The 109,365-nt window shown below is 39.1% G+C and overlaps 2 protein-coding genes across 10 annotated transcripts; one reads left to right on the top strand and one right to left on the bottom strand.

The window, feature by feature from the left end:
• Window positions 1–5,110: 5,110 nt before the first annotated feature.
• ATP1B3 (ATPase Na+/K+ transporting subunit beta 3) lies at window positions 5,111–32,646 on the top strand. Of its 2 annotated transcripts, XM_061452925.1 has the most exons (8): window positions 5,111–5,400; window positions 14,138–14,266; window positions 18,760–18,867; window positions 20,404–20,591; window positions 21,301–21,351; window positions 21,898–21,924; window positions 27,110–27,196; window positions 30,349–32,646. In XM_061452925.1, the coding sequence occupies exons 1-8, from the start codon at window positions 5,292–5,294 to the stop codon at window positions 30,517–30,519; spliced, it is 870 nt and encodes a 289-aa protein (XP_061308909.1). In that variant the 5' UTR covers window positions 5,111–5,291; the 3' UTR covers window positions 30,520–32,646. The 2 variants fall into 2 exon arrangements, with proteins under 2 accessions (XP_061308909.1, XP_061308910.1); XM_061452926.1 differs by lacking the exon at window positions 21,898–21,924 and having other exon boundaries at window positions 5,112–5,400.
• A 19,927-nt stretch (window positions 32,647–52,573) lies between these two features.
• Window positions 52,574–109,111, bottom strand: TFDP2 (transcription factor Dp-2). Of its 8 annotated transcripts, none has more exons than XM_061452918.1 (13): window positions 109,094–109,111; window positions 98,509–98,602; window positions 91,266–91,332; window positions 77,873–77,976; window positions 74,564–74,685; window positions 71,943–71,990; window positions 71,229–71,391; window positions 70,562–70,708; window positions 68,323–68,391; window positions 66,521–66,672; window positions 60,196–60,362; window positions 54,271–54,376; window positions 52,574–53,402 (listed from the first exon to the last, which is right to left on the bottom strand). In XM_061452918.1, the coding sequence occupies exons 2-13, from the start codon at window positions 98,521–98,523 to the stop codon at window positions 53,219–53,221; spliced, it is 1,344 nt and encodes a 447-aa protein (XP_061308902.1). In that variant the 5' UTR covers window positions 98,524–98,602; window positions 109,094–109,111; the 3' UTR covers window positions 52,574–53,218. The 8 variants fall into 8 exon arrangements, with proteins under 8 accessions (XP_061308902.1, XP_061308901.1, XP_061308903.1 ...); XM_061452917.1 differs by lacking the exon at window positions 109,094–109,111 and adding an exon at window positions 100,888–101,121; XM_061452919.1 differs by lacking the exon at window positions 109,094–109,111 and having other exon boundaries at window positions 70,562–70,705; window positions 98,509–98,995.
• Window positions 109,112–109,365: the final 254 nt, after the last annotated feature.

Here is a 109,365-nt window from a genome sequence, read left to right as displayed (position 1 = left end):
AGCTGTCTTGCCCAGCTCCTTTTTTAGTTTAAGTCCTTGCACTTCACTTGTCTTTTGTAGACAGACCTAGTCAGTAGCAGTGCCTGTGGTCCCTTGCTCAGTTGCTGTTTACTAAGTATTAGCTTGAAATGGGAGAAAAATACTTCAGCAGTTAAGACAGATACCTTAGTTTTACAAACTCTTCTCAAAACAGCTTTATTTAAGAATCTCTTGTCATTGAAAAACATCTGAAACTTTACTCTGACTGCATGTTGTTAGAAAAATGGATACAACCCCTAAGAGTTATGAAGTGAAATTCCTACAAACTGAGCTTTCCTCACTTCAAGTCCTTTGTATTAAAAGTAAGCAGTGAAACAGTTTTCAACAATAGGTAGAGGCTCTTTTTCCTACTGTAAACAAATGCTGAATATCTGGACAAAAGTCTCCTCTGCGTAATGCAAGTCAGATCCCATTGACTTAACAGGAGTTGTCGTGCTATATATGAGAGCAGAATCTTGTCTCTGTGAATAAAGGAGTTTTTTCAAGAGTGAGGGGGCTCTGCACAATGAATGCATTTTTAGCAGCCCTTTCTGATTCACTGGCAAACTACCAAACACGAGAACTGTTTCTGTAGTCTTTCTCCTCTCACAATGACAGACATTTTCTTTTTCATTTTTAATGGGAAGTCTTTTGTATTTTTTTTTCTTATGCAAATGTGTCTTATGTTTCTTGGTATTTTGTACAATGAAGCAGAAAGTATTTCTCAGTCATAATATTTGTGAAGTTGGTCCTTCCTGAGTTTATTGTGTATCTTCTAATACCAGTTTAAAACTTAGCTGAGGATAAAGAAGCAGATTTGAGTCTAACTTACACATACATCTCTCGCAATTCAAAAGCTCCTTTTAAACTAGACTGGGCAAACCCCTGTGGAAGTTACAGCAGCCCCAGGAAGCTACCCAGCTGGTGCCAAAATTGTATCTTGCTGTGATCCACCCTAGACCCAAACTAGAAAAGAAGGGAGTGGCTTTCTAGTCTTCAGGAATCCTCCAATGGGCCAAAGTGAGATTCCCTTTAGCCACACAGAAGAAATACAGCTTGGGCTAAAGAACTGCCCTCTTTAGAGCTTCTGTACTGGAAACTACAGCAATCTTGCCTCCTATCTTACTTTATTTTTCTCCCCAAGAGTCCTGCATGACAATTTTTAAAAGGAATTTAGCAGGTATGCAGTTACCATATTAAAAGTTTGGGGGGGGGGGGGGGTTGTGTTGTGTGGTTTACATTTTTATCAACGTCATACAGTATTTTCTTTATAGTAAGTCAAGGTTATTTTCTTCCTGTTGCGTTTTGGAAAACATATTACCACTAACACCACTACAAAGATCAGCTGTGCAGATAGAAATGCATTTCCAGAGAAACAGGAAATTGTAAACTGAGGACCATTCCCGGTGCTCAAAGTCTGTAAGGTGATGAGCCCAACCTGACAACCATCAGACATCCATATTCAGAACCACCAGTGTCACTCGTTCATTTCTCTGAGTGGAACCAACTGAAGTATTTCAGCAACCATCTGACCAAACATGGGCAAAGTCCCTGTGGATGGCAGAAACAATTGTTCTTGCTTTTTGGATGGTGTCAGCAAGTGGAGAATATTGCTTCTGACCCAGAATGTCACACTGCAATGTTATTTGAGGGTAAGCAAAGTCTTGCTGTCTACCTGCATGTAATTGGATTTCATCCAAAGAGGAATCAAACCCCATCTTAAAAGGTGTTTCTAATCTCATGTTTAAAACCCTAGCAGAGGTGTATTCACTATCTCTCCTGATATAAACTATTTAAATATTTAATTGCCCTCATAGTCAGGAAATGTCAACATTAGGTTTGTCTAGCTACAGTTTCCAGCAAATGGATACCACTGCCTTTGTCAATGAGGTAGAAAAGGTCATGCTATCAAGATCTCTCTTCTATACTTCAGTACATATTCAAAGTAATACCGTCTCTTGTAAGTTTTTTTTTTTTTTTCTTTCAGAAGCTGAAATGTAGAAGCTTCATATTGGAAGATAGCTTGTTTTCTGCTCCCTGGATCATTTTTCAGTACTCTTATGAACTATCACTAATATTTATATATTCCCACTAGTGTAAATATCAAAAGTGGATGCAGAGTTTTTTGTAGCGTTTCTTCACCAGTGTGCACACAGAGACCTTCTTTGTAGAAGAGCAGTTCTTATGAACACTGGATTGAATTAGTTCTTTTTGCCATAGCATTGTGTATGCTTTGCTGAACAAATGAACACATCAATCATTCTATCGTTTCTAAATATCACCACCAAAGACTTTATACAACCCCCTAGACTGCCAACACAAAATACCTTCAGCTTACGAATCAGCATCTTGAAGGATGCCACTGGAAACACATTAACTCACTGACATCTTGCCACTGACAATTACATTTTGAAATGTCATGGGGCCAGTTTTTAGGCAAGTTATTTCTGTGTTCATCAGGTGTTTTGAATCAAAACGTCTTGTGGCACTAAATCAATAGCTTAGAGAAATCCAAGTTTCTAATGGAATTGTGATTAGTTTTATCAGCCAAGCATTTAATTATTTAAAAATGTGAAGATGTTTGTTTCTGCTCATGAGGGCCCTGAGTGCACTAAATCGGCATTAATTGCCCTGACCAGTCTGACTGCGCTCTTGCGCTGCATGGTCCTGGAGCCCCATTTTACTTGACTGGGCATCACCAGATACGTGTCTCCAGCCCTGGCTATGCCTACGCCTGGACATGGTTCCTGCCGATTTGGACCCTGGCTCCAGGGCTCAGGTCCAGGCATGGGCTCTTGTCTGCCCCCCAGGCCTGCCCCATTCCCTAGCTGGGGGCAGTGGGATGGGCTCTGCTGGCCATGTCCTGCTGCACTCACCCTGAGGGCTCCCTGTGGATCCCAGTCCCAAGGGAGCTGCTGGCCTGCACTGTGTACTGACAACGTCCTGCATTAAAAGGAATGCAGGTTGGGAAGGGATGTTGGCTGTCAAATACTGCACTGTAATTGCAGCTAATCCTATAGCAGATCATGCTGTTGGCATTCATTGCTCTTTATTAACTGAATATGGATGGACCTTTCCATTTTTTTACCTGTGAGCAGTGTCTAGCCAATGGTTTTCTATGTTCATGAGTTAAAATATTTACTCTTTTGCAACCTGGAAATGTTTGATTTTCAGTGGGGATGATGATCCACACTCTATCAAAGTCAGGCTCAGCTGTCTGAAATCACTGATTTTGGAAACTAGTGTAACAGTTACGGTAGTCAAACTGAGCCTCTGGACTCACTAAAGCCGAGCACAAAAAGATTCCTGTGTTTTATGATGAGCAGACTGAAGAGTTACAGTGGTTGCTGAATAATACTAGTTCGTCTAATACTTTGGTTGACATCTCCTTTGATGTTTTAAAAATATGAATATGTTTAAATGTTGACATTTCATTGTATAACATAGGGAATGGTTGTTCCTTGGAGGCAATCTGATTTCTTTATCAACTTTAATGTTGAATCAGTATGGCGCCCCATCCAAAAAGATGGCTATAGGCACATTTTGCTGACCTATTACTCCTTAACTGTGGAGGGAACCTATTTGGATAAACTGGGAAAAATAATTCAGCAAAGCAGTTGCTAGAAATGAGTGACATGCAGTGTTTTTCTTGGTGACATTTAGAAGAATAAAGAAACATGGAGATAGCTTATTTTAGGCCTGAAATGGAATATATTAGCTGACTGATGTGACACAGTAATGAGCGAGTGACATTTTCTGATGTAATTTTAGAGAAAATAGAATGATTTAAAAGATGTACTGTAACAGAAGAGGCTATTGGAATCAGACATTCAGGAGGAAAATAGGTTTATTCTATTTTATGCTTCACATTTACTGCTGTCTGGCATGAATAATGCTGCAACCATCATAAAGATTTAAACTAACCATGCTGATAAATAGTTAATTCCTCTTGTTTGAAATATCCCTTGTATTGTTGCTTTTATGTTTTTAAGATGTAGATTGTTTTAGCTTTTTCACTCAGGTTTGGTCTCTGGCTTATTTAGTGACTATTTTAAGAACTGCTTTGATGTAGTAGCTCTCCTGTTACACTTGAGTTTTGCAAAGTCCCTAATTAATGGTTCATTTTTTACATTGGCTGAGCAATATATGAGGGTGAATACGTCAGAGCTGACCCACAAGGGCTGCTGATGTGCAGAGGCTGGTGCTGCTCTGTTTAGTGTTGGAGAGAGGGGCTTTAAGGGAACAAGCTCTTGATCCACACCAGAGAATAAATGGAGACTGTTCCTCTCTGTCAGCCCGACAGATGGAGAATGATGTGGTCTTTTTGGTCTTACTTTGACCTCTGCAAGTGTGATAGAAAATGAGTTTTTCAGGTCTTATGCTCAAACAAGTCATGTTTCTCAATACCCTTACAGAACTGTTACACATACGTGTTACCAGGGGCTTCAGCATGGTGGCACAATTACAGGGAGTTCCGAGATGGGAATTAACACTTGCTAACCGTTCTGTCTTCTGGTGCGTTTTTAATACGGTTGTGCTTCAGTCACAGCTGCTGCGGGGCATCACCTCCCCGACTGCGCCGGCACCCCCCGGTCAGCGCGGCAAGCGCGCAACGGTGTCGCAGACTAACCATTGCAGTGCTGGGGGCACTCAGCCGGTAGGCTCCCGCCGCACTGAGGCGAGACCCCCGGGCCGAGCTGTGCTCAGGCCGGACCGGCGGATCGGGGGCGTAGAGGGGGGAGCGCAGGTGCCATTTAGGGGGCGATCTGCGCAGCGGCACCTCTCCTCTCCCTCTCTCTCTCCAGAGATGGCGATGTCTCGTCTCCGCCGGCCGCAGGCGCACGCTGCCGGCTCCAAGCATTTCAGAAACGCCGTCAAGGCGCCGGAGCCGTTCCCCTGTGCCCTGCTCCCACCCCCAACCGCCGTTTCCCCGCGTGGGGGGCAGTGAGACCGGCGGGTGCCCGCAGCCCCTGCGCTCCCCCGGCCACAACCACCGCCGCGCGCAGGGCCGCGTGCCAGCAGGGCCCCGCTTCGCAGTGGCGCGACCGCTGTCCGCCAGGGGGCAGGCGCGCGGCGGGCCGGGATTGGCTGGCGAGGGCGGAATGATGTCGCGGAGGGTCCCGCCTCGCGCGGAGGTGGGGAGGCTAGGTCCCTGCGCGAGCGCTACCCCGCCGGCGGCTACTTAGCAGTTGGGAGCGGGCGGTCGCCGCGGCTCTGTGTGCCTGGGAGGCTCTGCCGCCGCCGAGTGCGACGCAGCCGCTTCTCGCCTCGTCATGTCTAAGGAAACGAAGAAGCCCTTCCGCCAGAGCATGACCGAGTGGCGGCAGTTCATCTACAACCCCAACAGCGGCGAGTTTCTGGGGCGCACGGCGAAGAGCTGGGGTAAGGGCTCTCGCGGGCAGGAAAGGGCGCGTGGCGAGCCGCCCCGGGGCCGCCGGCGAAGGCGAGGGGAAGCAGCGGACGGAGGCGAGGCCCGGGTCGGGGGACGGGCAGCTGCAGCAGCAGGGCCCACGGGGGATGCGGGGGCCGCGGAGGCCAGGTGAGGCAGCTCGCGAGGCCGCGGCGCACGCGCCCCGGCAACGGTTACAACCGCCGCCGCCCGCCAGTCTAAAAATAGCTCGGTGCTGTGGCAGCGGGAGGGCGGCAGCGCCGCGCGGAGCAGGTGGGGACCGGGGGAGGAAAAGCAGTTTGCGGGAGCGCGTCCCGAGCTGACTCACCCTCCCGCCTCAGTACGCAAATGCAGCGCGCTGGGCCGCAGGCTCCTCCTCCGCGATCCGCCGAGGGATGGGGGGGAGGGGGGCTCTCCGGGGGGGACTCCGGGGCCGCCGCGGTGACGGGCTTCCGCCGTGGAGGTGTAGGGCAGGCGCCCGCGCCGCTCTTATCTCTGCCGGTCGATGGCAGCCTGCGTGCGTATCAGTGCAGCTCCTCTTCTCCATCCATTTCGTACCCCCACCCCCCGCGCTTCCCAGCATCGCAGGAAATCGAGAATGAATGAGCGCGAATTGCCTTTGTACTTCTAGACGGTAGCGGCGGATCAGAGAAGGAAAGCAAAAAACCCCCACCCAAAACAACCAAAAAACCCCGAAAGTTTGAGCCCCAGTTCCAGATAATCTACAAGACTGATCATTGTGTGTCGTCGTGCGTCATCGTGCTAAATTTATTCCAGTGAAAGGCTTCTGGGCCTTCTGTTTTTCTGAAGTGAAGCTTGTAAGTGAAGGTTCTCCAGTAAAGCTTGTGAAGGCAGTGTTTGTTTTCCTATTTTCAGGTAGTCTTCCCATTGCTTTCCTCTGAGCTGTAAAGCATGTTATCATAATCTTGTTGCTTCCAATAAAAATATTTGGATTTTTCTGAGTATGTTTTCTTATATTAAACAGTTGTGTAAATGCTTAATATTAGGATGTTTCTTCAGTCCTCATGAGACATATTTACTGACTTCAGAAAATGTAGCGTCTCCTCCCAAAACTTGGATGTAGTTGGGATACTTAACAGTTGTGCTTACAAAACCAACAAGAATCTCAGCGTGGCATAAAGGAACAAGCCGATACATCCTTGGCCCTGACACAATCTCAATGAATACTAATGTTGAAATAGGAGGAGCCTTAAGCAGACTATGCTATGGGGTGTGCTTTCTTCACTGTGCCAATGTCTCCCGGCCTGTCAAGAGAGGGCCCTAGCTCTGACATGAGTTCTTCTCCATTCAGATGGAAATAGGAGCTTGTGAGCTACTCTGCCAGTTGAATAGCAAAGGAGAGGAAATTTCCACTGTGCTGTTCTCCAGTGATTTTCTGTAGAGACAGGTTTCCTCAAGTGCGTGGGCTGGGTGAATGGGTGTATGGATTGCAGAAGTCTGTTTGTCATGAATCTGATGAGTGCAGAGACTGTGGGCATGTTAGAAATAGCTTGTCACTTCTTTTAAAATGTGGAGATGAAACAACCTTCTCTGTTTTAAACCTATCTAGTAGGATATGTCACCTTACAATGTTACCAGTCTGTGCTAGTCCAGAGCCAATACTTGGAACTGATAGGACTTAGTTGGTAACTGAGTTTCAACAGCCAGCTCCCTTGATGATGTTTTTCCATATTGGGAAAGTTTGTACTCTCCAACCCTAATGATTCTGTGATTCTGTGTACAGGCTTAGATAGCAGTTTGAGTAGTTTTACTTCATTAATAAGTTTTCTTAAGTGGTTTAGCTAGTTGTAATGTAGTTGGTGCTATATACCTTTTCCTTAGGCTGGACATAAAAAGGTAACTGTTCAGCAGCACTGTAAGTTGTCAGTGTGTTTTTTGACAGTATTTATCGTGGCATTTTGTGATTAACATATTTGGCTTATTTAGTTTAACTAAAGTAAATTATGGTCTCCGACTGTTCTGGGAGGTGGTGTGTTGCTTTCTGTTTGATTTTTATTTTTTTGATTGCAGAACACTTATTGAGTGTCTCTGTTGGCATAGAAGAATATGCAGGGTTTGGTCTCACTTCTGCAGTACTGCTGTGGGATTAGAGCAGTCTCACTGACTATTCCTCTTCTGTTGCCAGTCTCCCCACTGAAAGGTGGGGAGGTAGAGAGGAGAGCTCTGGTTGCGAGTCTGCTGGGCTATGGTGTCTCCAGGGGCAGCATGATAAGAATTCGATTGGCTCTGATTCTTCCATACATATTTCTCTTGTCTCAAGACAGCTTTTTCACAGAAATAGGACAGAAGCAGTAGAGGAACTGTTAAATAATTAGTCACAGTATATGCATGTTTTGCTTTAGACTGAGACGGTCCTGGGGGCTTATGTAAATTATAACTGCAAGGCAGTGATTCTCTGTGAATGTGAGTGCTGTCACACTGGAGTACTCATCTGCCATTCCTACATTAGGATTAGGTATGTTACCTTTTAGAATTTGGTAAAACCCCTTGTACCAAGACTCCTCTTGCTGTAAAAAAAAATGAGGGACTTTTACTTTATTTTTCACAGACTTGAGGGATAATTCAGTTTGCATCTCTCATAAATCAGAGCACCTTCCCCATCCAAAATGAACACCCTTCCCCAACCACTGTATATTTTTAATTAACTGCCATAATCATTAGTTGTATTAAAGAGGAGATACTGGAAAAAACTGTTGATGACTTTTGTTGGTGGTGGTCTCAGCAACAAGGCATAAAGGGTGCTAATAGTCTTCCCAGAGGTGGTGGGAAGGAGGATCAGTCCTGGGGTACTGATAAACACAGGGTTTATCAGGTAGGGAAAAGAAAAGAGTACTTGGAAGGCTGCCATGTGGTGCCTTCCTATAATTAAAAGGATTAGTGTTTGGCTCTACCTGTAATGGCAAGGTGCTGTGCCTGCCTAGAATTATAGCAAGAACAGAGCGAGATCATCATGAAAGTATTTTAATGGGATGCTCACTGTGCACTCAAAAGCATGCAAAATCTTACAAGATAGACAGTAAGATTATAGAAAAATAATATGTGCCAAAAAACCCCAATAGGCAATACAGAATCTAGCAATACTACATTTGTGATCACACCAGGTGTCATGTCAAGCCTGTTTAAGCCCTTCTGTAAAGCTAGTTGTGTTAACGTGCTCAAGGTAGATAGAGGTGGAATTGTCTTGCAGTACGCAGGATTTCAGACCTACTGAATATTCTTTTGAATGCTCAGATGTATCCAATGCACAAATATGTGCTGGAATTTAAACAAATGAGCAAACAAACAAAGGCAAAAAACCCTAAAACAAACAACAGACCAAAAAAAACCCCAAAAAACAAACCCACAAAAAAAACCAACAAAACAAAGCCAAGCAACATCAACAAAGCCTGACACCTTATTTTTAGGAGAGTTTTTCATAAGTCAGTACATATATGGTCTTGTCAGTCATTGTAACAAAAGATCCAGTTTTGCTTCTGTTTCTTCTCCACTGAGTTGTTGCTGGGACCATAAAGTGCTGTCAAAGTTTTAACTGCTTTTCTGACTTGGTTCTTCTGTGTTTGTTATCAGTGTTTTAAGCAGGGTTTTGTTGTCATTTAGCTTTCTTCACAAGCAGTGTAATATTAAACATTCTGGCATCGCTGTCTGTGACTGCAGTAGAAGTACTTACACATCCAGGTTGTGAATTGGAGAGAGACAGTGCTTTTTTCTTTTTTTTTTTTTTTATTGTGGCAGATGGACATTCCTGCACAGCCAGGAATTTGACTGCAGTCAAAATCTTACTAAACTTTTCCATTATACTGCCTATCAGCAGAAATGAATATTTGAGAAATCGGTAGAATATTTTATGTTCCATGGCACAGATCTGTGAAGAAAGCAAGCTTGCCTTCTCTTGTTGCTCTGGTGGTACAGTAAGGATATATAGGGGATTTGTTGGGTTGGGATTTTTTGTATGTTGTAAATGCTTCATCATGACATTAAGCACTGGCTTTTGTGATTCTTTGGAAGTGTTGCACTAGACAGTTTTCATTGTCTCCTGAAGTGTTCAGCATGTTACATGTGGATCCCTGGCTTTCTGTGAAATAAACTGTAACATAGGACCAAAGTTTTATTTATTTTTTCCTGATGTCTTCCTTCCCTCTTTCTTCCTCTCCCTTCCCCTAACATCCCCCAAATTTGGAAAACAATAATTCTTAAGTGGCTAGGGAATAAAGTTGAAATGTTAGCGATTCTCTAACATTCATAGTTATATTAACTTAAGGCAAGGAAATCCATCTGCAGGTGAACCAAAAGTCCTTGGTGTTGCTGGCATTAGTGGTAGCCTCTAGTAACATTACTTAAGTGTTTAAATCCCCCTAGTTACAGGTACTGAAGAATGATCATGCAGATGATAGGATCCATGCAGGAACCATAGTTTTCATTGTTGCAGATAGTGTTGAACAGTTACTTCCATGTCTGCTGTGAGAATGTTTATGTTCATACTTGTGTATATCTACCTATGTATTACATATAGGTATATACGCCAATCTGGTTTATGCCAGATTGACATGCTTTTTTGGCACTTTGATCATGTAAAGTCTGGAAAGCTTGTATTCATCGTGGAAGTGATGGCTAGGTATGTGATATCTTGCATTCACCGGAGTCAGAAATTCTAATTTTCATAGTGGAGAAGTGTTTAATCCCTGTAAATTAATGGCAGACTAATGATGGCACCAACATGTTGGTTCAGAAATAGCAGTTTTCCAGATTTGACTGTTGGTTTTCTGTGTGGTTAGGATATGAAGGGGCTTTGGTACTGTGATGCCTTGGGGAAAAAAAAACAACAATAAAAACAACCAAAGAAAACCCCCAAAAAAACCAATGAAAAAGAAACCTGCAAACCAAAGCAAAACAAAAAAATCAACTTGGTAAATTGTAATGCAGAATTTTGGTTTTGGCAGTTTTCTTTTTTAGTGTCAAAGGCTGAGAGACTTGAAGGGTTTGGTGTAGCAAGGTCATCTGCAACAACTGAATTGAATTGTATACTGGATGTGGTAGCTGTACTTTCCTTGGAGAAACTGTGAAGGATAGTTTTCCACTGTTACTTGAGTACATCTTGTTTCCTCACAAGAAATACAGTGTTATGTGAAATTATTTTGGCAGACCTTCTTGACAGGTTATGGCTTGTCCACTGTGATTAGCTTAGGATAATTGATACTAATAGGCTCACAAAGAGCAGCTTACTCAGCTTGGAGCTGTTGGAAGTTGCAGAGGAGGTTTTTTTTGTTGTTGGGTTTTTTGTTTTTTTTTTTGTTTTTTTCCTTTTTAGTGTGGCAAAGGAGTATAAATCGGGTAGGTTAATAGTCAGTGTTCTTCAGTGCATTTACAAACATAGTTAAAATGAAAAGTAAAAATAACCTCTGTGTGTATGTATGCACATGCGCACTTTGCTGGACTGGGAGATGTTAATGGAGTTTCAGGACTGTGAATAGAAAAAGTCTTCCTTGTTTCTGCTGCAGCCCTGGTGGATAGGATGTTGCTGGGAGGGAAAGGGGGTTGGACTAGATGATTGCCAGAAGTCCATTTTAACCCTAGCAGTTCTGTGATTCTGTGACTCCATAAGGGGCTGTTCACAGGGCAGTCTCCACCAGACATTGGGGTCCCTTTTGTTTTCCCCAGTGACATTGGAGTCCCTCTTGTTTTCCCCTCTACTGGCATTTCCTCTGGTCATGAGGCCTCCCCAGGAACTGCCTACATGTAGCAGTTCTGCCACCCTGCAGCTCTTGGCAGGAGAGGAGGAGCCCCGGAGCCCACTTCTCTGCTGGGGTAGAGAGGCTGTGTAGGTAGGTAGCCACATCTCCTTGATTTGGGGAGTAAAGGAACAGAGGTGCAGCAGGCTCAGATTAGCTCTTCAAAATGAGGTCCAAGGCCAATATTGCAGATGTTACAGTAATATTAGCCCAAAGCAGTACTATATCTAGGGCCATGTCTGCTTAGAAGTGCACCACTGTGGGGCTGTGATGCCCATCAGCAGGCAGGGATTTTTTTTATTTTTTTATTTTTACCTGGGAAGTCAACATCATATTTTTGTACTTAAAATACAGATGCATTCTCAAATTGCTAAATGAAAAAGTTTTCTCTTTGTTTTTATGCTAATTGCCACAGAAGGTGCTTGTCCTGTTTTACATGTCAAACTCTTTTGTTCCATTGCAACTGATCAATGCACGTCTTGGTCACTTGATAGAAAGTGTACTTTTAAAATAGCTTCATGAAAGTGTAGATAATAATTGATTAACTTGTAGGGATCAAGGTGAGAGCCGACCATAAGTTTTGTAAGGGAGTTCATTTGTTTCTGTGATACCTTCTGATTAACACCCATTGTATTTTGGATCATTGTTCCTTTTTGCGTCTGATTTGCAATTTGCAAATGGCTGGTATGCCAAATACAAATGCAACTTCTGCAGTGGCTTTTTTGATGGTGATTTCTACTGTTTGTTTTTATTTGCTTTTTCAGCTTCTAAATAGCTTCTAAATAACCTTAGAAATAGTTTATAATAGAGGTCTAGCTGTCTTGTTTATTATATACTAAGCTTGTTCTTGTGTTCAGGTACTTTGCTACTTCTAATCACCATTTTGTATCTTACATCTCAGTGGTTCCCAAATGTATTTTAAATAGCTGAGTGCTTTCAAATTATTGCATATTCATAAGTAACTTTCTCAACATGTGAAACAAAGCTAAAATGCAACCAAATCCAGTAACATTCAGCTGGTTGCTGGAGAGAGCTTACGGTAAAGATAATTTGGGTACCATCTCATTATTTTAATACTTATACACTCAATTCTTCTGGGAGAAGTAATATAGGTACTTGACTCTAGCAGTTGTGGATTACTGGGGGTTGTAGTACACTAGAAAATATTTCAGAGCAAAATATGAGCATAGTTTCTGGGACAGGAGCCAGAGGTCAGGCTTCCTCCTGTCATCTTGCAGTGAACTGTCCACATCACTGGGGTACAATCATTTTTGCTTTTGATTTTTCCTTTCCTATGTAAGGATGAAAAACACTGTACTTGTCTCTCTTATATAATCAAGTGTCAGTGGTAGAATGTTGCATAATGGTTTTGATGTGCTTTTCTTGACCTGAGTTACATCTCTTTGGCTTCCTGGTAGCAGCCTTATAGTTAGAATGTTTCATAAAACTTGAATTTGCATCATTGTTCAATGCTTTTGAATTAGAAAGGTTTTGAATATGCCTTTCTCACATTCTTTTTGACAATGTCTGAGCATGTGTACTTAAGTCTCAAGTGTTCAGCTTTAAAAGAGAATCACATGCTTTTTTTTATATTAGTATTGTATACTTGATCATTAAAACAATTGCCATTGTATCTTATATGTCTTTTAGGCTTCCATCCATATAGTACATATGTTTCATCTTTAGTTGTGAGCTGGCTTCAGGTAAACATAATTTTTAAAATGTACTCTAATAGTAATCATCAATACATAACCTCAGAAGTTCTGAAAACAGCAAAAAGTATGCTGTTAATTTTTTATTTTAATGAAATACACTAACATGGGTCCATGAGGGTCAAAAAAAACCCCAAATAATACAAGAATGCAAAACCTTGTTTGAAAACTTAGTTACTAAATTAGTTGAGCTGTCCCAAATTCTAAAAAGCTTTAAAATTAGGGTTATGCATCATACCTCTGCAGCTGAGTTCTAGTACTGTCATCTCCAAAGTAAGATTTTAACTTTGGCCTGTCTGTTACCTTGTCTTTTCAGTAAAACAACTGATCTGTATCTCCAGAGTGCAAGTCTATGCATGCATCATGAAAAGAGGGGTGAGGAGTAGGGAGAGAACAGGGAAAAAATAGACAATCACAGGAAGTTTCCAAGCTGTTTTCTGAAGTAGCCTTCCTCCGTAGCAATTTGTTGCAGATGAGTGAGAGGTACAGTGTCGCAATAGGCTGTTCCTTTGAGGCAATTTCCTCAGATTTTGAAGGTCTCTTCCTTAGGTAACTTTCAAGTTGAAGCTAGTACCATCTGTGTAGTTGGTAAATTCCAGAAATGTATCCAGGTCCTTGAGGTAGATTGATAAAACAGGTGGTTGTGTTAGGCAAAGTCTTCCTGTAAGTCTGAACAGAAGGATTAGTCTACTTTAAAAACTATGCAGCAGAAAACATTTTCAGGGTGAGAAGTCTCTTGTAGGAGGACGTATGTGTGAATGAATGCTCTGTGTGGAGCTCTGTCAAATATCAGCTATGTTATTAAAGCACCAATCACTTCTGACCTGTTACGGATCCAGCGTAATAATTTCATCTTTTCACTCCATTTTTTTGTCTTCCCTATGACCCCTTCTTTTCCAGATACAAAACTATAATTCCATTAAACAAGGGAAACTCTTCTTTCTCTAATGGACTGGGGAGTCATCTTTGTCAACTTTCCTGTATAGCTCAAAGACAGTTTTTAATGCTTTTCACTTAAAGATTTCAAAATGCCTTCTAAATTTTAAGAGCCAAAATGTATGAATAAAATAGTTTTGAACGCATTATTTGTCACTGTGCAATACATATGTGTGCTAGAGGCATATTGATTTACAACTACCATTAGGAGTGGGAAGGGGCTGGGAGGGCAGGGAGGCAAAACCAAACGTATTGCTTATTTCCCATTTTGATTTTCAAAATAGGTAATGGAATTAGCTGAAACTAAAATAGTAATTTTAGCTTTTTGTTTACAGGTTTGATCTTGCTGTTCTATCTGGTATTTTATGGCTTCCTAGCAGCACTCTTCACATTCACGATGTGGGTTATGCTTCAGACACTGAGCAATGATATACCAAAATACCGTGACCGGATTTCCAGTCCAGGTAAGAGTGTATTTATTTTTTCAAAAAATCCTGTCTTGTTTAACAGCTAAGTTTCAGCTGAGAGTTTGCTTAAATTATGAACTGCCTGTAATTATTATTAACTACTTACAGGCTTCAGAGAGTAAAACTTGTCATTCAGTCAGCAGCTTTTTATGCATATGTGCTAATGTTTGCTGTTTTTTCTCTTAAGTTCTTTTCAGTTGAACGTGTCATGTATGTAGACTGTAATTTTACCTGTGCATCCACACAACATGCTGTTGTATAAGTGGGATTATCATTTAATCATACTGCTTTAAAGAAAATATAAACCAGTTGTCTTGGATGAGGTGGAAGGCCACTTATGATTAGTTTTACATACTTTGAAGGAAGTGCAGGAAGGCTGTACTATGAGGGTGATAGGCTCAAGAGTGTGTAAGGGCTATGATGTGAAGTCATTTCCAGAGTTTTCATTATAGTATTGGATAGCTTTCAACCAATGTGAAATGGCTGTGGATTCTGCGGGTTGATGGCGTATTATGTAGGAATCCACTGAAGGGAGAGAGTCCTGTGATGGGGCTTCTGATGAAGCTAAGTCCACGTAACACGTAGCTGCCACTAAAAGTTGTGTCTTGTTTCCTGGAACTGGTGCTCCTTTGTGTGCATGCCCATCTAGCCCCACTGTTGGCTGCTGGTTCAAGGAGCTATATGTGACAGGAAAAAAAACACTTCATAAATAAAAATGAATAATAAGGTACTGGGTTTGGTTCCCCCCTCCTCTCCTTAATTTTTCCCCCTTTTTTTTCCTTTTTTATTTTTTTTTAGATATGAGTTTAAATATATCAAAAAAGTCTGCCATTATAGGCGCTATTTTGCTGTATCTTCATACTGGAAAAAAATAAAGATTTTGACTCCGAAAGATTTGAAAGATGCTTCTCATAGTTCAACTACACCAAAGAGATAACTGTTTTCTAGTTACTGTTTCTGGAAAATGTGTTAGTATTTGACCTGTATGTGCAACTTCAATGATTGGGCCACCTGAAAATCTGCTATCTCAAATTTTAGAACAACTTGGCTTAGGGGCCAAATTTATGTTTAAAACACAACTAAACTAGATGGCTATGCAACATTAATGTTTTGGTAGAAGTTAGAGGACAGTATTTTTTAAAATGCTTTTCCTTTTTTTTCAACTTCAGACTCTTGAAATTGACTAGCATCTTGCTGCTGCATCAACACATGATACATGATCTTAACATGAGCAAGATGCAGTTGGGCCAATATGATAAATGTCTCTAGATTCGGAACAGAATTTATTCTGATGTAGTGTTCAGACCTTCTTAAGCAAATGTCCTCTTATAAGGGATTTTTGAGGATTTATGCTGTTGGTTTTTTTTTTTATGGCTAAGAATGGGCTAAAAGTTGGAAATGATGATAATTATTGTTAATAATATCATCATCATAATTGACAATCTGCTTTATGTAAAAAAAAAAAGGGGTGAAAATGAAGGTGGCTTAGTTGGCCATTTCTCCCCATTTTCTTTGTGGTAGTCAGAACTTTGGTAGTGGAGGGTGCCATGGGTAACTGCCTTAATACTGGGCTTGAGTGACATGTTTTTCTCTTGTGCCTCTTGTAGTTCAGGGGATAACTGCTTTTAAATAAGTCAAAAAGGATGTTTGCTTAAAAAAGTACGTATGCCACAATTAGTTTTTAATGTAAGAATTCCTATAACATTGCTGAATGATTTTTTTAGTTGTCTTTAATACTCATACATGAAAGTTAATAAAATTGCCTATTTGTGTTTTAATGTTTCTCTTTAACTCTGTCATTTTTCGCTTGCAGTGAAACATGTCATGTTCCTGGCTGTAAAACTTTAAATTATAAAAAAAAATTATCCACACACAACCTGGATGACGTAGGTCAAAGGCTTTACTCTGGTGTTAAACATACTTGGAAATCTCACACTTGATTTCATAATTGATATTTGACTTGCATTTTTCACTGGGATATAATATTATCAATCAAATCCAGTTGATTTTAAAATGTGGGGTTTTTTTAAATCCTTCTTGGAATTGTAGGAATATGTAATCTGTTAAAATCCTAGGTGTGATCCTGTGTTGAGGCTGCTAATTTTCTTACTCTAGAAGAGCTCAAATCCTTTGTCTCACAGTCTATGCATCAGTCCTTCAAGTAGCTTTTTCTGTAGAATTTACACCATAGTCTCTAGGCATACTGTGATCTACTGGAATTGGAGTAGTTCCTTCCTCTTAGGATGTTTGTGAAGTTTCCCTGAAGCAATAAATCCCTTAAAAATAATGTTTTGTTCATTGATGGCTAGTTTAGGTACTAGTTTAGGTTGTCATATTTACTTTGAAAAATGGCATTTAAATCTTTCATTTACAGTATAATTCTATAGATAATAACAATCTCTTCTCCCTCAAGCTACCTTAGTGTGTAAAACCCCTTCAGCATTTTTTCAGCCCTGTTACTAATTATCTTGCATTTTGTTGAATGCCAGTTCAGCATGGAGGTCAGATGATGACTGTAATGGTGCAAAGTAATTTGCAATCAGAAATGTTATTTGTAGTTTTATATGGACTCTCAGTCATAAAGGCATTTAGTTATGGCTTGCCTGGAAATAATTTAACTGCTGCTAACGCAGAAAGGAGGCTATATGATATATTTGCAATCCTATAAAAAAGGTAGAGTAAAAAAGGCATTAAATGATACCAGTTTTCTTTAGAATTTAAAAAGATATTTGTCTGTGATAAATTTCTGGTATTATTATTTCCAAATTTCAAGTCTTTGTAATAGTTTCTGCCTTTGGATGAGAAGCTTGGCCATTTCTGTAGGTGAATTCTTAATAGATCTGGGCTGCTTAATTGTACTTTTTATAAGCTTTCCAAAAGCTTACTGAGATTGACTAACTACAGTAATGACTTAAGAATCTGACATCAAGAGAACTCTTCCCACTGTGGTCTTATCTTCTCAAATATTTCTTTTGTATAAACAAGGCCTAATTTTATTTATTTATTTATAATTCTGGGAGATGAGTTTTGTTTTGTTCCTTAAATTTTATTAATTTGGGAGTCTAGGTTTTAATCGGTTTTGCCAGAGGATGGGAAGCTACATGGCAGCCTAAGCTGCTGCTGTAATTGCAGCTTCTTCCCTTATGCCAAATTTGACATAGTTCAAACCATTTTAATATTCTAACTTAGAAGAAAACTAATCTGGTAAAAAATAAGTTGTTGGTTATCAGTTCTCAACTATACTTGAAGAGACAGATGCATGGCTATTCATCTGTTAATCACAACTGCAGGAGTTTTATCTATTCTAATTATTTGTACTAAGAGTTACTCTAAGGTACTGTGAATGAAGCAATCATAATGCCCTTTTTTGAAGATTCAGTCTCTTCTGCAGTATCTGGTGGTGTAGTGCTGTTTCATCTGTTACTGAAGCTGTGGTGAATAACAGAAGCATTGGGTATCCCTGTTAGTGACAACTCCTGATGGTACAGGGCTGAATTTCTTAGCAGAGTATGCCTTTTGCTTTCACCTACTACTACTACAAAAAAAAAAGCCTAAGATTTAACTTCGTACTTTTCTTTACCGATATCCTGGGAAGAACAGTTCAGCTCTATCAAGGACCCATACTCCATGTCAGTGTCTGCATTTTTCATCCTTCAACACAAGGCTGGACTTGAGCATTTAATTATCTATGTCTTTGTTTCTCCTCTTTGTCCTGGCTCCCTGGCTGTAGATAGTTCCTGTTGCCATACCTGCAGCCAGCAGCTGGATAAAGCCAGCCAGAGGCCAGCACTGAGCACATGGGGGAACCCTGACTGTTGCAGTGTCAGGTCATAGCAGTCTGGGAGGCAGCTGAAGTGTTCATAGTTACCACAGCCTGACTAAGGCATACCCTTAATAAAGTTTCTTGTATTTTCCATTAACAGATGGCATCTAAACTTTCTGTTCGAGGAGAAGGAGGAAAGGACTAGCAGCTAACCTGGCTTGTCCGTTTTGATTGAGCAATCGTTCAAGCCATCTTTATGTATTATGAATTTTTAAAAAATAGTTTGTTTCTTGTGGGTTTCTGAGATAAATACAATCACAGCCTCACTGTATATTACCTAAATCTTTGAAGGATAGCTTTAACTGGAGGTTTTCTGGGTGTGGTGTGGGGTATTTTTTCAATTATTAAGTTCATTTGCTAAATATGGAAATTGGGACATGAATCAGTGTAATTCTTTGATTGAAAGTGATTAAGTTGCTGATTTTGCTATTTCTAATCAGTTGGGTTTGGTTTGTGAATTACAGTTATATGGATTGAATTTAAGTATTCATGTAATGATGATTTTGATAACTGGCTTCAAACACAGTACTGTGGAATATAGAGGTAGCCTTGATGGTTTTTTACAGATAGGTATTTTCCAATTTATGGATATGATTTTTTTAGTTGATTAGAGTGGTGGAGGGAAGAGAGGTTGTTCAGTTCTTTACTTTCACTTTTTCTTTTTAAGGACTTATGATTTCACCAAAGCCAGACACTGCACTGGAATTTTACTTTAACAAGAGTGACGCCCAGTCATACGCAGAATACGTTGCTACACTTAGAAAATTCCTTGAATGTAAGTAAATTACTGCAACTGCCCAAGTAATTCAGGAGTCTTAATGTTGAGTGCATTAGTTTCCTTTTTTGCTTGTAGTTACCAGTTGCTAATGGAGGCTGGTTCAAGTTCAAACTTACTCTAGACATGTGAGTTATTAAAATATATACATTATAGAAAAAGGTAGGTATAAATACCAGTATTAGACAGGAAGCCTGAGCATGAGGAATAGCGGAGAATTTTGGGTCCTTATACAGTGTTTCGGCAACATGGTTATTTAAATGCTACAAGATACAGAAATTACATATGCTAAAAGAATTCAGTGTAAAATTACACAGGTCATTTATTTGGAGGCAATGTTTATCAAGACTTAACTGATCATAGTCTTCATCTAATTGGTTTAGTAACTAAGTGAGAATCGTTTATTCTTAAGAACTTGTTTGCCTGTTTAAAAAATGAGGCACACAAAGATTAAATTAATTGCAATTTATTAACTTTCACCCTGGCACACAGTATTTACAAGCAGAAATATTAAAACATTGAATTTAGAACACGGAGAGAAGGTGACACAGGCCAAGACTGAAGGATGGCAAAATCACTAGTTTAAGTCATAGGTTATTTTATATATGTGCCTATATGTACACTTAATCTAGTAATACACAAATCAGTCTAAAGTGAGGAGGTGCTGTAAATTGAGGAGGTGCTGTAAAATCTCACCTGTGCTCATGAGTTGTTCTGTTAGCTATACAAGCTACATACTTAAATCTGTCTGTATTCGGAGTTCTGGTGCCTACTAAAAGCTTCCATGAGAAGGCTTTACTTTCAGAGCTCTGCCAAGGGTTCCTGGGAGGAATGCTGCATTTCATGATTACTTGCCTCTCCTGCAGTTCATTGGGTTTTGGACTCTCCCTTTAAGGATGAATTTTCCCATTTTACTGTGTTTATGCTTAACTGGGGGCAGAGTGTAAGAGAGGGGAACAAAATCACAGAACATGTTAAATGTGAATAGCTGGGCGTTTGTGATGATGTGATCTGTGTACTTGTACTGTGTACACAAGGAAGTGAGAAACAATTTGGGGTCTTAGTATAATGTAAGTTGTAATACCTGATGTATATGTAGAAACGATGTATTATTAGTCCTTGAAATACTTGAAGTTTTCCTTTATAAAGGAAACATGCAAAGGGAAAACTGGTTTTGTTTCCAGGTAAAAAATTGAATGTTTATATTTTAATACATTATTAGCTTAGAATACGTAATTAGAGTTAGTTTATGTACAGAAATCAATAAAGTTTTGATTAATGATATGATTTGAAAAGCAGGACAGCATTATTTCTTCTGTAGTGCTCTATTTATTCTTCCATTGAGTGCCACTTCTTGATGGGCTTTGAAAAAGTGTTTGTTAAGATGGATATGAGACATAGTGATCTGAAAATAGTCCTTTGAGAAAATTCCTAGATAAGTAACAACTATAAATTACAAGCTTAAATAGTCTTTTGCAGGTTTTGGTTACTTGTATGCTTTATACCACTGATTCACAAGCTGTTTCTGTTTCATAGCATATGATGACTCAAAGCAATCCCAAAACATAAACTGTACACCAGGAAGGATTTTTGATCAGAATGATGTTGCTGTTAAAAAGGCATGTCGATTTAACCTCTCTGAGCTTGGCCAATGCTCTGGAAAGGAAGATAAGACCTTTGGCTATTCTAAAGGAACTCCCTGCGTGCTTGTGAAAGTAAATAGAGTAAGTGACTACTTACTTATTATATATTCTTATACAAGTGCTCTCAACTACCACTGTATGAAAAATGACTGTAGAAAAGGACTGAAATATGTGCTTAGTTTGCTTCTCAAGATATTTATATTTCTGGAAGAGTGTAATTTATGGAAATATCTAGCAATTCATGTGTTTCAGAGAGTAAAATGGAATGAACTTTTTAAGCATTCTAATACTTACAAGTATTCATTTTTATTTGCATCAAAATATCCAAACCCCCCGTTTTAAGGAGTACAACTCAAGTTTTTGCTTACTGTTCTATGTAACAGATTCTAAACCACTGTGCAGGTACATTGTGTTTTACTTTGTTCTTGAAATGTAATTAGAATGTAATACATTCTGTAACTCCTAAACTACATAAGATGATGAAAACTTTACTGAGTAAGTATTTTACTTTTCAGTGATACTACACATTACTTGAACTGCTAACTGGTTTTAGCTGTTAATATTACATGCAGAATATAAAATAAGAAAATAATCCTTTCTGTAGCCACTGTAACTATTTGAGCTTATAACTTAACAATGTTTTAGATCATAGTCCTAGTCTGAAATTGTGCTTCATTAGACGGATTTGCGCCCTGTATGAACTCTCTCATATTAAGTGGGGGGAAAATTCAAATTCGGTATGTAAAACTGGAAAGGGAAAGAGACTGTAACTATTTTAACTCTCTTTTAGATAATTGGGTTAAAGCCTGAAGGAGAACCACGTATACAGTGTGCATCTAAGGTCAGTTCTGAATGTAAGAAGTAAGCGTGTAGTTAATTTTCCTTGTAATTAGGATGAAAAGTAATTTATTTCACTCTTTTCCTTTCTTGTTAGACTTTGTATTTGATTTTCCTTGTTTTCAACTTGATGTATGTCTAGTTTAGTGTCTTTAATTTCTTCAGTGTGTTACAAAAATACTTTGTTGTTGTTCTTTCATCTTTAGATGGATTTGAACTACCTGGCTTGCTTTAGAGTTGAGAAAAAAGCATACATGTTATTTGTGATCATATTTATTTATTTGTTTGTTTATTGTGAGTTGCATTTTGTTTTCCCATTTCATAACCTGTATTTTTATTTTTTCTCCATGCTGCAAGTGCACCTTAGACAATTTTATAAATGATGGGTAAGACACGGTGTGGAAACTGTTACTGTTCAAGTAAAAGCTGCCTTCAAATCAAGTGTAAACTACTTATAATGACTAACCTATTTGTTGTGTACCAATGGATTTACACAGACTGTTTTATGGCAACTATAATGATTACTTTGACTTCTGCATATTTTTCCTAGACTGCTTGGGGAGCAGTGAAAGCCTTGGTAAGTTAGTAGCTTGAGCAAGGGATGGAGTCATGGCTCTTAGCTTGAGATGGCTGATAAAAATGTAGGCTGGGAAATTTCAGCAATTAATGAGACAAATACTGTAAGTGTTCCTGCCTTCATCCTAGGTACCTGTAGTAGGCATAAGTTTTAATACTTGATTTTGGTGGAGTCTTTTGAAAATTTTGATCTCCCTATGACAGTCTGTTGCCAGTAAAGGTGATTCTTTCTCTTATTTGGTACTGATTTCTTTATGTCCACTCTTAAAATTGTTGTTCCACTGGAGGAATTATTTGTTTCTTTAGAATAAAGCAAGTTCCTTCTACTTTTATTAGTACTCTTTCTTCTTTGACTTCACTAGTTTATAATTTTTCATAATGTGGCATCCCAGGCTGGTCAGAAGTTTGCCTCTAGCTGACTTGTTAATGACAAGGTTTTTCTATCTGTCATCATATTGAAAGTAGTAATGTTTCTTGAGGTGAATTTCCCATCTGTAATACAATGTGTCTTTATTTTATTAATTTTACTATTTAGGTCTGTCTTTTGGTTGTTTCCCAGTCTGTATCTGTAGATGTGATTTCTTGAAGTTCAGGGCTTTCAATTTCATGTTGCTACTTTTGCTGTCCACCCCGTAGTTTTTTGTGATCATTTCAATGGGATCCAGGTCTCTGAAGCGTTCTGATCTACACTTACAGCTTGGTGCCATCAGTGTAAGAACATTTATTTTACATCTCACAAGTCCTTGTTGAGAACAGTGAATAGAGCCCAGGACAGTCTTCTTCATTCCTAACTAAGCTTCCTTGGGATGTGTTGAAAACTAACGTTCAAGTCATTTAGAAAATATTGGTAATAATCCTGTTTTATGATGATTCTATTTCTTCAGCTTTCTTATATGGATGAGACAGTCTCTATGTGACAGTGGTAAAAGCTATACTAAGCAAATCAGAGATGATGCTTTTTCTTATCCTCTTAGTTGATTTCACTAGGAAACAAATAAGTTTGATAACAATTTAGTTGATCTTGGTGGGGTCTTTTGCTACTTTTTTATCCTTAAGATACTTGCCAATAGACTGTATTGCATGTTATGGTACATATTTTCTTGCATCCTCTTTCTTTAAATACAAGGTACTGCTTTTTTCCATATACAATTAAAATTCTCTGATCTACATAGATGTGGTGGTTTTAAATTTTGAGATTATTAATCTTAGTAGTTCTTCAGTGACTTCCAGGGAAGATATTTGTTGATCTTTGCTACTTTGAATGCATCTATTTTATCTTTAATTAGCCGGTTCTTGTCCTCGCTCATCATGATTTAACTGCTTTGGAAAGCTTAAGTCTTGGTTACAATTCCTCCATCTCTGTAGACCACAAAGCAGCAGCATCAACAACTTTCATTTTCTCCTTTTGTCTGTGATTCATCTTTACACTTCTTTCTGTTATGCCCCTTGCTTATTGAAACCCTTTACTTAAAGGATTACACTATTCTTTACATCAGCTTGGGAGGCCCTGTTTCCAATTCCATTTTTAATTCTTTGACTCCACAGGATATGAGTGCTGAGTAATGGTCTCTTCTTCTCTAGTGGATAAGGTGGATGCTTACCTGGAAATTATATGTTGTGACTGTTCTGGATCTTGATGCCAGGATGTCCACTGTGACCCTCTTTGTGTGTGCACTGGAAAGGTGGAGAAGGATAGCCCACAGGCTTTTGTGCATTTTGCAGACAAATTTATAACTGCATTGTGTCTGCCACTGTATTTGAATGTTCCCTACATACTGGCTTATAACAGAAGTTGAAGTTTACTGGTCATTTGTACTGTATTGATTCTCTTATTCAGGGTGTTTACCATATCTTTAAGTAACTGATGTGTTCTGTTGTGGTGTTTTGGCTTTCTGTGGTTTTTTTTTTGTGGTTGTAGGTTGTTTTGTTGGGATTTCTTGTTTGGTTGTTTTGGTTTGGTTTTTTTTTTGTATGTGTTTTTTCCTTTTTCCTTCTGTGTTGCTGTCAGCAATTGTGGATTGAAAGAATTCAGGATGGACTGCACTGGATGTTTCCTTCATGGAATATATGATCATAATTGTGCAGTTCATAGTACAAATACAACTTACTAGTAATTTTAAATATTACATCAGAAATCTTTAATGTCTGAGTGACAAAGGTGGATTTTGCTTAAAAGGTAATTTAATTGAGCAGAGCAAAAATCCTACTATCAAGTTCGCTTCATCTTAGAGCAGATTTTTTTAACCTGCAGATTTGCTCTTCAGCAATTTTTCTTCCCCCTTATTTGTGTTTTTAAATATTTTTTGTTGTTTATAGTTAGCTTGACATATACTGAGAGCAGTTTGGAGAAGTGTCTGCCTGGACTTAATGCACTCTGACTGTTAAATGGGAAAAAAAATATAAAAATGAAGAGGCCAAGCCTCATACAAAATGAGGCCAAGGGCTTTTGTCCACGCATCCTGCCAGTCTTTGTCATCTGAAACATCATTCAAGTTTTTCACTTGGAAATTCCTGTTCTTTAGGCATTCTTCTCTGAGGCAATTCTTCTTTCCTCTCCTTGCACTTTTCCTATGGGATTTTTTTTTAATGTAAAAAATTTAAGTAGATCTAGTATTTCTAAGTCAACGGGCTTGATACTTGGGGATGCTTTTCTCTCTGCTCCCACACAGTGCTAGTTGTCATCACTGTAATTTCTGTAGATTAGAAAAGTGAATGTTTGCACTGTCAGACACTAATTACAGCTGGATTTTCCTCCTGCACCCTGGAGGAACTGAGCTGCTGTAGTCTTGAGATCTCCACAAAGAGAAACAAGCCAAAAAAAGGATTGTGTTTCCAAGAAGTTTGGAGATCAGTGGTTGTTTAGGTCTTTAGTTTGGAGCCGGAAGTGTGCAGTTTCATGTATGCCAGAACATCTTGCAGCAGTATTCTTTCAAGTTAAAATTACCTTTACTGAAAACCAGCAGAGATATATATATTTTTAAATTGTGTAGAGATATTAATTAGGATTAATTAATTATGAAAGAAAACATCAAACCCCACAGCAGTTGCATGAATCAGGCAATTGCATGTCCCAGATCCTTTCTGCTATTGCACTGATAGCCTAATGCGTATATATTTATGACTGCGTGCATGCCTTGTGTTTAGCTGCTCCAGAAACTCCTATTTATCTTCCTTATGTTATCCTGTATTCCAATTTCAGAAATTAGTATTTTCCAGCTGCATGAGCTTTAAATAAAATAATAATGGCGAAAAGCAACACATTTCTACTTAGTACTTACTTTTACTAGCTCAAGGTCTAAAATACTTAATAAACAAATGGTAGTAGAATGGTAGTAATTTAGACTGCAAAGGAACAAGAACATCTTATACAACATACTGTATGTTCTTTTGAGGAGATGAGAAGGTATTCTTGACCTGTGGTTTACTATTTTTTTATCTTTTTGCTCCTTTTTTGCTTAGTTATATTAGTGCAGCCATCTTTTAAACTTTGAACTGTTGTCTTTTTAAAACTGTAGTGGGTGTATATTGTAATACAGAAAAAACAATGAAAGTTAATAAAGTACTTTGAATTTGTGAATTACACTGAACAAGCAGTGTTCTGAAGATACATTTAGCATTTTGGGGGCTGCTCTAGTGGCATTTCCATTTATTGTGGTTATATGTTTACCTTGTTATACAAAGGAGCCCAGAAAGCCAGCCTGGGTTGCATCAAAAAGATCATGGCCAGCAGGTCAAGGGAGGTGACTCTCCCCCTCTATTCTGCCCTTGTGAGACCCCTGCCACCTGGAATACTTTGTTCAGCTCTGAGGCCTCCAACATAAGAGGGATGTGGACCTTCCTGGGCGAGTCCAGAGGAGGGCCACAAAGATGATCAGAGGGCTGGAGCATCTCTCCTATGGAGACAGGCTGAGAGAGTTTGGGTTGTTCAGCCTGGAGAAGAGAAGGCTCCAGGGAGACCTGTATTGTCTTCCAAATACATGTGATTAAAAGGGGAAAGCTGGAGAGGGACTTTTTACAAGGGCATGTAGTGACAGGACAAGGGGTAATGGTTTTAAACTGAAAGAGAGTAGATTTATATTAGATGTTAAGAAAAGAAATTCATTATGAGAGTGGTGAGGCACTGGAATAGGTTTCCAAGAGAACTTGTGGATGCTCCATCCCTGGAAGTGTTCAGTGCCAGACTGGATGGGGCCTTGAGCAACCTGGTCTAGAGGAAGGTGGTAAGGGGTGGAACTAGATGTCCTTTAAGGTCCCTTCCAACCCAAACCATTCTATGATTCTGTGATACATGTGGGCACTTCCCAGTGGTCTGAACTTGCAGTAGTTTGATGTCCTGCCAGGATACACAGTCCTGAGGAATACTGTGTATAGGTAGATGTGTCTGTGCATTGCTGTACTGATAGCCTGTGTCTGGGACAGCTTAATCATATATAGGTATTTTGTGTATCTTATATGTTGGGTGTCTCTTTAGTCGGAAATCATGCACTAACTTTATAGGTAGCTTAATCCCAATCTTTTTACAAGATTTTGGATTATAGGTGAAATTCTACCAATAAAGCATCATGTGCATATTGTTATTCTAAGGTGGTGATGACACATAGAAACTCTAGTAACATCATCATTTTAAACTTGGGTTTCATTTTAGATAGCCTGTATGCCAAGGCTATCTGAACATGTTAGGAACAGTACACCATTACAGGGAGGTAATAGGTTTTTGTGAATTATTTTATTTTTCAAATTTCAGAGGCTTAAAAACGTGGCTTTAAACAGAAATTAATATTTAACTTTAATACAGATGTGCTCTTGCTTCACCAAAATTTACAAGCTGGCTTGTGGACTTTGGGGATTTTAAGTTATGTATGGGGTTTTTTTTTGGTTGCTATTAAATTATCCATTGCAATGAATATCCTCTTCTTCCCTCCCCTTATCTTTGACTCATAAGGGAAACATGAAGGCAAGCTGTCTTGTCTTGATTACTAAATGCTACTGTGAATAATCCAGACGTGTGCAGCATGTAACTATTTGCCAAAAATAGATCTATTTTGGAAGTTATTCTAAGAGTTTGTAGCTCAGTTGCCTGTCTTTAGGAATCTTGCATTTTATCAGTGTGTTATAATTCTAATTTTGTATTAATTTTTATGCAAGCAGATGTTAACTTTTAATTTTGTTGCTGTCTCTAATCACAGGAAGCGGGCATGGTTGAGATAAATTATTTTCCCCCTGAAGGCTTGATTGACTTAATGTACTTTCCATACTATGGGAAAAGCTTGCATGTAAGTATGCCTGAATGATGGTCTTAATTTGTAAATGTTTTGTTTCTGTTTACATTTGCAGTTCCTAATTCCCAATATCAGATTGATACTGTGTAATGAAGTACTCATAAGGAATATTACATATGCAGAGATGTCACAGATTAGAGGTGTACTTTAGCAGATAAAAGCAAATACGCTGGGCATTGTCCTAATGAAAAAGAGGCTGTATACTAGCAGTATTAAGAGCATCTGCTGCTTTTTGGTCACTGATATCTTTTCTAATCTTTTTGCATGCAGGGAAAAGCAGGAAAAGTAAACTGTTTTTTCAGATTACAGTACAGTTTCTAATGGTTATAATTCTTGGCTTTATGTGTAGGATAGTAAGTTTATAAATCATTATGGTATTGTTGATTATATTTCTTTGTGGCTCTATGGTTGTTTTTTCTATTTGCTGTTTTATGCAGAAGCACTTCAAGGTAGCAGATAATAATTTATTTTTTTTTAGTATTTTATTTTTTATCTTTGTTTTTCTTTGTTTGCCCCATCTACCCGTATTGTATTCTGAGATAAATTTTGTTTATCTAATTGAATAACACTTTTAGATTGCCTCTTATTGACCAAATTATTTAGTCTAATAAACATCTTCACTGTTCAATGTTGAAGATAAAAGTACTTTTTAAACATAAGTCTATTAGATCTGTAGTATACCACAGTGGCTGGTTGTAATTTCCCCAAAATGATTTTTGCACTAAATTGTTCCTTTGTCAGTTATTTTTCCAGTGTATCCTATACTTACTTGCAGCAGTTTACGTAACTATTTTTTTTTATCCTCACATGGCTTTTACTAATCAGGAAGGAGTTCATTTTTCTTCAACATTTGCTTTCATGTTATTTACAGTAGTTCTGTGTTTTCCATTTTCTTGCTAGACTTTTTGAATTGGTAAACCATTTTCTTAGACATGCACGTTAGGAAAAGACTGTCAACTTGTGCTTCCAATAGGCAGTCAGTACATACTTGGAATGAAAGAATAGGGAAAGAGAGAACTGCTTCCCTAAGAAATGCAAAATACAGCATCAGTAGACCTTGAGATGTCAGATGCTAGTTTGTACCAAAGACAGGATGAACTTTTCTGACATAACTCCTGTCTTGCTGCTATGCTGATGGAAGAGGAAAGATTAAGAGACTTATGAGGTCAGGCAAAACTCAGTGCTATTCTTTGCATGATACAGGGATTACGAAAAACTTGACTTTACTTTTTTTTTTTGTTACTGTTTCAGCATCCTTTGAAGTTCACTTTGTCATGTAGACCAGAGGCTGTGGTTTGAGCCATTCTTGCTTATGTAGGGCTCAATTTTCATAACATTAGTGTATTGTAAAAGAAGAGGCAGTAAGAAGAGTTGTGAGAGGTTGAGATATTTAACGTGGTCTCAAGAGACTGGATTGATTTCTTGGCTGTAGAATAGAATTTTTATATTAGTGTGGAATTGTTGAATTGCTTTATTCTGTAAAGGGGTTAAGAGGTTTCAACTAATCCTGCTGCTCCTGTGCTAAGGTAGAAGCCATAAAAGTACTAATAGCTACAGTTTCATGGTCCAGAAAATGCTTGCCTTGTGCTGCCTCAGCACAAGGAGCCTAACTCCCTGACCTTGGGGAATGTTACCTGTTTTTGATGATCTGTTGTGCTCAATGAGGATGTAGATTCACCCAAATTGTGTATGGAGTAAAAGTCCATTCGGGTACCATCTGTCTTCAAAACATCACAGAAATGTCTGTACCTCTTTGAAAAATCTTGGTGATGAGAAGACTCCTCTGAGGAAATGAGGGAACTGTATTTGTGGTTTTTAGGAAACTTAAGTCCAATGTGGTATCGCCCTTACAACCAGAGAATTATGAGGATGCCTTGCTTAGCTGCATTTCACCTCCCAGTTTGATATATATAGGAGCACAAAAAAAATTGTGATTCTGTAAAATCACCATCCAAGGAAAGCAGTTACGTCAGTCTACCTCATGCTACTGCTTAACATGGAAGATTTTAGCGCATCAACTTCTGTGACATCATTCCTTGTAAATGAGACTTTGAGTACTCTGTAGTGCTTTCTCTGATAGTGAAGTAGGGATGATAGACTCCTTAATACATTTGTGTTATTTTTAGGTTAAGTTAATGAGCAGGGAAACAAAAAAATCTAATGCAAATTTTTGTGCAGTTAAAATTTAAGGCTTATATTTGTATAATACTGTATATTATAAATAGTGTCATTTAGTCCACTGGCTTACATGAATTTTTACAAGGAAAATAACTAATTTTGCTTATCAGCAGTCAGCAGTATAGACCTAAAAATACAAATAAATTATGGAAATACTTTATGAATATTGGATGAAATGCTGCTTTAACTGTAAAGTAAATAAGCTCTTATTTAATTTGTAGGCACTCTACAAGAGAATTTAAGTTGTCCTAATTGAACTAGACTTGAGAAATAATATTGGGTTGACAAAAACTGAAATTCTGCATTCATTCTTAAATTTGAATTTTCATTATAAGGAATGAAGTCAAGAATTGTAATTGTTCCACTAAATATGACTGAATATAAGATATTGTCAGCATGTTCACGGAAAGATTTCTGTGTAAAGCTATTAAATAAATAACACAGTTTAGAAGGGATTGTTGCTGAAAAAATAAATGGGTTAGGGTGGAGAGGAAGCTGGTTTACTAGTATTTGTTGAATCATGGTTTTGGCATGCCAAAAACCACTGAAAACTTCAGGAAAAGTTATGTTCTATAGCAGATTAAAAAAAAATAACAAACCCAACCCCAAAAGATGAGACAATGGAATGGATAAGGAAGGAAGACTGTCATTTCAGAGGCTGTTTCAAGTAGAGGTTTCTAGAAAAAAAATGGACTTAATATAATAGAAAGGGGTAAAATCATATGCCTCTTGAAGATACTGTCTGTGACTTAAATGATGTGGAATGTATTAGTTAAGAAATAGTGTAATAATGTACACCTGATTGTTGAACTAGGGGAATAAAGAAGTCTTCCACGAGTCAGACTGGGCTTTGAAAAGCTGGGTTCTTAATTAGCTTTTATCTTAACTGTTCTGATGGATTAAATATTAATTTAAATGCTAACTTACTGTGGTATCTCAAATATTTTCCCCATCTTTCTGTTTACTAGGCTCACTATTTACAGCCTCTAGTGGCTGTTCAACTAGCAATTAACTCCAACAGTACCAAAGAAGAAATAGCAATTGAGTGTAAGATCCTGGGCTCACCTAATTTAAAAAATGAAGATGACCGTGACAAGTTTCTGGGACGAATTGCCTTCAAAATTCAGATGACTGAATAGCTGGAGTAAAAAATTCCCACAGAGTAAACATTGTGTTGTCTGTTTTGTATCATCTGGACATGCCATTTTAGGATATGAGACCGCCTTGGAGAATGTTAAGGTGGTTTATGGCATTCAGGGTAGCATTATAATCTGCTTCCAAATTGTATGTTTAAAATCCTTCAAAATAAATGCCTATCCTGCTTCTGCCTGCCCCCTTGGAACAGTGTACAGACTATAGTTATGTCATAGGGACCTGTAAATAGCTGTTTTCAAACACATAATAATGGTGACCTTTGTCCTGTTCTAAAATGTGGTTTTATCCCCCAAGTGAGTGTCTCAAGCTTAATGTGCTGTGCTATGTAAATATTGTATTGATTTAACACTGGTTTAACTGTCATATCTCAATGCTGACACAGTTATAGGGATAAATAATAAATGGTACCTGATTGACATAGTGATTTTTTTGTAAGAGTAAACACCTCCAGTGTAAATTGTATGGAAGTGGGTGGGTGGCTGGCTGTGTGGAGTTGCCTTAAATTGTAGACTGGGTGGCATGAGAGAATTGAAATTGATTTTATGAATTGGTATGGATTTCTGAAAGTAAGTGCTAAACTAGTACTTTCTTGTGCTTGTCACTGTGCAAGTATTGTGTACATGTAATACTTGGTATAGAGTTTGGTATTCTAGCTGAGGAATTGAGTCTTCGTGTTGTTAATTGCTTGCGATGCGTGGAGCACAAATAAAATCTATACAATATTTTAAAACTTTTTAGTTCAGAAATATCAATAGAGAACAACGTAAATTGTTTAGGGTCCTGATAACAGTTGTACAATACAGCTGCTTGAAAGAAACAGCCTCACTGTTGTGGAATAGGCTTTCATTTTCCAATTAAAAAATTTCCTGAAGTATCTCTGCTTTAAAAAAAAAAAAAGGAAAAGAAAAAAAATCGTCTTGATTAAACATTCCTGTTTAATTTATATACCCTGTTTTGTTGCATCATTTTAACATGCTTCACATCTTCATCTGCTCTTTCATCTTGGATTTTCTGTGTATTTCCTCATCATCCATTTAGAAAATTGGTGTCATCAGCTGCTTGATAGAAGTACCCTATATTAACTTTGAGTAGATTACTTGCAGTTTAACTTAAAACAGAGTTGCTAAAATTACTACAGACTGGTTCATTTGTGACTGCTCCTCACATTAAACCAAGTTGACCCATTATATTGGGTTATAACTAATGCAGTTGTGCTGACACGGGATTTATGTTGCTCTTCCCCAAGGTTTTTGTTTGTTTTGGTCTTGGGTTTTTTTGAGCATGTGGTCCACATTCTAATGTCTTCTCAATACTGAAGACCATAGCAGATCAGCATTTGTGTAAATACCTGTATGTTCTGCTAGTTAGGCCTAAATTTGTTACTTAACATGTTTTTATGCCTAATTCTTACAGTGGTTTTTAATATTTTATTTAAACAAATTATATGAATGATTACTAAAGTTTAAGATCTAGTCTTAATGTCCTGCTTTGAAAATGTTTGAGGCCAGTCTAAGCCATGTTAGTGCAAAACCTTTTTAGCACGTGGGCAAGGCTACCCTGGTACACAGTTGGAAAAAGCTATTCTTAATGGGACTTGAACAATATCTTGAGCCTCATTAAAAATAGATTTATACTGATCTGATACCATTCTGCATGCTTTTTTGTTGTCTATAAAAGAAAAATTGTTGTTCCTACAATATGCAATGGATACTTTTGTAATAATAGCATGCTTTAATACTGAATAAGAATGTTCTTTCAAAAGATTCCATTACTAATGTTTTAAATCATGCACTTTTAGAGCTGGATACCTGGGTTCTTGAAGATATGACTAATTGCTTCTCTGTATATTAATACTGCCTGAAAGTATTTTAATAGTCTTGAGGGAACTTAAAGTATAGATGTTGCATTTGAAAATGACCAGCTTGATGTAAAACAATTTCACATTTGTCACTTAGGAATGATAAGAAGTTCTGGGCACAGAGTTTTCAAATGAACTGACTTTTGCAACAGTTTCTCTTTTGACTTCTCTATATAGACAACGCATGAACTGGCAACTCTTCACCAGCACTTTTCAGACAGGTAGAACTCAATAAACTCCTGTTCTCCCTAGATTTTGTAGAAGTGTTTTGTTTTTGCCTTTTTTTTTTTTTTTTTTAATTTAATCACATAAGGATTATCGGGGGGGAGGGAGTGAAGAAAAAAAAACTTGTGAAAGGATTCAGCTATCAATGTTAGCATGTAAAATGTATGTAGGCCGTAAGTCTAGTGTTAAACTATTAAAATCTGCACTACTTTCTCATTTTTACTTCAGTGGTTTAAGAATTTGAGTAAGTAAATGATCTAGCAGTTATTTATAAACAGGTGTATTGACTGTTGGCACATGATAAAGTTACTAAGTTTCATGAAAAATTTACAGTAAAGGTTCCTTGGATTCAATTTTAAATTATGATTAACGTTTTAGATTTACTATCTTGTTACCAGAAACCTGAAATGTTTGACTATTATACTGCTGTTTGTCTACTGGGTAACTTTCAGTGCCTTTGAGCCTGGAACAAGTGCCTTTAAACATTATGAAATTGCCAGTTGTTACAGGTGCTGTTTCATACCACTGTGAAAACCTACTTATGTCCAATTCAGATGAGGTACCTTCTTCTCTTTGCCATGCCCCACTTCCCCTGCCACTGTACACATGAGCACATACATGCAGGATTAGAGGGGAGGCTGATGAGAAGATTAAGACAAAATTAGCTGAAGGTTTTATTTACATTGATAATGCAGTAGATGAGATAATTCCTTGAGGACAGATGACATTTAGCACTGACCTGCAATTACTTCCTGCTGGGGATGCTGCTGCTTCTAGGACACTAGTAATGAAAACAAGGACACCCTTTTGTACTGAAATGTCATCTTTAGTAGTTCCCAGGCATTAGAGAGAAAAGGAAGAAATCCTTCATAGAAGAAAGAGGAAAGAGTTGTAGACTGAAGGAGTTGTGAATCAGTATAGAGACAAAGGCAAGAGTCAGGACAGTGTCGGTTCTTGTTTCCGTGCACTCTGCATCTCTCAGTATCTCTCAGTATTAGATTTGGAAAGGAAAAATATATTTCTCTGCACCAAACCCTGCTGACTGATTTCCTATAGTGTTTTAAATGCAGTGCTGTTGCGAGCCTGGCACTGAACATGGATTTTGACTATTTAAGGATTTTTTCTACCTCAGTGTGAAGGTTATTCATTGTAACTTTTGGACAGTATGAGTCAAACAGAGCTTAAAACTGAACATGAACTTTTGCACAATTAAACAGAGTACAATTTGGTCTTCTTCCAAAATGAGATGAGTCTTCTGTGACGGAGAAAAATGTCCTACCTGTGTAATTTAAGGCTTAACTGAATAATACTAGATTTAGACACTGAGAGTATGTTGGCAGCTCTGAGTATGGATTTCCAAACCTCAGAATGCTTGAAGTTTCAATCTTTTTGCAGTTATTCAGAGTTTTGACTTCCCTGGTAATGGAATTTTCATCTTCTTGCTACTTAGGCACTTAGTTAAAACTCGTCAGCATTCATGCTAATTCATTTTACTGTCAAATTACTGAAGCCTTTTAATGGATTTATGTTAATATGTTTATAGTCAATATACCTGAAAAGTGGCACTTTTTCTCATATGGAAGAACTTACTCTATTAATACCAGCTACCGTGAAAAATCTTTCATTTTGACTTTTTTTTTTTTGCATTGTATTAATAGAGTAGAGTATTCAAGTCATAAATGTGTTCAGAAACAGCTGCTCAGTTTTGCCCTTAGGTCAGATCTGTGCTTGTTGACAGTAGAGGAAACTTGACCTACAACAGACAGAATGCTGGTCTTCATTTGCTACAAGCTGTTGCAAAGTTGGATATGGTATGAGGTCATTGTGCTTTCTTACTGTGCTGTACACTGGAAGAATAGATTTAGTTCAGTCCACCCTCTACATCAGTGATGAGTTGTTTTTCTGGTTTGTTATTAATTTTTTGTATTAGGTAAGAATAAAGAATACATGTGGGGTTTCCTTCCAGTCTGCTGCTAAAAAATATCCCTTCTGTATCAGAAATTTTACATGTATATTAGCTATGCTGGGTGGATAAATAGTTGAACTTTAAACCTCAGCTGTTTCACATCATGAATCTTTGACCTGATGCTTGCTTGGTTACAGGTGTTGGGCCATACACTAAAAATGTGACTCCTCTTTTACCTTAGAAGTTACCTGACTCTGAATTCAGTGTTGCTGTAGCCAGATTCCATCGTAGAGACTAGATGTTTCAATAGTGTTCATTGTCCCTCAGTTAAATTAAATACAGTACTGTCACTGTCTTGTTAGAATATAAATATATAAAAATATAAACGTAAAATTTTTATACAAAAGATCAGAGTAAGTTCCTCTATAGGACACTTTCTACAGTTTTTCTCCTGTATAATGGAAGGAAGGAAAATCAGGGAAAAGCTGAAAATGCAGGTCTTTGCAGTCTGAAGTCTGTTAATTGGGTGACTGTGATTGTTAACATAAAGTAAGTGCAACATGAGCGTTATCAGAAACTTGCATGTCAATGTGTAGTTTGGATCAAACAGCTCTAATAATTCATGACTAAAAGTAAGACTTTTTTTGTCTCTCTAAATCTCACGCAAGCACCTAAAGGAGCCAATAAAGGAAATTTCAGTTATGCTCACTAGCATGTACTTAAGTCTTTTTATGGGGTGCAGCTCTCAACAGTGAGTATTGCATGTAGTTGTGAAAGCACTGCCTCATTTTGATTTTGCAATAACTGAGGGGAATTGCCAAGAGTTTAATCTGGATTTGGCAACAATTCCTTAAAAGGTTTGATAGGTATCAATGTATTTGAAACAAAATATGTAATTCCATATTTTATTTTAGAAAGTATACTTTTAGATATGTCTCTCAAGTGTTACAGAGGATTAGAATATTTTGAATTTGCTTTACAGTTGTATGGAATAAAAATGTGTCCTTCCAGTACCCAAATATTATGTCACTTGTGAGCATATAATGCTATTTCTATTTTTCTGACGTGAGAGCCCCTACAGTGATAACTCCTCCAGGGTTTATTGTCCCTAGCAAAGTATCTCTTAAACTTGCTGTGGTTGCAGATTCTAACTTCAGAAACTGCTGCTTCACTCCTTATTTCAAATGGGACAGATGCACTTAATGCTTTAAGCATCTTAATGGCTTTTACTTTATCCCAACTTGTGTGAACATTTTAAGTGTACTTGTGAATAAGAAAAAGCATAATGCATCAGAGCTCGGGTAAGTTTTAGTGTAAGGAATGGATTTGGTTGACTACTGACTTATTTTTACTTCTTTTGCCTTTTAAGTTTAGGTACAGTTAGCATAGAATTAGCACAGCATCTGTAATTCTGTAAGTTCCTCTATAAATTTGGGTTTAGAAATTGCTTAATTTAAACACTATTTAATAGTACATTACTAGCAGCCCAACTGGTTTAAATGTTAGTTTAAAATAAATTGACACACACATAAGTTTATAAATCTTCATCTACTCTTAAGAAAAGCTACATGTGTGGCAGGCATAGTAGCAGCTCATTTTGTTCTCTTGCTCACTAAATCACTCCGCAAACTTCTCAATAATTCACTGAACTATTCACTTAAGACCAACTACAGCCACAGGTATAATGTTAGGAGCTTACTGAGGCTTTTCTCCTGCTTCCTTGCCCTCAGCATTTCAAGTTGCTGAAGGCCAGCAGAGTGAGCCTATAAGGAGTTTAGCTGCTAAAGAAGGTTAAATGCAATTCTTGATCTGAATCTGGTTGTTGATTTTCTAAGAGAACAAGGGAAAATAAATCCCCTCTGAAAAAGTAAGGATGAATTAAGATAAATTCCTCCAGATGGTAGGGAGTGTCTCAGTTACTTCACTTGATGTTTTATACGTATGTCTTTTCAGTGGATGGTACCCGGATACACATTGCATGCAAGAGCAAGTGCTATCTCTAGAGGCCTGCTGTACAGCTTGCACTGGAGGAGCTTGTGCTCATGTTGATAAGACTTGCAGGTTCACTGTAGTGCAGTCTCATCTTGGGGGTTACAACCCTTGTGCTTTGGAAGAGAAAGGAAATTGCATGGCAGGAGGACGTAAGGTTTTAGAGAGCGGAAATGTTCCTATAGGTAGTTCCCTCAGTCTAAATTAATAGCTCTGTATGCTTGTGACTGAGGAGACTTTTCCCAAAGGTAACACAACAGCTGTGAAGCAGGATGTAAAATGGACTGTTTGGGTACTTGCTGGGTGTCGGGCACAGGTCAGCAAAGGTTTGTGATGCTTCTGTGGATTGTATAGTAATTTCCTTGTTGGGTATAAGGAAGCTTCTTGAAAGCATTAAGAGATTGTCTGGAAGATCTGAATTATATGCAAACCAACAGCATTTTGGATAGGAGAAAAAGTAAAATATAATTTGTTGGGTTTAGGGATTTTTAGATAGCTATATGGTCAAATATTAGCCTTTTCCTGTAATATACCACTTAGTTTAGAAATTATATAGAAGAAAAAGAGAATAAATTTAGGAAAACTGGAGAAAACTTACGGAACAAAAGGAATATATTTTCCCAGTGTAAATTCCAGCCAGAACAGAACTGATCTAGGTTTCTATCACTGAAACAATTTCCAAATGAAAGATGAGAGTGAAGCTTATAGACATACAAAGGTTTGCACTGAGGTTCAAGGTGATGCATTAACCTACAGGAGAAGTCTGAAACGCCTCTTAATTTTATTAATTACCTTAAAGGGTACAAAACCAGAACACAGCGAAGACCAACCATCAGTACATAAAATTCCCGTAATGTGACAGAGAAGTAGCTGCCCCCAATTTAAACATATCAATATGCTTGTAGTTTTAAGGGTTTACCTGTTACAGTAATATCCACACCTAAAGCTGAGGCATTTCAGAAACATGGTAAAAACAAGATCATTACGGGCACAGTAGTAGTAAGGTACAAATTACACTGCAATGACAGGATAAGATGACTGTATTAAAGAAACAAGGTAAAATAGCTGTTGGTGAAAAATACCGCATGTTGTTTGGATTTAATTATTTTGTCTGCAGGGGAAAAGTGCTATAGGGTTAAGTTAGTAATCAGTTACCACGATCATACAGTGATCTTGAAATCTACATGAAATTCTAATGTCAGAATCCTATCTAAGCCTTTATAGATTTTTAAAGTGAGAGAGCATTATTCCATTAAAGCAGGATGTGGAATGACCAAAGAAGATACAAGAACTGATAAAAGCAGTAGGTCAGAATAGAGATTTGTTCTGAGCACTGACACAGATTACACATGTATAGCACAGTGTGTGGTGTTTGCTTCAGTCATGTTTAAAACTTTCCTGGTGTCTTAATAACAGAACTAAGAGAAGAAGAAAAACAAAAAACAAAACCAACACCCAAACACCTTTGTAGGATTGTTCTGGGGAGAAAAAAAAAACAAACCCAAACCAAACCCTGTTCTGTAGATATTGAACTTCAACATTGTTTGCACTGACAAGTTTCTGTGGGTACAGTCAAACTGTGGTCAGACATTTAATCTGTACATGCTGTGGAACATGTAATAACTTTTAAAATCACTATATCCGAGTCCTGTTCCTCATGTGAGAGAACAAAGATGGAGGGATAGTTGTCCCAATTTTTTCATGCTAATTAATAGTGGGATTAATATTCCCACTATTATTTTTTATTAATTTATTTATTAATTCCCAATATTACTATTCTCGTTCAAAGATTAGTGCTGATTAATAGTGGGAATACTTCTGTCTCCTTTAGTAGTTGTGTTTAGCTCCCCAGCTATTCACATTTGGTAGTGGAATAAATAATAGAAGAATATCAAATATCCTCTTTGATAAGACCATTAGTGTTCCTCAGAGACCTTCTGTTCATTGCTAGAGTTCAGGAGGATGTCTAGAAGAGGACATCTTTCTTCTCTGACATAGCTATCTAGTGGGGCAAAAGGAAAGGTCTATGTATCGCTGACCCCGTAGTGTTTCATCACACACAAGCCCTGATTTAAGGTGTTCTTCGAGAAATTGTAGCCTAGAAAGGTCAGTGTATATGTAACAGCTTACTGAATTTGACCATTCGCACTTTCTGAAATGTGTATGTTTTCTAGCTGAAAACAGGTACAAGGACTGACCTGGGTGCTCCTAATGGTGTGACAAGTATCTTGAAAATGAATGCCTGTTTTTCTTTGTCACCTGTATTTTAGTGGATCAGTCTGTTTGTCTGAAGACATGCTTCCTGCTGCAATGTAACACACAAGCAGAAAGCTGCTGCAGTGGATCTTGTGTTTCTAAGTGCCCCAATGTGTTAAAGTAGGTCAGAAATTGCATAAGATGCCCTTACTGGGAACTGCTGTAGGCTGACTTGCATGTAAAAACTCAGCAACTAGCAAATGCATTCTGACAAACAGAAATGCAGCCATGACTTAAAACATGACAACAGAGTTCTCTGAAATCTCCCGAGGACATGAATGGCTGCTGGAATTGTGAGATGTCTTTGCCCTTTGAGTTCATGTTCCCGCTATCTGCTGAGCCAGTTGCCTGCTTGGCTTGTCAGAGGTTTCACATTGTCCTTGTCCGCAGGGAGCTCAGGCACAAGGCTCCTTAACTCTTTCTGGATTGCAAAAGATGTATTCTGTGTCTCCTGCGTGCCAAGCTCCTCTTGAGAACAAACATACATAGCACACTGAAAGTAATACAAAGTCAAGAATCTATAATAGCTCTTCCATGAAGTTGCTGGTCATTAGTAATGACCAATGGGATTTTGTGGAGATGAGTGCAAAAGTCTTGGCATTTTCTGCATGCAGGAGCAGCCATGCTGTTCAGTTTAACACTCATATGCCCTGTGGAGCACTAAGCAGAGCACAGTGCTTGCATTTTCCCCTTCAAAGCGCTATTTCACAGCTTCAGCACAAAGAGGGCAATATCCTAGGTATCCAATTTATGTAGTATTTACCTTTGTAGAGATGCAAAAATGTGTAAATGGAAAAGGCAAAAAATAGTTCTGGAAATCCATAGTATCACTTTCAAAAGCTCATCATTGTGCTTTTTTTTTTTTTTCTGGTGTGTGGGCATCCTGTACCCACAAAACCAGCCTCACTTGGTTAGCAATGTCTGTTGGCTCTTGTACTTCCTCACTACATTGGGCAGCATCAAAAACAGTGCATAGGCCACTTACCTTCAGGCTTTTTATCTTTTTAAGAGTGTGACCACTGTAAGGGCAGTCTTCTGTACTTTTTTTCCCTCTTTCCCTCTTCTTACTACTGATATTTTCATATTGTCTTTTTCTAACACAAGTTTAACTAGTTGAATAGAAACAAAAAAACTCCCAGTGTGAGGGATTATCTCCATTAGCAATCAGAGCAGGGTATGTTTGGCTGCAATTATCTTTTAGTGCAGTATATTAGTTTTAACTGTGAATAGTTTATTAGTCACAAAATATACCACTTGATGGAAGCATTTTTCCAAAGGTTTGAAATAGGGCTACTCCTCTACGAGAAGAATTAATGAGACCTGTGTCGGAGTCTGGCAAGAATTCTTTGGACTCTGCAGTTCTTAATGAAGAATCTTCAGTAAATAGTACTGCTTTAATTCCTGGAATTGCTGTGTCTATGGTGTTATCATGCCAATCACACATTCCTATATTTAAATAGGTAAATACATGTTTCAATACCAGTCAGCTCAGAACACACACAACTGTAGTTACATGGGTTGGAACCCGATCAGGTCTCTGCCAGTGCAAAAGTTTCTGCCCTTTCTTTGCTGCTCAGGGGCCAACAAATACTGATGGATGTTCTGATACAGCTGACTAAGTCATTTGGTGGTGGACCCAAGACAGAATAGACCTGTCACATTCGGTCTTAATTTAATGGGCTTAATATATTGCCTGATGTCACAAAACTCTAGGTAGGAGCTTGGCAGAACATGAATAAAGTTTCCAACTTGGCTTTAGTCATGCTAACTATTTGATGAGAAAATATCGAAGGTTCAAAAGTAATAACAACCAATAAAAGTCCTGGGCTTACATCAGGACAGCTAACCTGACTGCAACCAGCCAACAGCTGTATTGATTTACATCTCATACAAGTTATCTTACTAGCAATAGGCATAGCAGCTTCTTCTACAGTTTTGTTAATTTACAGTTAATAATGCTTAATTACTTTGTTATGGTAATGTGAAATGTTATCTTAGTGTAAGAGGATAATTAAAAAGTCTCCCTCAAGGGGTGTTTTGCAAGCACTGAACCCTTTGCTGCCTTGAAGTTTTTGTCTGCAGATTCTCCAGAGCTGTTTGTATTTAAATTGGAGAGTTTAGGTTTTCCACCTTCAGAGATTTGCTACCCATTAGTGTTGAATCACTTATTTTTTCCCCAATTAACACTATATAGATTCACACACTTCATATGAATGTATTCTCCCAGCCATGATTCCCCATTGTATGTTCAGAATTTTGAAGTAACAATCTTTCCTCCTTATGGTGAGAGGCCACTTTTTGTGGGAGTGCCTCCCTGAATTTCATAAATCCAGTCAGGAAATCCATACAAGGACTAACAGTTGGAGAAGTCCCAGGCACTGCTGTGGAAGGCTTTAAAAGGAGAATAGTTCAAAGCTTTATGAGAAACTGTCAGGTTTCGGCTGCCTTTTCTTAATTATTTTTTAATAAAAATAGACTTTCCAATTCTAGCAGCTGAACAGTGCTGACCTGCAGCACGCTTCAATCTCTGCAATTTCCTATGGAATTTCTAAAACAGTTCTCATGGAGGCTTGTGGTGGGGTTTGTTTCAAGGGTGGATCATGTCAGCCAGCGCTGTGGTGTGGCTGATGAGCCCCACTGCGGGCAGCAAGGAGAGCGGGCTCTGAGGGGAAGGGTTCTCCTCATCCTCCTGCTCCCCATCAGCGCCAGCCGGAATCACCCAGTGAAGGACATGTGTGTTAATCCATTGTCAGACTCGTAGTGCATTGCCACGTAACCGGAGTCTCTTGTTTCAGGCAGCCATGAACCGGGGGGACAGTAGGAGGTTCTGTTAGGTGAGGAGGTGTTTCCAGGCAGCCTTTGCCAATTCCAAACTCTTTAAGGATCAAGTCAATAAAAAGGTTGATTTAGCTTTCGTTCACCTTCTGGTTCCGATTCTGTTTAAATCCTGTGTAGGGACGGTTCCATGCAAGTTAAGGCCTTTTTTGTTCTTTCACTGCACAACTGGGCACGGCGGTGGCAGCACTGGTGATACCCATGCAGCGTCAGCACACCTGGGCAGACCGGAGGCCGCACCGTAGCCTGCCCCACTGCCTCCTTGGTGTTCATTTTTAATAGAGATTAAACCGGACTTCAAAATCCTGTAAAACAACGGCCGTGAAACGCCCTGCTCCGTGCGGGTGCCGCGGCCTGACGGGCCACGCGCACCTGGCAGGGCCGGAGGGCGGGGCTGGTGCGCGCGGCGACCGTTAACCGTTGCGGGGGGAGAGGGTGCGAGGGGTTTTCCACAGCGGACGGGCAGGTCGCCACCTCCAGACGCACGTACCGCAGGTAACAGTGGCGGGTGGTGCGGGGAGCTGGGCCCGGCGTCAGGCGGGGAAAGGGAGACCTGCCTTCGGCGGGTCGGTGCCTCGGAAAGGATGGGAGGGCACCCCCGCGGTCAGCGCGTTGCTACCGGCAGTTACGGGCTTCAACGCTGCCGCCGGTGAAGCTGGGCCTGGAGAACGAGCGGCCTCGGTCACAGGGAGGGGCTGAGCAGGTCACAGCCTGCCAGTGTGTGGTGGGGCGGCCCAGAGGGCAAGGTGGGGAGGAGGGAGTGGATTGCTGTGCGCAGGTCTGGGGAAGGTCTGCAAAATGAGTACCGCTGGGGGGTACCGCAGGTGTGACACCCACCGTGGCTCTGCTCCCTGCGTAACGGGTGCAAAACCAGTTCTGGAGTTGTGGGTGGCATTGCACTGTGTCGTGTTTGGCACAGAGGATATAGGATGAATTTGTTACATGTGTATGTTTGCTGTACAGGGTAGTTCTGAAGAGAGTGATAGAGTTTTTTGGAAAGGAGAATAATACCCCTTTCCTGATCATAAATTGGCGTTGTGCCACAGTACTGTGTACAAGAACTGCTTCTTAACAAAGCACATGAGCATACAAGCACCTCTTTTTTTTTTTTTTTTTTTTTTGGATGCTTAACTAAGGTGTGGCCTTAGAACATGCTGGCAACTGAGGAAGCTCCACTTCCCACCCCTCCTCTTCAAAAAAATCTTTACCACAGAGAAGCTTTCTGTGGGGTACAGCGTGGGCCATTGCAGTGTGTGAGCTACCGGTGGTGAGTTCCCACCCTTCCTTACCGTGTGGTGACTTGTTCTTGTCCATGCCTGCAACCTCCTCCTGTTACAGAGAGCTCTGAATACAGTTTAATTTCATTCTGGAAGGCTGGAGGCCTAAATTATACACAGCTAAATGCTAGGGCATTTTCCCATCGTCAATGTGGTTGATTCATTTGAAATTTTCTGTAACTCCCAAATTTGCCAAGAAATTTGTGTCATCGTGGTGCTTATTTATTAAAAATAACTATCTTGGTTATGCCAGCAGCTGCTGTGAAAATGCAGTCTGCTGCTTTTCACATCATACGGTGTTAAATGTATTTTTTATTCTTTAGTATTTGAAAAATAATGTTAAATTAATGGCAATTGTTTAATTAAGTGTAGTATTTGTACATTATCACTGATGCATAACCTGGACTTTAATGTGATGAAAAGATGATGAAAACTTGGGTTAGCACAGGTCATTTGAACCAAAGGAGATGATTGGTTTCGTGTGTTGGAGAACAATGGTGATTAGATGATTTTGCCACATTTTAACTCTGTTTGCTGCCTTTGCTGGCAGAACATGAGCCCTGGTTTGTCAGTGCTCATGTTTGATGGCATCTCGTTGCAGGTTTCTCTGTTACTTCCGGTTCGGCTGTGCCTGGAACAGTGGGTTTCAGTTATGGTTGGTGGATTTGTGAGTTCTGCGGATGGCTGGTGGGGGATTCTCAAAATGCAACAATCGAGCCTGCAGTCAGTTGTCTAGGCAGCAGCTGTGAGAACCAGGAGGCAGGAACGCAAATCCTTCCACAGCTTGTGGTTTTTTTCAGTATGAGAGACTTGTTTTAACCATTGTGGCAGATGAGAAGTACTGTTTATTCTGTCAAATACATAGGATCAGTTTCTTGTGTTTTGTTACCCCTGATCAGCGGTTTCAGCAAGGAGGCAATCCTGGTGCTGTTATTTTTGTCAGCCTTTTGAATGATCTACAGTAGGAGTAACAGAATAGGAATTTGGTATTATGTAGGACATCAAGAGCCAAGATATGTTAGTTTTCAGGCAGAGGAGGGGCAGGCGTGCTGCAGTAAAGCTATGCCGTGTTCAGGAGCAACCTACACGCAGTCAGGGACATTACTCGTGACAGAGGACTTTCCACAATGGAGTACTGTTAAAATTTATCTCCTATCCTACACTTTTGAGACAAAGTTTAATGAATAATAAACCTACACAGATTTGGTGGTTTTCTTTTTCTGTTTTCCCAGAATATTTTGAGATCTTTTTGCTGTCTGACAGAATGTAAATGTGTGTAATTCAGCAAAACACATTCTTGGAGGCGCTTTTTTTTTTTTTTTTACCAAGGAAAAGATTTGTTGTCTTAATATTTCTGTTGTACTGCTAGCATAGAGCACCTTAATGCTGCAGCAGTTACCATTGCTTGATTCCCTTTTTGGAAAACATACAGATTTATGTGCAGAAAATACAAACCAGTTTTTTTGATGATATCTTATTGGGCAGTCCAGTTGTAACCAAAAGCATCTGTAATTTCAGAGAGAGCTGTTTGCAGGCTTCTCCATTTATAAAGAACTGTGTTGAGTACTTCTTTCTTAGAAGATAAAGAATAAAAGGGTTTTTGTACTTTAACATATTCTCAATCTCTGTTTTGGGTTTTTGGGAGGCAGATCCCCAGATTAAAACGTGGCATAAAGAGACAAACTAGTTTACAACAAACACCTGTCCTTTTAGATTGTTTACAGGAGAGTATTTATTCTAGCCAGCTTCACCATTAGCTTAATGTTCCAGAATCCTTCTGGTAGCAACTTCCTTAGCACTGACCTGAAAGGCAGTCAGATTCACAGATTTTGTTTTTTAATAAGCAGTGTATTTGTTACTGAGGTAAAGGCTGTACCCTCACATTTCTTCAGCTGTTTCTTACCCATAAAAACCACATGATGAGTTTTTAGATAGTTATTTGGGGCTAACTGGAGTCTGCCGAATCTGTTCATGAAAATGCCTTCCTAAATATGCCAGCACCTTTTAAATGAAAGGGGTCTGTGCTTGACTTTCCATTTACCACACAAGAATGAATTTACAGTTTTGCAAGTCTTTTCCTATTGTCTTTTAACCTTTGCTTTCAGCTGGTTTGAGATGAAAAATATTAAGTCATAGGACTTCTGTCCATATGGGGAGGAAAAAGCACTGTGTAATTACTTGGTGAGTTTATATTTGGCTGGAAAATCAACATAGATGAAGAGGGACTGCTCCCCAAGTTCCTAAATTCTTATTGTTTGGATTCTTGCTACCAAAATATGGGTAAAGAGTTGGAAGGATGTATGTTGAGAGCCTATAGTTGTTTGAAGGGTGTCCACAGGATTTAGCATGAGAGACAGGGGTAGCACACACAGTACTGGAATACGGCATGCTGAGGAGAATGCTGTGAACTCCTCCTCAGCGACTTGACTGTTGAATCGGAAGACCTGACACTTTCAGGAAAACAATAAAAAAGCTGTTTCTGAGGCCTTCTCTTAGGTGTCGCTGGGGTGCATGTCTTGTTGAGATGGGGACAGTAGTAAGCTACTTTGTTAAAATGGAACAATTTCAGAAGTCTAGCGTCTTTCACTGGATAATGGTATGTTCAGTTTCCCTGGATGGTAACTGGATCAATTGCTAAGTTTTTGTATGAATTTTTAAAACACCAAAGGATGCAGTCTTTCCTGGACTTTAAACTGTAAAGTAGAGCATGGGGTACACATGCTGCCAACATGAATGTTGAGCAATCTTTTCCCACAGTGTGGTTTTTTGTTTGTTTGGTTTTTTTTTCAAAAACAAGCCTAATCACATTGCCTTGAAATTCTTTTATTCAGTTCCTCTACAGTTACGCTTTATGTTCCTGTTCACAGACAACTGGATGTGTTTCTTCAAAGCATACGTAGCTTTCACTTCAGTCAGGCATATCTGCTCCCCACCCCCAGTTTGCAATGTTCCCACTTGCAGCATTTTTAGTAAACATGGGATAAATTGAGTATACAGAAATAGCTTCTTCTATAAAATTTCCATTAAAAAAATAACAAGTTTTTATTTACAAAGTGTTTGCTACTACAAAGTAACATTTCCTACAGGTTCAAATATACTATTTGCTAATGCCAGTGTTCCTATTAGGAAAGTAAAACTTTGTGTATGCATTTTTCTTTATAGCTTTGTCAGTGTTTAAAGCACATATAATACTACCGTGTTCTTTTTTTATACTACTCCTAGCCATGTACAATGTGGTAGTAGAAATTGATACTATTTGATCAGGACAAAAAAAGAAAAAAAGGCAGTCTTTCTGCAAGAAACAAAACTTCAGTTTATAATTTAAAGGTAAAGAAAGAAATCTATGGAGAGTTCAAAAATACCCAGCAAATTATTTAAAAGATGAATGGGCAACTTGGACTTTCTGAAAGAGAAGTTTAGCACAAGAAAAGGGGTAGAAGTTCCTGCCAAAGTGTTTGTGTGACACTTGATGCGAATACATGTTTTGGGGGAGGAAGGGAGTAAAATGAATGGATTAAAAAAAATCCTCAGGAATTGGATTTGTCAGTGCTGCTCTTCTTTCCCACCCATTATGTTTACAAACACTCCTTTGAACTCAGCAGTGAAGGTCATAAAATAGCTTTGTCCATGACTGGCCTCAGTCTTATTTTTTCTTTTTTTAAAAGTTGATGGACTTTCAAGGGGTTCCTGCATTTTAAACAGAAAATGGGAGTGTCTCTAACTTACTTTAATGCAGAATATAGTGGGTATTAAAAAGTGCTACTGTAACAGGGGGACAGATGGACCTGCCCTTTTTATCACATACTGCATGTTGCAGCGGCTCTGTTAACGCTGGTTGACATCAGGGTTAACTTGCTGCCAAGGGACTGATCTGTTGCCAGGTCACGTAAGAAGTGCCAACAGACATGTACTGTTGTAAAAACTGTGCCTGTACTTGCTGGCTTGTTACTCCTGATGCAGAGTAGGATATGCAAATACAGAGGCTGGTGCCTTGGTCCTAGGGCATTGTTTGCAGTTAGGACCTGAGGAACGAGGGCGAATGAACTCATACCCTAGTTCTTACAGGCTTGTTCAAAGTAGGATTACTTTTTCACAGTAGGTGCTTGTGAGATGCAGTGTTTTGTAACATTTGCATATACTTCTCTGAAGTATTTTTCATATACACAGCCTGGCTTTAGAGACAAGGGAATGTGCCAGAAACTTGTATGATGGGCTGTGATTCAGCCAGTGTTTTCCTATGGAAATTCTAGATCCACTTAATGCCTGCATTAGTACAATCAAATCTGCCCATTGTTAGAAGTTACATTTGAGATTTAACAAACCCACCAAAAAAAAAGTGGAGATTGATTTTGTGGACTTTTTTTTTTTTTAAGTCAGTGTTTTTTGTGGCCATTCAGAATAATTGTATGTGACCTAAAAGTGTCACTGGGAAGGGCTCTTTGGCATGCCTTATTTTAAAGGCATGCCATTGTTGCTTCATGGAAAGCACAGAACCAGATAGTGCTAGGGATTAATTTATGTTTCCCTCAGCCTGGATAATGCAAATAGGCTAAAATCACTCCACTGTTAAAGACTCATTTTGTCTTAGAAAAACCTTCAGTAGAGATGACTTTGACTTAGATTTACAATTGGATTCAATTTCTACATAGCTGTATCCTGCTATCCCATGTTGTTCATATATCTAAAGCACCTATGCCTGGAAAGCATCAAGTATTTAAGAATGGCATTTTGAGAAGTCAGAAGATTTAAGTGGTTGCCACTTATTCTAGCCCATACCAAATACTAAGAAGAGAGGCAAGTCTGGGCTACTGGAAAGTTCCTGTATCTGCTTGGAGTTATCATGGCCCTCCACAGATACTGATCCAGGTCAGCCTGCTTTGCTTTTTGGAGAATGGAAAAAATTAGGTTATTAATTTGCACCACATATTCCCTAAGTGGGAGGTTTTCTCCTGTCATTTGGATGGTTAGATCTCAGGTATTTCTTGTGCCCAGTTTTGAGCAAGGATTTTTGGTGTCCTTCAGCTTAGGTGGATATTCTGAATGTTTTTTTAAGTATTGTCAAGAAGATGTAAATGGGGAAAAAACATTTGGTTTTGGATGATCCTTGTGATAGGTCAGACAAGGCAGGAGTATTAAAGATGTAGAATGAACATGCACTCTCTAAATAGCTGCGATAAACAGTCCCTTCAGTTGTTACTGTCAGGCTGCTTTTATGAGCATTCCCTCACCTAGCTGTCAGTATCAGCTGGGTTAGGTACCAGGGATGCCAACTCAAGTAATTAGATTGAATGAGATAAGAAGTACTTGTATGAGCAGCTCTACAGTGACTCGAAAGAATGCTTAATACTTAGGAGAAAGAATGAACAACTTAAGAGTAATGCTGGTTGTGGGGAATTTTTTGGCAATATACCTGGGTCCAGGGGAAAACAGTTACAGTCTCTTAAAAACACTCACCAGGCTAAATTTTGTAACAGCTAAATAAGAAAGAGATAATCTGATCTCAGAACTTGGTTAAATCTAAGGAATGAGAGTTGCAGAAAGTTTCATGGTGTCAGGATTTGGTTATGCGAAAGGCTGCCAGGAGAAAGCTGAGTATTTAGAGCTGTTAAGATGCTTGCAAGGGCAGGTGTGTGATAATCAAAAGTTACAAATGACTTGGTGCCTTGCAGACATAGGTGAAAATTCAAGAAGTGGCATATTTTAAAACCCAAAACCTCAAGAAACAGCACAAGGATGCTTAGCCTCTTCTTTGCTCATCAGTAACACTACAAGAGGAACCGTTTCCCAGTGCTGAAGGTTGAGATGCCTTCAGCTATACAATATGCCAGGCCTTGGAGTAACTGACCTGCAGCATTTCCTAATTTAAAATCAAGCCAGCTTGTATTAAGCAGAAGGATATCACCTCAAAGTCTTGACTATAACTAGAATTTTTAAAATCAAAAGTTTAAAAAGCTCCTATAGTCTTTTTGAAGCTTCATTCTATCTTATTTATTCCTGAGAGACTTTTTGTAATGAAAAGATATAAATTAGGTGGGTCAGTCAAGAGATAACTTGTTTTGGTTTGTTTACTATATACTATACCCTGTGGTTATTGCTTTGTTTTTAAATGAATCCAAAACCCAAGTATCTTTCAACTTACTAAAAGGAAAGTAAATCTTCTCAATAAACTACCTGGAATATTTTCAGCTAAAAAGAGCCAGTTAATTATAAAAATGAGCACTACCCAGTGTTTGAGTGTAATTAAGTTTCAACAATGCTCTTGAATTAAACTGGTGACTGTAGTCAGAAGAAAGAGCACTTGACATTTGAAACCTTCAGTGTGGAATTCTAAATTCCAGCATTGTTTTATGTCTGAGCTTGAGGGCTTGGCTTTCCTTAAATAAAAAAAAAGGGGAAAGTAAAAGCGGGGGGGGGGGGGGGGGGGGGGAGATCAAAATTTGATTAGGCCTTTTTACATAATGTTAATTCAGGCTGACCTAGTTGATCAGATCCTTCTGTGGGTATTCTGCATACTCAGCAATTTCCAACTGCTCAAAAGGATTAGGAGTATTTGTAAGTTATAGTTTAAAAGAACTAAACAAAACCCTTAACCAAGATGGACATATCTAGTGTGGCTGGTACTAGGTTTAATGAAGTTAGTTAGTTAAAATCATACCTTCAGTTAAACTAGTATAATTTGCTTTAGTCTTTACTTAAATACACACACTTTCTTAGATTAGGTGGGTTGCTGCCTGCAAATCCAGTGTTCAAATGAAAAGAGTGACACACTTTAATAACAATGAAAAACTCCAGAATGCACAAACATTATGTCAGATTTCCATATAATAGAGAAAAGCTGTATCCCACTCAGATTATTTTCATCTAGCTTGTGGTGCTGACAAGTCAAATTAAGTTGGTTTTTTTGTTTTTTTTTTAAGCACCATAAAGTAAGTCCAGAAATAAAGCTGTTTACTGCAACATATAAAAGAGCATTTACACATAGCATTCTATTGCTTGCAACCAAGTGCTTTCTGAATGTATAACAAAGAAACAGTGTTTCAAGACACAAAAACATGTCACTTAAAATTTACATTAAATAGAATTAGTATGAAAATTTGAATGTTAACCTTGTCTTGTAAGAGATACCATTTAGTACCATTTGCTCCTTGTTTCCTATCAGTGAATGTCAGGGGTATTGCACGAGACAGGAGAAGATGATAACAACTGAATGGAAAAAATGGGAAGCCCAGTCTTGCTAATAACTGTTTTACTCTGGAAAATATCCACTGCTGGCTTTCAAAAGAAGGAATGGCTGGCATGTTGAAGCAACTGAGCACAACTCCCGCCATTAGCTTGGTGGGAGCTGTGTGGTTACTTAATATTCTCAATCCCCTTGTTACTCATAATGCTCAGAGCTCATTTCAGATGCAACACCTTCATTTTGTGAGGTCCTGCAGTTACCTGTGATGTTCTGGGGTGGTTAGGTTTTTTACTTTTTTTTATCAGGCAAGATCAACTGGAAGGATTGAAGGGCTTGCCTAAGATCATACACAAGTGATTATGGCGGGAGAACACCCAAAATTCTAGTTCCCAGACTTCAGTGTAACCACAAGACCGCAGTGCTATAGTTGAACTTCATCCTCAACTTGGCACAATGAATTCCAAGGAAATAATTTCCTTTTGAAGTCTTCTAAATGTTCTAACTTGTTTTGTCCTTTGTATTCAATTAGTTCAGGAAAAATAACTTTTAAAGACTTGGTTCAACTGTCTAAATAAATGTAGCATGCTCCTAGATGTCTTTAGGTTTCTTTTTCAAGTTGATAGCTTGAAGTTTGCCAGAAAGCAAGCAGCTGTGCAGTCTGCCGCTTTGAAGCGAATGGACAGCAATGGAAGCAAGGTATCACTGAAGATCCTCCTATAAAGCAGAAGGCACACTGACTGCTAATAGAACACATTCAGTTTCTGGGCCGGAAGCCTTTTTTGCCAGGTTCTTACAGTTCAAAGTGCTCCTCTTTAGCAATTGTTTAGTGGTTTGCTGTTTTGTTGTTTTTTTTTTTCACACAGATCTTGAGTGGGAAATGTGAAGAGATCATAAAGTTAAATGTGTCCCTATTGTATTGCTGGGGGGGATAACTTCAGAAAATGTTTCCCTCTTAAAAAGTTCCTATGTCAGGTATCTTTGGTCTGCCCTCTTCAATGAAAGCTGATTGAAAGGATGGTTTTTGAAAAACCAATGGGTTTTCAAGAATAAAAACAATTATCTGTTTAAATGAACTATCATTCATAGAGCTGACAATTCCATAGTAATGTACGTGGAGTATGTTACGTTCTCTTATTTCAAAAGTGAGCCACTTCAGTTAAGTATATTGACTCTCTCAGCAAGAATATTATTTTTTATTTGTAAAGCTTTTCTTCATATAGAGGTAGAGTTACAGATTTGGTTGAAGTGAGGTGTTGTAAATCCCTTAGTCTGGTGTTGCCTGTGAGCCATGAGCACAGGACAGTCTTAACAGTCTTGCCCAGAGAGTAACGTGGTAGGCATGTAAGAATTCTTTTAGTTTGTGTGTTTGCAACTCATTTGTGTAAGCTGGACAGCTCTGCTTGCTCAGTCAAGAGGTAGACCGAATTAATGGTGCCACCCAGACTGTACCTCAGATGCAGGAGTTTGACTACCTGTGAAAAGTTTCTATCTGGATGCTTTAATTTTTATTGTAAACATGCAGGGGTGCTTGTCTGCTCCTTGCAGTTTTACCTGTCCTCTATGTAGCTAGGCCTGTGTTAGCTCTTTTGTCTGATAGCCAGGTAGCTTTTTAGCTGCAGCCTCCATTTACCCCACTTGCTCAGGCTTGGTGCTTCTAGATACGGCTGGCTTGAGTGCATGTTTGTCTGTGGACATGACCATGTTGTGCTAAGAGTATTGGTCACAGCAGTCCACGGGTAACAGTTTGCTGCCATTGCTCAAGCAACAGTATGACAAGCTGCCTAATCTCATAACTAAATACCAGAGCCAACCCTGTTGAGCTCTGACAGCTAATAGAGTGGTACTTAGAAACAGGTCAGCTATTTCCATACAGTATAAAAACTAAAAAGAAGTAACACTATTTTAACCTAATTAAAAATGGTTAACTTCAAGACTAGTTAAAATACTGGATGTTAGAAAACCATAGGAGAAGTACATGTACAGTGTATTCTGCTCTGTTTCTGAAGCTTTTTTTTTAAAATGAGGTCTTGACGGTTGGATGTGATGTTAACTTTAGAACACTGAGCGTCCTGTTACAAATCTAAATAACAGCTGAAATGGGATTCATGTTGTGTATGTTGAGCTACACATTATTTTGAGAAGTGGTATTTTGATACTACTGTTTTCAGAGGCGCATCAAGGTGAGTGCAACAGAAGTTAATGGTAAGAAAGTCAGTCTGTCCTAATCTAAGCTGACTAGAATAAAAAACAAGAAATGATGTATTGTTGAAATTTAATTTTTTTCCTATGAACCTCAACATACAGCTTTAACAGCTATGTGACATGCCCATCCTGAATTTGAAAACACTGCCTTGAGAACATGCTGCCTGAGATCCTCTTTTAAAAAACCCAGTGTGCTATAAAATCAAAGGGATTATAAAGTTAGAACAGTAAAGTAGAAGCTCTACAGGATACACTATAATCTAGAAATACAATTCTTTTCCTTGAAAAAAGCTGGTGCAGAGAATACTGCTGTTTTTATCCTGACTGTTTAATAATGGCTAAGAATAATCACTTATAATAAATTAGGTCTGCAGTATAAATGAACATATGAACCTTTCAAAAGAGACATACTAATGTTAATTTTAGAGTATCTAAAACGGATTTAAACTATTTCAAGATTCATTTTATCGCAATTTATATTACTTTAGGAATCTTCTATACAGCAAGTTGAACAGAAAAAAGCAAACATTCTAACAGCCCCCTTTCCCTAGAACAATTTTCATATAGGATAGTTTTAAATAGCTATTTCAGCACACCTGTGTGTGCTCTCGCTCCCCGTTTTCCTAAAGGTAGCACAGCCAAAAGACAATGTGAGAACTGACATTTGTTGACTGACGCTGTTTTCCTTTCCATCTGGTAAAGACAGAGATTTGAGTATGTCCCAAAATGGAAAATGTGAATTTCGTGTTTACTTTGCCAAATCTCCAGGGGACTTTGTTCTTTTCCTTGGTTATAGTTGATAAACCCCACATCACTCTGTGTCTGCATGTCACTCTGTGTTCAGGTACAAAAAGTTTTCAATTTCAGCTGTGGCTGAAACTTCAGTGAAATCCAAACAGGAGCTCCCATTAGGAATCTTTGAGCAGCATTTTGTATATTCCATTTTCTACTGTCCTTATTCTGGGGAGGAAGAATCGTCATCTTCATCCTCTTCATCCTCATCATTGAATGAGCATGGAGTTTCTCCCCGTGATTCTGAGTAGCGTGATGTTGCACTGCTGGACTGTTGACTGCTTGGGGCAAGAAGCTGCCCAGTTGCTAAGGCCACTTCAGCATCCAAACATAACCCTGGATTCTCACTATTAAAACAACAGAAATGGTGAAGTTTAGAGGATTTCAGATGACGTTTAAAGCTTTTTGACCTCAGCTTTTCCTTTAGTTAAAGAAATGCTACCAACATTAAACACAGCTAATAGTTATGGAAACAGCTGAAGTGTTGAAGTAACATAAAAGATTGTTGGGTGGTTTGTTGTTGTTTTTTATTTTTTTCATAACCAACTAGTAGAGTTGCTCAAGCTGAATAAAGTTAAAAAAATAAATCCCTCACAGTTTTTTCAATACACAGAAATGTTTGGAATATGAAATTAAACTGTTAAATGCCATGTGGAAGAACCTGTTTCAGACTGATCTCTCTTTCTGCTTTTTAAGGTACAGGTAACTTCCAAGCAAAGCACAGTTGTTACAGTGTTTTTGCATTGGATTGTTATTGTTGGTGGTGTTTTGTGCTTGGTTTTTAATTTATGATTAGACTGTGTAGATTAAATTTCTTTCATGATTGATAGTTTAAGCAGTAGTGCATTTAGACACCAAACATCCTCCTGCGTTCTTCAGAAGTATTATCAGGCTTTGTTCTATGTGTAATAAATTATTTGTAGTCCATGCCCAGGCAGGTATTCAAGGTTAATCAGGAGAACTCTGTCATTATAGTAAGGGCTTGAAAGTGATTTGATTCTTTTAAAACATAGGTACAATATAGGTAATATGTTCAAAACATGTTGATTTGACCTTTCAAATGTAATTATAAAAGAAGACAGAATAAGGCTCATTTAAAATGAAAGATCAACCATACAGAAGACATTTCATTACCTACATATAAATAATATGAAATAGTGAGCTTATTGAAGTATCACAAGCATATACCATAATCTTTGACTTAATTTTATTTACCTTGATTTAGCATCAGAAGTGCTTCCTGCCACCTCTAAATGTGAACCTGCTTGTGCTGAACTTGAAAGTAACCCTTGATTTATCCACGAAAATCCTGATGACATATCTAGAAGAAAAGTATCATTGTATTTATGACAGCTACTTGATATTTTCTTCCTTTTATTATCTTAAACTTCACATTCTCTTTGCAGTTAAGATTCCTTAAACTGTAGATGTGGCCTGTTTAATCAAGATGAAATTATAAATCTGTACATACACCCCCAGTGTTTGTGGATGCACTCAAGCCTTGCACTCCCTCACACTCACAGTTGTGGTTATTTCTATGAAACTCTCCCCTCTGCTTGAAGAGGGTTGATGCTGCAGATGACCCTGGCCAGTAGCCATATGCAATCACAGGTACCTGAAATAGTTTTGGAGGTTGTACAGCTTGATCCTATGCCCCAAAGTGCCTTTGCTGTTGCGCTTGGTGAAGGTGTAAATGGAATTGTACTTGTCAGGACTGGAGATACTGCAAGGAAGCCATCATGAAGGCAGTATGTGTTTTTCAGTTGTGTGTGTTCTGATGGCCAAAGGCAGTTTCAATTCAGTGGTCTCACAACTGGCTGCAATGCAGCCTCCTAATCTGTTCTGATGGATCAGGTGTGGATGTGAACACACCATGTCAGAGGTCTTGTGTCAAGAGTACGAAAGAGAGATCCTGTTGTATACTGCATGTGTGAGGTGCAAGTCTCCTCCCCAGGGAAAGCAAATTTTAGGACTAAAACGGCCTTGCAGTACTGTGGAATTCCTTGAGGTAGTTTGTTGGAAGCCCTCTGAGGCACGAGTGGGTTACTTACAAACCTCATAGAACCTGTTTTCAAATTCTGTAGCAAGTAATGCCAGTCACCTGTTTCCAGTTATGCACATTTCTGCTAAGAGAATCAGCAAAACTAGTCCATTGACCCAAGTACACATGGGATATTTTTTGGGGGTGTGTATATATGGTTTTAACTTCTTTCTTAGATAAGATGTTTCTACAGACCTACCCAAATTCCATCTCAACACAAAGTTCAAATTGAAATGAATTATCAGGACTGTCTAGTTCTTCTCCATGGTGCTTGCATGTGGTTCCAGCTGGATGCATTAAACCAGGAGTTACTGTGCTTAGTTAGTTGCTATGCCTAACCAAACCTCTGTTCGGTACAGCACGATGGCAATAAAAATCAGATTGCACTATTCATACTGTACCTAGAATTGCTCCGTAACAGCAGACAAGAGGAATAACTTTGTTACATATGCTTTCTTGTTTGTCTGTGTTCTAGTTAAGCTTTGGCTTGAGATTTGCCAGTGTCTGGCTCTAGCATGGGACTGTTCTAAGGAGATTGTCACAACCACAGAAAGTGGCTCACCATCCACTGGGATCCACATGCTACCTTGTTTTGTGCTGTGGAGACCCATTAGCAGTGAGGTATTTAAATGCTCTGGTATAAGGCAAGGCTAGCAAGGTCAATGTTCCTGCCAACAGCCTTTAGAACATGACAGAAAATATTAAGTGGCAGCTTTAGGGTGATCTCTGAGGATGGGATAGATGAGAATAGTTAAACATGGACATAGATGGATGGCTTTCATTAAGATTGCCATAAATGCAGGTTTGTTTTTACAGAGAACACATTCTACAGTCTCCTCTTGTCTTTGCAGGAAGAGGCTGAACCATTTAGAATGACTGCATTGTCATAGATTAATAAAGTGGATTAGAGATGTATCACAGCGTTGTTTCCTGGTCTGTTGAAGGGATGTACCTGTATGTACACGTTTAATATTTCAGGAGAATAACAAGTTGCTGCTAGTAATACTGCATTTTATTAACACTGTGGGATAATAGCTAGTTAGCTTTGTGAAAAGCAAGGTGAAGGAAAGTTTGGATTTTACACATAAGGCAGAAAGGAGGTTCATAGATGCCTATCCCTGCCTTGTACTTTCATTGCCTTCTAATTCTATTTTCCAGTGGGCTCCGAGAAGCCAGGGAAAAGAAGTTTTAACATTTAAGAAGCCATTTCCTGTCTGAAGAGAACTGTTAAAAGAGAATGCTGCCTACAATGAAAAGACTTACTACTTAGAACAGAACAGAGAAGTTACTAATAGTACACCTGTGAACCAGGGAAAGCAGCTTGGAAAAACCCTCCCAAGGTGGTACAGGCCAGTCTAAGAGTGGCACCCTTATTATCGACAGACATATCTTGCAGCAGATATCCTTGGCAGAAATTTCTTCTTTATATGAGAAGGAGCAGATATCCTTGGAAGAAATTTGTTCCTCATATGAGAAGGCTCTAAAGAAACATCATCAATAGCCTTAGTAATTAATGCTAAAGTGAAAGTGCTGCATAGGATTATTGCTGATGGCCAAACAAGCTTGTTCATTCAGTAGTACTTTTATCTCTTCAGTTCTAACTCCAGCCCATTGCCAGTCAAAGCTGGTTATGCAGGTAGATGATAGCAAAGCATTTCTCCATGCAGGGGAGAAGGAAACAAAAAGAAGTGTTGTAATCTAGAGGTCCTAAACTGTACCCCTTTATGTGCTCACTGCCTTAGTGGGATATGTACAAGTGAGGGGTTGTTACCACAAGTAATGTACCTCAAAATATTTATCCGTAGTCTCATTTCTAGGAGTCAGGACTCAGCTGACAAATACCAGACCTGAATTTACATTAAATACTTCTAGTATATGCATGGCTTAAAAGGTACAAGATAGTTTTCAGGATATGGTTCTACAAGAGTTTATGCTTGTCTCAGTCAGTGGTGTATTTCACCTCATCCAGCAATCTCACTCCCTTTTTACTTAAAACTGTTCTGGTATGAGCCCTTAACTAGCCATTTCGACATGCTGCATTGTCAGAAAGGTCTCTGCCAGATAAAGAACCTACAGTTTAGTACCCTGAACCAGACCATTAAGAGGACAGAGGAAAGTAACTGTCAAAATTAAGAAATGGGCAGGAATGCACAATTAGGAATGTGACCCTGGTGTGCATCTTTAGCTGGTGCGAGTATAATACGAGAAATGACACTGCTCCTTCCACAGTAAGAAGGCTGTAGTGTAGTCTGCTTTATGTCCATTGCTTTTGCTGGATTACCTACTTAGTTCATCAAGCATATCAAATTAGGGCACTTGAAGAATGGCTAAACCACATGATCCTCTTGCAAAGAGAATACACTAAAAGGCTTTGATATATCAGTTCAGCAGTTCCAAGCAAATTATTTGTCATGTTTAATGTGTCTAGAAGTAACTTCTTTCTTTTAAACCCGAGATGGTCCAAGTTTTGTCAATTTTAAATTTCTTTCATTGAACTAGTTGAGACTTGGATTCTTCCAACCGCTTCGCCAGCCCTGTTAGCAAGAACTACAGGCCAAACCACTGTTAAGTGTTTGGAAGTCAGTAATTATCTGGAAAAAAAAAGAAAAAGATGACGAGGCTACAGTCAAACTAACAACATTGTATGGGAAATGACTTGCCTGCTTACACGTACTAGAACAGGACTGGTTTCTACAGCAGTTCAGTCCACAGATTCAGCTCGTTTAGGAGAACTTTAATCTTGAATGTAATAAATTGACCCAGTGAATAAATAAGAGACCTTGATTTGCTCTTCTTGTATAGCAGTAATTGAAGCCAAGGTACTTAACAGTGCCATCATGACAGCTACAGAAGTAACCATAAAGTCTAGAAACCAGCGATGAGCCTTCTGTTTCACTGTCATTGCAGGGTAAGAAACAACATCTGAAGGCTGTCAAAGTTAAAACAGGAAGCGAGACTTAACTGAAAAATTCACAACTGGGCAAATGCTGGGGTTTCAAGTATTGTGCAAAACATTTAAATCAGTTTCCCTTATGTCAGTTACTGCCATTAGAAACATGTACTATGCAATTCACACAATTAAGTAGCAAGCAACAGATAGAAGAAACCTTTGAAAATAAATGTATCTACTCTAGTAACACTTCTGGAGTAATTTTTTTCACAAGCTGAACCTTGTCTGAAGAGTATGTTACTCACCTCAGTGCATTTTAAGTAAAATATAAAAATCAATACATTTCTAATGACCGGGTTTCTGGCTGATGGTCTGCTACTAGAGATATAATCACCATGTTCTTTAAGCTATCTTCAAATCTGTTCTTCTTGGGTTAGTTTCTTTGAAACAGAGGACTATTTGTTTCTCACTTGCACAGGAACATAATGGTTGTTTTGCCTTTAGTGCTTTCAGTAAAACCCCCACCAGCAGTACTTAGTGTGACTAAATTTTTTTCAAAACAAACTAAAATGACCTACTAAGCACTAGTTTAGACATTTATCACTTTAATCATGAAAGCTGGTTTTATTTGGTATATCGTGTAATGACAGGGTTTTTTGCAAATGTAAAGCAACCCTGTTTTCTGAAGAGAAATTAATGCAGGTTTAAATTGGAACAGAAATCTTAGTTTGTTCCTTGATAGACAGGCACAGTTAAGTAACCTGAACACTGCAACACTGTTAAAAGATGTGGGTTCTGCTCCTTTCCCGTTTTTTTTACATTGGTGGTAAATGTGGTAGGTAATTTTCAGTTGAATGAGCCAGCAAGGAACAAATTAAAATTTCTTTCAACTTCTCTTTTTGACATCAGTGCAGCCTTATAAAGACTTGGGGGGGCAATTTCAAAATTGACTGAAATTAAAAAATGAAATCTTAGTTTTGAAACCCACAGCACAAGGGGACCAGGAAAATGCAAACAAGCCTTGATAAACATAAGCACATTTGATGTAGTTTGGAATGTTAAGCCATTTAGAATGTACTGATCTTAGTGAATGTAACTGAGTTCTAATTTAGATCCAGCAGTTTTCGTATCACAAATTTTAAGCAACTGTTTAATTCTTAGTTCTCTCACATAGTAAAATCAAGGACACAAAAACCCAAACGTTCAGCTTCCTGACTGCTTAACTATATTATCCTTAGCAAAACAAAACAGCATTAATATAAAGCCTGCATTTTAAATTATCCTGACATAAGGATTAAGTGTTGCCACCAGAAGGGAATCACCTTTAGTAAAGTTAAAAAGTCAAATGTTTGAAGTGTCCAGCCTAGCTGTGTGAAAGCCAGACTTTTATACTACTGTAGATTAATCAAGATTAAAGCCTCGTTAGTAGAGAAACCAAGGCAATAGCTTTGCTCCCCTCTTCTTCAAAAATGAAGGTGTGCATACAGTTAATTCCTTGGGTAACACTTCCCTTACAGATGAAGTCCCTCCAGAAACTTGAGAAAATACTGGCCTACTTTTAAGCTTGGGCAGAGCAGGAAGAACGCAGTGTGACAGTAGCTAAAGGACTGATTATAAATTTTAGCAGCTCTAGTCCAACAATTGAAGATTTGAGCCTATTAAGTGTGACCTGTTCAAGCAGCGTGACTAGGGGAGGTAAAAGCCTCAGTGTGAGACTCTTGTCCTGGAACTCTTTGGAGCTTTTTGCTTTTATTTAGAGCATCTCTGTTCTCAGGTGGAACCTGCTGGCTTGGGAGTCACTTGTAGATTACATTCACTCACTTTAAGATACTTTCTTTCCTTTTCCTCCTCAGCTTTGGAGGAGCTGCCTTCCAGCCTGCTCTTTCATTCATCCAGTGTCATGAAAAATTAGTATTAATCCATGAAAATCTGACCTTGGTGTCAGTTCAGCTATTTAAGAAATAACTTCTTCATAACACAATTCACGCAGGAGTTTGTTGTTATAGATCAGTGTGAATTAAATTTACAGGACTATTACGATAAACCTTCCAAAATGACCTGTAAAAGAACTGGTTTCTGTACCAACCCTACTAGCTCCCACAAAACTTCAATTGTTATGTACTTATGTGGGCTAATATCATTAAATTTGCTTTGGTTAACTAATGCTTTGAATTTGATCAGGAATGTAAAAGTCTCATCTATAACTTACCTGTGACGTAGCCTTCTAAAGCTTTGGGCACCAGTGATTTTGCAGTTCTTAGATCCTCAGCTGAGCATTTGCCTGACTCGAGCCCAAAGGACATTCCCATTCTCTTCAGCACCTCACTGTCATCATGAATCTCAAAAGTGTTATCGAAATTAAAGAGGTATTCAAATCTGCATGTGAAAAGTCAAAGTGAGATGGCTTGAAAAGAGCACAGCTATGTGGGTTTTGCCTGTTCATCCTGCATTGAGGTAAGTATCCCGATCCTTCATTATCTGCAAAGGGTCCTTAAGGGAAAAAAAAGTGCAGCAAATGCTTTTTCTCTTCTGCTTCTGTTACTGGCATGCCTATGGGATGTAAAATGGCACTTTCTCAATTAAAGTAACTTTACCACTGCAGGAAGTCTAAAGTTTTCTACCTCATTAAACAGATTCAAAGGGGAAGAGGGAGGCCTTATTGAACATGAACCTTCACTTGTACTAAATCCAGTATTTTTAAAGGTCATCTGCAGCCCTGTCACCAAAATAACTACTTTGTTTTTGCTTCTTGGACATTTCATTTTCTGTTCTAATGTGCAACACTCCTCCTGTGAAGTGACCTATTTACCTTGGTCTAGTTTTGCATTTTTGGATGCAGCTAGCAATGCAGTCTGTTCTAAGTCTTTTATGTTCACAACCTACCATTTCTTGCTGCAGGATTCTCAGAATGCTTTTCATTGCCTATAGAAGTGGAAATAGTGATTTAAACTTAAGACAGCTTTAAGAAAAGCTGGGGCACCTGTGGTGACTGGCCTTATGCTCTGATCAGAGGCTAGTAAATGCCCAGACAGCCCCAGTGCAGGGATCACGATACAGGCTGGCTCCCAGTGCCTCATTTTCTGCTAACAAATCCTTTATGCCTGGAAAAGCAACCCATCTGTGAGAGACAGTCTTTAAAAGATAACTCACTGGTGGGTCTTCCATCAGCTCTCCAAGCTCATGTCACATGCGGATTTTTATTTTATTTTTTTTTTAATTTAAATACTAATTTTCTTGGATCCAGTAAGTTTGGAGAAGTTTCACCTTTTGTGCTTAGGCACAACATTTTCATCTAGTAATCTGCATGCTTGGAATGAGGTGTAACTGTGAGTTACAGGCATCATCTCTTTTGTGACTTACACAGTATTACCTGTAAAACCTACTGTTTATGCACCTGTACTTATTTAAGCATAACCACATCAAAAGGGAAAATAAGATATGTCACTTTAAGTGGTAAAATGACATTCCTGCTACCTGGACTGGTGCACCTAAAGTCAAGTAATTACGTTTGCACAAACAGGGGATGGGAGAAGCGTCATACCAAGTTTCTACCAGCAAGCTGTGTAGTAACTAAGTTATAACTGAATTCAGCTTTTATGGTACAGGATTAAAGATTGTATTTACTGATAGCTCTGGCTTTCTCCTCCCAGGTGTTGTGGTCAAATACTAGATGTTAGAAAGGAGCCGAACTCCTTTCCATCCCCCTTCAAGTTTCCAAACAAACTTACAGTAGTATTTCCCCAGATATAGTCTCCAGCAACCTGCAGCCCCTGATGCAGGAAGTTCTGCACTTCCTCCACCTCTGCTGTTAAGACCTGTTTGAGGATTTTCTGTCAGGGACTTGACGTAACCCCTTTTAGAACACAGAGAAACTTTTGGCATGAGCAACATCAAATGCTATGATCTGCATAGACTGACTGTTACAAAACCACTTATATTCCTTATGTCTATAACCTAGCGCCTGGTATCTGCTCTTGTCTCTTAACTTTAATAAGCAACTGTGTCCAGGTATTCTCTGGGCATACACTCCATGTCATCCATGATTTTACAGAAACCTGTGAATCCACTGTCCTCTCTTTTTCTAGGCCATGGAGTCCATCTGTTCCTTCTGTGTCTCTCGCCTGGTTATGCTACACTTTTTCCAAGAACAGGAGAGGATACAGTATTCCAGATATGAAAGCACTATACACATCTAATTTTACATTGTATTTCTTACTGGTTTTGCTAATAATTCCCAGCATTGTTTTGGCTGTTCTTGAGAAATCCTTTTTTGTTCTCATAGAATGATCTACTGGGCTGCTATCTTAAAATTCAGTGCTAAAAGATCACTCCAGAGGCCAATGCTGTGAATGTGAAATTTGGGTGCAGTTCCTGTCCCTTCGCAAGGTAAGTGCAAATTTGATCAACAACTAATTTAATCTGGAGTTTCTGCTCTTGCAGGCAATTCTTTCTCTAAGGGTAGATGAGCCTACTTTCTACATGTTTACTTTCACAGATAGTATTGTATGTCCAATAGCAAAATCCTCTGCGTTTTCCATTAAAAGCAACATGTTCTTATTTTCCACATTTGTGATACCTCTATTGTGTTTGAATGCTTCTTTAAAACTAGGTATTCTGGTTCTTTTATTTATTTTCTCCTTTTCCCCAAGACCTACAGCATTTATACAGAGGCACCATATACAATAAATACATTTTTTTTTCCTCTTTAAATGGGACTTACTTGCTCAGGTGCCTCATCTTTTCAATATAATTTTTAACTATTTTATCTTCAGACTGCTTTTCTTGACACCAGCTTCAGAAATGCCATTCCCAGCATGCTGCTTGGCACCCGGCTGCCTGCCTTCTCAAACTCTAAACAAAACTCGCCCAGTAACCTCAACCTCTTTGTTTTGCATGTGAGAAATTTCATCCTGTTGTGGCTAGATCAAGCCTGTTCTTGCATAGGAAAAACCTTAGGAGACACAAACCTATGTTCCTCATGATGCTAAGTCCCCTTTATATGTACCATTTTTCCAAGCAATTATTTTAGAAGATTCTCTGTAAATACAGTTTTGAGTAGCAAATCCTATGAGGTTATCTGTTCATTGGACTTTCTAACATCACCTGCTGTGGCATTATAAATGTCAACCAACCAGTGTTGATAACATGTATGAATGTTACTTGGGAGAAGGAATGGAAGCCCTTTAAGCAGTGGATTATTAACTGACCTTAAAGGGCCGGCACTCAAGCTGACCAGTTAGGCAACACAAACGCTAATAAATTACAGAATTAGTATGGACAAATGTAAGTGAACATTTTTGCCAACTGCCATATTTAGCAGATCAATGTAATAGTGCTTTAAACACAAGCAGTTTCTGCCACTGTTTATCTACACACTGCTGCTGTCACTAATCAGTTGCACAAACAACAACCACAGTGGAAAGCTTGTTTAATTTGGGTTGTACACTTAACGATCTCCAGATGACAGCAATATTGAAGCTGGGTTACATAAAATGAAGTATCAACAGCTTAAATCACTTTGGTGTGTTCATTCTTAGTAGTACTGTTTTCTTACAGTTTGAAACTGGAGGCACATTGTTAACCTTCTCTAAATCCCAAATTCCAGGTTAATCTCTGACAACTTTAAATCACCAGTTCTGAAGCTTCAGTATGAAACTACTGAACTTTTAAACGAACTCAAACCTAAATGGAAAGCACTGTTTAAAGCGCAGTGAGAACTGCATAGTATGCTAATAAAATAAGGATACAGTCAAGCTAAATCAATGTAGAATCTAAAATTCCCAACTTGCTGAAATACAGCATAAACTGAAGTATTCCTAAAGTTTTGTTACAGAATATACTGGACTTCAGCCAAATTTTCTACAAAAATTCAACTTTTAATAATATTGCTTTTGCACATTGGTAGTTAGGTTACTAGAGACTATCTATTTTGCCATGTTAATGGAATTCAAGTTCAATAAGGGATTTGAATAGCACCAAGTGAAGTCTGTAATCTTCAGTACTGAGGCAGAGCCAGCTGTTTTCAGCTAATAAACTGTGATCTGATTAAAAGTTAGCATAACAGTACCTCATACTTCCAGCTATATTTTCATGGGATGAAGAGGATAAGCAGCCAGAAGTATGTAAGTGATTTTCAGATGAATTAGTGCAACTTTATCAATTTGCTTACAAAGGCAGTATTTCAAATTTCTGTATTATATCCTTCCTTTTTTTTCCCCTTCAAAGGGTCACCTACACCTTTCTGCTATTAAAAGACACATTCAAAGTTACTACTATCACCTCTAGGCTTTTATTTTTGTGTTACATGGAACACCTTGTGTTTCTGACTAAATACATTTACGGCACATTAGAAATATGAACTCAGAAGCACTAACACATACTGGTGCTATCCTAGTATAGAATTCGATTCAGTTATTCCTGTGTAGTGAATGCGCTTTGAAGTGTCAGTCTTAAGTGCCTTTTAGAAACAGTGAAAGTCAGCCTGTTCTAACTAGTGGCTGTAAGGCAATGTTGATAAACATTGCTTCATTTTTTATACATATAGTTTACTAGAAGTAATTCAAATTAGCTATTGTCACTTCAGGGAGGTGTTTTGTTTAGGGTTTTTTTGTTGGTTTTGGTTTGGTTTTAGATATATATAAAATATGTATATATGTGTGTCTATCTAGTATATGTGTAAGGTATATAATACTATTTATATGATATATAATTATATATAATACATATTTCAATATATATTACTATAAATTACTACATAATATATTCATTAATATATAGTATATATTACATCATTTACTGATATCAATAGATATCAATATATTTATATACTATGTATTACTAAAAAATATGTTATATAGTATACACACATTACTAATTTATTAATATAAAAATTAAATATTTCTATAAATATTTACTGGTATCTGTCTCATGTTTATGTAGCTATTATATATTACATTATATTTCAATATTATTCCATATTATATTATAGATAAATATATCTATAATATTTAATATATATTAATATATAATAGATATATCTTGTATAATAGCTAATAATTGATATATATTAGATTTATTATGTTTTCTATGCTTATATATTAACATTAGATATTATAAATACTTAGTAAATAATATCCTATATAGTGTAGCTTTTATATTACATTATATAACATATTTGTGTTATATTATGTCATATATAATTTATATTATGTATATAGGATTGTACAGTATATGTATAATATATATAATATATACGTAATTATATTATGTATAAAATTATGTTTTAGATGCTTATATATTAACATTAGATATTATAAATACTGAGTAAATAATATGGAATAATATTTAAAATATAATGTAATACCATAGTAGATATTATATAAATATATATTATAGCATAAACTATACTGGAATAGAATATATATTCTATATATGTTATAAACATATATAAAATGTTATACATGTTTATATATAACAAGCATACATATGTTTGATATAGAGAGAATATATGTATCATAACTTTATGCTATAGACATACTATAATGAATCTTATATAAAGTTACATAATTACACATAATATATAATATTATATATCAATATATCTGCATCTATTGCTATATTAATATCGAGATATTAGAATATATAACTGTTTTAAATAAAATTATAATTACTTACTATAAATTATATATTATACAGTATATATTATGTCGTATTTCAATATATCTAATATATTAATACAATCATATGTTTATAGTTATTTACATAGAATCATAGAATAGTTAGGGTTGGAAAGGACCTTAAGATCATCAATTTCCAACCCCCCTGCCATGGGCAGGGACACCTCACATTAAGCCATATCACCCAAGGCCTCGTCCAACCCGGTCTTGAACACTGCCAGGGATGGAGCATTCACAACCTCCCTGGGCAACCTATTCCAGTGCCTCACCACCCCAATACATACATTAATATATACTATATATATTATATATATTTTATCTTATATCACACATGATAATTTTATGCTATAATATGGTAATATTCTATAATAATAGAATATAATTATAATAAAATATAATTTGTTGCATATATATTAATTTGATACCAATGAAAACTATATATTATAATGTATGATATATCTATTATACTAGATTCTATAATATATCACATACTATACATTATAGAATTTAATACCTTTTTAATTTTCATTAATATTTTAATGTAATATTCATTATATTAGTATTTAATACTTAGATTATTTATCAATATATTGACTTATTATGTTTATATATTACCTATACATTACATTAGGCAATGATATACCTAATATATTGTGTTATATATTGCATGATATATATACACATATATAAACAAACCAAAACAACAAAAAAAGAAGCTAAAAGAAAACACCCCCCTGAAGTGACAATAGCATATTTAATTCACTTCTAGTAAACTAGAGAAGTTCTCTGATTTGTTCTAACAAAAATTCTATTCACAAAGAAAATACAGTTCTAAAAATTGATTCCGTAAACACTCACTTATCACTTGATATGCTGCAGTCTATAACTGTTCTTTTGCTAGTGTTGACTATTAAGAAAGGCAGCTGTATTGTGGAGTTCAAAGCTGGAGGGCCTTGATTTCGTTGTTCATTTTGCTGATTTCTTTGTACCAAGTTTTTGAATGCTATTTGCTGTAAAAAGAAAGAGAAAACGATCACTGACAAAAAAATAGAAGACATCAGTGTGGAACTTCACAAGCTGTTATTTACAAACTCCCAACAGCTCCAGGAATTTTCTGTCAAAAGGTAAGTTGTAGCCTGACTCCCTCTCTGCACTAGTGTGGCTTAGCAGGAACAGAAGTTAAACATTAGCTTCTCACCCAACTCCTAATGGCTATGCCCCCCTCACAGTCCCCAGAGAAGAAACAAGACAGGAGCAATAAAATAAAGCTTGATGAAGAACAGTTCCCCATTCCTTTCAAAAAGGCACTGCAGGCACTGTTACATTATATGCACAACCACCTCACATTGGGAGCTTCTTACACTTAAAAAATAATTATCAGAAATGCCAACATTTCCCACTTCCCAGAACCTGTATTCTCCTTGCCTTCTCATCCATCTCCCTCTTTTCTCTCTCAGAAAAACTGGTTTTGAAATTCTCCTCTAAAAGTTTTTAAACAGGTGCTGTTCATGACACAGCTCCCTTGCTATTATCTCTGACTGCATATGTATGAAAATGTGTAGGTTTGGGAGATGTTACTTGAGGGACTGGAAGTCAGTGTGCTTACCCAGTTTGAGGCATTACTTAGTTCACTTAAGGGGAAGATGGACAGACAGAATCCCAAAGCACTTGTAAACCATTTGACAATGAACATAATCAAGGAAATAGTGACAGTTGTAGACAGTAAAGGAGTCCAACTCTGTAATTTTCAGACTAACAGTTAAGAGGGCTGACTAATAGTTAAGAGGGCCTGAGTTGCCTTACTGTCACCAGGACAATTTCATGTTACTGTTATAGAAGCTGCTAATTTATTAGATCAGACAGATAGAATTGTACCCTAAGTAGAGACACAGTTTTTGGTGACAAAACAAGAAGCATTAGATATTTAAAAGTTTCAGTATATAGCTAATTATATGAAAATTTTATCCATATAGTTGCACCAGGAAAAAAAAAAAAATAGCCTTATTGCCCAAAGCCTCATTAAAAAGCCCAAATGCATTAAATTACGGAAAGTCTTCAAAGACCAAAACTCTTCAGAATGCTTCTAGCTATTTAGAAAATTTCACTTTATAAGCAAAGACGCATTTGAAATAAATTTCTGCAAAGCCAAAATCTAAGTCATCTCAAAGGTGGATGTCAGAAGGTAAGAGTTGGATTTCCCACTCTAAAGATCCAGAAGTGTCCGTCTGTCTCCTCCAAAACAACTCTCTACTCGTTACACACATTGTTGTGTCATAAATTTTGTTGCTTAGAATCAGAGAGAAATTTTCTGCAAGAACTACTCCAAGAAGCAAACTCTGTGGGGGGGACAGGGATGACTCTGAGTCAGTGGAAGCAGTTGCAAGGTGTTCCCATTCCCACTAATGGTGACAGACCTTCAGAATACTAAGAAAACACTTGTGGCACACAGCTGCAGCAGCATGCCTGTTCACTCTAGTAAAACATAGACCAGAGAGTGAAGTTGAGAGGTACCCCTACTAGAAGCCAGGAAGGTCACAGCATGAAACTTTTCTCCACAGTACATCATAGCTGCTAAATAAATCTAGGAGGAACTTCAGAAGTTCTAATATGTCAGATCAGAACTTGGTGATTTCATTTACAGAAAAAATAATTAAGTATACCTGCAGCAGCAGTTCTTGTAGTTGGGCTCGCTTCTGTTTTATCCTTTCAATCCGCTTCTGTTTCTCTATCTTAAAATATAAATGCATCAAGATATTTACTTGGTTACCTTGTTTGTTCCAGTGTGCCAAACTGAAGAGGCTTTACAGCTGCACCTTACAGAAACACACACTTTCTTTAAAAATGGTGCTGGATTCCAGGGCACAGTAAGTGAACTGCAGAATTCTTTTCAGGCCTACCCATTTGCCATATATTGTGTTATTTTTCAAAACAGACTAATTGTACAGCCACAGGAGTTTCTCCATGGAACAGGTCAATAGATAAACTGCTGTCCTTCCCATTCTTCCTCTTTTGTATTGTGCACTGAATGCCAGTTAGTACCAAACTAAATGCTTGAGGAAAGGGTGCTTTGGGATTAGTTGGTTGGTTCCTTTTTTTCCATCCTGCCCCCCACTCTTTTTGGAATTGTGCCCATCCCTTCCACTGTTGTTCTGGCTGCAAGCTACTAGATATAAACGTGTGGAGACTGTGCTCAGGATCATCACCTGCATCTCTCCAGAGAACTTCACTTTTTGTTTGGACTACTTATTTGAGACTTGCTTAAACTAACAAGATTTCAGCAACAAAAAGGGGTGGAGGTAACATTATCTACATGAGCACAGGTTTCACTTCTTGCAAGAGTTCTTTTAATGCTAGTTTGAGGGGCAAAGCTGTATTCAACCTAAATATGCAGTGTTTGGGACAGCAATGGCACCAATGACTACTGACACTGCAGAGACAACTAAGGACACTTTAAATAGTGTCCTGGGGCAACCCTAGTAAACGATGCAGTCTTCAAAACTAAACTCTTCTATTTTATTTACAGTGGTGCTTTGTGGACCCCCACCCCCTCCTTAAAGTTTCCTTCAGAGCACAGTAGATGACTTTCTTTGCTGGGACAAACATGTAACTCTCAAAACCAATACACAGTACAGATTCTAATTTAGACATGGTTTCTGTATAACAGGCTTTTTTGTACTGGTTTCTCATTTTTGTACTGGTAGTCTTATTATGTAAGAACACATGAAAAAGAGTTCGCACTTTACACAGCTTTAAAGAGGAAAATGAATTCAGGTTTTCACACCATGCAAATGCAGCTTTATTTTCTATTTTTTTCAGTTATGCCATAGGAAGCAACATTTTAAAAAACTACGCCTGGCTTCCATTTTGTGCATTTGTAATTGGAGCCTGAAACGGTGAAAAGCGTAAGATCATGGTTGATGAGACAATGAAATTCAAGTTCCAGATGCGTAACAACAACCTATATTTAAAATAATGCATTCACTGGAATGAATGTGAAAATGTACATTTAGCTGTAGCTCTTTAAAAAATAGAATCCTGAAGAAAAATGGTTCAGCATCTGCCTACTTGCTGGGTGGATGTATTTTCCAGGTTGCTGTACTGGACAGACAGTAAAAGCTTCTTTGTTACCACATCTAGAATGACACTTGATGTAAATTAACTTGCACAAAAATAATTGTTCTGCAGAGGCATCCCACCCACCTTTTAAGGTATATGATACCACGAGTATCACAAATACAATACACATTAAGATGTATTTACAGTCAGTGCAGCAGTATGCAGTAAATACAGTAACTTGTGATTTTTATTTATAGAGCATTTGGCCTGAAGGACAAGCAACATTTGTGCATATGAATTCTGGCATCCTTACAAAAAACACAGTAACTCACAGCCTGCTGGAGAAATAATGGAAACCACCAATAAGTAAAACTTCCTTTTTTTTCCCCTGTCAGTTTTTAAGTAGCATTTAACATCCTAACAGGAATTACTTTTCAGCTTTATTTCCTGTGATTGGCATTTCCAAGTACAGACAGGAATATAAAATTGGTCTCCTTTTAAATATATACCATTTTCTAAGCATAGCCGCACCATATATTCTTGTGACTTTTCTGCTGGTTAATTCTGGCTACTTTAATCTTAAAAGTATTCCCTGATTTTTGTAAGGTAAACAGGTGGGGTTTTTCCCCAAACTTCATGTTGTATACTACACAAAACTGCACTAAGCATACATAAACATATCCTTTCAGTTTATTCAAATATCAAAGGAGGTATTTTCATAGTGTTCAAGAATCAAAACCAATCTGGTTCAAACTGAGGGAAAAAAAACCCTCTTCTAAAGTCAAGCACCTCCATTATCACAACCTTTGACCTATGCAAAATTTCCCATGTACCTCACCTTACCTCTAGATTCTGACATTCCTGAGCCGAGTTTGTGGGAAGGCCAATCCATCTGATTTCCTTCTTCTCTTTTGAAATTATGTTCATTGCCATCAGGACATTAAGGGCATCATAAACTCTCCGCCTAATGTTTTTCTGATCATAAGCCTGCTAAGAAAACAATACAGAATTAAGTACAATAAAAATTCAAAAAGGAAAAAGATATGGAACATATCCTTTAGAGATACACAGAAGATAAAAAGCTGGAATGGCAGTTCAGTTCAGAGGGGTATTAAAACATGATGCCTTTATCAGTGCTACTACTTGGGTACCACGTGAGCTCTCTGGTTGCAGATGGAAGCCTCAGGCCTGCTTGAAGCCTCTATGCAGCAGATTCACACCTTGGTAAGTCTGTTCCAGTTGAGAAGCCTAACTACTTTGACATACTTCTCTAATTTGCTTAGAGAAATCTAAGAGGGAAATCTTAGAAATCTAGAGGGAGGTCAATTCTTGATTTTAATTCTGTATTTTTAAATTTCAGAGGGTAAAGTCTTTATATTTGGGAAGTAGTTAAGTAATGAAGGAAGATATCTGGTGTGGCAGGACAGTGCAGAAACAGAAGAGGCGCAATTCCATGATAAACCAGCCAGTTTTTTGATGGTGCAACACATTTCCAAATGTATTTGCTTACCGAGTCTGTGGCTAGGTGACTGTTAGAGTTTGTGAATTCCAATACCAGCTCATCAGCAACTTCATTGTACGAAGTTGTTCCTTTACGTTGAACTTTTTCACATACTTTCATTGAAAAATGCCTCAGACCCTTCCCATTTTTATCTCCTTTTTTGCTTCTCTTACTGGAAGGAAAAAAAAAAAAAGTTTTAATACATCGCGTCTTAGTAAGCTACATTGTAACACAGCAAAAGGCCACTTTTTCCAACAGGAATCAGGACTGATGACATCATGTACTACCTAAACGAAAAATAAAGATGTTCTGCTTTTTTGAATCAGCTTCTTGTTTCTTTCATATTGGCAAAAAAAAAGTGCACTGGAATCCTTTCCCCTTTCTCAGCCATTGCTACATGGATAGTGCTTGAACACATGCTGCTGGGCTGATGCTTAGAAAACTACATTTGTAATTCATCTCCAGGTAGTTTCACAAAAGAACAACCAAAAAATGGGGAAAACCTTACAAGATGTTTAAGTGCTTGAAGCCAGACTTACAGGCAACTCATGTTTGTGCTTAAAATAGAAAGCAAAGAGTAATGAATTGTAACTACAAGGAATAACATACCACACAGCTTTTAGTTGGAAGTGGGAACATGACTCCCATCTCTGCAGAGCAGATCTGAAGAAACAAAAGAAAGTCTCAACTGTATGCATCAAATACATGTTTGAGAAAACTCACCTTTCTGAAAAATCGGACTCTATAAATTCTTGGGTCCGCTTTCTGTCCCTAGGCAAAGACAATTCAAAATTAAGATTAAAATCACATTATACATTTCAACCAATAAAATGAACATATTTGGGCCCTAATGTTTACTCTTATTTGTTACTGAAAAGGGGAGAATAGCATACACAGAGCTTGACAAAAAGTGAGGGGAGGTGGTCAGGACTTTGGAGTTTTTCTAAGATCACTGCCATAGAACTTCTAATCCCAATTTTACCATGCTTTGCCTGTATAATTTTAGGGAACTCGTTGCATCAGAAACCATAGGAAGCGCTGGTGGGAGCTAGACAGATAGATAACCAAATCTCTTCAACAAGGAGAAGCTGGGCTCCTTTGAAAATTCCTATTTAAAATTTCTCCCTCTGGGAGAAAAATGCATTTAAACATTGCACAAATCTATCCTGTATTTCCAGGATACTATATGTTTTGGTACCTTTAAACAAAAAACAAGGTAAAATACTAAGCAGTTCATATAAGAGCTGATGCATACAGAGCTGAAAGCGATACGCTGAGGAAGTAGTTGAGTTCTGCACAGGAGCAACAGTCACTGGTCACTGCCAGTTTCCTTAGTAGTTCTGTTCATTAGCTACAGCAAGCAGACTGCAGAAGGTATATTCCAAACTTGTCTTTTATTCTTGCAGGTGATACAGTGCACACAGTGCTGAAGAGCTCGCGGTATATTACTTCACATTGTTACCTTACCATTTCAAAACCAGGGCTCACAGCAGATACTTTTGCAGCTAAAACCTGGCAATGCTAAAAAACGGAGCTGAACAAAAATTGTGGATTTGAAGCTCCATGCCATGAAAGCCTCATGTGTCTGGTTGCACAACCCAGAACCCACCAATAGACGTCTTCCTCAGCACTGCAGGATCTGTGTCTGTGGCAACCCCTGTCCATGGTGCTTAACGTCACAGGCCATGTGGTTTGGGCTGACTGCAGTTGGCGCAGGGGCTGCTGTGTTCCTGTGCACAACAGGGACCTGGACTGGCAGTAAATGAAAGGAGAGCTGCCCCAGGACTGTAAGCCAGGCTGATGAAGGTAGTATGGAGCCCTGAGAGTGAACATGCTCTTGTCTCATTTGATTTTGGAAACAACTTGGAATCTGTGAAGAGGAGCAAACAATGGGTAAAGCAAGGAGCCTGGGTTTGTGGTCCTCTGGAACTGTCTTCAGCAAGGGGTCACCTCTTAGGCTTGGCAGTACCACAGAGCCTTCCTCAACTCTGATTTTCAGATGAAAATATGACCTGTTGTATGGACTTCCGCAGGGATCAATACTGATCAGCCAGTCTGGAGAGAACATCTTGCTCCTTTTTATGGGTGAAACAATAGTTAGGCTCATTGGAAATACTGTGGATTTTTACAGGATATGAATGAAAGGATGGTGCTCTTCCTTGGTGGTGGTGGTTGACACACTGCAATAGGCTTCCCTCTGGTAATCTCCATCACCAGGTTTTGATGAAGCTTAAGAAAGCTAATGAGTGTTGAGTCTTTGGTTTAGCAGCTGTGAACAAACACTGCCGCTTTTCCCCTCCTCTGGGGACTGAACCAACTTCTGTCTGGCCTCCACATGTCCCAAAATTTGGTGGAACAAAGTAATCTTTGAAAACTCTTTTTCCAAATAAAATCAGAACTAAGAGATTTAAAAGGGATTTATGGAAATAAACACATTCTCAGGGAAAAAAAAAAAATCCTAACTTAAAGACATCCCAGCTGGGCATGCAGTTTAATGATTTGGTGCTCAGGATACAGTGACTGGGAAGTACAAGCCTAGGACACTCCTTGCTTACAGCACAGAATAAAGAAAGTCAAGGTACAAGTACTGTACTCTCCCCTTCAGCTGTTTCTTAGATACTCCATTTTGCCACCTCTGGGGCTGGAAAGGTACCACTGACACTCATCACTGATTACAGAAGTTAACCAAAATGCAGAAATAAATGTTTAATTTTCAGAGACAAAGCACTACATCTGTCTTGAGACAGAAATGCTCAGCAGTACTGGTATTGAAAGAAAAACCAAACCATGAAATACTGTAAAGACCAGATTTCCTTAGAGGAGATAAAGACAGTCATGTTACTATGAAGTATCTCAGAACCCCATGAAAACTTGTTGCTATTGTAAAATAGCAGTAGAAGTACAACACTGATTACATTCAACATTTTCCATTAGAGTTAGGTCTTAAAACACCTTTGAAAATGTTTCTGAGTGTCTCTCCCTCTGTTGGCACCCTCCAATATGTTCAGTAGCAAAGCTATTTGGATATACCATGAATTAATAAAAAAAAAAAAGGCTTGTTTTAACTGGACTCATGAATTTGCGACTCTTTCTCATATGCTGCCATGGAAAAAAAATTAGACTGTGAAGTGACCAGTGCTTGCACTTCCATGCTCATGTGCTCCAGACATCAAAAGTGCATAACAGGCTGAAGAGCATACTCCTTTATAGTTGTGCAGGAACCAGAAGGTTTGATGCCACATATAGACACAACAGTATAAATAAAGGAAAAGATGAGAACAGATCCTTTTAATAAAACATAAAGGAAAAGATGAGAACACCTTTTAATAAAACAAAAATCTTACCCTGGGACCCAGCCAGAAGCTTCTGTTATGTGTGCCTGTGTAACCATTGCTGGAGCTGGGTTATATGGACTCCCAATGAGAACACTCCCCGAATTTGTTAGTCTTTGTGATGTGCTTATGATCTGTGAAATTTAGAAATAAAAACACAGCTCTCTTAAGAAAGCAGAGTTTACCAGAGCCCCAGAGCCTCGCTAAGGGGAAAACCACCAAAAAAAACAACAAAACCCCAACAACTTCTGTACCAGATGCAAGCAGCAATCAAAACATACAGAAGAAATGTCATAAGCAGCTCTTCATACATGAAGGTAATCACAATGCTGTTAAGATTTCTACTAATTGCACCATATTACTGTATTACTCATCTAGACAAGAACTAAACAAGTTCTGGCAGATAAGATCTATGCCCATGCACATCTGTTTCCTCAAAAGTACTCCCAGGCAACTTCTTGATCGCTGCAATCAATAAAACTTCCTTTCCTTTGCCTCTTATAATTATTTGCCTTTTGTACCTGAGACAACCTGAGCTGCAGGCAAAGCATTCCCAGCAGTTTCCAGCATTCACGAGATCTCAAGGCATTCCAGCAAGCTAATAACACAACACTGTACCTCTGGAATGACGTTTAAAGTCTATACAGCATGGACTGAACTTACATGTAGTCAAACCTGGAGAAATTGTACAGTGTTTGTTAACACTAAGACACTTGGCCACAATTCTTAAATCTCATCTAATTCATTCTTTAACGTAGGTCACCAGAAGAATTCAGACAGTACATAAAACCAGAACAGTATTAATTTGTTAAACTTTAAAAGAAAATACATGGTAAATTATTTTTATTCCAGTATGGTAAATTCATACCAAAGCTGCCTAGACAATGCTTTTTACTCATATGCCTTATTTCACTTTTTAAAACTTTACTGTGCTCCGTTTGTGACATTTTGAGTACTGACTGTATTAAACTCTGTAGTTTCCTTTACTACTTAACTTACTCAATAGCCATATAAGCACACAGCAGATACTTTGGTGTCCATCAGTATTGTTTAAACAAGTACAAAAAATGTTATCTGAAGAATTTTGCATTTCCTTAGCTCATGGCGCATTACTTCACATCCGTCTCAGCACTACATCGTAATTACATATATGTATTTTTTGTCTTAAAGACTTAAAATGACCTTACTTATTTTTTGCAAGTGAATAGCTTGACAAAAACAAGTGAAACCAGAAATTCAGGGAAACCACCACACAGGTACGAGTTAGATATTTAGTGGCTGATAGTGGAGAGCAGAATATCCCAGGCTGGCTGCTTTACACACAGTTTTCGACTGAATGATTAATTTGGGAAAGCTTGCTTAGGCTCAGCACTGGTGTAACACAAGGACGTGAGAGTCAGTAACGCAACATTTCTATTAAACATCGGTCTAGTCCATTAACTTTTTACACCAGTTTCTTGCAGCACTAAAAGCACGTCTATTTACAGTGAGCGTATGGTTCTGCAGCAAACTGCAGACACGTGCCACAGAGATGTTAACTATTTTGCACATTGAAATGCATTTCATCACATTCCACCCTCTCTGAAGTTTCAGATTGCTCTACTGATGCCTTGTAAATCACAGATCAAACGTATTGTAAAGGAGTATTTTATATCCAGCCTCTTCATTTTCGGGTGACCACTGTAACAGAGGTAGCAAATCACAATGGGACCAACTATGTCCCCTGTCCCTTGGTGCCATCTAGTGTTGAGGGACCCCGGCAGCAGCAGTCCCCTCCCATGGCTGTCACCCCTTTCCCAACAAAAAAAATCCAGCCCAGAGCTACCTGTTACAGCCACAGGTATTCACTGCATAGTATAAAACAAAACAGAAGACCTCACCCTGATTTAGCAAACAGAGCACCTGTAGGATGTGTTAAATTCCTGTAATTAAACACATTTTATCAGTAACATGCCCTTGTATTTATGCCCACAGACCAAATCTAAAGAAGCTATAACAAACTCTCATACAGAAGAATCCAGCCTGCAGATTGTGCTGATTCCACTGTTTGCCCAGCCATGCCCCAGGGGATTCATGGTCACCATGCGGCCAACAGCCCCCTCCACTGCCCCTGGGGCTGTGTGCTGGCCTGGAGAGCCTAGAGTGCCCGAAGGGCTGAAGCCTGCAGTGGCTAAATAACACTAGAACCCCTTTGCAGCAGCAGGGTATTGCTAAGGCAGGCAAGAGCAAAGGAGTGCTGACATTCCCTCTGTTATGAACTTGCAAACATTCTCTTTTAATGGTCTAGCAGACAACACACACAGCTCTCCACTGATGTTTTACAAGGCCTGCGTAAATGGCTATTTAATAAAAAAATCTTTTCTGAATAGAGTTCTGTCCTTGCAAAGCAGCAGAGTAAAATAATAAGAAATTAAATATTATAAAAATACAAACTCCCAAAATACAGCTTCTGTAGCAGAACTACACCAGTGAAATGCCACAGGGCACAGGGCATGTGCTCCAACAGGACATGTACCAGGTATTGAGGCACTGAAGAGGACTGCTCCCTGGCAGACACCCTGTGGGTAGTACTGCAGCTGTAGAGCTCTGCACCATGGAGAACACAGTACAGGGGCTCCTGCAACGCCTGTGCCCCTCTATTCAACTGGGGACACTGAAGAACAGTGAGTGATGTGAAAAACACCCAACACAACTGTTTATAAAACTCATCAAATGGTAACTGCAGTCAGGATAAGTGCCTGGCAAGCAGGTTACTAGAAAAGGGTTCCCTGTATTGACATCACCTAATTAGTTCTCTGGCCACCAGAACACCCGATTTTTTTCTCAAAGCCAAGACTGGCAACACACACACACGGTTATCACTGACAGGAAAAGACAGTTTTAACAAGAGGAGCTTAAATAAGTTGTATCTCCAGTGTCACACTCAAGACATTTACTGCTTGGTGCTGCTGGAGATCCACTGGTGAGAACATGACTCACAATAGTCGAAGAGTTTCAATAAAATTCTTAATGGGATTTTTTGGTCTTTTTTTTTTTTTTTCTTACCACACTTCTGAGTTAAAATAGCAGCTGGTGAAGTGTATTCATGTCCATTCAAAGCCAGGAGGACAGGTACCCCCCAGGGTCACATATGCAGGATGGCTGCTGCCAGTGGCAATACCCACACATCATCACCCCTCCACCCAGGTGGGGCACCTGAGCAGCCTTTGCAGCTGAGGCAGGAAGCAGCATGTTCTTAGCACTACTCACATCTTTGCTTTTGATGTTTCCATTTTACACTAGCAGGAAGGCATGTGGCTTGTTACACAAGTTAGAACTTACCATTTGGGGTCCAACATTCACATTGATCGGTCCTAAGGTTTTTGGCAAAATCTTCGTTGGAGAGTTGGTGCTGGAAACTGGCAATGTGATTATTGAAATGTTACCTAAAGAGAGCAGTAAAAAGAGTTCTAAATTACTTCCTTAGTAATCGATGACTAACACTTTGGCAAATTCTCACATCATTTGAACAGTTTGGACTCAGGTTAGCTTTTTTGACTCATCCACTGCAAACACACCTTCACATAAAAGCCTCCAGACCTTTCAGCAGATGTCACAGGAACACCTCACAGAACTACAGCTGCAATACTTTACCTTTAAAATTATGTGTGTTTTATTTCGAGAAACAACTTCTTGCCTAAGAGCACACCGCCTGTCATACCTCAGCACTAACAGTTAACATGAGTGCACTTTTTTCTAGAAGTTGGCATACAAACCCTATTTATAACATAAGCACATGTACAAAGTGTTATTCTATAAACAGAACCACAGAACAGTTTGGGCTGGAAAGGACCTTAAAGATCATCTGCTTTCAACTCCCTGCCATGGGCAGAGACACCAGTGAAGTAAGCCTATTGCAGCTTATCAGTGTAAATGACACCTTTACTACTTACCTGAAGTACCAGTGTGGGCAGCTGGACATCAAGATAAAGCCAGCCACGTGATCTCTAATCCAGCATGTAATCATCCCAAGATGTTTATCATCTTTATGATCCTGGACTGCTTATGGATCTAGCTCATCCTGCCCTCAGGAAGTGCAGCTCTATGCCAAGGGCCTCAAAAATGGTGCTGCTTCTCCTCTAGGCCAAATCGTATCTTGTTTTCTTGATAACTCAGACTTATTGTCTTAATCAAACTGTCATGCAGTACTACCATTAGCCCACGAGTGTTCAAACTGGTGCATACAAGCCACTCAAAGCAGTGAATACATTTATCTGTGGGTATGGTGGCAGCAGCAGCTCCTGTCTCTATGACAGTTCCAAAGCAAAAGAGCTGGGAAATGATCAAACAACTCCTCCAACTGTTACACACATGGCGAATGGGTCTGGAGGCAGAATCAGATACAAGGAGGAGTTGGCATTGCCTCGTAATCCAGGGGCAGCTTGGACCTGGCTGGGGTCATGGGCTGTAAAGACAAGGATTGGCTCCTGAAGAGCCACTGAGACTCCCCAGCACCAGCAGATGGAAACTGAAGGCACTGGCATTGATTGGTTCATCAGAACAGCGCACACCCAACCCTCACCAAACCTCCCTGACACAGGAGCTGGCCCGTAGCCAGCTGAGCTCAGATGGTCCCAAGGTGACTTGGTGGGGCTGCACATCACTGTTCCCCGGTCTTTTCTCATATAAGCTGTTCCCCTCCACTGCTCACTTTACTATTCTCATGTGGTCCTGAACCATGGTCGTTCAGGTTATTATTTTAGTGCACCTATGTTCTGCCATGAAGTAACTGGAAAATCATACATTCAACAGTGTAGCTTCTCTATAACATGAAACAGAGCAACACAATTGAGAGAAAAAGAAAACTTAAAGGATCTTCTGTAGGTACAGCACAGAGGTTGAACAGATGTACACAGGCACATCTGCCCCTTACAAAAATGAACACGTACGAGAAATATTTACAATTTCAGACAAGAATGCTGTAATGTTCTGTGTAAATTCCTTCAGCATCTGGAGTAACACTACTACTTGATGCTGATTTTCCAAAAGGCAGATCTGTATCTGAGAACATCCGCAGAAGCAGCTTGTTTTTTCTCAACTCAATAAATTGAGTGATCTATGGGTCAACTAAATCACCTAGGAAAAAAGCCCTCTTACAGACCCCACACATTCACAAACCCACCCAATACCTTCCTGCTCTGTTATGAAACGGCTCTTGTGAGGTAGTGCTAGAGTGCACAAGACAACAATAATTCCTGACTTATGTACACTGTGTTCCCATTTTGAGCTCAAAATAGCTCTCTAAACTGGCCAGTCACTTGTCAGTTTTACTTTTGCCACAGGATTTTGCCCAGGATGTGCTAAACTGTGCTGGCATATTCCCATCAAAATGTAACTTCCCCTCCCACTGCAGGCTGCTGTTATCAGTGATGTGCCTGTCACTTCCCAGTACTGCTGTAGAAATCTCTTTGCTGCAGCAGCTGAAACTTGTGGCACCTTTTCCTCTGGGATCAGCTCTCACGCTTTCTCCTTGCCCCTTTTCTGATCAGAGGAAACAAATTACTTTCGCTAGTGCCAACCACATAAGGTCACATGGAAAGTGCAGTTAAACCCCGAGATGTCAGCTCCCACAGGGCTACACCTGAGCCACCTCCAGCCACCCTGCTGGCCTGCAAGAGGCACTGTAACATCACGATTCACAATGCAAGACTGGAACATGTCAGACTCACTGTACTGTACAACTAGCACAGCTGGTGTACAGTCAAGACTCACTGTACCATACAACTAGCACTGCTGGTGTACAGTACAGTTAGCACTGCTGTTGTCAGATATGCATCTACCCACCACCCCACATCAGTCGCTGTGCATGCAGTGCGTTTCCTTCTCAAAACGTGGCAGGTACCTGGTGATCTCTTTGCACATACGTACATATGTACCTTCCCTTGCATGTGTGCGTACACAGACTCACTCTCTGAAAACTGTAGCTTAAAAATACAATACCCACAGCCAAAGCCACACACAACCACCAGATTTACTGCACCAGTCCTGGGAAAAAACCCTAATGCAGAGCTACTGCTGCACTGAGCTTTCATGCACAAGGCTACCCAGATAAAGGTATACAACCATCATTAAGGCAGCTTTAGTAGAGTCCTTTGAATTACTTCATTTAAAAAAGACAGTTGCTTACATATGACATATGCTTTGAAGTGTTTTTGATTAGAGTTGCTGTAGGTAAGAAACATTTTCATCTTCTAATCCCTACACAAATCCCACATTTAGCAGCAGCAGTGTCAAAATGATCTTAAGAACTGATCAACCTTCCCTGCCCTTTATCTTCCTTTTTAACTCCTTTATGGGTAAATACAAGCGTGTGACTGTATAGACTTTTAAACACAGGTAGGATGGAAAGGGACCAGTTTATTTTTGTGAGTGAGGTCTCTCTCTTCCAGCACGGACAGAAGGAAAGAGCAACCGAACTTTTCACAATGAGGCCATTCTGTGTATACATCAGCAGTTGAAAAACCAGTAAATAAAAAGTTTTATCACTTATGAATAAAATATTCACTACCTCATGGGTTTCTGTTTGTTTGTTTGTTTGTTTGGGGTTCCCCCCCCCCCCCCAGAATAGGGTCATAGTCCAGATAGATACTCATGTGACCTCAACTGCTCCAAATACTTAATGGTGGAAGCACCACCCTCCCATCTCTCCTCACAGCATAGATGATGTTTGGTTCAGTTATATCACACCAGCACCCCAACCTGAAGAGACAGATTTTGCAGTTGGTATCACCAATGCCACTACTCTAAACAGAGAAACCCAACTTCCAAGAGCATCCTATCTTGCCCGTGGCCCTTGTGTAGTGGCAGCCCAGGTCTGTGGGACACAGCTGCCACAGAAAGGCCTGGAGTTTCCCAGGACAACATCATCACCGCAAACGGAACTGCAGCACAAGTACAATAAGCTCTGAGAGGGGGCACTTGCTTGTTAAGGTGACTGGCTGTGTTTTACACCAGACCGTCAAGGCTGTCAAGGCCAGTGCACCTCTGTTTGCTGAAGAGCTGGCAATCTCCAGAGTTCTGAAAGAACGGTAGTGTTACAAAACAGCATTAACAGGAACGATTTCTTCAAGGCTTTTTTTATAGAACAGCACAGAAAACTAGGAGGAAGTAGGTGTCACGCAGCAGATCATCTAAAAATATTCAACAGACTTCTAAATCATACTCAACAGATTTCTGTATTCAACTTGAAGCAGAAATAACACCAAACAAATTCTCTACACACTTTATCATACAGTAACTGTAAAGGTTTTACACATGATTAGATTCCAAATAAATACCAAGTCTTAATAGCTCTCATCATCTGGGGACAAAAAAAAGACTACACTGGTTTATGTTCCAGTGAAAACCAGCAGTGGGTACACTGATAAGCTGAACACAATGAGACCCATCAGCCTCCTAGTCACGGTCATCTTAACTCATGGATGAAAAAGGCCAGCAGAGATAGATCAAACTAGAATGATTTGTATAATAATACTCAATTCTTAAATAATGTTTCTCAGCAGTTTCAAAGCACAAAAGATGGGTGTCATTATTCCCACTTCACCTATGGAAAACCAAACACATGGGAAAGAGCCCCACTTCAAACTCTCACAGAGGGGCTTTAACTGCAATATATATAACCGTACCACAAACTGAGCATGCTAGTCACTGATGGAAATGCAAAAGTAAAAGAAATCCAGTGGGCATACGTATGTTTCTCTTAGAACAAAAGCACTTTGCTTCCACATAATAATTTGTAGAATAATAATAATAATTTGTAGAATAGTAATGTTCTACAAATAATTTTCTGTCCCTCGGTCAGCACTATTAGTGTTTCTCATGGAACAAAACCACTGTTGTTATTCTTTCATATTTAGAAAAATCAATCACTGTATAACTATGATCTGCCCTGGCACTTGCAAAATATTTTTACTTGCACACACACAAAAAAAATCAATTTAAATGCTTCTCAGCCTCAAGGAGTCACAGAACAAAGTGGTTTATGTTCATGTATACTCACATGCACACACTAACCAGCCCATAACACTAAAACATTGTGTGACCTCCTAAATAACTTGACACAAACAACGTGGACTCCCTTACAAATATGAAGCTAAGGAGGTTTTAGAGATTCCCCCCCTCCCCGTATAACTTAATCTGTTGGGTCTGCAGCTTAGTTACAAAAATAATCAGGAACAATGTCAACCAAAATCTATAGCATCTGTCAGAGCCAGTTTCAAGGGAACCATAGCTGATGGAAGCTGGGGCCAGGCAGTTAGGATCATATGCAATGCGCACATAGATAAAAAAACGCCTTTGAATTTTTAGACAAAACACCAGGGAAGTGCTGCTAATCTGGATTACATATTCAGATCTCTGGAAAAAAAAAAAAAATCCACATTTTTAGAAGTATACCAAGACCAGCCATTGTAAATAATACAGACTATGGCTTGACAGTGATGGCACAAAAACCCAGTTCAGACTTGTGAAATACTGGAAGCCCAATAAAACATTTTGCAATAATGTGTGATGTGTCCTCTGGGTCCTCTATGACACTACAGCATGAACTGATCTCCAAGATCAGGACAGAGTAGTATAAAGCATACAGAAAACCTGAACTATTTGCATGTTATTAGTACACACATATTTTCTTGGTACATTAGTTCATTTGTTTCTCACACAAACTTACTAAGGCTATAAACCCAAGTTTAAAAACCCTAGATAGTCTGTAGAATCCCATACATATCTAGAATCACATGAAATCAAAGAGATCTACAGAAAAAAAAAACTGGGGAAGATGGTATTACACTGTACTACAGCCTTACACTGACCAGTACATTTTCAGTCTTTCCCTATCCAACTGAGATAACTTTATAGCAGATAACAGTTGCATGAATCTCTGAGTACAAAGAACAGGCCTACTGATAAGCAATTCTGTTGTCCTGCTCATTTGAGCAAATCTCTTCAAGCACACAATGAACTCCCAGGGCTCTCCAGGCCTCGAGCCCTGGTCAGATATCCAGCACTGCCACTAAAACTCATTCATGCAGACTTGTCATCAACCCACATTCCTGCCCACAAGCACAGCCATGGCTATGGCTATGCAGTGAACTTGCCTCATTTTCCTGTGGCAAGGGGGAACACTGGGCGTGTTTCAGCTTAATCTGCCCAGTGAACTGCTCAGCCACCTACACAGTTAGACTGGCACCAACTAAGGAAATGCTCAAAAGCAGCTGCGAGCTGACCAGAGACAACTTCACTGCTGCCAGAGAAAATGTCTATCAAAGCAATCTAAAAGATACCTGCCTTACCACTTCCTTCACAGGAGCACAGGCATAAGGCAGTCCTGTGCACTGAGAAGTTTCTGGAACACCAGCTCTATCAGGACGTAATAAAAACTAAATAGTGGGGAAAAAAAAAAAAAAAGCCTAATGAAATAAAGTTTATTGTGAAGTTGCATTAAAAGTTATGATTCCCACCCAAAACAATCTGGATTGCAATCTGATCTGATTAAAGGATCATCCTTCCCTCATGAAGGCTGCTGCAAGACAGGTGGTCTAGAGCTGAGCTCCCTTTTCCCTCCCCACCTATAAACAGAGCACAATGTAAATTCACAGATTTTGAGAATATACACTATTAACTAAGGACAGTGCAATTCACCAAAATTATTGTGTTAGTCTCCATTGCACTTTTTAAAATGAGAAGTAAATGTCACTCAACCAGCTGGGAACTGTTGCTTCTTCCTTTCACACCTATCAACTAGTAATTATCCACTCACTGTTCATAGATCAAAGTGGATCAGTACCCAGTGTCTTCACTCAAATACAGGCACACTGGCTCAGCCAGTAGATTTTTGTTTAGAAGGCAAACAGAACAGTTAACCTGTGAAATTAATTCAGTTTTTACATTCAAGACCATTCCCTATGAAAGATAACAAATTATGGTTTCAGTAACTTTTGCTGTTTTTTCCCAGGCACTCACAAATTTAGAGTTCTTTAAGTGTTCAGGACATTATCTATTGAAAACTAAAATTCTGTTCCAGGGAACTTCTCAGTGTATTTAATTGATCTGATTTACTTTTGGCAATATCCCTTACCCGCAAGTCATGTATGTTGAGTACTTTTAAAACAAGCTAAAAGCATGATGAAGTAAGATCTTGGAAATACTATCATTAAAAATGCAATCTATCTAATATAAGCTAATCTTTACTAGACTTTTTTCTTTAGCTCAGATGTATTACCTTTTTATTCCTATCAGCAGCTGTGAGTTTTGAATGACACAACCGCAGACATCTTTTTTTTCAGAGACAAATTCTTAATGGGAGCTTTCTGGCTCCAAGTCTGGCAAAACTTTTTTTCCCCAAAATCAAACCTTCATGATAATTACTATTGATTTCACAGTGATTTTTGCTGTAGTTGTAACTGTTGTGATCAATCCCCCAACTTCTCCTGTTATGAAAAACATTAACTCATGCTAACACCACCTTCCCTCTCCCCTAGCTGAACCTACTGTTCTTGGTAAAATACGTACTTAACAAGCAGTTACAAGAAACTTCAGGCAGAAACAGAGAATAGTTGGGACAAACCTCTGGAGGTCATCTTGTCCAAGCCCTCTGCCCAAGCAGGGCCACCCACAGCAGGCTGCCAAGGACTCTATCCAGATGGTTTTTGAATATCCCCAAGGATGGAGATCCATAACCTCTCTGTGCCAGTGCTCAGTCTCCCTCATAGTAAAAACTGTTTCATGATGTTCAGGGAAAATGCCCTATGTTTCAGGCTGTGCCCATGCCTCTGATCCTGTCAGCGGTAGCACTGAGGAGGCCCTGGCCTCATCCTCTATGCACCCTCCATTACATTAGCAAATTGCCCCTGACCCTTCTCTTCACCAGACTACAGTCCCAGCTCTCTCAGCCTTTCCCCGTTTGAGATGTTAACAGTCCCTTCACGATCTTCACGGCCCTTGCCTCAATTCTCTCCACGATGGCTGGCTCCTTCACCGGGAAGCCCCGTAACTCCCAGCAGTGGCTTCACCAGGGCTGAGGTGTGGGGAAGAGTCACCTCCCTCGACCTGCCGGCAGCACTTCTCCCCTCCTCCAGTCTCCACCCTCCTGCATCCTCCACCGGCTCAAGCTCAACCTTCTGCCCACCAGCCCCACAGGTCCCCTCCGCACCGCTTGGCCCCAGCCTGTACCGCTGCAGGAGCCGTTCCCCCGCCACGGATCCCTCCGGGTTGCCCGGGCTGGCACCCCCGCCCCTGCGCTACCTCACGCCCCGCGGGCGCTTCCCACAACGCCCCAAGAACTCGGCGCCTCAGGAGGAGCCGCTTTCCCCTTGTTGGGCGCTTCCCGCCCGCCTCGAGCGGACCCTGCTCCGCCGCGAAGTGCCACCATGTTACGTTTAAACGGGGCGAGCGAGGGGCAGAGGGGGGAGTCCGGCCGAGCCCGCTCCTTTCCACTGCAGATGACGGCGGCACCCGCCCACGCGCCCCTTTGTTATCCGGGGCCTCGTGCGGCGGGTCCAAGCGCGAGCAGTCGCGCGCCGAGCAAGCCCCGGCGAAGCCCGCCCGAGTCCAGGCCGGCCTCGCGCCACCCCCGACACGACTGCTGCCCTCACGCGGGCCCGCGGCGTCGGAACGCACAGCGCTGGCAGGGCAGCCCCACGCGCCTGGGAACCATTCTGCTCGCGCTGCAGCGCCTCCAGGCCCGGAGCGTGGCACAGACACCGCGCCAGCAGCGGGCACCGTGCGGGGCAGAGCAGGAGCCGCGTGTGCAGCCTCTACCCCACCGCAGCCCGGCTTGCTCTGCACGGGCCAGGCAGAAGGGTTTAAAACCTACGGCGCCTCCCAAATGTGCAGCTCTCCGCTTATCTTGTGCCGTTCAACGGAATCCTGAGAACACATCGTCCCTTCAGCTGTCGCTGCAGAAGGCAACAACCCGTGTCAGGTGTGTTCAGTTACAGCGCTCACCTCATGGCACCAGCCTCACTGCATTTACAGCTGGGAAGCAGCAGCTTCTCTGAGTACTGAAATGATTTGCAAGTAGTATCCTATTGCAAACCTTGCTTCGTACCTAGCAACTCCAGCACTCAGCAGATCAGATGGCCTAAACAGCAGAAGAGCCCCCAAAGCCCCAGACACCTGTGTAGATGCACAGCGGGCAGGTGAGGTGGAAAAAGGGAAATATAACCCCCATTTTCAAGAAGGGGAAAATGGATGACCAGGGGAATTACAGACCAGTCAGTCTCACCTCTGTGCCTGTAAAATCTTGGAGCAGATTCTCCTGGAAGGCATGCTAAGGCACATGAAAAACAACAAGGTGCTTGGTGACAGCCAGCATGGCTTCACTAAGGGGAAATCCTGCCTGACCAATGTGGTGGCCTTCTATGATGGGGCTACAGAACTGATGGACAGGGGTAGAGCAGTTGATGTCATCTACCTGGACTTGTGCAAAGCGTTTGACACTGTCCCACACGACATCCTTGTCTCTAAATTGGAGAGACATCAATTTGATGGATGGACCACTCGGTGGATAAAGAACTGGCTGGATGGCCACACACAAAGAGTTGTGGTCAACGGCTCAATGTCCAGCTGGAGACCAGTAACGAGTGGTGTCCCTCAGGGATTGGTGCTGGGACCGGTCTTGTTCAACATCTTTGTCGCTGACATGGACAGTGGGATTGAGTGCGCCCTCAGCAAGTTTGCCACTGACACTAACCTGTGTGATTCGGTTGATAAGCTGGAGGGAAGGAATGCCATCCAGAGGGACCCTGACACCCTTGTGAGGTGGGCTGATGCCAACCTCATGAAGTTTAACCATGCCAAGTGCAAGGTCCTACACCTGGGTCAGAGCAATCCCAGGCACAGCTACAGGTTGGGCAGAGAAGAGATTCAGAGCAGTCCTGTGGAGAAGGACCTGGAGTGCTGGTCGATGAGAAACTTAACATGAGCCTGCTTCAGTGTGCACTCGCAGCCCAGAAAGCCAACTGTATCCTGGGCTGCATCAAAAGGAGCGTGACCAGCAGGTTGAAGAAGGTGATCCTGCCCCTCTACTCTGCTTTCGTGAGACCTCACCTGGAGTATTGTGTGCAGTTCTGGTGTCCTCAACATAAAAAGGACATGGAACTGTTGGAACAAGTCCAGAGGAGGGCCACGAGGATGATCAGGGGACTGGAGCACCTCCTGTATGAAGACAGGCTGAGAAAGTTGGGGCTGTTCAGCCTGGAGGAGAGAAGGCTGCATGGAGACCTCATAGCAGCCTTCCAGTATCTGAAGGGGGCCTACAGGGATGCTGGGGAGAGACTCTTCATCAGGGACTGTAGTAACAGGACAAGCGGTAACAAGTTAAAATTTAAACAGGGGAAGTTTAGATTAGATATAAGAAGGAAATTCTTTGCTGTTAGGGTGGTGAGGCACTGGAATGGGTTGCCCAGGGAGGTTGTGAATACTCCATCCCTGGCGGTGTTCAATGCCAGGTTGGACGAAGCTTTGGGTGGTATCGTTTAGTGGAAGCTGTCCCTGCCCACGGCAGGGGGGTTGGAACTAGATGATCTTAAGGTCCTTTCCAACCCTAACTATTCTATGACTCTAGGTGGCTTTATGGGACAAGTGACCGAGACATACAGACATGCCCTCTGCATGGCATCAGCATGAGAAGATTTGATTTTCCACTTTACACTATGTATGACCAGGATTACAAAACTGGAAGCGTTCAACTTCCTGACTGGGAACGCCTCCCAGACAGACTGAATTTTAAATCCTACTGGTTACACATGAACTCTACAGTATGTCTGATTTAATTCATTCACGGCTTGAAGCAATCACCCAAACCCACAACTGAGCTGTCATTATCCAACTCATCCACAAACCCAGTTATACAGGTTTGAGAACTAATTCGAACTACAGTACTTCATAATTTTAACAGAACACGCCAACTCCACAAAGACATCTTGCTACTCAGACTAGGACCTTACCTAAATAATGGAATACCTTAGTTGTCAACTTTATTAGGCACCAAAGTTCTGCCTGCATCAGGAGTGTGTCAGTCCTGTTGGCATGGCACATACCAGGAGTTTCTCCCAGTGGGCACAATCTATGACAAAACACTGGAAGAATACCTAACACCAACATACATATCTATCCCCAAGGCTAAGAGCAGCAACAGCCATCTGTTCTCCAAAACACGAGGGGAACCATCAATCCCTTTTGCATTCAGTAACTCAAGAGTACTCATTCACTAAAGAATGAGAACCAGGGCCATTTTTTTTTGTCTGGGAAAATGAAAATGCAGGTTTCCTACAGCAATAATTTTCATCACTAGTCTCCCAGGTACTTTCAGATAAGGAAATGATGCATAGTCAGCCCGGGCTGACATAGATGAACCATTCTGACTGTAACAGTAAGAATCTACTACTTGAATTATTTCACCCAATGATTGTCCTTGCAACAAGTGGCCCCTAGCATGGGGTGAGAACTCTGACCATTCGTCAAGAGCCAACCACGTGGGCATTCCCTCTCAGATGCAATGAGTATTCATTTCAAGCAGAGGAAACAAGCTCCAAATGCACATCCTTTAGCTGCAAGAGCCCGTTGCCTGTAAGTTAAAGGCAACAAATGGAGCAAAGTTGAACAAGAATTGTTCACTAAACAAAGCAAAAAACATTCTGAGTTAATGCTCTGCTAAGTACTGTCATGTTTCTTTCTAGGCACACATGGAAAGAAAAATCTAGCTCACTTTGGAATTAGGCAGCAAGTCTTTTTACAAGGATTACAAATTTGGATGTGATTTCTGCAATCACCACAAGTAAAACAAATTACTTAGTAAATCTGCATCATATTTAGATATAAATGGTACTACAGATTCTTCTTTTTCCCAGACATTATCTATACAAGGAATAAAAAAAAATTACTAAAAGTATTCTAAAACCCCCAAACAATACTACTACTAATAGGAAAAAAAAAAACATCAAAAAGATGAGGTAGATCTAGAAGATCACAGCATTCCCTAACAAGCACAGGAAATAAGCAAGTAATAAGAAAACTGAATTCCCAAATATACTAAACCTGTCAACCTTTTTAGGAACAGTAATTCAGATTTAAAAATCAGTACAAGTGACACAGCAGTACTTTAAGACTTAGAGATTACATTGCAATACCTAAGCAGTCTGTGAGCATTAACTTCTCCTGTAGCAAAATAAACCTGGAAAATATCCAGAGGTTGTGCATAGACACTAAAGGTCACAGTGGGAAAGGTAAATGAAGCCTGATCAAATGCATACAGGAACAGCAGCAACAGTAGCTGCTTCAGATATTCAGGGGAAAAACTCAGGGAGAAAAGAGATTTTGAAAGTTAAGCCTGTAAATGGAAAAAAAAAGGCAGAGAAGGCAATTTTGGAACACAAGGGTCAAGCAATTGATTGTACATTTCTAGTGCTTATTCTCCAAGAAGAATAAGCCAGTGTGAACAAGATGTTACATCTCAACAGAGATGTCAGTGATCTTTAATTATATTTCTAGGTTAAAAAAAAAATCCTTAGAGCATAGCATTTAAAAAAAACATAGAAGAATAGCGGTGAATAATATATCTGTCATCCCAGAACCAAAATCTAATGACTGGGATAAGGATCACTGAGATGTTACTACTAGCCGCAATGCCCTCTACTTGATAAGGTTACTCAATTCAGTTATTCTCTGAACAAATTAACTGCTTGTTTCAAATTATCTGAAAATGTTGCTCTTGTTCCCTAGTATCATGACACAGTAAACACAAAATAATGAACCAAAAAGTGCAATTATCACACCAGTGCACAGTAAATTAATTCTCAGAGGCCTAAAACAGCCTGTAATGTTCTGCATTGTTTAGAAAAGGAGGAAGATACCTTAGCTCCAGCCATTTGCTGTTTAGACTATTTCATTTTTTCAGACTCTGAAGCTGTTGTGATGAGCCAAAAATCATTCCTCCAGGTAGTACTTGCATTTGTTTTTCACAGTGGGTAACAGCAAACCAATGTTTACTTAGAAAGGTTGATTGAAGCATTATGTGAACTGTAAATCCCCAAGTTTTTGAATATTCATATGGGGCTGCAGTTTTATTTTACTGGAATCCTATAGCTATTCTGACTGCCAGCACACTATTTTAGAGTCAGAAGTGATGAAACTAGAAATGCTAAGATGAAATAGGATAGGACAAAACATAGTTATTACTGTAAATTGTCCAGAACGCTTATAAAAGTACCACAAGATATCACTGACTATAAAGTTATGCATAACCTTCTCTCCTATCTGGACTACATCAAAGCCTGAGAACTTTAAGGTTGGGGTGGAAATGAGGAACTTCAGCACATTAACCACCAAGAAAAAAAAAAAAAAGGGAAAGCTGGAAAAGGGGAAAGAGAAAAGGGAAAGAGGGGGGGAAGGGGAGAAAAGGGGTGGAAGGGGGAAAGCTTATTTTATCTTCTGATTATTTTTACCACACTTGCCTTTCCCCTCTGAAATCCCGTCTTTGTTACTGACACTTGCATATCAGTAATAGAACATCAGTGTGGATGTGCGAATACATTTTGAAAATTTAAATTATGAGTCTCCCAAAACTGAATCAAACATATGCAGTGAAATCAGCAGAAATACTAATTTACTAAATACAAGACAGAAATAAGTGTTACTGTATGCTTCTTTTCTATGTACACAAACAGAATTCTCTTACCTTTTGTTGGACTCTGGTTCTGATCTATAAATCCTTTCAAGTCTCCATTTGTGGAAGTCACACCAACCTGAACAAAACATTTTTAAGTCTTAAAATACAATAAACCTTTCTGTGTTTTCTATAATGCAACTAAAGGTATTATAAAAGTAATCTATCCTGCATTTCTGAAACATCATAACTCTATGGATAGTAAGGTCTAACAAGAGCATGAGATTCAAAGCAAAGGATCAAAGCCATTTACTGTGTATATATGAAGACAACTAATTCTAGCTAAGTTCTTACCCCCCAAAAAACCCTAAATATTCTGATACTCTACTATACATACATGACCCAACCAGCACATTCTGGCTATTATGGTGTAAGTCACTGTCCCCTCAAGACAAGACAGAGCAGCTGCCACCAGTGATACAGCAGAAATCTGCCTGATGTCTAGTATTCCAGTACTAAGCTGCACAGTCTACAGGTCTGAGGAGACGTGACGATGCACTTTAAATACAATTCTCTAGTCTTCAGAGATAAACTGATTTACCCTGAGGGTATGCTACATGAGACACAGAGAATTTAAAACATATGGAGAACCGTGCATTTCCGATTTTGACATGTACACACATCATAGAAAGGCAGAGTTTGTATAGAACAACACAAGTTCACTGTTCCTGGATGAGGGAGAGAAGAGCTGAAAAGTCCCTCAGATCCCAGCTAACAAGACACAGGCCGAGCAGCAGCAAGTAATGGTCAGGCATTCTGCAGTTTCAGAGCATCATGCTTGCACAACCTTAATAACTTCCATTTAACAAAGCATTCTGTTTTGCTTCCCAGCCAGAAGCTGTGATAAGTACCGAGGGACTGAGCCCCATTGGAGCAGGAGACAAACTAATTATTACAAAATATCTTTTAAAAATATTATAAAATCTGAGCACTTCTGTAAATAATTGGGACAAAGGGTTCAGGTATCCAAGTTAAGAAAAAACAATCATACAATCAAGGGTCAAATATTTGCTTTGTTTTACAATGTAATAATAATGGAACATAATAATGCTAGGGCCGCTCATCGAATTTTAATAATTTCAAATTAGAGAATTGCAGGCAAATTAAACAGTAGTAACATAACTCTAAAATAAATTATGCAAGAACAAAAAATACCTAGTACAAGCATTTAAGCCACACAGTTCCACTACACACACTTGTACTCAGCAAGGAATTTTTGAGGGAGAAACTCTGCACACAACGTGACAGACGCTTTTGAAACTACTTCTATTATATTTTCACCACCAGAAGCAATGCACAGACATTAACTGTTCCTGCACTATGCTGATCATAACATTCTGACTAATGAGCTAAGTTATGTGTTTCTGTAAACAAGCCCTTAGAGCTGCTCAATACAGTTCATCAATTTATCTTGAATGTTGTCTGTTTCAGACTTGTTCTTTCCTGTCACACCCAACTAGACAGTCATATACTGCTCCCAACAGGCAGCAAGTGCTTCGTTGTTGCAGACTATGGTATCGCCAGAAGTTGCTTTTGAAACAGAACAAGTCTGTCTCATTCTTTCCTCTCAATTTTCCGTTTTGTCTCCCACCAGGTGGCAGCGGTGCAGAGGCAATGCAGCAAGGCTGGGAAGAAGGGTGTGAATGTGAACGGCTGGATTTGAGCAGAGGAAAGACCACCACCTGAAAACAAATGCAAAACGTCTCCTATAACGTTTTGGTAGCTGGTCCATACAGAAAACAGCAGCATTCTAGTATCCTTCCTTCCCGGGTGCCTGGGTGGCAGGGAAAGCTAATGTAGGAAGAAGTCACTCTGATTCCTTACAGCAAAAATGTATTCTTGAGGAGATATTTAAAATAGAGCTCGGGAAAGGTTAGTAAATTGCACAGCATATGGTACTGAAAGGGCATTACGATTGCAAAGCCAAGATGAAGAGCCAGCACTCTTGGATCATACTACTGCTGCCTTTGCACAATAAATAACAGTATGAGTTTCTCCCTAGGACCCCTGCCTCTGCAAGAAATAGAATGCCACAAACAGGAGATTTTAATTCAGAGAAAGAAAAGGGGAGCCACAGTGATAGAGTATATATAAAGGGCCTTAACCCATTCCAAGAGAAAGGATAAGAATTACTACTCCCGTGAACATCTTCAAAGACAGTACTACCAATTAGTTCACAACTGAACCTTCAACTCTAGATTTACAGCTGTACTTTTCCCTACTGATTCGTATCAGCGCTTCAGTTAAATGCTGGAGATTATATACTTATGAACTGTCAGCCCAAGATGACTCCCCAGCTGTTACAAAAATTCAGACATTTACATTTAATTCTCTGAAAGATTTAGATTATTTAACTGATTCAATATTTAAGGAAATGTAGCAAAATACTTGAATTCTTTTCTGTATCTTGTACTTCAGTGATCCAAAGGATACAAAATTACAGAAGACTTTCTTAGACATAGAACTCTATTTTTTCATTATGATAGTCCTAGTAACACATTTATAAAGAGCATCCGATTAACAGCAGCACTTCTCTCAATTTTATAAACTTAATATCTATGTTTAGAAGAGCTTGGAAACAAACCTGAATTTCGTAAGAACTTAAATGAGAAACATGGCAGATTTAAAGGAAATTGTTTCTTTTACAGAAGAATTATCGTAACTAAGCCTTCAGAAGCAGCAAAGTGTGACACGGTATCACAATCCTGCAGCACAAGAACTTTATGGGATTCCATTTTGATGTTAGAGATGTCCCCAGGCCATGTTGCTATCTGGAAGCTGTACCATCCACTACTTCTGGGAATCTTGGCATTTAACCACTCCTAAACCGAAACCAGTAAACAAGCCAACGCTTACATATGTTCATTTTTGCTTTCCATACAACTCATGTTATTTCTGCTTTGTAACACTGCCCCAGACTGTCTGCATTACTGGGTATAGCAGGAGTTGGACTCCTACTTCTGTCCATCTACAGTAAGATGAATCCAGCCATGATGAAGTAGGCACTTGGCAGACCTTTGCATCCTATTAAGTATTTTCATCAGGTTTTCTTCCCCTTTCCTAGTAGGTAACTAAGAAGTTTCCAAATGGGGTGTGGGGAAAGAAAAAAAGAATCACAATCAAAGTCTGGAATGGAGCAAACTGGCATGAGCTACTCTTGAAGCTTATCAGCCTTCTGCTTGGTACATTGTTCAGGTAGCAAGGCTCTTCTGCCTGTGATCCTTCCCTTACTTAACCTGAAGTTTTCATTCTTTCTGTCCTAGAATTAATCTAGATTATAACACAATGAAGTTGTAAATTAGTAGGGAATCCACTAACTGGCTGTTTCCTTACATCTGTAATCCCTAACAGACTCATTTGTAGACATATTGTAGTAGTATCACTTACAGAAACTACTTGGGTAGGACCTAAAAAGGGTGCTCCCACCATAATCTAAAAGAAATCTGCGTGGGCTATTAATACAGTACAGCTAGTACTGTACTGTATTAATTGTTTTTGAAGAGTGTCTTGTGTGAATTGTTTACATTGTTTTTGAAGAGTGTCTTGTGTAAAACAGGTGTCTTGTTTAAGGCCCTCTTGACTTCAGCAGTTAAACTATTGACATGTGAAAAGAGAACTATTATAGCCATTTAACTGACCTCATCTATGAGAAAACCACTCTCTTAGGAAGCAGTGACAAATAACTTTACAAGCATATGCATACGAATTCAGATCAGACAATAAAAACTTATTCAAATAATCCGAGTCACATTATTTATTTTGTCCTAAAAAAATAAGTTTACCATGAATACTTGCTCATTTTTTCACAATTTGTCATTACTGTTTCAGTGCCTTCTTATCTGAAGGACAGAAGAGAATGGAAGTACAAAACAGGCAAGAAAAAAAAACATGATATAAGCAAAGAATAAAATAACCCATCATGACAGGGAGATTTAAATTACATCTGGGTTCAATGTGTATCGTAAGCACATAAACATCTCATCTCCAGGAGAATCTGTAACTTTTATTCATCCTTTCATTATTCACAGCTGTTCTGGTTGGATTTGTTTCCCAAGGTCAAATTACCCATAAGTAATATTCCACAAGCAGATACTACAAACTGTCCTGCATTTACAGCAGTGAGCCCAGTATTGATAATTGTCCCATCACGCACTCAAAATGCTAGCAAGGAAAACTAGTGATGCGCAACGTTATTCATCTTACATACACATTCAACCTATGGAAACAGCCTGTCATGTGCTTGAAGAGCAAGCTTCCTTGAAGGCAAAGTTGCTCAACACAGCTTATGCATGTGAAATGCAAAGACATCTTAGCCTAAGCTCACTGCACTTTTTCTTGAGATGCATTAGGAGAACAAACATCCCCTATGCTTCTGTGCCCCAGTTGAGGGGTACTGATTTCAGAATATAAGAGGTGACAGCTTCCGGATGTGTATATGCTTGATTAAAGATATGACCTTTAAGAACTTCCCAGATGTCCAAATGCCAGTATTTCAAAATTCACAGAATCACAGAATCCTAAGGGTTGGAAGGGACCTCAAAAGATCATCTAGTCCAACTCTCCTGCAAGAGCAGGGTAACCTAGAGTACATCACACAGGAACTTGCCCAGGCGGGCCTTGAATATCTCCAACGTAGGAGACTCCACAACCCCCCTGGGCAACCTGTTCCAGTGCTCTGTCACTCTCACAGTAAAGAAATTTTTCCTGATGTTCACACGGAACCTCCTATGCTCCAGTTTACACCCACTGCCCCATGTCCTATCACTGGATATCACCGAAAAAAACCTAGCTCCATCATCCTGACACTCACCTTTTACATATTTGTAATCATTGATGAGGTCACCACTCAGTCTCCCCTTCTCCAAGCTAAAGAGACCCAGCTCCCTCAGCCTCTCCTCATAGGAGAGATGTTCCGTTCCCTTAATCATCTTTGTAGCTCTGCGCTGGACTCTCTCCAGCAGGTCCCTGTCCTTCTTGAACTGAGGGGCCCAGAACTGGACACAATATTCCAGATGCGGCCTCACCAAGGCAGAGTAGAGGGGAAGGAGAATCTCTCTTGACCTACTAACCACACCCTTTCTAATGCACCCTAGGATGCCATTGGCCTTCTTGGCCACAAGGGAACATTGCTGGCTCATGGTCATCTTCCTATCCACCAGGACCCCCAGGTCCCTTTCCCCTTCACTACTGTCCAGCAGGTCAGCCCCCAACCTGTACTGGTACATGGGGTTGTTCTTCCCCAGATGCAAGACTCTACACTTGCCCTTGTTGAATTTCATCAAGTTCCTCTCCACCCAACTCTCCAACCTGTCCTCGATGTCCTTGAACAGAAAGAAAAAGATGGAAATAGCTCTGCAGAGCTTTCTCCCTCAACTCACTCAGCAGATCATTAAAATTTCAGGCTGCAGAAACCCACAGACACGCTAAACCCCGGAACCCTACAAATTCAGAAGCATTCCTGGGACTTCTAACAGCAACAGAGAACACTATTGGCATGAGTGGGCAGTTCTGAGTAACCAAGGTTGGGGAATACTGAACCAGTGCTACAAATGAGGACAGAAAGCATATGAACACCCTTGTTTTCACACTTCGCAAATCCTCTAAACAGGTATACTTAACATGAAAACTGAAAACAACATGAGCTCTACTTTCATCTGCACCACAAACTAATTTTCTTTTTTAATAAACCCATAAAAGTTAGATAAATAACTAGGTTTGCATTGTTTAATCTGCAAAATTTCAAAGTATGCATACTAATAAAAATATTTATTCTGTAAAGTAACTATAACCTTGTGTTAAACAGCAAAACCATTATTTCTATATTCAGCACAAGTGTAGGTTGCCCAGCCTAAATGTCTCATGTCTGTCCTTGAAGGTTTTCAAAGCGCAAAGCTCTGAGCAGTCCTCAACAAAGCACCAAGCAGCTGGGTTCTGAACTGGAGTGTCAGAGCTTCACGAAAAGCACCATAGAGGATGGCCTCCTGAGATCCCTTCCAACTTATGTTACTCTGACTCTGCCACACAACACTCCATGGATTTTATTTGCTTTGGTATTTATCCTTTGACTGCATTGAACAAAAGGTCAAAACAAAAAAGATTTCAATTTGCGCAGCTGTTTCACATACAGCAATAGAATTACCTATTTATACAACAGTTGAACATGGCCTATGAAATAAGTAAATCAAAAGGCCTTGCACATACACACCAATTTATTTTTTGGCTTGGTCAGCTCAAATAAACTTTTAGACATAAGACATCCAAAAGCCTTACCTGAAACTACACACCAAATGAAGCTATTAATAAAGACAACAGAAATTTTTAAGACTTGAGAATTAATTTTACCAAACTATGCCCTTGTCAACAATTCAACCAAATATGCACAAAAGCTTTTGCAGTTACTGAACAGAGTAACATCCTATGGTTACCCACACTTTACTGTGGGGTATTCCTTTAATTATGTTGTGTTCAGATTTAATTAGACTGCAGATGCCCTATCAAAGGCAGTCAACAGGTAAACTGCCCAAGACTGAAAGTCATACTCAGTGACCACAAAGCTTAATTAGAACTGCTCTCTATACAAACTGTACCACAGGAAGCACAGCTAATTAGGCAGAAAATTAAGGTCAGGATGTTAGACATTTCATAAGCTTCCTCAGAACTTAAGACAGGGAGTCAATATAGAGCCTCTAGACACCATAATACAGGCTTGTTAATGCAGCAGATGAAGAAACAGGAAGGCCCTGCATCTTGTAGGCACCAAGAGTGCACTGGAATTAGTAAAGAAATACACCATCTTTCTGTTCTTTCTTGAGTTTTTATACTTGGACACAGAAGAATTTTGCTCTGGTGCAAAGGTGAGACGCTTCACCAAAATGCGAAGCTCCCAAATAACTCTGGAGCAGTGTTAGAGGAATCATAGAATATCTCAAGTTAGAAGGGACCAGTACGGATCAATAAGGAAATAGGATAAAGCATTGCCCCAGTTATCAACCTGACCTGTAGCTGAGTAAACTCTACATCCCTTAACAGCTTCTAACCAGTTTAAATTTATTAAAACACTGCAGAAAATGATGGGGTACGCATTTGTGGCATACAAAATCCAGGCAGGATCTTTTAATTTGAAGATCTTTGTGTTTCATTTCTTGTGTGGACAAATACAAGGAATGAAGCACAAAGCCCTTCAAATGCCGAAAGCCAGAAGCGACTGGCAGTGTGCCAAGATAAAATGCAATTTATGTTGTATAATTATACTTACATTTTTTGCCGTCATGTCAGACAGTATTGCTTTATATTCCGTAAAACCATAAGATATCCCTTTTCATCTTCACAGGATCTTTAAAATGTACATCCTGTAAGAAAGGCAATAAAATATCTTAGTGAAAAGACATTTTCTGTTCCCTCTCTAGCTGAAACCCTGCATCTCCAGAGGATACTCTGCACAGATACTAAAAACATACACTGCTTGGAATAGGCAGAGATGTAGTCTTTACATATAAAAGCCCAACTTACCTAGAGGCCTAACTATATTAACATGCTAACAAAGCATGTTATAGCATTACTAAAGTCTTATAATTAAAACCATGCAATTGTTTGCATCTAATACAGATTGGCTCTAAAAACTGGAAGGGAATGAATTCTCTCCATTGTGCCTACAGTCTCCAACAACAGAAAGAGTCTACTTCCATCACTGCAGACATCCAAGACCTTGATAAAAAATAGGATATGCTTATATATACAACACACAGCAAACATTAAGTATTTTTAGGAAACATCCAAGAAAAAACATTCCAGTTCAAACTCATCTTTGTAATATTTTCAGGCTTTATTACTACGTTATTTCATTAATTTATTTATTATATTATTAGACCTATGTAATTAGAGTTATAGAATTAGAGTTCCAGGAAGAGACAAACATTTTGGTACCCTGAAAAATACTTCAAGTAACATCATCTGTAAAATGTAAGCTTCTATCAGTCTTACAGAAAACCAGAAGAAAAGAATTTACAAATCAATGCTGGCAGCACAAACCATTTTAAAATTAACTTGACAAAGCATTTTAAAGTACTTTTAAAGTACTAGTTGCTGTTAAAAAAATGGACTACAAAATACATCTGAATTGCATTTGAAATTACAGCAGAAGTCACTTGCTACAACAGCAGGGTGCAAATCGCTATTTCCTCTGTATTTTAACCTACACAAAGTTTGAGAATGGGCCGCACCTAAAAGTTGTTCCAGTAGCGTGTGCAGCTAATGGGGAACTCCACCATCACTGCACTAGTGGTTTTGAACAATGCGGAAGAATTTTAAATTCTAGGATTTCTGTAGATTTCTTGCTTTAATCAGATATCGTATCAATTAAAGTGGTATGAGAGTTACTGGAAAAACATTCTTTTCCTCTTAAGAGATATTCTCCATTTCTTGTCAAGTGAGTTGTATTTATCTTCTTTTGCACCTCAATTTATTGCAGCCACAACTAAGCAGTTACTCGAGCATGTGAACACCACATAATTCTGTCTACTAAGACATTTGTCCATGAAAACTTCGAAGTTTTAGTTTCATAACAGAAAATCTAAGAAAATAAGAAGCTTTTTTTTTTCTGCCTTCAGAGAGGACACTAGAGAGGTATCTATTCACACCCTGAGTAAAGAGGCTACTGGATCTGTGTAGCAATCCTGAAACCTCAAGAGCAACAGAAAAGCCATAAAGCCACAGAAGTCATGGCAAAGAGCAAATACCGAATCCTCACATTGCATCTGAAAACTATGATCTGGGTGGCTTCTCCTTTTCCACCTTCCTCCTCCTTCCATACAAACTCTTCAAATACATCACCTGGACCTCTGGCAAAAAGCCATGATACAGTTTGACCTCCCTCTCTTGCTTTAAGAGCCTTTACAATCAATTGACTCAAATAAAACATAGTTAAGAACACACTTGCTAAGCAGTTTTAACCTGTTTACAGATAAGCAAACTAGTTTCATCCATGACAGGTTATTTGCTGTCAAGCTTAGCAATCAAGAAGGTATTGTCCATAAACTATTACCATCCTCTGCCACAATGCTCTTTAGCCAGTATGAACAGTTGGTATTCTTCCAGCTTTACGAACACATTCTGTCAAGCTCGAGAAGCCAGACTTTGTGACCTCACCATCTGCCATGACCTCTTGTCAGGTTCAGACAAAAGAACTTACACAGATGGCCTCAAAATGGAGATTCTCTTCACTCCCAACTGCTGTTTGTCAGCTTGCACCACACAGATAGAGAAACATAAACCTCAACCTTTTTGTTCTTTAGCTGGTTTCTAATGAAATGCATCTGCATAAAGACAGGTTTAGAGCCAAAGCACATGAGACACAAAGATTGCTTTACTTGAACTAAGGTTGTCCCCTTCATAATCTAAACCTTGGTTTATAATCCACACCCACAATTTTGCCTTTTGGTCAAATACCATGAAGCACAGTGAGGCAACCGAACTGTCTGACTTGGTAAATTTTGAGTTGCAGTTTCTTGTATAACATATGTTGCCTTATAACTCTACACCAATGACGTTAAAAAGCCAGTTTGTGCATCACATTTACAAAAACCCAGATAATCAAGCTTTAGTTACAACAAACCACCTGAAGTGCTAGAGTGTTTACCTGAACCTATTCTCACGATGGACCTATACTGAAGTTTCAGTGATACTGAAGCTGAATCCCAGTACAAGAACCAATGCAGAACAGAAAACAGTTATCTGCAGAAGAGTATTATTTCTATGGTACAAAGTCCTATTTTTAAATCAGACCTTGAAGACCCACATACTGGCTAAAAGCCAACAGAAACGAAAAAAGCCCAGTACCATAACAATTTTATTTTATGACCCTTAAAATTATGCTTTACAAAACTTATCCTGTCTTCCTTTAGCTTTCTCAAATTCTTATCATTACTTCACATATCGCATCACACACAGATTCTCCCTAGCCCCGGAGGCCACTTCCACTTCACAACAGAAAAGTGTCAGTATTAAACAATTATAAATTAAGACAAATGTTGGGCGGTTAACTAACTTGTTATGATGAAAAGTCATCATGGAACACAGAAAAATATGTAGATATATTCCAGTATATTAGAATTATTTTTATCATCACCGAGTCTTTTCGTTTACTCGATCAAGAGTATTGCAAAGTGAAAATTATTGCAAATAACTGTGTCACCTTAGAGGAAAGAAAGTGTCATCAGTTTCAAGAAAAAAAAAAAACAACACGATTAATGCCAACCTTTCCACTAGTAATTAGTTTCTGTTCTTCACACTGCTCTCCACAGTACTAACTTTCAAGCTACAGTACTACAAAGCCGATTTCAGAAGACAGCAGTAACAAAAAGATTCCTTATTAATCAGTGCAAGCTCAGTTTTTAGCCATTAATTTATGCACAGCATCTACATGGATTAGACCACCTGTTACACATATGTTGCTTCATTGTCTCAGTTTTCAGACCAGTCAAATTTCAGAGTTACGGAGTACTTACCAGAAATCCACCTGCTCTCAGAAGTGCTTCCCCATCTTTTTTCTAAAATATATTTCAATATCCAACCTCTTTTTGAAGCAATTGAGATAAAAACATAATTTTAGTGAGAATATGTATGTGCTAGTAAGGGTAATTTCTTGGTACCCCAAGAAACAGAAATACAACTTTGTCATCAAATTTCTGAAATTTAAATTACAGATTCTGCATTTCTGTAAGAAGACTCCATTGATTTGTCAAGTGTCTTTCCAGAGTCCTCTTCAGATGACTTATTTCCAGTTCTATCCCTCATTTACACAGGCAAGAAATCAACTTGGCCTGCAAACTGCAAAAGACAGGAATACCCGCATCCATTACATGCAGCTTGTCACTTAATGAAGAACTTCCAAAACCCAACCAAGGATGTATTCAACAAGTCACACATGCAGAGTGGGAAATTAATCACCATGTTCAGTTATCACACATTAACTGTTATCTTGAAAATAATATTTAAAAGTAGCTCTTAGGAAACATTTGAAAGGAACCCCCACCATGATGCATTTGATGAAGGTCTCGCAGGTACTACAACTTGTTTTTCCAGCTTTTACTGTGAGCAACTGTAGGCCTTGAAAAAACTCTAGCAGATAACAGGTAAGGTGATTAGAGATTGAACAAAGGAAACCTCAGTAACTTGACTCCTAAACAATATTAGGAGTTTTTAACAAAATAAAAGAACATGAAAAGAGTAGCCAGTTTAAAAGCTTCGCTATTTAATTCTTCTCATGTGACTCAGAAGACTGCAACCTGTGAATCCAAAATGCAGAAATCTTCACTACTAAAACAAAACCAAAATGAGCATTACTGCTTTGAACTAAGATGCAAACAGAATATGTAACTAACCTAATCTGAAAGTGAAGATCTCATCTTGTAGTTTGGAGGAGCCAGCTGACACACTCCGAAGGAACAAAACCAAGCACCTCAGTTGACCAGGTTCTCCTAAATTGCTGTGATTGAGCAAAATGCCAATGTATCATCAGAACAAACTAACTGACAGCTCCTGACAACAGTAGCCATTATGACTCAAGTTTACACAGTACAAAGAATATGGAAAAACAGACAAGGCCTAAATGCAAGTTCACTTAAGCTATATAATGAACAACCAATGTGACAATGTTTACTGCAGTTTGCTAAAAGCATGTCAGGGAAGCATCCCTTCAAGAACTTCATGCAGAAGGTACTGAGGCAACAAATGAATGGGATTCCTTTCAATATTCTAAGACTTTATCTCAAATGCTACCTTCCCATTACTCTCACTCACTACATTTACTCTCACTGTTGTACATACTATAACATGACTAGTTATGGAGGCTATTGAATGTCCTGAATCCAAGGGACGAAAACAGATATGTGGAAGTACAAGTGACAAGAACAGACAACACAGAAATGATACCCAAAACTGTAATCAAACTCTCCCATAGATGAAAGTGCCCAAAGTCTCCATGCACTTAACTGCACTGCTGAGCCTCAAGTTCTGCTGCTTGTACAGTCCTGATAGTGCTGAAACCCAAACTCGATTGACCTGGAACTAGATATTCCTTCCCTCAAGGGACTCAGTTTCTCAGGCATGTTCTTAGACACTCCCATTATCATACTAATATTGGTGGTAAACTGCATGTATAAGAATAGGAGCAGCACTTGTGGCTTATCTCAAAATCAATGAGGTGAAGCATGTCCCTTATTGCTCAAATAAGGAAGACATTATATTAAACATATGGAATAATTCCCAAGTACCTGAACCTTTGAAGGCTCTTTTCAATCCCCAAACCAGCTTACTGTCATTCATGATAAAGTACGTGGAGCTTGATATCAGAACAGCAAATAATATTCATGCAGCACTTAAAAAAGTAAGATGATCTAAAATTTCTTTTGGAGTTTTACAGACAACTTTTATCAGCACAGGTACACACAGATATGTTTGGAATTAACAGAAATTTAGCTGCAGCTCTTTTAAGTAGACAATCTATTCCATAAACTCATCTTTTGTTCTCTAATTAGGTTTCTAGCCCAGGGTTTTCTCCATAGCTGGTTACTACGCAGGACACAACATCCGGCAGTCTGCTGCTTCAGTGGAAAAAGGCAGGTACAACTTCCTTACTGAGTAAACAGCACACTGTATTCTCACAAATGTATTCTTGCCTTAGACATTTCATTTTAGCTATGGATTGACATCCAAAAAAAATTTAGTGATCTATATGTATGACTTTAAAGTATCTTGGTAAGTCAGTTCTGTGCATTGCCAATAATTCATTAGCTCTTCTTTCAATTAAGCTCAACTGAAAAGAGCACTTTTTTTGACTACTGAGACTTCAAACAAACCTCTTGCTACCACCAGCTCATATACTGTATGATACGTCAGAGAGTAATCAAGATATTAATCTGTTCTTGTAAAGAGTTTTAATTTTGAGATTTTAAAATTTCCCGAGTTATCAGTACGTTGACGCATACATGGAACAGTTTAACCATCCTGTTGAGATACCCTTTTATCTACACCCCACAGCTGGAAGGATCTTAACATCCAATGAACTGAAGATAATTTTACATTTGCATTTCATTAAAGATCATCAAGCTATACATGGATAAAGAACTTGATGATGGAGAGAGACTTAGTAACTATTCCGTACATTTTCCTTATAATTTGCTAGAAGCTTTTTTTGACTTTAAAGCCATTATTAATTCTACTTTTGAATGGATTGAAGATTATGACAGTATTCACTGAAGGGTGAAGGTTACAAAATTTTTCATATTTTAGTTATAATTCAGTACAAAGGCAAAATGGGTTTTTTTTTTAGTGATGCACAAGCTCTCAAATATCAATTACAGCACACAGAATTACCTAAAGGGTAATATTTCATGTAACAAGTCACACCAATGTGAGATCCTACCCCTGCTATCATTGCTAAAACGGATCTTCCACTTTTTCCCCTACTTACTCCACTTTCCATTCCCTCCCTATGCTACGTGCTCCCAGCAACTCCCATTTATACCTGATCCCCTTAGTGAGCCAATGTAGTTCTAATAGTGTCAGAGCACCAACAATGGGGCTGAAAGGAGGAAGAAATTCAGGTGACCACCTGGGCCTGTGCACACGGCAGGACTAACCCTCCAGATTTAGCCAGCTGTCTGCCCAGTTAGTCAGGTTTGCAGAACCACATTATGACAGTTACTGGGAGAAAAAAAAATAAAATAATCATTTATGATCTCCTGAAAATTTACTGATGGGTTGAAGTGCAACACAGGTTGGATACGCTTTATTTGTATGAAGACTACTCCGTGCTTTATGAAGGGTTCACTGGAGTGTGTGCGTAAAAATCCATTAGGAAGAAGTGGGATGTTTTATCTTCAGATCACAGCTTTCCCAAGTTCTTACACAGCAAGAAGCAAGATGAATAATTTCCTTTTGACAGACAGCAGAAGCCTGCTGTTATGCAGAATCAATACACAGCTTGAAATGTTATCAGTTGTATGTATTGATTAAAAAAAATTGTTTAAATGTATTTGCAATATTAAGTTGAATTTTAAATAAACCGAAGCTTACAACAATTTGATTGCATATGTAAGAGAACAGAAACATGTTTCCCAAGGTCAAATACACAATGAAGGAAAAAGTTACCTAAATCTTTCCTCACAATAAATGAAGCCCATGCATATGAAGGTTTTTTATTTCACTCTGGAGACATAAGATCACTTTCTCTTGCAGTTCCTAATCTCATTCATAATTCTTGGTAATGTTACCACTGTAATTTCTATTACAGGTCATTTACAGTTATTCTGGTAATTACAACTATTGCTCAGATGGGAAAGGTTTAGTACCTGGATGACCATTAGGGTTCACAAGTGACTTTTAACATGTTAATGCATTGGCATTCACAAGCCTTAATACACAAATACTAGTACACTTGCTTTCAGACTTTAATTCTCACAAATATTACTCTAATAGCTGCTACCAAGTTGAAGAATTCATCTATACAACTTTACTAAAAGTTCATAGCCTCAAAGCCAGTGTGTACCTGTAGCAACCTGACAATTTCTTTCTGAACATATGACCTTATTCTTTCTTGATTTTTCACTTATATTGTGGGCTGAAATTCCCAGTAACAAAACTGTGAATGAAAATGGTCACTTACACACACAGAACACATCTGCTAACATGCACCATGGGGAAATGGATTATGAGTTCTTAACCAAAGCAACCTTTTCATGCACCCTGTCAGATGATACAGTCATTGGACAGAGGTTAGTAAGGGACCCTTGTTGAACAACAGAACACCTGAATTGCTGCCATTCACAACCAAGCATACCAACAAAACTGAATGCTAACCTTTTCCAGCTTGGTTTCAGTATCTATTGTAACAGCCAACATGAAATGTGAGCTGGCCAAAGTGTTATTTTATCACCAAGTTAGTGCTGCAAAAAAATCTAAAAATTTCAACAGGTTTCAGTAAAGATAAATATTCCCCAAGTGACATCAGTAGGCTATGGATTTTGCAAAGTGTGCCCTGAAAGGCAAAGGGTTTCTTCAGCAGTACTAAGTGAACACCTATATCTAGAAGTTATTTCCAAACACCATCCCTTTACATTTAATTACTATTCTGTATTTCAGTAGAAATAGGATACTCTAGAAAGCTGTGCATTTCATACAGATTACAGTAAGGCATACGTTAGAATATACTAGTATGCACATGATTAGCGTATGTATTATATTACCATATATTATAATATATAGTAGTCTTGCAAACTGAACTATCAAAAATGAATGGTTTGATTTGCTTGGACTTACTTTTATGCTATTAATACTAAAGTATAAAAGTAAACTAGAACAGTCTGTAAAGACCTTTATTGAAAGCTATGACTGCACATAGGAAATCAAGGTAGCAAAGTTTCATTTAATGAAACTATAAGAATAAGATCACCTGCTAGGGCTTCACATTCTTGCAAAAGAGCTGTAGGCAAGGGGGAGGGGAAGAATTAATTTCACTCTAATACTAGATGTTACAAAAAACACGAAGAACTGAACCAGGAAGTTGTTAGAAACTTGTCACTCCCTACCACACTTGCACCTTTTTAGAGCATTTCCCAGCATATACGTAGTTCTTCAAATCCCACAACAAGCATTTATACCATCAGCTGTCACATGGTATGTGTGCTATTACCACACCAAAACATTTGGATTGTAATCTTATGATAAACCTGTCCAATTCCAGGGGCTTCTTGGCTTTGCACACAAGATCTCCACAAGTGTATTTCCTTGCATCAGACTACACAGTTTATTTCCCTTATTTTAAGATTCCCTGTTGATTTATTAGCAGCCATGTGCTGTGGATGTAATCAGAAAGGTAGAGAAGCTCTTAACCATCACACCAAAATGTATGTAAGAAAAAGCAAACAATTCCAGAAATTGTTTCTCGTTGAACAAAACCCTAGGAATACTATTTTAAGGCAGCACATCAGAAGAAATGCAATTCCAAGAACTGAATTAGACTAGCTGTAACTGAAGAACTTTTTCTGCTCAACATTAGTAATATTTAAACTGCTGCATCCTATCCATAACAATAAGGGCTGCAGCTTCCCTCCCCTAACTATATCAGGTCACAATTCTATTGCTTCTAGAGGTTTTCACCAAACTTTCCTACAGGCACAGCAAAAAAGTCTGCACACTTAAGCCGAATAACACAAAAAATTGTTGAAGGGGATGGAAAGTTGGAAATTTAGCTCCTACTTTTTTGCTAAACCTGTAACAATAGTTTAGTCAAATGTGCTGAAAGATCTTAACTCTGAGGGTGCTCACAACTGTCCAGATGCACAAGGGGCCCTTGCAGTAGTGGTCAATGTGTGCAAGAACATAGTATTGAGATTCCTTTCAAAGCAGCACTGTGCATTTTTCCCAGCTAAATTGTTTGGCTTACCCCCATTACACTGGATAGCTGCTGTCAAGATGCTGTATTGAAATTCATACCCTACCCCTTTCCTTTGTAAAGTGAGGTTGCCAGACAGAACCCCCTGCAGCAATAAAGATCATTCCCATCAACGGTGTGGGTTTTTCTGTAAAGTTAATTACATCAATATCATACAAGTCAAACCGTTTGGTTTTGTTGTGTTACAAGTGATCTCTGTACAAAAAGGAAGTGGTTAAAAGAAAACCCAATAATTTTACAGTGAAATAAGATCACTCAAATTCACCCATGAGACAATCTTGTTAATTTTCAGGTTTTTCCTCGATATAAGACTACATCATTTCACCTGTTACTCTTCCCTCTTCCAGAGGCATGAGACTCACTTCACAGCAAAGGTTTTCAACAGAGAATTTGTCCTTTTTTTATTCTTATGAACAACTCTCCTGCCAAATCTATTCTACAATGCAAACTTCTCCTTAATGTTTCATGTTTCTTCAAACTGTAGTTAGCACCCTACACACGAATTCAAACAGAAGTTCCTGAAATTCAGTACTTTACTATGCACAAAACATCTGAGTACACACAGCATTAGCACAAATACAGGCTCTGAAATACAGCTCTGCATTTGTTCTGCAACACTGGTCATCTGTCATGAGTTTTTGCCCCACGGATCATACCTTTTTTTTTGTAAGACAGGATGCAGTATTATCAAGTGAACTAATATGAGAAGGCCAAAGAAATGGAGAAAAAAAAAATTAATTTCGTTTTGAATAGCATCAGCATAGACTAGCATAAAATTACTTTTTAACCCAAGATTATAACAAGTTACAACATCACACAACATCCAGTGTTTTGCTCTATTTTCTGTCAGCTTAATTAAGCTACAACGATAGAAGCTGACAAATAACTCTTCATTAATGTTTTTATCAGCCTATAGAGTCATGCAAATAATTGAACTGATTTCTGAATTATAAAAACTGACCAAATAATTCCTTTGTTTTTGCATAGTATGTTAAATCACATCACTTTAAACTATTCACTTGCTCTGTCAACTCAAAAAATTTGAGGAGAAAATGAAAACCAAAGTCCCTTCTGCAGAGAAAAACAGCGCAAATTCTGATACACAGCTCAGCATCATCCCTTTATTCAGCGAGGGAGCACGCTCTCAGATGCGGTTTTCTTCCACATTTCAAGGAAGTTTGCTTATTCCGTATTTTCCTCCTATTGTTTGTACCCTCAATCCCGAAAGACGCTGTTCATATTTGGATCCACCTCTGCCGTTAAACCCTTCACGACCGACAGTCAAGGAAGGCCTGCAACTCAAAGGGCGCAGGAAGAGGCGCTCAATTAAGTTTTGCTGTTGTTGTTGCTGCTGCCGGACTAACCCTCCCCCCACAAAACTCAAGCCCACCACGCTATGAAGTTGAAGCTATACTCGAGCTCCGCCGCTCCCTTCCTGCGCTGTAAGCCCCCTGGGCGGGGGGCGGTCACCTCCCCGCCCGCTCCGCGCCCGCGCACACCCGCCGCGGCGCCGTCCCAGGCCCGCCGCCCTCTGCCGCTCCCCACAATGGAGGAGAGGTGACCCGGCGGCGCGCAGGACGCCTGTCACCCGCCACCCGGGCACGCTGCCGCCCCGCGGGCGCCTGCGAGTGTCAGGCACCGGCTCGGCTCCCTCCCGGGGCG

This window comes from Pezoporus flaviventris, unplaced genomic scaffold, assembly GCF_033815535.1.
Source record: "Pezoporus flaviventris isolate CSIRO_AGI_PZ_B2104156 unplaced genomic scaffold, CSIRO_AGI_Pfla_v1 ptg000013l, whole genome shotgun sequence".
Taxonomy (NCBI): Eukaryota; Metazoa; Chordata; class Aves; order Psittaciformes; family Psittacidae; genus Pezoporus; species Pezoporus flaviventris.
Note: the sequence above shows the minus strand (reverse complement) of the source record. Positions and strands in the feature narration are given on the sequence as shown.

What these genes read in the sequence shown, in the direction of transcription:
- ATP1B3 (XM_061452925.1), top strand. Translation starts at nt 5,292, where the DNA reads ATGTCTAAGGAAACGAAGAAGCCCTTCCGCCAGAGCATGACCGAGTGG. An exon ending in GGGGAGCAGTGAAAGCCTTG is followed by an intron (nt 21,925 to 27,109) that starts GTAAGTTAGTAG and finishes CTCTAATCACAG; the next exon opens with GAAGCGGGCATGGTTGAGAT. An exon ending in ACTATGGGAAAAGCTTGCAT is followed by an intron (nt 27,197 to 30,348) that starts GTAAGTATGCCT and finishes TCTGTTTACTAG; the next exon opens with GCTCACTATTTACAGCCTCT.
- TFDP2 (XM_061452918.1), bottom strand. An exon ending in GCTTCTGGCTGGGTCCCAGG is followed by an intron (nt 71,991 to 74,563) that starts GTAAGATTTTTG and finishes GTCTTTGCCTAG; the next exon opens with GGACAGAAAGCGGACCCAAG. An exon ending in TTTAGAAGGCTACGTCACAG is followed by an intron (nt 54,377 to 60,195) that starts GTAAGTTATAGA and finishes CTTTTCTTCTAG; the next exon opens with ATATGTCATCAGGATTTTCG.